We start from the raw sequence: 144,179 nt of genomic DNA, 5'->3' as shown, positions 1-144,179 counted from the left end.
GTTATTTAGGCCTTACTTGGTTCTATTTTGTTGAAAATGCTTCCTTAAACTTAGTAAGTTGCTCCTTTTCATATGTATATCTTATAGGAGGCCTACCATAAGAAGGTTGAAGAAGCAAGCACTCAAGGGATTCGGAAGATTCCGAATGAGTTGTACAGGGAGACGGTGGGTGGTCGTAACAAGAAGGGTCGTGTGAAGGGGCTTGGCCAAAGTGCAGAGCTGTACTATGGCAACCGGATGGGTCGAATTTTCACGTCTTCATAGCAGTACACGCCTTCCATTGTTTCTCAGATGCAGGATCAGATGGAGCATAGGGTGCAGGCTCTTCGCAGTGAAATCCGGAGTGAATTGGAAGTCGAGATGGAAGCTTGATTTGAAGCCCAAATGGCGGCAATAGAGAGAAGAAACCAGGAGAAGTGGGATGAGTTTATGCGTTGTTTCCCCAGCGACACATGTTCCACCATTCAACCTCAGAGTCGAGACCCCAGGGACGACCCAGGTAGTGGCGGTGCAGGGCAGGGTACCCCAGCTATAGCTTAGCATTTGTTTATGTAGTATGTACATGTACTTAATTTGGATTATGTTTTATGGTTGCACACAATGTGTGTGTGTGTGTATATATATATATATATATATATATATATATATATATATATATATATATATATATTTATATTCGTAATTAAATCATGAATTTAATTTTATCTTGAATTAGGTGCAAGAGGTATAGGTTTCGAATGGTGGTAATTCTAAAAAAAATCAATTAATTTGTTAAATTAGCAGGTCAAATTTCGACGGAATTTTTTATGGTATTATCCGTTGGAAGCAGGTTTGTTGCGACGGAAAAATAATCCGCCAGAATATGGCGACGGATTTTCAGATGGAAAATTCCGTCGGAAATAATATATTTCCGAGGGAAAATAAATCCGTCGGAAGATTGCGACGGAAAAGTGCATCGTAAGTTTCCGAAAGAATTTTAATCCCACGAAAAATACATTCCTTATGACGGAATTTTTCCGTCGTAAATGTGTTTAATTGCGACGGATTATTCCGTCGGAAGAGGTACATACCGACGGAATTCATTTCGTTGAAATATTACGACGAATTCTCAATTTAAGTCAATCCATGGGCCGACAGATCCTATTCCGTTAGAATAAGATTTTCCGACGGAAAATGTCGAATTTCCTACAAAATGTTTCGCGACAAACTATTTCGACGGAACTCCGTCGGAAGATGATTGACGACGGAATTTCAATTGATTCCGACGGATTTTTCCGTCGAAAAACGGCTGTTTTCTAGTAGTGTATCTATATTGAGATACTGTGATCATCCGTCACAGTTAAACTGAAGATTGAAAAAACACTCACTACCTTTCATGCAAGCAACATAAAGTTTAATGAATTAATTAGTGTATTGCTTGTTGCAGAACAAAATAGTGATCCTTTGTTGAAAAATCATAATCTTAGACCAACTAGGTCTTTGGCCATTCATCATGAGACAAATGCAACAAGTTCTTATCCACCCGAGGCAAATGCTACACGATGAGGTGGATGTGGAAATTACAATGACCGTGGAAATTATTGCGGACGAGGCCGAGGACGTGGTAGAAATAATTTTCAAAGAAACAGTAATTTCAAAAATTCTGAAAAACTGAAATGACAGTTATGTGTAAGCCACAAACAAACTCCTTCAAAAGGAAAAGACACATGTTACAGATGTGGCATGACAGGGCATTGGGGACGTACTTGTCATACGGCCAAACATTTGGTACACCTTTACCAGGCTTCTATAAAAGGCAAATAGAATAATGCAGAAGCAAATTATGTTAATGAAAAAAATGCTCCATGTCCTACCCTTGATGTGTCCGATTATTTCATGGACAATGCTGAAATTGGAAATGATTTTATCTTTGGAGAAAATAACAATGCTTAGATAACCCATCTACTAATGTAATATATATACTATGTTTTAATGTATTTTATGTTATGTACTGTATTTTAAATGTCTAGTCATGTATTTTTAATTTCTATCATCAATAGAAGTATGTATCATATTATTCTAAACTAATCTCATATTTATTTATGAAGATATGGATATGCCTGAAGTTGGTTCCGAATATCAATGCCTTTTGAACAGTGAAACAACACACACTATCTTGATGGATAGAAAATATTTTTCACAACTAAAGTTGTTTCAGGCAAATGTAAACACTATTTTCGGGTCAGCAAAATTAATTGAAGGATCTGGAAAGGCTTGTATAATGCTTTCAACTGGTAAAAAATTGATAATCAATAATGCTTTATACTCGAGTATATCTCGAAGAAATCTCATAAGTTTTAAATATGTACACCAAAATGGATATCATTTAGAAACAATGACAACAGATAAAGAGGAGTATATATGCCTCACGGTAGAAAAACATGGCAAGAAACGTATTTATGAGAAATTGTCAGCATATTCTTCGGGTTATCATATAAAAATACGACCCATGGAAACCAATATGATATCTAACCAGAATTTAAATGACAAACATTTGATTATTTTATGGCATGATCGTTTGGGACATCTGGGATGATGCAAAGAATAATAGCAAATTCAGTTGGACATTCAATAAGAAATGTCAAAATTCCTCGATCAGATGAATTAACATGCTCTGCATGTTCACTCGGAAAATTAATAATAAGGCCATCTATGAACAAAATTGCTAATGAATCCCCAAAATTCTTGGACAGAATTCAGGGAGATATTTGTGGGCCACTTAATCCAGCATGTGGACCATTTTGATATTTCATGGTTTTAATTGATGCTTCTACACGATGGTCACATGCCAGTCTGCTTTCAAGTAGAAATGTTGCCTTTGCAAAATTACTTGCCTAAATTATCAAACTAAGAGCACAATTCCCAGATCATACAATAAAGAAAATAAGACTCGACAATGCTGGGGAATTTACATCCCAAACATTTAATGATTATTGTATGTCAATTGGAATTGATGTTGAACACCCAGTAGCTCATGTTCATACACAAAATGATCTAGCTGAATTACTAATTAAGAGATTACAATTGATTGCAAGACCATTTTTAATGAGGTCAAAATTGCCATCATCTGTTTGGGGACATGCTATAATACATGTAGCAGCACTAATTAGATTGAGACCTACAACTTATCATAAATTCTCACCACTACAACTTGTTTGTGGTCGAGAACCAAGTATCTCACATCTAAAAATCTTTGGTTGTGTTGTATATGTTCCCATTGCTCCACCCCAACGAACAAAAATGGGTCCACAAAGAAGGCTGGGAGTTTATGTCGGGTTTGAATCCCCCTCTATAATTAAATATCTTAAAACCATTGACTGGTGACTTATTTACGGCTAGATTTGCCGACTGTCACTTTAATGAAGCAGTATTCCTAACCTTAGGGGGAGAGAAAGTGGACCCACGCAAGAAAGAAATAAAACTTATTTAGACTGCAACACAATTGTTGATGTTAGACCCACGAACGAATATGTGTGAACAAGAAGTCAAGAAAATTGTTCATTTACAAAGTGTTGCAAATCAATTGTTTGATGCATTGTAGACACAAAGAAGGTGACAAAATCACATATACCAGTAGAAAGTGCCCCTACACGTATTGAAATCTCAACTGATAATAAGGCCATTGAAAATGAATCTCAAGCACGCAGAAAGCGTAGGAGACCACTTGTTTCAAAAGATTCTAAACCAAGGAAATTGAATAGATTGGATGGAATAGAAAATGAGACTAATGATGTTCCCCCGTCAGAAGGTCAAGAAAGACCAAATGTGGATGAAAGTAAAGAAAATGATGATAATCCAAAATGGGACGAACAAGAAGGCAACCCTACGGGGAATGAACAAGATGTTCAAAACATCGATAACAATGAAATTTCAATGAATTATGTCTCTACCAAGAATTAGTGGAATAGGAAAGATGTTATCGTGGATTTAATATTTGCAAATTCCATCGCAACGACATTGTGTCTGATAAAAATGATGTGGAACCAAGAATAGTGGAAGAATGTCGACACAGGAGTGATTGGCCAAAGTGGAAGGAGGCAATGTTGGCTGAGTTGAAGTCACTTGAAAAACGAGAAGTTTTCAGAAAAATAACTCTTACACCAGCAGGTGTAAACTCGTTGGATACAAATGGATATTTGTGAGAAAACGTAATGAGAAAAATGAGATAGTTAGATTCAAGGCAGGGCTTGTAGCCCAAGGATTTTCTCAAATTCCAGGGATTGATTATGAAGAAACATATTCTCCAGTAGGTAATGCAACTACATTAAGATTTCTGGTAAGTTTGACAGTCACAAAAGGAATGCAAATGCGATTAATGGATGTAGTGACTGCATATTTGTATGGGTCACTCGATACAGACGATTACATAAAAGTTCCTGAAGGACTAAAACTACCAGAAAACCACAAGCCTAGACAATTACTTTCCGTAAAACTAAAAAGGTCACTTTATGAATTGAAACAATCTAGAAGGATGTAGTATAACCGTCTCAGTGAATACCTTATGAGAGAAGGGTTTAAGAACAACCAAATTAGTCCCTGTGTTTTCATTAAGCGATCATAATTAGGATTTGCTATTATTGTAGTTTATGTTGATGATTTGAATATCATCGGAACCCCAAATGAACTTGAGAAAACTGCAAAATACTTGATGAAAGAATTTGAGATGAAATACCTTGGAAAAACTAAATTTTGTCTTGGATTGCAAATTGAGCACTTGAGTCATGGTATTTTTGTCCACCAATCAAACTATACAAAAAGATTTTTTAAAAGATTCTTCATGGACAAAGCAACTCCAACCAACTTCCCAATGGTTGTTCATTCTTTGAATATGAAAAACAATCCATTCAGAACCCCGAGAAGAAAATGAAAAAGTTCTGGGTCCAGAAGTACCATACTTAAGTGCAATTGGAGCCTTAATGTACTTAGCTAACAACACTACACCCGACATAGCTTTCTCTATGAACTTGTTAGCCAGACACAGCAATGCACCGACATATAGGTATTGAAAAGGAGTCCGACACTTACTCCGGTACCTATGAGGGACACAAAACCTTGGTTTATATTATCAACCGAAACAAGATGTTGCCCTCATTGGGTATGTCGACGCTGGATATTTATCGGATCCCCAAAATGCTAAGTCACAAAATGGATATCTGTTCACTTATGGCGACACTGCAATATCATGGAAATCAACAAAGCAGACATTGAGCGCAACATCCTCAAATCATGCAGAGTTGATAGCTCTGATGAAGTAGGACGAGAATATGTATGGCTGAGGTCGATGATTAGTAATATCCAAGAAGAGTCTGGAATGAAAGCAATAACAGAGAATCCAACCATCATCTTTGAAGACAATACAACATGCATCGCTCAAGTAACTGAAGGATATATTAAGGGAGATCGAACAAAACATATATCTCCAAAACTATTCTTCACACATGATCTGCAAAAAGATAAGGAAATATATATCCATCAAGTTCAGTTGATAACCTTGCCGACCTGTTTACCAAATCACTTCCTTCGAAGAAATTTGAGCAATTAGTTCACAAAATCGGAATGCAACATCTTCATGAACTATGCTGAAATCAGGGGGAATATTATATGCACTGCACTCTTTTTCCCTTCGATCAAGTTTTTATCCCATTGGGTTTTTCCTGACAAGGTTTTTAACGAGGCAATATACCAAAGCATATAATACAATATCGTGGCACTCCTTTTTCCTAGATATGGTTTTTGTTCCGCAGGATTTTACCTAGCAAGGTTTTATTAAGGCAACTCATACCCCATTCCATGTGAATGTTCAAAGGGGGAGTGTTGAGAAAAATACAAATATGATTGAAGTTCACATGTATATAAGTTTGTAACCGGTTAATGCAATTTACCAAGTACAATGATATATATGTAGTACAATAATGTGTATTATTATATTTCATAAATTTTGCTATATAAGAAGTTCCCGTATTATGAACAATGGAAGTAAGAATCAATAAAAGTTTCTATCATATTGCTTGCTTTATATCCCTTCACTAATAGTTCCTTTACTATCGGTAAAACTTTAACACACATAAATTATTTAGTATAGACAACTTACACAACAATAATATGAGTTGCAACCATGCATACAAGTGGTACACTACAATTCTACAAGCCATCTTGAACCCTTGAAATTTGGGCGATATATATATATATATATATATATATATATATATATATATATATATATATATATATATATATATATATATATATATATATATATATATATATATATATATATATATATATATATATACGGAGAGATTCCGCTGAAAACAGAGCTTATGGTGAAAACTAAAAACAAGCAATCTTAGCCATTGAATGTTCACTAGATAATCTGATGGTGTGAAACAACCTAGAGGTCACTATATACATAAATAAGGTAATTATATTAAGTTATATTAATTTTGATGACATTTACACCGAGGTCACTATATATAGAAATAAGGTAACTATATCAATTTTTACAATATGTACTTAGAGGTCACTATATACAAAAAATAGGGTAATTATATCAATTTTGACCACATTTACATAAAGGCCACTATATACAAAAATAAGGTAATCATATCAATTTTGACCACATTTATACAGAGGCCACTGTATATAAAAATTACGAAGGTCACTATATATAAAAATAAGATAATTATATCAATTTTGACAACATTGAACACATTTATATAGAAGTCACTATTTACAAAAATAAGGTAACTATCAATTTTGATCACATTTACACAAAGGCCACTCCCCAATCTCCTACACTCCGCTTCCATATACCGACTCTTTATCTCCAAATCCTTGACATACATCTTCTTCCTTTCTCTTGATCTCATCGCGGCATCTCTATTTCACAATTGTCTTGTACAACAACCATCTCACATTGTTACACAATCTTCACAACAGAGCCAATTCAATAATATATGCTCAATTCCAGTAGCAAACTTATGCAACCTATAAAAATTAACTACGTCTGGAATTTAAAGTGTCACATTGCTATTTCAAATTACGCTATCAATTTAACTTTAAAATTTAATTACAGATAAGACGAAAAAGTTGTACACTTAACACCAAGCAACCGCAAATTAACATACAACAAGATAAAATTCTACAAACTCTAATTTTCACAATATCATTTCAAAAATTAAATACAATTCAAAGAAAAAATTCAAATAACAACTTTTTTTTAAATTAAATAAAAAATAGAGGTTACCTTTTACGTTTCTTGGAAAGGGGATCATTTTGATCAGTGCCATCGTCTTCGAGGTCCAAAACATCGTCCCCAGACTTATAATTCTCATATTTCTCACCATTCGATTCGAAATTGGGAACATCTTCACCACTGCCATTAATCATTACTAGTAATTTTAACAACATTATCTTCAGAATTAGAGCAAGTAGATGAATTCGAATTCTGAAGAGGAGGAGAGGCGTCCGATAAACCCCGTTGTTCATCGGGCGGCTGAGGTGTATCAAGCAGCAGATCAGACCATCTGAAATCATTGCCTGATTCTGCTTGACCTTGATTAATATCGTGTTCGTCATCATCCTTCATAAGCAACTCCTCAATCCACGTCTCGATTGTATTCTCTTTCGCGATTCCAGTTGTTGCTTCATCTTCCAATGATGGAGGAACATCTGAGAAGAAATGAAATTCGTTTTCTGGAAACAAATTATCCCAGTCGATAATGAAACTGAAGTCGAAACTCAAAAATACAAATCAAATCGATAATTTCCAAAAAAAAAAAAAAAACTAGCAAAATTAATAAATAAACAAAAATCAGAAACGAAGAACTCAAAAATCAAAAACGAAATACTTACCTTTCCATTTCGTAACCAAGTTCAGTAAGATTCGATTGTTCGTCGCTTTGTTTCATTCGGATTTCACTTCGATTTGTTTCGAAAATCTAGGGTTTCATTGATGAAATGTCAGCTTCAATTGCCCGATTTGACTTGATTTTTGCAAGTTTATGAACAATGTTAGCAAAATTTAGGCGAAAATCGCAAGAAATTTGTTGAAATTGTGTTCGACTTGGAGCAATTATGGTGGTGTTTGGAGAGAAAATCCGGTGATTCTAGGAGAGAGAGATTAGAGGGAATTTTGGGTTATTTTTGAGGAGAGAGAAAGTAGATGATGAGGGGTTAATAGAGGATATAATCTCATCCGTTGATTAAAATTCAATGGTCTAGATTATCTGTTTTTAATTTCCAGCTTTAGACTTGTTTTCACATGATCCATTCCATATATATATATCACAAAACTTATACGCCTATACTATTAAAGTATTAGAGATGTGTTGTGCCTGCTCGTGTGCCACAAACTCTTAGCTTTCTCTACTACAAGTAGTGAATGCAAAGCTTATTATAGAGTTTATAAATCAATTTTGAATTTCAATATCATTTAAAGCTTTTGATTAGATCGGTCCTTTAATTTGGTTTCAAGAGCCAATTAACGTGATACAAATCCACAAAGATCACAAGTTCAAATCACATCCACTCATCTTTTTAAGTGGAATATTCCGCGTTGGTTAAGTTAGTCCTTTAACGATCATATTATATACAATTAAAATTGTAGCTTGGTGGTAATAGGGTGGCAATGTTCTTTATATAAATGTACTAATAACAACTCTAAATCTTCATTGCATTAGTAACCATCTCATGCAGCTTATTATAACTTTACAGTAACTTTACTTCCCACTCGTTATGTGCCTACAACATTTTTTGTACAACATGAATTCTACAATTTGAACCGAGTTTTGGATATCACCCTTCCACAACCTACCAACTAAACAAGTTAGCTAATACCAACAACCTAAATTAATACTACCTCTTTTTTTTATTAATTAGTTGCAACAAAGGAGTTTTAGTTATTTGTGACAACATTACTTTGTTGCAACTTGTTAGGGTTGGTGAGTAAACAGCGGAAGCAAATTAAAGAGGTAGAGATTGATAGATAATTAGGAGAAAGATAAAGACAAGACAGGTAGTATAAAGATATGGACACAACAATAATTAATGTGGGAAAAATCCTCAATAGAGACAAAAAAAACCCACGACGTCGAGCACCCAAAATAATCCACTATATGAAAATAGAAGAGTACAAGAAGCCTTGAAAAGATGAATATTATAAGAGAACTCTCACTATAGGAACTCACAAAGGAGTAGTACAAAATAAGGATAGTGGATTAGGGAGATTGTGTGTATGTAAAAACTCCAATCGTGATATATATGTATGGAGGGACACTCATAGAGTGTATAGTATCGGAGAATTGGAGGATGTGTAAGTGGATACATACTCCAAATAAAGCCCAACACCACTATTTATAGGTGATGTATGGAGGTGGAAGAAGTGTGTGAAAAATTCTACACACATGCTCTTTAAATAGCCACATAAATCTAAAATTTTTATGAACATTCACCAATTCTAAATTCTTCCACACTTTTCCATCAAATTCTCAGTGTAGTAGAGTTTTCTAGAAATCTTGAAAGACATTGAGATGTAATAAATTGGGTTATGGAATTTGGGACGGACTAACCCTACACAACTAATAAGATATAGAGGTAGTTAATGAAAAGCCATAACCATAAGCTCAATGTTCAAAGGCAACTATCGAATAAAAGCTTTTGTTGTTAGGTTTTTTTTTTTTTTTTTTTTTTTTTTTTTTTTTTTTGAAAATTGAAAGGCCTCAATTTGTCCAGAAGACGTTAAGACATTGGGCCGAGTTCGTTGTTGGCCCACTCCTAATTTTCTGTTTGGGTTTATAACAAAGAAATTGGGTTTGGCCCATGACCCAAACACCTAACTAGGTAAGAATTTGTCCATGGCCCAAATACCAGATCCATTGTCTCTGTAAGGTTATGGACTCTAATTTGCTTAACGTGTGTAACTTCTCTTTCACTCAATTTACTCAAACCTCTGCACTATCATAATTGAGATTGATGATAAAATTTATCAACTTTAGTTTGATCACTAATTTATGACATCATTTTATCGCAATTAAAACTGTATAATGACATTATTAGTGTAGAATAAGTCTTGAGTACAAAATTCTTACAGGATTAAAATTTAAAATCGAATTTAATGAATTTTGACCACTAAATTAAATGCTCGTAGACTGCTTAAGGACAAAATCCGAAATGACAAGAAACATACTAGAATTGATGTAGTTCGGACCATGCTTGTCAACAGGGGCGGACCCACGTGTAGTCATAGTGTGTCACAGGACAACCTATTATTTTATAAAAAAATTAAACACTAAATGTCAAGAAGTTCAGCTTGCAGCCTAGTGGTTTTTTTACCACCCATCACACGCGAGATGTGGGTTGAAACCCCATTACTGACATTTTTTTTCTTTTTTTTTGCTTTATAACCTCACACCCAATTTTCAACATTTAGAAATTAAAACTTGGGATTCAGAACATTTCCCCCAAATTGTAAAACCCTAAGTCTCTAACTCCCCTAAATCGAAATCCCCAAACCCCACCCGCAGACCCGTAGCCCCGCCACCGTTCACCGGCCAGTTTAAGCTCCGTACTCCGTCACTCCATTTTCTCACCGTCGCCAATATATGGTTCGTCCGTCAATGTCAATCTGTGGCTCATACTTTGTGGAATATCAATACTTTGATGTATGTTGCTCAATTACAATCCATTGTCGCTTCTGCTGCTCACAAATTTCCCGATCTTCTTCTCTGTTTTGATCTTCTCTCCGATCTCACTTCCGCCATTAATGACGAACCTAAGGTTCCATTTCTTAATTTTTTTCTCCTTTTTATCTTTTTTCTACTTGATTAGATCTATGTTGCTGCTAATTGTTCAAAATCATGAAATTTCAGCATGTTTAAGTTTGTATTGCAATCAATTTAATTATTTTTAGGTTGTTTAAGTTGAATTTTGAGAATTCTAGTTGCAAATTATACTGGCATTTGGATTGTTTTAGAGAATTATTAAGTTTTGATTGGGAATTCTTGCTTAAACTATGAATGGGCTTGATATGGATTGAATTAGGAACCTATTATGTATTTATGTTATGGCAAAGAAAATGTGAAGATGCATTGTTTTCGCTGCTGGTTTTGTGTGGGCGGAGGCCGGTGCGGCACTTGACATAGTTAGCTATGGTTAAAATTATCTGGAAAGGAGATCCTAGTTCGATATACTCAAGGGCTAGTGCTCTTCAAGGGTTTCTTGCTGACCATTCACATGCAGGTGGGTGGTTTTGGTGGTGGTGTAGGAGGAGGGGGTGGTTGTTGGGGCTGGGCTGGGAAGTGGCTGTTGGGCTGGGTGGGGAATTGTTTAATTAATTTTTTTAGAAAAAAATAGACCATTCACATGCAGACACGTGTCAAGTAACCTGCTTTTTTTTATGTATTTTTTTTGCTAATCATACAAGCTTTGACTATTTTTTAATATTATATACGGTCAATAGACGATGATGGGACAACCTATTACTCAAATCCTGGATCCGCCACTGCTTGTCAATGTTTTATTAGTACAAGTACTAGTTATTATGTTAATTAAACATGAGAAAAATTTGTGGGCCGAAAATCAGTATGTCAAAAATTTACTTTGATAATTTGATTTTGATTAGATAAAATTACCTAACCACTTTTTTTGAATATATTTATTACGGAGTACATTAACATTCATACTACAATCAATTTGAAATCGCGTACCAATTACTACGAGTATAGGGCTAATACTAACTTTTGTGACATATATAGGATCATAGCATAATTAGATGACCAAGAACATGAATATATAGTAGTTAGCGTAATAATATTGTGAACCATGATTTGTTTTGCGATTACGTGAGTTTTAAGAAATAAATCAATGATTATATTTCCAGAAATGATAATAGATGATGAAGCAAGGGTGGAACTTGCCCTCGAAGTCACCCCTAAATTTCATTTATGAACTTAGGCTTGAAATTTAGAAGTTGCTTCCACAAGAAAATTTGGACCCTTAAGTACGTAGTTGTTGAAAAATTGAACCAAAATATTTTGATGAAAATTGTTCTTTTATTGTTAGAAATTACGGAGATTGCTTGATTTAATTAGTTCACACATGCACACATTCATTAACGATCGATGTAATCCGTTAGCTAAGCTAGGTAACCTATAAGTTTTTAATATTCATTGAACCTTATTTTAGAATATATGAAGAGTTTTCTCATAATTAAACTAGTACTTTGTAAAGATTTAATTACTTAAAATTATACGAAGTACCAATGGTCAATTTTGGATAAAGAATACGAGACATTGAGAACAATTGCCAAACTTAAATAGACAAACTACTGTATCTAGTAGTAAATTTGAATAATACTAAGCTATCAGATCAGGTAAAATAGTATTTTCTTCGTCTCAAATTAAGTAATTTTTTTAACTTTTTGTATTATTCATAAATTTAAATAGATAATATAAATATTTAGAAATTTTACCAATATAAATTTTATCTATTAATAGAGATTAGTCAAGTTTGTATGTCAGTATGATAAACGAGAGTAACCTCTTAGCCTTTATAAAGTGAAGCCGACTTTCTTACTTCTTCAATATGGGATACATTTCCCAACACTTTTACACTCTTTTAATGTGGGACCACACTTTCACTCACATGCGGGTTTGCTCATGGGGCTCAACACTCCCCCTCAAATGTGAGTTGTCCATAATACTGATCCAGATCACAACCCAACCTTACCTGGGCTCTGATACCATGATAAACGGGTTTCGGCTGCACCCGCTATGAGTGTTCACTTTATACGACCAGGGAAGTTCCACTTCAAAACCATATGTCAATGACAGGATTAGCCCCTTAACCTTATAAATTGGACACGACTTTCTTACTTCTTCAATGTGGGACAACACTTTCACTTACATGTAGGTTTGTTCATGGGCTCAACACAGTAAGTGCGTTCGATTAAAAACAGTAATTTATGCCGGACACGAGAGTGTATACTTAGGATGTTAATTAGGATAAGTCGATAAGAAAAGAGTAATGAATCCTTAGTTGTGTACACTATCCTAGTGACACCTTGACCTTCTTTTTAATGAAAATGACATCTAATAAACATAAGAAAAGGAGGCTAGCTAGCTAAAGCTAAGCTAAGAGATCATATTCGAATTTGCAAAATATGGTCAAAATGAAACGCTGCTAGCCAACAAAGAGAGATAATTACACTTTGATGACCCATTTTTATTTAATTATTATTATTATTTGGTGGTGCTTTTTTTAGCCAAGTAAGATATTCCAGCTCACATAAATTAAAATGTGAGTAATAAGCCAACAAAAATAATGTATGCATGAAAAAAAGATGGGAATTTTGGAAGTAAATGTAGCAATTTAGTGCGTAACGAACAACGACATTAATAACCTTTTTGGTTACATTTCAAAATTGGGCGGTCGAAAGAGAAACTTTGTTCATTTTCAAGATAGGGACACACACATACACTACATATTTGAGGCATACAATTAAAACTAGTACCACTAGCTAGCTGAGTATCTTGAATAATTTTAAAGTCAAATTTATTCATATCATTACTGCGGTGCATTTTTATTTTCAGCCGTAAGGCGCGTAGTGAGATGTTAAATTATTTATCTGTATATATATTATATGACTGTTTTAGTATTCATTGATAAAATAATCATAAAAGATGTCATTTGTTTTCTGTAAAAACCAAGAAAATCAATCCACATGCATATATTTTAATTAGGAAGTTTAACACTGTATAGAAAGAAAACGACTGTCACAATACCTATGAAACGAAATTTGACTCCAATATAGATATGTGCTTGAAAGGTTAATCTTCCATTAAACTCGCATATTACATCTAAAACGATGTCATATACATGATGTATCATCACATTATAAATTTAATCTTGTCATCATAAGTTTTTTAATATATTAGTCAATTTTTTTTTCTTTATGGATGGAGTTAATATTGATTTCTACTTTCTAGAAAAAATATATTCAAAAAGGCAAATTGATAACATTTAGGGTTGTAACTTATGAATGTGCTCATAACATAAAACCAAACCTTATCAAAATTGGCAACATTATTTTCTAGAAAGTATACTAGAAACATAAAAAAGGTAAGCATGATTAGAAACTTGAAAAATAGAAACATAATAACACCAAATACTAGCCTTTTTATTTAATTATTATTTATGCTTTTTTGGCGGGACCAATATAAATGAATGATACTACTATAGCACTTTAGATGTCAAGAGTGATGGAACTCAAAGGGCAAAGAGTGTTTGTGTTATTCTTCAATGGTCGGTTGATAGTCAAAAGACTTGCGGAAGCATTTGATTGAAGTTCGTGATATATTTATTAATAAAATCACATGGATTTTCAATTTTATCCACTTTTTACTAAACCTTAGCTTCTTTGCTGTCCTTTCTTGACGTGCGTATGTCGTATGCCTTACGTACATTAATATCAAGCATCCATTATCATTATCCCAAAATCAGTCGTAGGAGCCCTAGGAGGACATTACTTCCATTTCTTTTTTTTTTTTTTTTTTTTGAAACCAACATTACTTCCATATTAGTACTATACTATGCAATAGTTATTCAATTTAAATTGAATTTTACCAATTTTAAATTTAGTTGAACTTATTTGACATTTGTAGGCTTTATTTGATTTTCCCCTCTCTAAAAGAAATGAAGATAAAGTGAATGGAATAGAGTTTATATTAAATCCTAAAATATACTTCTTATACAACATTCTTGAAGAACATGAAGCTTATATGAATCGAAATTAAAGACACATCTAGATTTAATTTGCCCAATCCCAAACACAAATTGAATACATTTTTACCAATTAGAATGAAACCAATTTGATTCAAACTGCATTCAATTATAATGCTTCATTTTTAACTAGTTAATCCATCTTTACATACTGATGAGTTGTAAATATTTGAATTAAATTATTATTAGTTTATATAATTGTTATATTTTCCTTAAAACTCATCAACATTAGAAAAAAAAAAAAAAATCAAGGAAAATGTTAAAGGACCAACTCAACCAAAAGCCTAAGTTGATGGTTAAAGCCGAGGAATATATATGTTTTATACTCTATCACCTCACATAAGAGCCCGTTGGGTTTGAAGTGTGGATGCAACATAAGCCCACCTCATACCATGCGCTTAATATTCCACTTTGAAAGGAGGGGTAAATGAGATTCGAACCCGTGACCTTGTGTCACGCTGACTCTAATACCATGTAGAAATATGTTTTATACTCTATCAGAAAATGATCCCACAATTATAGCATTTCTCATTTAACGCTTGTCATTGCATTATTTCAATAGCTAAATAATATTTTTAATCATTAATAAGTAAAAAAATTAATAAATTTTTTTGATTTTATGAAAGTATAAATTGAGGCGAACCTAACATTATCTCGTCTCACAGTAGTACATTACTATATTTTCCTTGGCTAGATTTAAATTAGATTGAGATATCATGAGAGTCTTGTATTATCATTTCATACATTGATTAAAGATAGCTCAAAGTTGATGATTTTTACTCCTCTTAAACAAAGAAGAGGTTTTCCATATATATTTATTTCTTCTAGCATTCTTTATTATTTATCTTTGGATTTTAAATCTGTTATTTTAAATTATTATATTGTTAATTGCACAATTTCTGAGCCTCTGATTATAATAAATTTTATATAAAAAAATGATTTTCAATAAAGACTTTTCTTTTTTTTGGGAAAGCAGTGTTTTTTCAATAAAGACTTAGCTAGGTTTGAATCATTTAGGATATACAACAAATTAATTATCATGGATAAACAAAACGTATTTAAACTACTCATTTTTTGTTTGTTTGATACTTGATATATTTATAAATTAATATATTTATTTGTCAACTCTACTTGCATTAATGAGTTGTAATTTTCCTCCATTATTTCACCATTTTCAACCCATCATCAACTTCCCACTTCCGCATTAATGATTCAAGAAAAAACAAAAGAGTGGAAATGGAATAATGTTCTTTTTGTATCAAACTTATTGTTAGTCCATGCATGATTAATTGATTATTTATTGCTTATATTATATTCAATAAAATATCGTATAAAAAATTTAATGGATGTAGAAATTGCTATAGGGCCAAAATTCGGGTCAATGAGATCCAATATGCAATCAAAACACGTAAATGAGGTCGACAGCTTTACATAGCGGGCCAATTGGGCCCCTTTATACCATTGAACAAATTAAATGGTTGATCAAATTTTAATTAGAACTTTGTAACAAAAATTTCAGGTCAAACTAGGATAAATGGGCCCACATGCTTTTATGAGCCATGATTGCAAAGATGATTGATTAATCCACAATCAAGAAGGTCAATTTGGTAATTTTATGTATGGTTTTTGGTGCATGGCAGCATGGGTAAAATAGTTGGCATATTATTCTTATAATCTTATTACATTTAAACGTTACACCTGAGTGGGTCAAATACAGCTTTCAATTATAAACAGTGCAACGCAAATTACAAATTATACTGTATGAAATTAAATTATGAGTTGGAATCCAATGATATACACCATAAGATTTGTTCTTACATGTCGAAATATTATTTGATATTAGATAAAAGATCAGTTATAATTAATAGGTGGCAATTAGTTTTGTTGGTAAAGTATTATAAAATATGTAATACTTTGATATGAAGTATGTAATAAAATTCGATTTGCATATATCTATCACTATCTTTATAACTCTAAAATTTATATGTAATATCACTATACATTGTAGTATTAAGTATTGCATGTATATATTATTGTGATCATGTCATAATATCTATTGATCTAAAGCTCTACTAGAAGTTATTTGACACTTTGAGCCAATAGAGAAAATGTTTATGGTACTTATAAATACAGTAGTTAATTAAGAACAAATGACACGTTTAATAGTAATAGATTAAGATAAAGACAATTTATGATGATATGTGATAGTATTGTCACCTCATTTTTCTCCCATAAATCATTTCATGACGTAGGAGTTAATTATGAAAGTTACCCTATGTTTAATTTTATTTGTTGCATCAATTATCAAATTAGGCTAGGCCATAACCTATCATTAGGTAGCACCTTAGTGATGACTTCTCACAAAGAAAAATAAACATCAAGTTCAAACAGACTATTAATTCTTAGAAAGTGATTCATACTATTAAGCATAACATACATGTAGATAATGACAACAACACCCTTCTTTATAAAATGATCTCATAATTACAAGGGATTATTGATTATTCGATCGTGATAATTTTTTGTGTCATGCATGCAAATGATCATATTGTCTGTATTATTATACACATTTATAAATGCAATTTAATAATCACAAATATGTAAGCAAGTAACACCAAAAAATTAAATTATGTAAGTAAGAAATTCGGTCTCCTTATTTTTTTTGAGTTGAAATATACTAAAAGATATTGAGTAAATTTTATCATTCGTTCAATTTTTTTTTCTACATTATATAACTTTATATTGATCCAATAAAAAATACGAATTAAGCAAAATTATAATTTAAATTATTCTAAGAACTAAATTTAAGTTAAGACCGGGATTCGAATCTCACCGTCATCAAAGTTAACTTTTAGTACTCATAAACTTATGGTAAAAATTAGAAAGTGTGTCCTTGCAGCCAATAAGCCAAGTAGCCAAGAAAGTTGGGTTCACGCAGCCATGTATCCGTACAATTACAAAGTCAAAATTCAGTAACAATCTTCCGCTTATCATTTCAACTCAACGACAAATGAAGATAGTCCAATCTTTTATGGACTTTAACCAATAAAACAGATAGTAGCTTGTACCTCAACAAAGTATATTACTTAGACATGAATCATAAGTAAATCTTACAAAGACTTTTTTTTTTTTTTTTTTTTTTTTTTGAAGGAATTGCAAAGACTAATTATTATTTGGTATTTTTGTTAGAAAGTTTGTGTACCATATGACTCTTGTATTATTCGGATTTAGTATGATCTTCTTGTGAAGCTAAGAGTTTAAGTAATATTACTTAAACTCTCTTAATGGAATGAGCTGAGATTACATTAAAAGAGTAAGCTGGACGCAAGTTTGATATATATATATTTTTTAAAAGTTTAAATGGTATTTCAAATTTCACTATTACTTAATTATTTGTATGAATTAAATGCAAGTAATAAATCTATGTTGTGTATCTAAGAAAGCTTATTCTTGGATGCATTACAAAAATAAATTTTTTTATGAATACAAAGAACTTTAAATTGTAAAAGTGATCTATAGTTGATTAAGTGACAAATTAAAATACACTTAATAATGCTATCAAACAATAATAGAAGAAGTGTAATGATGAATTATATACGCAGTAATTTTGACAACTTTATGTAATGTAACTTGTAAGTAGGAGTATGTAACTAGCAAACAATGAAGCTAGCGAGTTGTTCTTTGAGACAGATGTAATTACAATATACGTTGTAGTTTTGACAACTTTATGATACAAGTATATTATTTTGTACTCCGTATAAGATACATATAGTAGCTATTAAAATACAGTAATATTTGCCCATTTGGGCAGTTTAATTAAGCTTCATTAGTTTCTAATTAAGAAAAAAAAAATACGGTAACATTTTATGAAATTATATTTTAAATCCAAATTAATACACAGGGTATTACAATGAGTTATCGTATTACTCGTATACTTCAATAGTATATCTTTTGCTATTGTAAATTTGTAATTAACTCCTACAGTTTTAAAAGTACTCGGTAGTAATTAATCTTTTCCACCCGTGAATATTATTAAATGGCTAGTTTTCCACAAAAAATAATAAATAAATTAATTAAAACAGCAAAAAAAAGGGCCTTAAAACTCCAGCACAAGACACACGCCACATCTTTAAATCTCAATAAAGTCAAAAAACCTTTTTTTTTTTTTTTTGCCCTTTACCAATTAAGAAAAATGTGGTCCCAATTGTAATAATTTGTCACCTCTTAACATAATACACGTGCCATTGCATTAGTCAAATAACTCACCTCCAATTGAGATAATCTTTTTTCAAAGGGACAACAGACAAATTATTGTAGTACAAAAATTGTATTATTTTAAACCATATATTATAAATTAATTAGGAGTATTATATTTTAATTAATGCATAAGCGCGATTAGGCAGTAATTTCATAGATGGTCGGACACGTGTCCTAATCACGTGCTGTCTCCGGCGAGGTCTCCGGGGACTCACTGTCGGTATCCATGAAACCTGTCGTACATTAAATATTGTTATTACTATTCACTTGTTGCAAGGTGTACAAAGGAATTATTATTAACTTGTGATCAACAACCTTTTTATTTAATACATACGGAGTAATGACTTCTCAGTAGATCTCACTAGTATAGTAGTATACCAATAACTGTATTCTTTAATTAGTAAAGTTATACTACCTTCATAATTTTAGTCCGGCCATATATGAAAAAGTGTACTACGTTCTCTATTATATATATATATATATATATATATATATATATATATATATATATATATATATATATATATAATCTTATTGTATGTACATATTCATATAATCTTGTTTTGCAGAAATTCCAAATATTCAAAATCTTAGCTTTTTTTATATATATATATTTTTTTTTATAGGAATATAATCTTAGCTTGTATAAAAACATATATATTTTACGGAATATGTAATTCCAAATATTTGTTCTATTTTCTTTTTATATCTTAGCTTTTACTCCCCCCATTTTTAAATACTTGCTCTATTTCTTCATGCGCAGAGTTTTAGGAGAAATTGAAAAAAGTAATAAAATATGGGGGTAGTGGGGTAGGTGGAAGAATAATAAATTGTAAAAAGCAAAAGTAGTAGAGATAATTGAATGAGAGAGAATATGAAATTTAATAAAATATGACTTATGTTTGGTCCACTAATTGAGAGAAATGAATTAAATATTGTAAAAACTTTCTAAATAAGAAAATGGAACAAGTATTTAAAACGGCTGAAAATGAAAACTGAAGCAAAAACGGAGGGAGTATGATAATACTCGTATTATTCAAATACATGCATTGAGAGTTGTGCGAAAAGATAATGAGAACAACAAAAACAAATGAATTAATTAAGGGGGCAAAATGTTAACTAATACGATCACTATTATTCATTTCAACAGCGCCAAGAAATTAAATAGATAAAATAGTTAATGGTCATTATTAATGATTCGTTTCTTCAATATTACACCCTCCATCTCATAATACAATGTCTCTTTGGGTTTTTAGTGTTTTTACGTGAAAATTAAAAAAAGTTATAAATTCCTTAAAACTAATGATTAGAAGTACACATGTGACATGTGCATATGGGGTTAGAGAGATATAAAGAGAAAGAAAAAGTAGTTGAGAGTAATTGAAGAAATAGAGAGAGAAAGTATTGAAAATTAATGTTAAAGAGAAAGTATTGAAAATTAATATAGAGAGAGAAAGAGTAAAAGAAAAAAAGATGACAACTCATTAAAAAGAGGGTAATAATGTCAAAAAGTACAATTTTTAAATAGAAAGAGGCATTGTATTTTAATTTACCCAAAAAAGAAAAGAGACATTGTATTATGAGACGGAGGGAGTACTCCCTAGCTATTGTTTATTTCACTCTTTCAAAAAAAAAAAAAAAAAAAGATCGTTTATTTCACTACTTTCTTAAAAATTAACAACGAACCAAGAAAACTATTATTTATTTAGCGTATGTTTGACAAAACTAGTAATTGTGAATTTGTGATAGTCGCTAGCTATAGCAAAATAACCATAAGCTTGTTTTACTAGCTAATTTAATTAAGGAAGAAATGTGAGTTGTGGAACTTTTTATTTTGAGGGAATGTGAGTTGTGGAACTTAATTCCTTGTAGTTGTGGACTTGTGGTATTGGGTTGGCTACATATTTGGACTAAAGAGTAAATCAATTTGAAATCAAATACTTAGCATTTGAATTATTTTTTTACTATAATATTGTTAGTCTTTATAATGTATAAATGGAGTGTATTTTTTTTTTTTTTTTTCAAAAATTTGGTACATTTGAAGTATATCTTTTTTTTTTTTTCTTTTTTTCTTTCTTCTTCATTATGATGTTTGAACTCGATCGTTCCAAAAAAAATTGAAGGAAAAAAGTCCTATACAATTTAAATTAAAGGCCTCAATTATTATATAGACTATAGATATAAGAAGAAAGATGACCAAAAATGATATGGACTTAACACTTGATTACAACAGCAATTATTCGCTATGATTAATTAATTATTACACGGATAATATTCATTATTCTACACTGAATTAAGGCAGATTTAAATAGTAAAAAAAGAGAAAACTTTCAACAAATTAAATGAAAAAAAAGACCCTTTTTCATTCTGGCAGCGGTGTTTCCAATAATTATAAAGACATCATATACACTATTATGGAAGTGTATGATTATTTAAAATATGAATCTTAGATATGTTCTTGCTTTTTATAGGTTGTTTGCCGTTAAAGAATACCATATTAGGTTTGCCAGCTGGGAATAAGACGACATTGATTTACGAAATCCATTAACTTTGTTTAATATTATAATTACTTAATTTTTTTTTAATATTATAATTCCTTAATTAATCGCATGGATCATTGCGTATTAATAATGCATGTCCGGAATAACATATACAATTACTCCGTATATTTTATGATGCCAGCAGGGTTTGTAATTTCTTAAGTATGAGTAGTATCTAAGACATGAGATCGTATTAAATCCCGACTACTATACATCATTATTAGTTGAAAACTTGAGATTGTAGTAATTCCGACTACATCACAAAATTATTTGTAATTATTAGATATAGTTTACTATTTCATACGGAGTTTTAATTAATTAAGAATGATTGACACATCTCACATACTGTGACTAATTACTCAACATCAAATGCGTTAATTCAATATCTAATTTCAAGAAAATGGTACTTTAGGTGTAGAAAAATATAGCCACAAAGTAAATTAAGAGAAGAAACCATCGATATCAATTGCTATAAATCCAATCATGGGAACCTTCCAATGAAGGCAAAAACAAAGTGAGATATGATGGATATACTGAATTTTTATGCATTCATTAGCTGAAAATTACATAAAGTATAAAATTATACAGTATGTCCACAATTAAAATAAACTTGTTAAAGCAAATGAAAGAAAATCTATCTTTAAAAAACTCCTAATTAAAAGAAAAATATATAACATGATCAGTTGGTTTGAGCTAACAAAAACTGATTTACATCAAGAAAATCAGGGATTTCGAACTTAATCATGTCACTGGAATAGCTTTCTGGTTCATCTTCAGTCCCGCTGCTGTTGACATATGTCGTTGAATTCGAATTCGAATTCAAATGTGTAGGACTTGAAGATGGAGTTGACATAACTGATGGTGCATAACTCAAGAAGTTTGAATGTGAACTTATATTTGATTGAAAAGTCGAATTATCAGACAGTGAAGGGTCCATGAAAGTTTGATCAGAACCATAATAGCCGAAATTTGTAGGTTGAATATTAACCAAGCCATCCGACATAGGCAAACCATTACTTTGCCATTGATCAAAGTTTTGTGCATCAAAGTTCGATATACTTGTAGGATATTGTTCAAAATTAGGCTCCATCAATTGAGCTTCGTCGAAGTATGGTACGCAAGGACGAGTAGCATCTATTGTTGTAATCGCGATATTAGCAGTAGTAGCAGCAGTAGTCGTCATAGTAGTACAAGTTGGGAGGGGATTTTGAATTGGGGTTTGGATTTGTGTAGTTTGTACCATTGGATTAAAGTTATTTTGCATTTGGGCATTGCTAGTTAAATCATTATTTCCTTGGTAATCTTGTAGGTTTTGGCGTTGATTTGAGAGAAGTGAGGTAGCTAGTTTTAAGAGGTCAGGGTTCACCAAAGGTTGCATTCCAAGTAACCTTGACATGTTCATTTGGGATGATTGTGAAGTGTTGTTGTAAAAGGATGAGTTATTCAACAAAGAAGAGAGGTCTAAGAGGTCGAGGCGAGGGCTGTGGGTCACGGGGTCGATTCCCATCCTAAGCAGCCTCTTCCTGATGTGGGTGTTCCAATAATTCTTGATTTCATTATCAGTTCGTCCCGGTAAGCGAGCTGCGATGGCCGACCATCTGTTGACAGTCAAAGAAAGAAGCAAGATTAGATTCAAGCTAAGAAAATCAAAAGTTTCATTGTGATGATTGTGACCTTAATATAGATTCCGTGCATGAACCTTACATCTACATCTCTACAGTGGTCCAAAGAAGAAATATTGGACATTTTTTTGTAAAATCTTTTAGTACACTCATCTATGTTTTTTAGTAAGATAAGAAAAAAAGACTTACTTGTTCCCCAAAATGCTATGGAGCTGAATTATGGTCTCCTCTTCTTCAAAGGAAAATCTTCCTCTCTTGATGTCTGGTCGGAGATAGTTTGTCCACCGTAGACGACAGCTCTTTCCACATCTTTGAAGTCCTACACAAGAAGAACAAAAAGTCCATTTTAGTTCATGTGCATCAACACACATACCTAAAACTTGTTGACACTTCTAGATGGGTGAATTAATAATGTTTGACGATACAAAAAAACGTCTCCCAATACATGGACACATATATTAGTTTTCAAAATCATCAATACATTGTCTGCATCCCAAGAAGGAAGCTAACAACCCGAAGTACCGGGATAGCGATGATTCGTCTATTAATTCTGTGGAATTTAAATGGATGCATACTAAAAACGAAGAACAGAACAAATGAAACTTACCAGCATTCTTAGGAAGAGTGCGCCAATTGCCATAACCATGTTTTTGAATGTAATCAATAAGTTTTTGGTCTTCTTCAGGAGTCCAAGGACCTTTCTTCAAACCATTTTTATCACAACAAGGTGCTCTACCCATGATGAGAAACTAAGACTTGGGAGTATGTCCTTAAAAATTTAAGACTAGAGTTTTGAAGTGTCCTAATGATTAAGAACTTTTTTGTAGAGAGAGAAAATAAGAGGATTTTCAGTTTTAGAAGGAAAAAAAAAATGTATGTTAAAGATGAAGCAAAAATGTTGTAGGGTCCGTATGAGGAGTACAAGGGGGTTATATAAAGGAAATGAGGCTGACATAAAGCGGAAGTCAACAGGATTCGGTGCCGTCCTCAGTTTATAACATAGGCGACGTGTCCCTTCTCTTTGGAGAAATTTAAGCCCCAAAGATCTCATAATCTCTCTTTGTCATAATTATACTATAATTGTCCTAATGACATACAAAGTTCTATAATTAATCACAATTATAATACTAATCCGTACCATAAAAATGGGATCAATAGGATATTAATAAATTGAAGACTAATGAGTCACATTTGCTTGAATACCTTATCCTTCTAAAATCTAATGAGTAACAATTTTTTATTTGTACTGTTGATACTATAACATAATAATTCAATCTTATAGTTATTTGCACACTTTGACTCTATTCACCAATTACTCGTTCGTGTGTCTCAAATTATTTGCATATTTGTTTATCTCAATACATTTTCTATACTAGCCTATTATCTATGTTATTCGGACTCGAGTACTCATGTCCAGTACGAATGTGAATATAACTCAACCTAATTTTAGAAAATAGGAAGTGACAATGTTTACACTCTTGATGTCAAATGAAAAGTTCAAGCAACATAACTTAAAAAACTATGTAAACACAAAAGTTAAAAGCATAACATAACATAGGCCTGAGGGAGTAATAATTAAAACTAAAAATTTGTAAAAAAAAAAAAAAAAAAAAAAAAAATCATAATCTCACTTAGTAGATAATACGTTTATATTTAGATTAAATTTTGTAATTTTTCAAAAAAATTATAATAATAATTAATAAAATAAGCTGAGTTGTATGAAATTGATACGCATCATATGCATACACACACAAAGAAAGGAGTACTATCATTTTCCGGCAGAGACTCTGTGCTTGCTTTGAGGATTCATATTAGCTGTCATCGACGCTCAAATAGCCACGTACCCCCTATCCCACTCAGCGTCAAATGACGCTTTTCTAAAGACCTTTTGGGTTACATTATTATTAGGAGATTACATGGCTTTCAAGACGGGTAAGATCTTCCTCCTATAGCTTTACTACAACTGTAGACCCTACTCTCTCTCCCCTCCCTATTTATTATTCTTATGTGATTTATGCTTATCTTATTTACAAGGACTTAGGTTTTGTTTAATTCAACTTATTTTAGAAAAAATAAGTTTATATCACATCAGATCAGAAAAAATAAGTATAAATTAGATTATCATTTTATATGCGGTTTTTTAACGTTAAATATCTTTAATTACGTAATGAAAAAAATTATAAAAATTAGTTATTAATAAAATACACATTAATGTAAATCTAACAAGACCCCACTTGATATATTTCTTCTTTATAGATAGTTGTACATATAAGGTCAAAGTTTGGTAAAATCAGACGATCAGATCAGACTATATCATATTAAATCAGATAAGCAAAAATAAGGTAAACTAAACAAGCCCTTAATCTAGGTTATCCGTTAGTCCGAGATATTTTGAGCATAATACTACCTCTATTTCATATTATTTATAACGAATGGATATTATTTGTAAGATATGGAAATAATCTTTAATAGCAAATAATATGGAACGGAGGTAGTATTTAGGGTCTGTTTCGTTCACTTTATTTTTACTTATTTCAAGTGTAATAAGTTTAGTTAAGTTCAGTCCAGGAAAAATAAGTTATGATAAAGGTTGTTCAAATACAAATAACAATTAAAATAAGTTTTTATAAGATTTAATAAGTTAAGGTAAATTTAGAATGAAAATCAGATAAATAAAACACATCCTTAATGTTTGTCAAAAAAAAAATTAGATAATGAGGGGGTATTGATGTTAAGTAGGTTAATTGATTAAAGTAATGGTGGTGAAAGGGTAATACTAAAAATTGAATTATGCCTACCTTAATGTTGTTGCATGCAGCTCTCTACACCAAAAATAAATACAATAAACACTGAGAAGTAATATTATTCTATCACAAAATACAGTATTGGTTTGAAAAAATTCAACTTAATACTTCATATAGATTTCTATATACTAGAGTACGAGTGGTAATTTTGTTTTTGAAAATTACATATCATTGTTAAGTAAAGTAGCAAAATCGTATGTTTGGTAATGGTAACAAAAGGTAAGGGGGAAGAGGACATTTAAATTTATGATAATTTTACTATTTCTTACTTTACCATATGATAATTTTAACAGCGCCCCGAGGCGTTAGGTAAAGGATTAATATATTACTTAAAATAGTATTAAGTTCGAAATGCATCACAAATTCACACGTCGATCGGTGTAATTAATGTTAATTTTACTATGATATTTCCACATTTAGTTGTCTTATCTAACGCCCCGGGGGCGTTCGTTAGCTTTTGCCTTTTAATTATGGTGAGCATGCCTAAATAAAAGATAATTTTGTAAAAAATAAAAAAAATACTTCATCCGTTCCAATAATATTACAACAATGGGACTTTTGCACTATTCATAACTCTTGTTTGACCATAAAATATGATTTATACGTTAAGCAAAATATAGTCGTATGGGATATTGTTAGATTGGTCTCATAAAATACTTTGATAATATCAACTTTTTATACCCCTTCCGTCCCAAAATACTTGACACGTTACCAAATATGAAATGGGACCACTAATAATATTTTTTTTCCTACTCTCTCTGGGACCAACAAATTCCAAAACCTAATTAAATCCTACATTTTCTCTCTCCTCACTACCCCAACCTCCCTCACTTTTTGTTTTCTTACAATATAGAAATACGAGAGAGAATCCTTTATATGTTAAACAAACAATTTAAATGGACCAACTTGTAGTTTTCTTAAACTATGTGTCCATCCCAACATCCCAAGTATTATGGGACGAATGGAGTAATTTTTACTCTTATACAATTATAAATATTTAGCATATAAAATGTATTTTGAAATGCGTAATTTATTAATTTCACCTTTGTTGCAATATTATTAGAACGGAGGAATTACGCAGTAAAAAATTTGGAATAATAATTATCATGTTCATCATTAAAAAGGCATTGACAAGGACATCAAAATGGTAGGGGGAAGAGGACATTGAAAATTGTATTCAACATTTGACTGAGTTACGGAGTGGGCTATAAGAAAAAATCGATTTGAATGCAAATTAACTTTTGGGAGTGATTTATATAATTAACTTTAAAAAAAAAAAAAGTTTTTCTATACCGTAACCCTCTTAATTTCACTTTATATCCCAACATATATCACTTTCCACACTGTAACCTCAAATACATTTTGTTTCTATGTACGATAATCTTATCGTTATCCCGCCGTTAATAAATTCCATTAATGGGGTCCACTCTTCATTTATTAATATTTTTTTATCGATTTGCGCGTTGGAAAATATTTCGTTAAAGGTTTTGGGGGCTATTTTGGCCTTTTAGGCATCCAAATTGAGCTTAGATTTGGCAAAAAAAAATAATGAAAATATCTCGTTTTGCTTATTAAGAATGTCTCGATTTGCATGTTCATATTTTAATACGCAAAACGAGGCACTTAGGTTATTTTTTTGCCAAATCTGAGCTCAATTTGGACCCTCTAGAACCAAAATAGCCCCCATAACCTTTAACGGAACATTTTTCAATGCGCAAATCCATAAAAAAATATTAATCAATGGAGAGTGGGCCTCACTCATGGAATTTATTAACGGCAGGATAACGTCAAGGTTACCCTATGAAAACAAAATGTATTTGAGGTTACAGTGTGAAAAGTGATATATGTTAAGAGGGTTAATGTATAGAAAAAACCAAAAAAAAATTAGGAGCTTTTGACTTAAAAGTTTTTTTTTCCTGCTAATATCCTATACATCACCACTGCATATTTAACAGAATATTTGCAAATTCTAATTGAAAGCAAAAGGGAATTCTTAGGTGAATGAATAATGTTAATTATAGGTAACTAGTAGTAGCAGTTAGTAAATACTCATCCAAACAAGATTATGTACCAATTGTTGTATTTTGATTACATATCAATCGTTGTATTTTTTAAAATCAAGACCACCAATTACAACAGAGTTATAAATTATACTATTACCTTCGTATAATCCACCAATTTTCTTATTTGTCTCAAACTACATTGTTTTTTTTAACAACTTTTCCATAATCCCGTTTCGTTTTTATTGCTTTGTACAAGTACAATTCTACCATGTTTCATCATCACAATGGTTTTTACAGTTTACCCTAATCAACCTACTTCAGTCACTTGTCATTATTTGGTCTGATTTCAAGTTTTTGTTTGATCTCCACTGTTACATTCCCTCTTCTAGTCTTATTTTTCATATGGTATTTCTTATAATTAAGAAATGAAAATATAACAAAGTGTAGACTTCCACATTCGTTAATGCACAACTTTGACTTTTATATCTATATATTTATAAGTAAAAAAATAAATGTTGATATTTTGACAATATAAATAGTGATACAAGTCCAAGAATATTTTACATATAACATTTGCTTTTATACATTAGTAGAAATTAGTTTAATTTAAGACATGAACTATGTAAAAGTCAATATAGAACAATAAAAACAGAGTAAGTTTAACTATAATTGCCTCAAATATCCTGTGCATTAGTTGACTGGATTAAAATAGCAAAGGTAATTTTACTTTTTACGCTATCACAATCTTCCTTGATGTGATTGGTTTCACAGTAAAAATAATAGTGAAAAAAAAAAAAACAGTTATAATAATTTTTTTAAAAAAACTTCAAACTTTATGAGAGATTAGATCCATCCAAAGTATACAGACCAATGAATTGAAATTCCTCCTTTCAAGAAAGGTTCCCAAGTTTTATGAATTATGATGAAGAATTAGAAGTTCATGTACCTGTATAGAAAATTGAAATCTTAAAAAAATTTATCCTTGACCTCAAATCTCAATGCTTAGCCCCTAATGAATAGCCAATGTTGGGCCAAGCCAACGTATGCTACCAATCACTAACCGTAGAACAAACTTATAATAATTGTCATTAGTTTATAAGATTGGCTTAAAGTGAATTTGTTGTGTGCTTTTCATTGGGTTTCTTTATTATAATAAAAAAATATTAATTTGGAGTACATATGATAGCAGTAATTTATTTAAGCAATCAATAATAGAGGTCTATCATGCAAAGAATTGAAAGCATTTAATTGGTTTGAGGGGAGTCGTGAAATAACTCTCCATAAAACTATTTTTTTAACGGTTATAACTTCGTTTTTAACCACTTTTGTAAGATAGGTAAGAAACCACAAATTATATATTCTACCTAGTAATCCAACCTTAATGATTAATTTTGTACATTAGAAGGTATTCCTATAGAGCTAGATATAGGACGAAGGATCCAACTAGACTTGACCGGTGAATCATGATATTGGGAATCAATTTAGTTTTGATGTACCAAACCATTGGGAGTGAGGAGGAAAAGACGAGGGAGAACCCTACCCCTAAGAACATCGGCTTTTAGGAATCGAACTCAAGTTGTGACCTTGGGTTAAGAAATTGTATAGGACAAAATACGAGATCAAATAAATGTGATACAATGTACTTCATATCTCATTTTTACAACTATTTTAATGGTTTCTGACACCTGAGTTGTATTCACTAATTTTCTATTTTAGTAATGATTGAAACATAGGTAACTTGGTGGCACACATTGAATATATGGATGAAGTAAAAGTTGATATTAAACAAAACTGACGCCTTACCTTAAGCAAGGATCTCAATCATCTCATGATTGAGATTGCAATGGTGACAAAAACTCGGAGATCCAAAAAACTTGGGTGAAATATAAAGCAATCTCCTAGCCGCAAGTTTAGATTTCCAATTGACAAGGTTGTTTTTACCTATATAGCACAAGAAACTCAAGTACTTAAATATTAACCTTACAGAAAAATGAACCAAGTCATAAGGAAAAGAGGTTAAAACTAGCAGGAACAAGACAATACTTTCCAGTTACTTTAACATTGTTAATTCACTAATATATGGACTGGCACTGGTTTGCAATTAGCTACCTTGGGCCAAAGATTACCAATTTGACATTATAATTCGTATTTTTATCATTTCCCGTGGGGTGGGGGATGTTAAGTTACAATGGTTCGACATGATAACACCACAGATCCACAACCGTGCTAGGCCTATCCCTCATCATAGTAACTGCTAAGTACTAACACAAAATTCAGTTTAAGATTGTACATAACTACATGATTGTTCATGCATAGTAACAGCATTAACAACATTGTACTCCTGTATCTAGCTGTTTTCAGGGTCCAAGAATGTTAAGTCGAAAAGTTCTGACCAACATTTCTGCAGTGGTGCCCTTCTACTGCAAGATGTTTATTTATGCATGTAACCATTGTAGCATTTGAAATGATAAAAAGGCAAGCGAATCATAATTATAAGCCCAATTTAACAATAGATTGCGAATGCAAATCTTAAACTAGCAAATTAGGTAACATTGAACCATATAAATTTCTTCTGGATGATCTTGCCCTAGAATTATGTCCCAAAGGCCAAAGAAGATCAGATAAAAGCCAATGCAACGATTAGTCATTAAGCAACCAATGATAGAAGGCATGTATTAATCTCTATTGGTATCAACCCTCAAAGCCTTCAGCCTTTACCAAAAAAAGTCAATATAAACTAAGTATTAAAAATGCAAGTAATTTAATAGGGACACCTAAAGAGCAAATAAGAAATCATGTTGTAAAGGTGGCACATCAATTTTGGGAATTGAAAGATCTAGTGAAAATTGTTGCAAATAACCAAATAAATTAAAGAATTCACATACCAAAAAGGAAATCAAAAGTCTAAACATCTTTTAATTTGAAATGCACCCCCATACCCCCAGAATTTCCTACTTTAGTAGGAAGTTGGTTTTGCAAAGAAATCAATTAATTAACTGCATGATGACAAACAAGTAAAAAGATTAGGACCACTTAAGCATTTTGGTTATACAATTAATCACATAGTCACCATAAAGAAGAGTTGATAAATATATTAATTTCTTCAATTGTTAGCTAAAAAGAAAAAAAACTTTTCAATTGTATGTAATTTAAACTTTATACTCCCTTTTGCCTTAAATATTCTCCGGACTCTTCTTTTGGTGTTGTTCCAAATTTTTTTTGACACTTCTATTGTATTTATGACATCAATTTTCGTTTTGGATAATTTAAGAATACAAAAATTAAATAATTGGTCACTTTTCACAAGGGGTAATACCAATTTAATAAAAGTAAAATTCTATCACTAATATAAACAAAACAGTCTAAAATTATCTGTTTAACCTGATAGAAAAAAACAGTGTAAAAAGTCATCCACCCACTCCAGCGCATAAGAAGTAGGAAGAAACAACAAAAAGAGAAACTTTAGTTGACATGATTGCTGGAAACCAAGCCAATTAGAATGTGAACTAGTTTAAATTATATATTTTTAACTTCTCTAAACACTTTATTTAAGGAGCAAAGATAACACTTTGTCCAATTATATGTTTCCACGTTACAAGCATCCTTTAAAACTCTCCCAGAATATTCTTACTGGAACTTATAGTTAACAACAAATGACATCTAGTAAGATTAGTATTACTCCTTAAGCAAAGTAATGCAACAGTGTGCATGAGAATCTTTCATGTACACCCAACAAAACTAGCATGGATTATTGTACCTTCATTTATTAGTTTGTACAAATGAGTTTGCATGAGAGTATACTTTTTACTAAATTATGTTATGTAGGGTGCACATGACACTTTTTACTCTGCCACTTTTCATGTATGTTTGGAAATCTGAGGATAGTTCATATAAGACCAAGGCTGGAAAGTTCTGCAGTAGTTTGTAACTTTGTATTGAATATGTTACTCTGAAAGATTACTATTAGGTCCAATAACTTTTGCATCAAAATATTGGCATGACCCTATGTTTGAAATATGGCCTTTCAAATAACAGGGGAGGTAAGAGTACTTACCTCTAAAACAAACCATGATCTTTAAGAATTAAATATATTGAACTGACATAATTCAAAAGTGTTTTGTATAACCTATAAGGCCTAAATAAAGTCTAATATTCTTTTGAAAAATAAAAGGGTAAAGTTTCGTATAAGAGTGTCATTGTGTATAGTTTTAGGTGTGAATTCTTAGTTTATAGTAAAGGGTAATTTTTGGATGTTTTACAACAAGTTATTACTCTTGTGCTCTTGTTTATGTTATTGATTACTGTAACAGAAACCAAAGAAATGAGAGAGTTCTTTTTTACTTTTGGGTAAAAAGTAAAAAGAAAATAAAATTTAAATTTAAAGAACAGCTTCAACACTGTTCACATGTCTTCACTCAAAACATCTATTACAAAATAAATTTCAAGTGCCTAAACAAGCTCTTATCTTGCAAAAATTTCACATGGGAGTCTAGTTAGCACAATAACTTAAGATAGCACAAGATATGGATGGATGAAGACATGAACTCTGATCCATTCAAGTGATTCAACTATAATGTTCAAGTAGTCTTTACATGTAAATATAAATACCATAATTATTTCAAAAGACGTTTAGGATAATTGGTTTTAGGAACTAGAGACAAGAAAAGAGCTAATAGGAGTACATGTATTTTTAAGAGTCAGTACTCTGTAGTAATAATCTGTAGATTAAGAAAACTATTTTAAGTTCATTCTTACCGATATAAATATAAAAAATCCTCAAAGATGCTTAAGTTCTCTGATTATAATTCTACTAATAAAGGTAACACAAGAGAAAAGACGATAAGTGATTTTACAATCAGACTGTAGGAAGAGGTGCTCAACTATCCTGGACCTGCAGACTATGTATGATAAAAATAAAATTGAATTATTTAGCCTCTGTTCATAATCCAGAAATTAAATTTAGACCCTCTATAGGATTTAAAGGGGGTGTATGAAGTGAGGAAGGGTTTCAACATATGTAAACAACTGATGTCTTAGAACATTCTCAATACCATACAACTGTCACTTGAACTCTTAACTTCACATCCAATACTCATTTAGGACCGAAAACATGGAAAAAAATTCATTCAATAGCCAAATTTGATAGGACTAACATGCATGCATTTACCACTGTTAATACCATTTCATTCACCTCCCAATTCCCATCAAAGGGAATCAACTACAACGCAATGTATCTTTCAACTCCTTTGAATTTCCCAAAAGTCCACAGGGAGGAATTTGGGTGATCAAACAGCAACTTAGTAAATGACAAGCAATGATTTGTCACCTAGAACTGACATTATTGAATCAGCTTGAATAGGTGTCAAGGACACAGTAGCAGATAATATTTTTTTTTTTTATAAATAAGCACCATAAATTCACAAGCAATAAACAGGCTCAATGGACTCTAATTTTGTTATTATCTACAAAAAATATAATATTTTGTAAATAATGTTTTTGAGTGAAGACATGTGAACAGTGTTCATGGCATCAAATATCATGTGCAAAAGTGTCTCAATCCAACTTTCTATCCCAAGATAAGACACCGCCATGGTCAAATAATTTTTTAATTATCTACTGAGATTTGTGTACATGGCTTTTATTGTTATTAATATTATATGATGGTTAACCCCACAATTTCATTTTACTTGGCTTCTTGAGCTTTGCATATTACAATTACATCTCAGTAAGCTCTCATTTTCTCTTAGTGTGTGTAAAAAGTTACCTTTAAAGTTTTGGAATGAAAATAATAATTATAAATTTTTAGCGCCAATAATATATCAGCTTACACTAAATAATGTATATAATCAAGAGTAGCGAGATGCTTCTATGCTTGCAATTAGGGAGACACCAGAGAGTTTAATATTATACCCAAGATAACGGCAGGATTAAGGGGAATAATAATACCAGGCTTACATCTCTCTCATACCTGATTCGGCAATAGTTTTGTCTTTATATTAGAGATTGCTTATGTACATTTCACCTCAATAGGTTAATTATATTGACTGGCTGATTATAAAGATTAGGTGTACTATTAAAAATGATGTTAAAAGTTTTGTTCTGTTATGAGCTGGATCAGCAGCTTCAACAAATGTTGAATATTTTTTTGGGATTGGTAATTGTTTGCTTAAGATGAATTATTAAAATGCTTTAAAATTATGATTTGAGAGCTATTTTAGGGTATGAGATCCAAAGGATTTGTGGATGTTGTGCAAGCTCATACTATGTAAAGCAATAAATGCAAATTGTTTATTAGTACGTAGTCAGAAATCTAGTCCAATGAACTGATGATTATTATTATACAAGTAATAGAGGCTTGCTAATAAATTAAACTTGCAAGGGGACAAGAGAATCTACTGACCGTTGAGAAGAACTTTCCCGAAATTGAATACTTGAAGGCCACTCATTCGCCCACTTAAGCACATTAAGACACATGGAATTGATTGATAGGAGGGTCATTGTGGTCAGAGTGATGATGACAGAAGATCGATCTCTGAACGTCGAACAGTTGAACCTGCAAGCTTCTAATATTAATTTTTTGTACACAAAAGCCAAATGGCAGATTCACAAACAAGAATTCTGTAAATTAAAATCACTGGCTGAAAAATGGAGTATCTCAGTTGATGAAAGCTTATAATAGAGAGTCGTGAAACAGATCTCACTTGAAGAACAGGTACAATTAGATAACATATACCTTTTTTTTTAAAAAAAATAATCTGGTTAAAGTCTTTTCATCACTGTCATAATACAGTTATTCAACCATCTCAATCTTAGAGTAGGAATAGGTTAAAATCTCGTGCAATGCACGGTTGTTAAATATTTTTGACAAAAATAATATTACAAATATAAAATATATAAAAGATATTCAGAAACATTTCATTTGGATATATATGGAATATGATTGTCAAACTAGAAAGAAAATATCATAAGTTATACAAGTAAATAGTTTACTTAAAGATTTTGGAAAAAAAAAAAAGAAAAAAAAAAAAAACGAAAAAGGCGGGAAATTTTTTTACAAGGTAATGACAAATGTCATGAAAGGATTTGCTACGTTGTGGCCTCATTTGTAAACTTTTTAAAAAGATACCAATGTAGCATAATTTATTCACATATCAACAACAGGCTCTACTGCAATCATCGGTGTTTTATGCAGGAAACTTATAAATTTACTAATTATTCGCCAATTTATGAGCGACTTTGTATCACAGATTCACAGGACAATCAGCAAATGAGGCTTCAGTCTTAGATGCAGATATATTTTCCCAAAGTTCACAAGGTACAAATTTCAAGCTAACTTATACCATTATTTACTCCCGGACCGAGGTGACAACAAAAGCTCAAGAATACACAGAGAGATGATTATACATATTTTTTTTTTTAACGTCTATTATCACCACATGCCATAAAATCAGACTTGGTTGTCTACTCCACATAAACTATGTTGTTGACGGTCTTGACACCTTATATAGTGCACACTATCACCTTTCAGATTCTAATACAGTAATATCTTTCATCCTGTATTTTAAGAGTATGAAAGGGTACTACTAATCTTATTAATTAAAGATATGCATACAGCATTCAAGTGAGGTATTGCTAGTAGGAACCTTGAATCCTCTGTGTGTGTGTGTGTTGGGGGGGGGCATAATAGGCAAAGGCTCTCTGATCCTAGAAAAACACATGTTACACATCTCAATGACAGGGTTTTTATAAGATGATCCTTTCTGCATTTAACACAGATTAATACAGTCACTGTTAAAATCCTAGCCTCCCCTGCTTCACTAGAGCCATGCATAATTGCCTAGTGTTTTTCGGTAAATTTTAGACAACTTTTGATAGTCATCGTGCTTATCATTTTATGAAGATGCAAAAAAATAATAAAAAAATAAATAAAAATAATAATAAAAAAAAAAATTAGAACTTTGAATAACATACATCATGTAGTTTGTAAATCTATAGTTATAGAAATCTGTCTGAATCATTTTAGAAGTACATGGCTTGACAAGGTTAAGGAGATAACTTCGATTCTTAGTGGATCTATTGAGGAATATATTGAAACTAAGGAAATATCTTATTGAGAATAAGTGTGAGTTTAGTACAGTGACTTTAAGAAGCATGGACTTCTCAAGATAAATGCAAATAGGCAAGTACACTGTGAGAAAGAGGTGGAATGTTTATAGTAATAATACTGTCAAATAAACACAATTTTGTGAAGACAAAATTTGGTGACAATGCACTTGCACAAAGGGTAATATAATTCAGGAATTGGGATAAGATGTCAATGTTGCAAGACTTGCAACTATATGGATTACTCATATTTAGCGATTTGATGAGCAAAAACATAAACTAAGGCAAATTATTAAAACAATATAAGAAGATGAACATAGCAGTGCCAATTCTAATTGAATAAAAGAATATATAATGACTGACATACACCTGAACTAGAAGTTTCAATTTGGATTTATCCTTATGAAAGTTTGTACTCGTAAATCTCCTCTAATCCTATACGTTTTCCACCCCCACCAACCTCTTATTTCCTAATTTCATAGCTTAATTTAAATTGTAATCATGGTCACTAGTGACGTAGCCTACATAATCAGTAGAAATTCCTAGCATCAAGCATATATTTCGAAACAAACCAAATTCAAGAACCTGTAAAAAAAACCAGATGATTCAAATAAATTAGTATATTACACTTGAAGGTGGCTTTTATTAAACGCAAGAAAATAGTGTCCGAACAACTCAACATCCTAACATTAATGGCTACAAACTATTAGTACAATATTAAAATTTTAATAGATTTTTTCAATTAACCTATCCATCTAAAAAAATCGAGACTGAATCTAGTTATATTCACCATTGTTGGTAGATTGATTCAAACATGCACGTAGCCCCAAATAGCTAGACCTAAACAAGTCGCAAAATTAGAAGGATTTTCATCCTCTGGAAATAAAATTTAAATATTAAGATCAACAAAAGCAGGTAGAAAAGCACAAAAAAATTTGGTAATCTTACATAGCCAACAATCGCATCAGATAACACTCAACAATAAAAATACGCAAAATTGAAGAAAATGACAAAGTTTAAATCATGCTGAGTAAAACAAAACTTTCAATCACTTGCAATACCAAAATGTCCACAAATTCCAAATTAAAAATATTCGAAAAACCCTTACCGACAGCATCGATAACAGCATGATCGCATAATCATCCCCAAAATTGAATAATAGACCTAGAATTTCAATAAGTTAAAAATTAATTAGGATGAATTAGAATAATATGCGTTGTATCATGGAATATGAATGACGAATTTATGAAAACTACTTCAGAAAACCCTAGAAATTCATATTAACGGCGAATATAATACTGGAGAAATCGTAAATTAAATTGCGAGCGTAAAATGTTACCATTTCGGAGGTTTTGACGATAAAATTAGGGTTTGTGAAGTGTGCGATAGCTGCTGGAAAATTCTGGGAGTGTGAATTGCTGAGAAACTTGGGGGTTTGGGAAAGATGAAGATGAATGGCGGGAAAAAAGTATACGAATTTATTTTATTTTATAATTTCTTTTTTGTAAATGATTTTGAACTTCAAGTCCAAAGGCCCAAAAATTTTCCTCCTTTGTAGTCTATGGAGTTATTTTTTATGTCCTTTTAGGACCATCTCCTTGGAAAATATTTGCCTCTTAGATATCAAATTCGGCATGTAAATTGAACTTGAATTAGGCTATCGGATTTGGTTGATGGTTTTTTTTTTTTCCTTAATAGTAAAATCAATTCATTAATATAAAATCATTTAACATTGATAAAAAAATTCGGGTTTTTAACAAATATTTGTACATAACATATTCAAGATGAATTCGAATTGTGTTAAGCAAGATTTGGCAAAATTAAGTAGCTCACCAATATTATTATTCTTTAGGAATTGAGTCAAGTTTACCAAAAAGTATAAGAGTAATGTTAATTACAAATCCAAACATTACTGAATTTAGCTTTTATATGAAGTAAATTAATAACAACTCCAAACATTGCTAATATTTGGTAAAGTACATAGTGAAATACTAGTAGTAATAAGTTATGCTTTAAAGTGCCATATTTTAAATCCATTTTACTATTTCATCCATTGATTTGTACTTTGCATCTTCCTCAAATAACTAATTAGACAAGTATATTATCTCGCAAAAAGCCACTTATCTACAATGACATGCAACTACTAGCTTGTAAACCAATTAAATTTGTCAACCATGCACAAGTAATTGAGTGCTTTTGTTTTTCACAAGAGCTAAGGATAGAGGTTCAAACCTTGACCATGAAGCATGAACTTATTATTAATCTCTATAAAATTAGACATGTGAAGAAACACCTTTTTTCATCTACTTACTAACAAATACCTCAAATATTATACTTAGTAAATGTTCATAGAATACACATACAGAATACGATAAGATGAATTAAACAAAATTCTAATAAATTATAAATATTTTAGTAGAAATTTATTTGTATAAAATACAATTAAAGTTTAATCATCACACCAAGACATCATATCGGATAATACCTTCATAAATTCAAATCATATCATTTTAATTTGTCTCCATTAGCTTAAACTATTTTGTAATTGTACGTTCCAATGAAAACTAAGATCACGTATAATACTCTAATTGGACAAAAAGTAGGGATACAACATTCAAGAAGTACAAGTAGCAAGTTTCTAGAAGAAATTGAAGTTACGTGGAATCCACAAAGATAAAAGTGGTAGCTTACAAACAAAAGTTATCCTATTTTTGTGGATGCTCTAAGTCCTGCATGTTCACATCATAGGTAACTGCACCACAATACGAGTACGTATTTAGATAGTAGTTAACACTGTTGCATAAGACCTTTAATGATGCATATCAGGAAGATACGTAGAATAATCATTTAAAGTATATCTTTTGGGTGGTTATTATAAATAATATTTAATTGTTATTTATCATCTATTTTAATAGATTTAGTTTACAGATTAGTTTATCTTTTGTTTTTACAATATTCTAGAGTTAATTTTGCCTTTATAAAGGGCTTTAGGTTGTAACGTTTTCGGGAGAGAAGTTTTGAGTTATAATTAATCAATTCGTATGAATTGTTTTAGCAAGAGAATTGCATATGATATTTTGCTGAGAAAGCTACCAATTTAGTTATTTAGTTTTGGTTAGATTAAATAGCTTCATATCCCCGAATTTTCTGAAGAGCCCATAAAAATACGCATCATCTAGCTTGGAGCCATTACTTTTGTGCTTTTGCGTATAAGACTTGTGTCCCTAATTCCCAACTCATACGCAGTACGTACCTCTTTTTGGTGCTAAACCGTTAGTGTATTACTACGTAGTAGTTAGCCCACTTTTTGTTTACGTATATGCTTGTATGACGCTTATTATACATAAACAAATATACTCCGCATTATATTGCTATACGCGTTTTATTTTCACATACTATTTACTCCCTCAGTCTCTTTTTGTTTGATCCATAACTCACTTGTTTGTAAAAAAGACAAAGAGAGAGTACTTATCTAAGCATAGCATGTTCTTTTTTTTTTCTTTTTTTTTTTTTTGAAATTAAAAGTACTTAATATACTTCATATATTCCAAAATTATTGCAACATTTTGACTAGCATGATTATTATTGAAGCATAATCTTTCCAAATAACACTTTATATTACTAAGGGGCTACTCCTTTAATTTTTATTGTCATATGGTTTTAGGATAAAACGTATATGAACTTGCATTGTGGAAGTGAAATCTCTCTTAGTGATGGGCGCAACTTAGGCTCATATTTTTAACAATTACCAATGCACAACTTTAACAATTACCAATGCATAACTTTAACTATTTTAAATTGTCCATTATTAATTAATATCTTTATCATGTATTAGTCTATTACTACTAGACTAATAGTTAATATTGTACAAGGGTTTGATACAATTGTGATGAATGCGGTGAACCTTAAATTACGTAAAATTACAAGTATATTTTTTCCCAATAACTATGCGTTATATTGTTTTGGTTGCACGTATATTATTTTCTTTAAGCTCATTAAGATATTCTCCATTTGTTGTTTTTCAGTTTAATTAATTTGAAAGTTCTTTTGATTGTGGTAGCTAGTAACACCTAATACAAAAAGACCATAATGATATGTATGACTAATTATCATCATGAGTTTAATAATAACTAGAGTACAAGAGACTTTATATTAAATCTATAGTTGGCGTTTAAATTTCACATGTAATTTGTGGAATATCAGTCTTTAAGCTAGAATATTTGACATTCCGAAAGTTTTCATGAAAATAAGTAAAATGCCTCATCATACAATATGTTTTCAAATAAATAAAAGGGTTATACGGAGTATAACTTTATAATAAAAGTACACTTCGTATGTTACTCCGCATGTTCTTTAATTTGATACTCTTATATGTTTTATTTTTTCTTGAACTAACTTATATGTTTTATTTTTATTTTCATTTACTATTATATTATAAAAATAGAAATAAGAATAAAGCTGTGGTCTTTTAATTTCATATCATTAAATTTCTTTTAATATATTAATATTCTTTTGTGTAGTATGTGTACAATGAGTATATTCTACATGTATATATGTATGTAGCAATATCGGCAAATCAAAATTAGTGGAAGATAGAAATAAAAATTGATGATAGATCGATTTTTTACATATGTGAAAGTGATTTAACATGCACTACATTACAAGTTAAAAACATGCATGACCCATCTACCTCTTTGCGAGTATATGAATTAAATGTGCATTGGATTTCTTTTTCTTTTTCTTTTGTTCTATTAAAAATAAAAAATAAAATAAAAAAAATCTCAACACTAACTAAAACTCATTCAATATAATGAAACAATGAAGAAAGAAAATTTATCTGTTTACAAAATGTACCGAAAAACAATAAATAAATAAATAAATAAACATCAAGCAAAACTGACATGATCTCCTAAACTAGCTACTACAAACACAAAACATTATTATCAAAGATATCAAAAGAAACATCAAAATTCATCAAATTCTCACAATAACTATCAATCTCATCTTCACTGCTAGTAGTAGTAGTACTGCTGCTGTTGGGCTGATACGCCGAGTTAGAAGTACTCAAAGGCGGTGTTGTCTGTTGGCTCGAGCTAGGCGTGGATAACAACGAAGGCATCTTCAAACCCTCATGATTGTTGCTCGTGTTATTATTAGCCGAGTTTAAGCCCAAGGTGTCTAGCAATGAGTCCATTAATGCTTGATAATTACCACTGTCTTGAATATTTACTGCAGCTTCTGAACTGAAGCCTGCAGAATTACTGTTTTGTTGCCACTGATCATTTAGCAATGGACTAGTTTGCGCAGCGGCGGCAAAGAGTTGCTCATTCGAGCTCGAGTAATTTGTTGGGTATTGCTGCTGATGGTTTAAGCTTGTCTTCATCGTGTTGGTTTCGTCGAAAACTGTAGTGTTTGATGGTGTGATCATAGGGGAGCAAGTAGGTATAGTGTTCTGAACTTGACTGTTGTTTATAAATTGGTTTTGAGATAATAATTGATCAGAAGGGTTGGAAAATTGATGTGGTTGAAGATTTTGTAGAAGAATGTTTAGGTTTACGTTTTGTGGTTGGTTTTGGTTGTTTGAGAGAAGAGAAGCAAGGGTCAGGAGATTGTTGGGGTTGACTAGGCTTTGCAAACCAAGTAGCTTCAACAAGTTCAGTTGATCAGAGGAGTTCTGAAGGATAGAGGGGTGGTTGCCCAAGAGGGAAGGAAGGTCTAAGTAGTCTAATCGACGTGTGTGGGTCACGGGATCGATGCCCATCCTAAGCATCCTCTTCCTGATGTGGGTGTTCCAATAATTCTTTATCTCATTATCTGTCCTTCCTGGCAATTTAGCGGCAATTGCTGACCACCTATACAAAAGGAGCGAGACAAAGTAAGAAACAGTACAATACCACGTTTTAAATCTGTCAATTTGTTTCTTGGACGTTCTTAATAAACACCACCTCACTTTTTATTTATTTATTTTTTTTTTAATTCAAGAAAAAATGTAATAAAAAAGAGGAAATAGATTACTTGTTGCCTAACACACTGTGGAGCTGAATAATGGCTTCCTCTTCTTCAAATGAAAATCTTCCTCTCTTGATATCTGGTCGAAGGTAGTTGGTCCATCGAAGTCGACAACTCTTTCCACATCTCTCAAGACCTGTATTTACAAATATAATTCGAATTAGTAAAAAGAAAACTCAATTCATTCAAACAAATAACTAATTTAACTACTATCTACACCTATTTGACAAATGTCCGTTTTCCTTTTTATTCTAGTTTTTCTTAGAAAAAAACTCGATATAAAAATGGACACGTATCAAACAGGCAATTATAGAGTGCAAATAGCATTCCTCGATGTTAAAATGTAAAACACGAAAACATACCAGCTTTCTTAGGAAGGGTTCTCCAATTTCCCGGACCATTTTTCTGTATATAATCAATGAGCTTCTGATCTTCCTCCAGTAACCATGGACCTTTCTTAAGTCCATCTCTATTACAACACGGTGCTCTTCCCATATCTTTCGATTTTCGACCTTCTTCTTACTATTTACGTACTCCCGTAGAAACAGATAAACCCTAGATAATAATTTCAATTTTCTCAAGTGTAATAATATTGTTTAGTTCTTGTCTTTTGAATATTTATCTTAAAGCTTAAAGTTATGACTGCAGGTTATACATGCATAAGGTGGTATATATATACGTGTAAAATTAGTGGTGGGATTGCTTAAAAATAAAAAAGTCAACAAGATTTGTTGCCGTCCTTGGTTAGTCATACAAGCGACGTGTCCCATCTATTTGGGGAAATTGGGGCCTTAAAATTATTTTTTCATAGCAAAAATATTATTTTAATTAATATTATGATGTCACATAGTTTCCAAAATGAGTATATACGTACATCATATATTTACCTTTTTTTTTTTAATTCTTTTATCCTATAATAATTTGGGGGCCATGTAACCCCATGATGTACCTAAATCTATGAAATTATACGGTTTATGTTAAGTTCAAAGAGTAGAATTAGGCTCCGTTCACTCCACCTTATTTTTGCTGAAGTGAAATTAATTTTACTGAATTGAAATTATTTTTGTTGAACTGAAATTATTTTTACTGATTCTCTATTATATTTCTTCTTTAAAGTTACTAATTTTTACTGAACTTAAATTGTTTTTGCTGAACTGAATTTATTTTTACTGAACTGAAATTATTTATACAGAATATTATTATTTTAAGGTGAAAGTGAACAGGGTCTAACTGAAAGCGAGTAAATATCTACTGTATGTAGCTATCTAATAATTAGGTCAAAGTTGACTATGGAAAAATACGTATATGAAATAGTTAGTCTTCCTCTCTAATACATAGTTCAAAATATGAAGAAAATTATAATTTCCTATAGGGTGGAATGAATGTTTATCTATATTGATTGAGATGCAAAACCCTTATTTGTTGATTATTTTGCATAAAAAAGGTCAATATGTTTTTTTAGAGAAGTCTAGTCCGGATATAGCTTCGTATTATAATTAATATTTCATACAAGTTCTTCATAAAAAAAAAAGTGATATAAAATTAAACGAATACAAAATCAATTCAAAACTGTGGGTTCATGGACAAATTTTCGAGTCTTACAAGATCTCAAATGCAATGACTACATGTTTTTTTAATATCCGATAAGTTTGGTTAATTAGCTATAAACCTATAAAAGGTTATATAATATCATAATGATTTAGACCATAATAGAAAGAAATGCAAAGTAAATAAATAAATATCACCATATTTCAAATGAAAAGACATATATACATAATTTTATTATTCTCTCAATACCAACATAAGCAATTGGGAAGGGTCACGGTGGGGCGTTAGACAACTTTTTAATTAACTTCCTCGTCGTCACATTTACATTGTACGAAGTACATCTTAATGGTAAATTTACCTAATCATATTGTAGTATAAAGAAATTTGTGTACAAAGCCCCATTAAAGTCCACATCTAACCCATTATCCTACTATTTTTTTTTTTTTTTTTTTGAGGGAACCCATTATCCTACTATGATATTTCTACGTTAGCTTGTAATTAATGCTAATTCAATTAGGAACTAGAGCATAGTAATGTTTCTAATATAAATTGTACCAAAACATCCTAAGTACAAAATGAATTACGTATTCACTTCATCATATAATTAATTATATCTCACTTATTTAATTAATTTTGACACGGTTTTACCTATTAAAGTCCATGGTCTAACCCATTATCCAACTAATAATTAAGATTTCCCTACGCTAGCTCATAATAAATGCTAATTTAATTTAATTTATTAGCAGTAAAATTTTTAATGTAAATATTGTACCAAAATGTCTCAAGTACAAAATGAATTACGTAATCATATCATCATGTAATTAATCATGTGTACGGTCACTTTTCTTATGACGACATAATTTTAGGTGATATTGTTATTTTGATAAAATTATAAGGTAGATATAATGAAAGATAGTAAGGTGTTAATATTAATAAAAGATGAATCAACACACTTAATTACTTTTTATAGAAGGACAAAAATAATAACTAAAATAATAACATAGAGAAGCAAACAAACTAATCTAAGACAAGATAGAAGTATAAAACAGGTACATAATATTTTGAGACGAGGGAGCTATGAATAATGTAAATCGACATATATACACCCAAGAGAAATGCCATTATTAGTAAACAAAAAAGGCAAATTCTCATTTATCTTATCAATTATTAACCAATTATGATCATAAAAGTAGTTTTTTGTCCAAGTCATATAGAACAGCCAATTGAAAGGCTAATTGGCTAAAAAGTCTTAATGCTAACAACTATACAAAACTACAAAATACCATCTCAACCGACTTTTATCAATAATTTGGCATAAATTTTGCTTAAAACAGTACCAAAAATCAAAAGGCGCCTCATTGAATTTTGACTTTTCAAGTAATTCTCAAAGCAGACAAAAAGGTTATGACTTTTTTCTTTTGTTAATCCTGAAAGTAACATCTTTTCTCTTATTTTCATCCCCACAAAATTCAAAGTGTACCAAAAAGCTCCAAAGTCTAAAAAGCTCATGTTTACACACGCATGTCAGCTCACAGCAAGGCATGAGCAATTGAGCCTTATATTCTTATTTTCACTTCAAATTATTAGTATAATTCGTATTATTATATTAGTATAGTTTAAATTATACAAGTGTGTATTATATTCTTATTATGAACCTCATAACAAAAATACATTTTCTCCATTTTATTTTATTCACGATATATTCCTTTTTAGGATATTGTAAGATAACTGCAACATTATTCTAGTTGGTTAGTCTTTTCATCTAACTGTTTTCTCATGATCACATAATAAATTCTCTTTTATCTTTTTCTATCTCTCGTCACTTGTAAATTATACGTAACACACCCCTATGACTAACTTGGTAAGGATTTTTTATATCCTCTCTTCTACTTTCAAATATTTGGCCTACAAATATTGGACTGAAAAAATCCATAAGAAATGAGATATGATCAAGGTCCTTAAAATTTTTTTTTAAAAATAAGTTTAAGAGAAAAGAAAGCAATTTTTTTTATTTAACATGAATCAGTTTTATTGGTATAATAATTTTATACTTCAAAAAGACAAGGATATGTAGTATTTATTAGCAATTTTTTTACTTATATATAGAACTAAGTTTCTACTACTATTCACATAAAAAAAATACGAAGTAATTATTTAATTTCTATGCATGTAATTTAACAATTAACCTTTACAGATTATTTTCTCCGTCACCTTTTAATGTTTACCTTTGAAATCTTTTTGTGGGAGAAAAATGATCTGGTCATGCAAGCGTAAAAATTAAAAAAGTGATAAAGGGAGTAAAATCTAAAATAAGTTTAATTTTATCTATTGAATTTGATTGGTTCTGAATTTTACAAGCTAATTGAAACTAATTTAACTTTGTTAGCTATTTAATTATGAACAAGTTCTTTACAAACATACTTCATGCAAAAGTATCACCTCTCTCTTCCTTTCAAGCATAAGCTATAAGGTCAATAGGTCATCCATAATAACATAATCCTATGAGTCGACCAAATATTTTCCGAATTAATATTGTGTAATTCCTAAACATGCATCGATAACATAAACTCGCACCTACTCTCAAAGTAAGATAAAAAATATATCATGGCTGCGGATAACTCTTCTACACCTTGTTAAAATTGACACACGTTTTTCTGGAAACCTATTTGGTGATCTAACAAAAGCTTTTGAATCATATATAAACATTATTTCTCTTGAAATAATGATGATTTGTCAATCCATTAAAAACATGATTACATCATTATAAGACAGGTGTCAAGAAAAACAGCAAAGAAAGTTGCCAATTAGCAGCCATTAATTAGTAGTTTTCTGACATATAAAAAAATGTAATTAATTAATTAGGCCAAAACTAATTAACCTTAATAAGATAGAAAAGTGATTCCAAGTGGCAAGTTTAGATAGTGAAGAAGAAGTGGATGTCTCTCCTAAATCTTTTCACGATCTTCTTAAGAAGAATAAATTCTTTGGTCAAATATTATAATATAAGGTATATAGTTTAAGTGAAATTAATTTGTGTTTGGTTTTTCTACTTTTGTAACAACCTCAACCTTCCCCCTATACGTTAGCTTGTCCTTGTTGATCTTCTCCAGCCACTATTTGCTTTAAACTCAAGTTAATCCCTTGATTTTTGCACCACTTCATATATTTCTATCCTTAAAGTCAATATTCCTTTTTTTTACTGTTCTTGGATTTCCTATGTTTGACTTTGCTTTGTTTATAACAAAATTAACAAGTTGCTAGTATTCCATAAATTCAAATTTCCTAGGGTAGTTATTAAAAAAAAAAAAAAAAAAAAAAAATTGTTGGTCAAACCTACCGGTAAAAAATTATTCAATTTAATACTAGATCGACTTGAACTTGGCCGAAGAATATCTTATTGAAACTAATTTGACATTGATCATCAAACAAAAGCCCTATCTGACGTGTTAATAGTTGTATCAGATAGAATATATAAATCGATCCTTTTAACATAGTATCAAGAGTCAGTGTGATACAAAGGTCACGGATTCAAATCTCATCCACCCCTTACTTTCAAGTGGAATAGTTCACATTGGGTATAAAGAGGTCCATGTCAAGCCCTAAAAACTCTCATATGAGGGGGCATGATAGAGTTTATAATTCGATCCTAGACTTCAAACATCAGCTGACTAAGTTTGAGTGAAAACTACAGAATCCAATAAATATGTTACCATTTGACAGTACCTATTGAGAGCCACATACACATATTCCTCCCTTTTCTCAAATTGTTTATATCTATTTTTTTTTCCATTTGTAACTCCTATGCAGGCATGGTTTTGATCATTAATTTATTTTGTTGTATATTAATATAAATTAAAATTTAAAAACGTCAATATATATCCAACACAAATTTTTTCCTTCTCTATTACTTAAATAGCAAAATATTGTAATTTTTTAAATTTGACCATTTGAATCATATGTGGGTAGGAAAAATAAGAGGGGATATATTTAAGTGGAATTATATTGGAGTATGTACAGTACGTATATAGTTTTTTGGGGACAAAAGTATTGCTGGCTGGAAGTCGGCCAATAAGAGACAATAACCATGATCATATGATATTTATCCCATATAACATATACAAATTAAATTAAAGTACTTGATAATTAATCAAGTTTATTTGTCCATTATCTCTCCTATAATACTATATGTTCACAGGGGGGTAGCCAGGTGGTACAATTTCAGCCACCCTCTAGTTATAAAATGAGGTTTAAATCTAATTATAAGAAGAAATGTGTTTATTAAGCTACTATACCTTAGTTACAATCTTAATTTTAGAATTGTCTACAATAATTACCAAAGATATTTGCTTTTCGAGCCGATAATCATACTTGATTAAGAAGTAATCCAAAATAATGCATGTCCTCACGATCTATCTAGGGTATGTATCTCTTAATTAAAAAATTCACCAAAAAAAATATGTGTTCCTAATCATAATTAAACATGTATTGTGTACAAAAAACAACTTAATTAGAAAATGAGCTATATGATTTTCAAACAAACATATATGCTAAAATCCAGGGGATTCTTGAGCGAAATAATAATAAAGTAAGAAAAAGTGTTCATGATTTCATATAGTTAGTTACTAATAAGATAACTAATTCACTTGTTTAATTAATTAAATAATTAGTTCTACTATACATGTTATGATTTTATGCTTGATTTGGTACTTAACCTGTCCAAAATCTAAGGCTTACTTGCGTGTGGTATCTCAAATAAGTTATTATAGCATCACGGCCTGCGTATGTGTAAAAATTAGGTGTGAGCCAAGACGAAAATGTTGTTGGTTCTTGTTATGAGCTGTTTAGTGGCTACAACAAACTCTGAATGTGAGAAGCATTGTATACACTGGGAAGTAACTAAGTAAGACCACACCAAGCAATAGTGTTTCTATTACGAGTACAAGTCACAAGTAGAGCTAGCAAAATAAATAGCAAGAATTACTTTAACATTAATGGGATAGATTAATTAAACATGCATGAAATCTTAACGGTAAATGCCAATTAAAATTAAGCTTTAATTTAATTTACCTTGTGAATGAATCAATTAGGTTATTAGTCATAGAAGTGACTCATTTATTACTAAGATAAGTCGTGATTGATTATATCATTAAAAATAATACGTACACTTTCTTAGTTTCTTGTATGTCTGACTCATTTAGGTCACATTTATGTCATCAGATCATATCAATCCAAGTTTGTCCAAAAATCCCTAACTCTTTAGGCTTTGTTGTCCTCACCTTATTCCATTATGCATTTCAAGGAAAGTAATTTCAATTTGGGAATAAGGCCTAATTCATTCGTTCCCTTTATATATCTTTTAAAAAAATATTTCTTTTCGATAGGAATTATATTAAATAAGTAAAAAACAATTAAATTTCAATAAGTAAAATTACTTTAAATCGGTAAAAATATAAATTAATGTTAATTAGTAAAAAAAATTAATTATGTAAATAGTGAGTCAATCAATAAAAATAATTCAAGTTAAAATAAAATAAATAGAGCACAACATAATTTATAAGCTAAACAATTTTTTGATATATAATTGAAAATCGGACGAAAATAGACCTTTAATGTATTCAAAATATTAGATATGTGGTTAAGAATTCGCTTACTCGTACCTTTTTCAAATTAAACACAAATTTGAGGAATAAAATTTAATATATACTAAATGATGTTCCCTTGGTACGGTGACTAAACTTGAAGAATAGTTTTAAGATACGAAAACAGAAACATAGTAAATATACATGCATGCATGTATGTGTATAGATATTAGGGCAGCTGTTTTAATTAATTAATTAAAACCATGATCCATGCACATTATTAATTCCTACGTAGTCAGTTATCTACTCCAGTGATATGATTGAAAAAACTGTCATCATCAACGAATTATAACAAGCTTCACATAATTATTAAATAATTAAAACTATATAATATAAGAATATAAGATAGTGAATGAAATAAAACAAGTTTAAACCTACCAAAAATTTCATTAAAGTTGGACCATACAAATTAGCATTTGCATGACTATTATGTACGTAAGCATGTATGGACACTTGTTGCATTAATTGAAGGTGATAATTTTTTTTGAGAGATAATCGGACGGTCCAAATTTAGTCAAGATGTCAACAAAATTATTTTAAAAAGGTTTAATTCAATGTATAGTGTACTGTTTATCAAACAACACAGAAAAATAATCAAAGTGTTGAAATACTACGTATATTGTTTGTGATTTGTGGCTAAGATTATAATGCGCATGTTAGAAATAGAAGTATATGTGTAAACAGTTGACTCAAGAAGTACAATTATTTTGCTAATTTTCAACAATGTAGTTTCCAAAAGGTTCTTTTTATAATTTTTAATTATCTATAATTAGATTTCAAGCAACAAATTAAACTTAATCCAGGCTCTAATTAATGTTATACTGTATATATTATGCTATATATAGTAAGTCAACTGTAAGTAGAAGGCTAGAAGAGTAGAAGTTTATCAAAATTTAAAGTGCTAAATTGCTAATAAATAAAGGATTTTGCTAAGGATTAATACTGTTTTTTAATCCCAATTTTTACCAATTTAGTTTCATTAATCCCAACTTTGGATTATTCCTCAATAATCCCAACTTTAAGGTGGTCTATCATTCTTCAATCCCAAAAACCGGTTACCGATTGAATGGGTTTTTTTTTTGGTTAAAGTGACACGTGTCACAAATTAATTGGTTAAAAAAATATTTAAAAAAAACCAAAATTTGTTTTAACATTTTTTTAAATAATAATGATGATTTTAATTCAAACAAAAATCTTAAAATTAAAATAAAAAATCCCTTTACCTAGCCCCCTTTCTCCGGAAACCACCTGCCCCCTCCACCAGACCACCCCCATCGGAAAACCCCTCCCTAGCCCCTATCCTTGTTTCCGACCCTATTCCCCTTCCCGTCCATGTTTTTGGTGCCCCTCCCCCTTCCGGTCCGTGTTTCTTACCCCACCCCCCTCTTCCCTTCCCCTTTCTCAAGCCACCCTCCTTAAATTGAACTACGGTGGTTACGACGACACTCACCGTATTTCTTCCACCATTCAGCACGCCCCTTTCCTCCATCAGTATTTCCCTCAACCACGTCCCTGGTAGTATTTGATTTTATCTTGTTCCAACTTTTATTAATTTGATTATGAAATATTTTGGGTATTAGTGTATTAATTTTTAGTTGTAGATATTGATTAATGAAATTATGTTGTTTGTGAGCACCCATGATTCCAACTTTCATACAACTATCTATTGTTAAGGTTTCTTTTTGCCTGAGCATTAAATCATTCCTGGTACTAAGTTGTGATTACTCAGCCTGTGTGTTAAAACATTACCGGTGGTTCAGGAGGTAGGGGGAGAGGCGTCACCGGTGCCGGCGCGGGGGAGGGGTGTCCAGTCGGCGGCGGGGATGGGGTTCTGAAAGGGGGTCGTGGCTGGTGGTGGGGAGGGTGGTTGTGGGTGGGGCTTGGTTTTTTTTGTTTACTTTTTTTTTGTTTTTGTTTTTTAATTTTTAGACCAATCAGGACTTGACATGTGTCAAGTGACCTGATATAACAGGTTTAGTTATCGGTTGGGTATGAAGAATGATAGACCACCTTAAAGTTAGGATTATTGAGGAATAATTCAAAGTTGGGATTAACGAAACTAAATTTGTAAAAATTGGGATTAAAAAACGGTATTAATTCTTTTGCTAATCATAGTTATATTCATAAAATGAAGTTGAAAATAAACAGCAAAATCAAATGTACTTAGTGTTTTGTACTTTACTTTAAATTTCACATCCATAATCAATCTTTACGTACTCTCTCTCTCTCTCTCTCTCTCTCTCTCTCTCTCTCTCTCTCTCTCTCTCTCTCTCTCTCTCTCTCTCTTCCATTATATTTTTTACTTTTTTGCACTATTTAGAAACACCGGTTTGCCATCTCTCTCTCTCTCATTATATTTTTTACTTTTTTGCACTATTTAGAAACACCGCTTTGCCAATATTTGTGTTTTATTATACATAAAATCAAATATAGTTATATAAATATTTGTTAATATTGTTTCAATATATAGCTTTCGAATATCAACCTTTTAGAATTTATACATATATATTGATAATTAAAATCATTATTGATCAAAGTTTTGCATTGATAGACATAACAGTCAAAACGAAACACTTAAAAAAATAGAGGGAGTAACCTACTTAGTATTTCGGCGATAAGTAAATTATAATGCATGCTTAGTGACATTGTAATTTTACATATATTAGAACAATCAAAGTTTCATGATAAAATGATAATATTCATGGTCGTCAATTCGTCTTGAAATCAACTTCCTCCTAAACATGTATTTTTCTCCCATTGATACCATTTTTACTCAATCTTACTAACTCTAATATGTTTTGAGTGGACAACGACATTGCAATGAAATGTGACTTCCTTACAATTGTACGGAGTACATACTCTGTGCATTTATTATTATTTTTTTGTTTTTTTTTTTTTTTTTTTTTTTTTTTTTTTTGTTTTCATATCTCTAATCCAATTTTTCTTTACAATCAAACTTTAAAAAAGGGGGGCCACTATTTTTTTTACTAACTTTCCCATTTACTTGATTTTGGTCAATAATTAGGGAGATTTAAATAGTACGGAGTAGAATGAAGGAACTATACAATGAATACCATTAGTCAATTACTATTATTCAACACTAGCTGGAATACTTTCAGATGAGAATGTACATTAACATGCTTCCGATCCTTTGTTTCCAAAAATCTCTTTAGCATATAATAAGAAAATTTATCCGATCTAATCTATCATAGTTAAGGTCTATTTGTTTCCAAAAAGGGTCTATTTGTTGATGACTATCTGTCTTATGATCCATTAAGGCTAATTCGCAACTTAATAGCTTCTTCTACACTTAATAAGAGAGTAAGATTAGTAGATAATACAAATATACAATAATACCTATAGTCTTTGGGCTTTGACGTTTACTATTAATCAATTAGTAACACAGCAAAATCAAACTGTTGAAATATTGCATGGTAATGTGAGGCTTAGGTTACAGTCCACTTTCATGAGAAGTCAGAAGTACACAACAAATTGACTTGTAACTAAACATCGTGCAATTTTCAAGCAACAAGTAGATATAAGGCTCAGCTAAACACCCAAACTTGATATAATATATTATTGTTATTTTTATTGAATCTATAAAACTGTATACAACAATAATGATATAATAATTTTAATATGAACTGGGTTTCCCTTTTCTTGTTTTTCCTTTATACAATTATACGAAGTATATTGTGTGGTAATTGGTGGCTGCTAATATATACAAGTATAATGACTATTACGAAGTACAATTTTGTAGGTACTCTGTAATTTACTTTGACTATTTAAGGATAAGGTTGCGTAAATCTGAATTTTTTATGTTCTTATATCTCAAAAAATTGGATTTATAATAATACATTGCATATATATTTATTAATTTGATTATTATGTTATAGGTATGGACTGATGTCTAACATATTCTTATGAACATATATGTTAGGGATGATTAATTAGCGACCTGATGATCACCGTTCTTGAGATGATATAATTAGCCCCTAATTTAACTGTTATGGGTTTACGGCTAAGCTAATATGACTATCTCCCTATTATGATATCAAGTTCAATAAGCGAAAATTAGAGGTGGTAATCACATTTTATTATATGGATAACAAACTGCCAAAATGCCCGATATCAAACAAAAAGGCTTTATATATATATAAAAATTTATTGAATCCATTAATTGCGTTAATATTTAAAACACAAATAATTTTTTCATTATGTGATCTATGGCACTCCCTCGATCCATCTCTTAAAGATTACGCCATTTGACTTTTCGTGGTCTTCAAATCACATCTTTAATTGTATGTAGGATTATAAATCGTACAATAATTGATGATCTAAATGTAGACATTGAAACTAATATAACAAGTTGTTTTATTTCTTACTTTGTACATGAGTGGATTAAAAAAATTTAAATTTGATCAAAAAATTGTAATGTAAGCCTGGTTCACTTCACCAATACTCCTTTGATAGAACTTATCTACGAGTAAATTCTAAAGCATTAAGAACCGGCAGTTAATAAATATAAAAAAATGTCTGCCTTCCTCTTGAGAGGTAAATAGGTAATTGAGTGAAACTATGTTTTTGTTATAATTAGTTGTTACTCGTTGAACAGTTGATCCACTACAGTATGCCAACTTCAAATCAAACAAACTGAAATTAACAAAGCATGAATTATACTAATCTAATTTCATATGCAAATGTAACGCTTGTAAACTTGTTTAGCTGTCAACATTGAACTTTGCTGCTATACACTGGTAGTCTGGTACACAGTAAAAAATAAAATGACTTAAAAAACCTATCGTTGTCTAGTTTGATCAGACTTGATCTGACCCAATATGTCGAGTTTAGGCAGATTTTTTCGGTCCAAAATATAACCCAGTCTGATATTCCTTTTTTTTTTTTTTTTTTTTTTTTTTTTTTTTTTTTTTTTTTTTTTTTACCGCGGCCAGGCAGTAAAAAAGAAAAAAAAAAAAAGTTACTACTTGTACAACATAACATTAATTAAAGAACCGGACTTTCAAACAACTTCTCTACATTACTGATGTAGCTGTCTATCTCATCTTCAGTACTCTTGTTGCCGTTAAGATAAGTGGGACTTGAATCAATAGGATGAAGAAGACTTGAACTCAACGGCGACAACGCCGTGGAGAAGCTGCTACCGTTGCTAAAACTCTGGTAACTGTTGTTCGATACAAAACCCGAGTTATCCGTTGAGGATGAGCCTAACAATTCATCAAAAGATGGAATAATATTTTGCATTGGGGGATCAACTTGATTAACAGTTTGTGCACTAGGAACTTGATTATCTGGGCTGTTATTTAGCATATTACTAAGAATTGTGTTTTGGGAATTGTTGAAGTTTGGGAAACCATTTTGTAAAGTGGCTAATCTCAGAAGTTCAGGGTTTAGGAGGTTCTGCAGATTAAGTAAGACAGCAGGCAAGTTCATCAGGGGTGAGTTCTGTTGACTGCAGAGCATAGAAGGAAGGTCAAAGTAATCGAGGCGAGGGCCGTGAGTCACAGGGTCAATTCCCATACGAAGCAGCTTCTTTCGAATGTGAGTGTTCCAATAGTTTTTAATCTCGTTGTCTGTTCGTCCTGGTAGTCTAGCAGCAATTGCAGACCATCTGTAAGAAAATTTTACATCAGTCAATTATATGTGTATAATGATTATGACTTTGTATAAAAGTAAATAAAAGCTTAATGTAGTAACAGATGAAATAAGAAGAAGATTAATTACTTGTTTCCCAGAATACTATGGAGTTGAATTATAGTCTCTTCTTCTTCAAATGAAAATCTTCCTCTTTTGATGTCTGGCCTGAGATAGTTAGCCCACCGTAGCCGGCAGCTCTTACCACACCTTTCAAGACCTGTATAAAAAAAGTTCAATGAGTACTGCATCCTATACTAGGAGATCAAATCACATACATGCATTCAACAAATAAATCATCTAAAAAATCAGTATTAGCACTGATGATCTATGTTACTCGGACTTGAGTCTGACATAGATCACCAGTCTGAAACGTGTCAAGCATCCAATACAGGTACTTGAGGTGAAATGAAGAGTTTGACTAACATAGCCGATGACAAATAAGCCAGATTAAAAACCAACCTGCTTTCATTGGAAGAGATCTCCAGTTACCAGGGCCATACTTCTGAATATAATCAATAAGCTTTTGATCTTCTTCAGATGTCCATGGACCTTTCTTCAATCCCTCTTTATCACAGCAAGGTTTTCTTCCCATTTTTTATTTTCTGGGTTTTAACTTTTTGGAAGGAACTAATAAATCAGTTTTTTTGAATTAGATGAAAAGGGTATATTTTCTTAAGGGTGGAGTTTCTGCATGGGAAACATTGACTAAAGGGTGGTTATCTATAAATAGGCCACCAATAGAAAGGATATAAGGCAGTCAAATATTTCAGAATAAATATATAATTGCTTATCATCTACTATTACCAATAAGTAAGCAACGTGTCCCATCCATTTGGGGAAATTAGAATTATTAATTATTTTATAGAGCAAATGATTATTTAATCAACAAATTAGATGACAATTATAGTATCAACATTTCTAGAACTACAAATGAGGTTGGAGTCAAACTAAGCATTGTAGTATTCGTAAATAATACAATTATTTATGAGGCAATCATATCGTACATCCAAGTGCACATAGGGGTGTTTATGGGCGGTTTGTACCCCTAACGATTCGAAGCCCCGAGTGTATCATGCATCTATGCAACAATGTGGTCATATTACTCATATGCAGTTATACACCGTCCTGAATGTATGTATGCTTAGATATATGGTGTAAAAAAAATATTGATACTCACCGTACTAATATTAGAGAAGTCTAACCGTAAGTGTTCCTTGATGCATAGAAATTCAAGTTTCTTTATGAGTATATTTTAGTGCAGAGACAATTTAAAAATATATGCATGGAAGATAATAATGTGAAGAATTCCATGTTCATTTGATCACTAATGAACAAATTTTTACCGATCAAATAGAACCTTTTGATGAGCTGCTCACAATCATTATGATTCCTTATGTAGCTGCCAAGGCCAGTAACTTTTAATCAATAGTTGAGATCCTATAATTCATACGAAGTGGAGTATATACCAGCCTGTCTTAAACACTATCAATTTAAAGATAAAAATTTACAATAATAACCGACTATGTAAACAAAATTAATGAAGTATGGAGTAATGTGGGAAAAAAACAGACCAAGTCGAAACGAATTCAGATTAAACCAGACTATAGTAGATCAAATAATAATAATAATAATAATAATAATAATAATAATAATAATAATAATAATAATAATAATAATAATACAGTAATAATAATAATACCCGATTATATTATTATTATTATTAGTGGGAAAGTAAATGTAAATTTGAGAGTCAGTGCCCTGGTTTACAATACCCCCAGTGAAGTTTACACCCATGTAAAGTGGTATTGTCAGAAGCTAACCTGTCGTCTCATGGTGCAAGACTGCTTATAATAACCAAAGTAGCTGAAAAAAATGGCCATAACAAGTTCCTGAAGCAAATCTTGGGAAGTAGCAAGGTCATTCCAAACATAAAATCAGGAACAAATTTCATACACCATTTGCATGTCCAGTTTATAATTGTATATTACAATCAGATATAAATATAGTATCCTTCAGAAGAACAAGATTGCTAAATAATTGTTAGCAACATCTGTAACAACATCTTTGAATATCTTTAAAATTTAAATCTGTAATTCTTCAACAGCTTTGCATTTGAATTGCTAAAATTTTGACATTGGAGATGATTGTCTATACCGTATGCATCAAATTCAGGAAGAAGATTTCAATGGACAATGAGTAATACAAGACGATGTCTTGGCTGGCTGATGATCTTGACACGGAAATCTGCAGAAAAAATTCACGATTATGTACAGAATGCCAAAAAAAAACATTCGGGCCTTTGGAGGATGGGTGTTGCAGTTATTTCTGCCCTTTATTGAACACTCGATTAATAACTATGTAATTTCTCGATAACATACTTCCAGGTCCATCGTCCATGAATGGGTTTTGGAAACCTGTTTAATAAAGTAGTTACCCAGTGTTCGAAATTTAACATGCAGTTATATAAACAGTTACCCAGTTTCGTGTTGTCCCAAGACCATAATATGTTACAAATTTTAAGCAGGGTAAAGAACAGCAGTGTTTAATAGATCATCCTTTGAACAGAACTGATTCGCCTTATTTTGATTCTTGCAGTGCTAGACAAGTATTCGAAATATATAACAGAACTCAAAGTCTCGAACTAAGTTGCTTTTTCACTCAGGAACCACTTCTCGGCTGCTGAAGTAAACTATTTAACTATTAAAATAATCTAACATTTTATTACAGTTATATGCATGAAACTTCCACGTTTAACCAAAAAGATTTCATGATGAAATAGTTAGATTATCAGCATAGTGCATGATGCCTATAAAGTAGTCAACCCATGTAAGCCTATCTAAAGAAGGCACACAATATAAAATGACGTTTACTATCTACTTCCCTTCAACCAACATTGTAGTCATTTGTCAAACTAACATGTATTTAACCATATTTTTGAGGTCATGAGCAACTCCAAGGCCACACAAGAAATTCAAAGCCGTATTTGTACACATTTTGAACTAATTTAATATTTTAGATGCTAACACATATTCGTCAACAATTGCTGAAATTTTTGACAGCACAAAAGCACTTGCACTTTTGTTTTTACTACACGACTATATGAAAACAGTAGCAAGCTACAAACTGGGAGTCTTGTAGGTCAAAAGGAGGGACGATAAAAAATAAAAAATAAAAAGAGCTATGTTAATCTCAATTTTTTTTTTGGTTTTTAGAGAGCCACAAAAGCATGTAATGAGAATCGATCCCAAGATTTCCTGGAATCGGGAGGTACTCTAACCACTTGAGTTGTCCCTCACTCTCATGTTAATCTCAAATATAGTTCATCACGTTTCATCAACAAAAACATCTCCCAATAAAAAAGAACAAAGCAATGTGAACACTATCATCATTAATGAATTTATATAATCAGAAAAACACAGAATAAGTAAGCTAGCACATTATTTACCTTCATTTCTTTTGCTTGCAGTTTGTTTAGTACAAGGTTATTAGTTACGGGAATGATAATGAGTTCAAAATCTTCCACGAATTGTTCCATTAGAATGTCCAGGGTTATATATCACACTATGAAGATGTATATTCTTCATTTATTTTATTTACCACTTTTTACCAACTGTTAACATGGGTGTGAGTGGAATTAAACAATGAAAACCAATGACAAATAAAATAATAGCAGAGATGCATGACCATAGATATTCAAACGGGACATTCGATTTAGCATCACAAACTCATTACCATTCCCTTATAACCTTGTACCAAACAAAGTAGAAATGCCAATTGAATCCCAAGTCCCATTCAAGGCCTTAACTTCCTTTTATCCAGAATGAATTTTCCTCAACTGATCATATAACCAATACAAAATCTTCCATCAGTCAGAGAAATCATTAGCAACTGCTTTGAGTAGCAACAGAAACAAAAATTTAAAGATCTCAGATGGCCATATGTACCAAAAGTCCAAAATACCCTATCCCCTCTAATGGTAAAACCCTTGTCAAAAACAATTGGGGCGATCAAATGGTATGACAATGCAACAAATAATTAAGCAAAATTTTAAAAAACAAGAATGAAATCAAATATTTCAAATTGCACACTGCCATGATTAGATTACCACAGTGCTCAAATTGATAATCATAAAAATATAAAAAAATAAATAAATACTCTCTCCGTTTCGTAATAATCGCAATAATAGGCTTTGCACATAGTTTTAGGAAATTTATAAGGTAGGTATCATGGGGTGAATTTTATAATACTTCGTATAAGATATAATAAGTGAGGATATTTAATATTTAGGAGGAGAGAGAAATAATAATAAAAAAAAAGTAGTGTAAGTGGGGTTAGTAGGAGAGAGAAATAATAAAATATTCATGTAAAGGGGGTTAGTTGGAGAGAAATATTAAAATACTAGTGGGTCCTTACCAAAATAAGAAGTGTTGCAATTATTATAAAACGGATGTAAAAGGAAAGTGTTGCGATTTTACGAAATGGAGGGAGTAAAAGACATCCATCATAAGATTGCCTTGATGCCATGAGTAATAAGTCTTTCCTCTATAACTTGTCAAGGTCTCATGAGAAATTATTAGCTTACTAATCTTAAGACACTCTGAGTCCCCTCAGCCCAAAATTTCACTCCAGATTAAGCCACCTATCAAGCAACTTCAACCAAAGTATATACTGAAGAGTGAACCACCTAGGAATGTGGCTGTGGTGAGAATTCAACTAGCATATTGCCTGTAGGATCCTGCATTCCCAGCAGTTGACAGGTCTGACCCAATAACAAAACATTACTAAGTTAAGAAAGTTTAAATTTTTTAAGCCTAAAACAATATGAGATCTATCTGATTCTGTAGGGTCATAGTCCGTCATTCTTAGACTATTAAAATGATTCTTCATTCCATTTCCTATTTGCCAAACATTAATCTGGAAGCTTGTAGGTGTCCGCAGGGAACATATATTATTTTCTACATAATTCTTCATCGCATGGCTCTAATTTAAACTTAAAAAATTCAAAACTGTGTGACAGGGAAGGGTGGGATGATTATCCAAAGAACCAATAACTTATAAGCAAAAAGAGATAGCATGAATAAAAATTTATCTACTTAGTGATTTGTCTTTGGTCTAATCAAAGGCTCAAAAGTTAAAAGCTACTTTTGTTTCTCTTGATTAAATATGAACAAACTTAACAACTCTTCCCAATCTTAACCAGTTTGTCTTGTCTCATTTCATTCTAATTATAACATTAATTTATTTTTGGAAGAAGCACAAAGTTTCACGGAAGTATTCTCAGCCCTCTCCCCTAAGAGCAAAAAAGGTAACCATAAATAAGACAAAAGGCAAAAGGATGAACACGTGAGATCTGCATAATATTTTATGGACGGAAGCTATGCTCACCATCCCCCTTCTGACTCCCCCCCAGAGCAAAAACTGTATTAAAAAATAAGACAAAAACAAAACGATAAACACATGAGATGAGATTCATATTATATGGGGTCTACTAAGTACTAACTAATGTAAGCATATCCCTTCGTATCTAAGATATACAAACATAAACTTAAACACGTGTCTCAGTGTTTGTGATCATGGAATCATGGATCACCAGTAAATTTCATTAACTTAAGTAAATACATCCACGTGGCTGAAAATTATCTTATTTACATGCATTGTTTAATGAAAGCTTACACCTGATACCTGATTTGGTAATAGTGTCTGAATCTTAGGGTTTCTAGTCCATGGTTACTCCAATAGGCTTCAGATTTTGTAAGTTGAAAAGGTGATCTGTACAAATTACACAATTCATCAAAAAAAATAGCCCAAAACATTAGCAGTTTCTGTTCAGACCAGTTCAATTCCTGTAACAAACTTGGACAATCAAGTGGAGAAAAGAATAAAATTTGGGCGCGAGATTATACCTTAAGATTTCTAACCACAAAAGGAGGAAAAGAAAAGGATGAGTGTATTCTTATAAATAAACAGTAGACACAGCTACACATAATAGAGCTACTTTGGGCACGAGATTATAGCTGTGTGATTGGTGTGCAAGCTCTTAAGCACCTTTGGCAATTCATGTACATTGATTAGTACATAATCAAAGTTATCAGAATTCTTAGCATAACAAGTACTTCATAAATAATAATATAATATAATAACCCAATAATCAGCACTATCTGAATTTTGTACCATATTATCTTCAACCTAATCAAGCTCCACAAATATAAATTTATCAATTTAGAACAGTGAAATTCAAATATGATTATTAGAAACCAGTTCTGAATAGAAAAATTCAGTTCACTACATAAGAGAAACAGTATAGTCAATAAACTATCATCAGCATTAATCAAGTTCAAACAGTAATTTCTTCAATGGAAATTTTTAATATATACACATGTGTAGTACAACGGGCAATGAACATGTAAACAAAACATGGCCATTAAGGGAGACCTTGACTGCTAAGACAACATAAGCATGCTCAAGTGATGTGGGCAAGCAGCAACAGGAAAATTATACAATAAGTGATTTCCAGAGGTTCAATGTGGCATAAAATTTTGGCAACTGAAAATTCATGCTCACTTTTTACTTCCTCTTTTGGCAATGTATATTATCCTCAAAAGCCAAAACTTATAGTGGAAATTCAATCAAACAGTATGGATAGAAAGAGATTACTATCATTTATCTTTAGACTCATAACCAAAGCTTTATACAATAACAATATTACATACCCTTGCATAGCCAGGCTTTTGTCATCTTTATACCATGTATATAAAACTATTAGATGCCAAGTTACAAAGTAATTGTTTTAACTTATTAATTGCAAAAAATTAATACTTAAAGTTGTTGTAAATCCACATGCACACACATAACAACATAGTATAATAAAGGTTAATTTGTGTCAATAAATTACTTTGAGAATAAATTTTGAGTAGTTCAAAAGTGACAAATAAGATCTATATCCCTTCTCGTCTTCATTTTAAAATCCTTCTCCAAATCTTGATCCCACCTTAGCAAGTAAATGTTAATAGCCAAATGCTCAAAAACTTGAACCTTTAGCAAGCAGATGATGATAGGAACCCTAAGGTTTTCAATCTTACTCAAGCTAGATGCAGCTAGGGCCCCACATTTATTGGATAGGAGACTTGCTCCAGTAGCCATGTCAGAGTTGCTACCAGGTCTGATAACTCTCTGTGAAATTACTACCCTCGTAGTAATAAATTAGAACTGCAGACAGAGTTGTGCTGCCAGCAGTTTTCTAAATTACTGTCCTTCATTTCTACAAATTCTCCCAGTAACAACTTAGCCAAAAGCAAACAATTGATTACTATTATAAGAAGTTCAGGTGGCCTAGTATTCTAGTAAGTCATTTTGATTTAGTCTAATCTAAAGAATAGTAAATAATTAAGCTAATTACAAACGGAAATAACTGAACATAGATAATTTAATTAGCTCATGTACAAGTAGGATTTTGAACAAAGACCATGATAGTATGAAATGGTAGTAAAAAAAGAAAGCAACTTGGCACTTGTGATTACCTGTATGTAGACTTGCAATAGATCTCTAAGATACAACTGATGACTTCAGAGATATTAAATCCAAAAGTTGACCATGCAAGGTTCCATTTGTCACCAGCACACCACCTGAAGGAGATATAATTCTACGTGCCATTACATCAGCAGCTAGATCAATTTTGCTCCCCTTCCAATCAGTGACCTGGTGAAAATGAAATTATATTTCATAAAGTTAATCTGATTACAATCCAAAAATGTTGCAGGATGCAGGTAAAAATTTTACACTAAGATATGTTGCATCCTCTCGAAAAGAAAATAAAAGTACTAGATAAGTTGCATCTGTTTGAAGTACATAGAGTGTCACACAACCTTTCCACCAGCTTCATGCACACAAATCATGCCAACAGCATGGTCCCAAGCCTACATTTTCATAGAATTAAAATGTCAATCACTAGAAAGAAGTTGGATTATGGAATTAAAATGTGAATCACTAGAAAGAAGTTGGATTTCCAATAGATCTCAAGATCTTCTCTGGAATAGTAGCCTAAGTGAAGAAAAAAAACTGGTCATACCTTCATAATTCTTTGAGCCCTTGCTTGAACAATGAATACAGATGCTCTACCTGAGGCAACCATCAAGTACTTGCATAAACTGCCCAAGAGGAAAAAAAAAATCGTTTATATTATGGACCAACTGAGAAAATTCCATTCAATATACGTAGTATACGGCAGTGAACTGCCAGAACTCCAAATGAAGAAATGCATCTTAGAAGAATAGCATGAGAAAAGTGTGCCCTAAAGACTTGAAAAGAAAACAAGGATGAAAAACAAATCCCTAACAAGTTTTGTAATGTTAAAACTAAAAAAACACTGATGTAGAAAAGGCCATGCAGCTGACATGTACATTACACCCCTAACAATCCACAAAACAGCAAGCTTCTGAGAAGCATACACACATGGTATTTGTATGATGACTTTACATCATTACATATCCTACTGGTTTAAATATTAAGGGACATATGCAGAGTGAGTATCAGTCCATGACTCATAACAAGCACTTCAAGGTTCAAGCTAGAATGTGAATAGCTTAATTGGTTTCCTAGTCAAAAGACCAGAGATTAGAAGTTCAAAATCATACACCTTGTAGCGGGAAAATGTTAGCTTAATGTGGAACAATCTCAACCCCCCCCCCCCTTCGCCACATGACAAACATAATCCTCCATCGCCGGTATTTGGATGGGATAAAGGACCATCCAACTAAAAAATCCCAACCAACAACACAAAGGAAAAAGCATTAAGACAAAATATTATGATGGCCAAATATCCAACTGTTGCATTACAATTCAAGTACAGAAAAATATTGGTATACCTTCCACAACATGTTGGAAGAAGCAGGATTTGTTTATTTCCTTTATTAGTACGATTAGTTGTTGCACTAAGAGAATCTGAAAAGGGAATTGAATCCCACGTTTGACTCTCAGGAATACAGAAACGTCCCTCATGAACTAAAGAAGATCCATCAACAAAACATCTTTCCCAAAAGCCATCCATATTCATTTGACCACCCAGCAAGTCAGTCAATCTAACCGTCCATGTTCCACAGCCCACATGAGCTGCCATAATGATCCCTAATGCAGATTCATTCTTTTGGCATTCTTGGATATCCGTAGGAGATTTATTTACCGAGTTCTCTTTCCAATCTGGGCAACCCATAACACCCAATACCATCTCCCCTTCAACTACAAGTGCCAGTCCAACCTGAAAATGACATAACAGCAATAAAATATAAATAAATAATAAATCAGAAACAACAAACAAATCACAGGAGGTTAAATGTTACTAATTATGCTAATCAATGATATTGCTACTTAGGGCAAAGGGTGAGCACTATAATTTTTGGACCTCCCAGGGCCAAGCCAAAGGTGGAATCTGCGTCATCACAGTTGATGCTGTAGTGACTGATATTGTTAAATCCAGATGTTCCTTGGGTCTTTTACAATATCCTTGCACAAAGCAATATGAATACAACAGGGTCTAAATCGCTTGTAATCATTGTAGCTGTCCTTCATTATAGAACTGGGTTTCACTGTGGTGTCACATAAAGGGTTACAGTTGATGTTGCATGATTTTTATGTCAGTTGTACTGTCTGTATTTTCACATAATCACTGTAGCTTCATATGTTGCACTTTGACTAGTGGATGGTATGACCGTACGGCTGCGTACATATTGACCTTTCAAACCCTATTTTAACGAGACTAAGACTAGAAGGTTCAGTTCAGATCAGATCAGATAAGCAAAAATAAAGTGAACTAAACAGGGCCTAGAAGACATAACTCTAGATGTTTCTATACTTGATTTCTTTAAACATTCTTTGTTAATTGAAAATCTGCATTGATTGGATTTAGATTAATTCTGTTTTAGTCTATACTTGTAATTTATTCCTGTTTAGCCAGTAAGATCAGGGGATAAATTGATAGTTTTACTATTCCGTGTGTCTTCATCCCTTACTTGCCTGTAGTATACTACAATATCACTTTGCACTAATTACCAGTTCATCCACAAGAGCCAGCCTCCATTTCTGCAACCCACTCACTTTCTTGGCAGGCAAGATATTAACAATAAATCATCCTAATATGTTTCCTAAACAGAACTGCAACAGTAATGTTCACTAATCAGAATAAGAAAACTAGCAGGAATAAAGAAGGGGGCATACCACATACAATGCACCACCACCTTTGAGAAACCCTCGTGTCCCATCTATTGGATCCAGCACCTGCAGCGTAAATCCATATTCAAAGTAAGAAGTGATTTTCAATTAAATCAGATAAACTTCGCACGTGTTTTTAATGGAGGACATGATATGAAAGAGTCTGAAGACACATGGAGAGTGCATCAAAAGGACCTTATAAAAGACTATGCTGATATTATGACTTGAAACACGAATCAGAGGCAATACCAAAGAACCTTGGATTCAGGCCAAATTACCAGGAGGCAGGAATGAAGGAACTCTAAGAAACTAAAATACTAATAAAAAAAAATAAAAAAATAAAATAAAAAACAGATTATATATGGATGTTGAAGTAATTTAGCTTCGACGATGAGGGTAATACATAGGCATGACAATTTGGTCACAAAGAAATAGTTATCTCAGAGATTACCCAGTATGTAGCCGACTTGGGCTCAAAAGCAACAGCATCACTCCCTCCTCTGTCAATTGCTCCCAACACTTCCTCATCTGTTAATTGTTCATATGCGATGCTTGTGCTATCTTTGACAACATTAACCACAGCACCAGCAAGATTATTAGAACGCAAAAAAGCAGAATCCTCTTCAGCCACCAAGGGAATCGACGGAAACTGATTTTTCAGCTCTGTCCAAAACAAAGACAAACGGTTGATGATGAAACAATATATTATATGGAACAAATTTTGTTTAGGCTCCAAGATTATAGCTTTGGCCAGTTAGATTTACATGATTAAAACTTTTTAGGCTCAACTCTGGATTCTTTAACTTGTTAGTTTTTATTTTTAACATAAGAGAGCTACCAGATACTCATTTCTACAATGTCAACAAGCATAATATCAGCCAACAGCACAACATGATTTCTAATACACCTCCGTCACATATTGATGTTCTGGGTTTCCGTATTTCAAAAGGGCATTCCTATGGTGAATTCCCAACACTGTTGGCAATATAATTCTCCAATTTAACTACGTAAATCAATTTTGTTCCCATTTATATTTGTTGGGTAATTCTCCCCAAATCAAAATTAAATAAGTAATATTATTATTGTAGTAATAATATTAATGTTGTAAGAAAGAAATGAAAAAGAAAAAAGAAAAAAAAAAAAAAAAAAAAAAAAAAAGAATGAATGCATGTAGTTTGGTGGAGTGGACGGTTGGAGTCCTTTGGTGATGCATGGACTAAAAGTCCAAGTTGGTTGAGCCAATAAATGGTCAGGATGACTTTAGACATAATATGTCTAGTTTAGGGGAACAAGCTCTTTCAAGTGTTGACTTGGTTGCTTGTTGTACGTGAGAAGCTTGGTGAGTTGTGTTGAAGAAGCCAAGGAGGATGAACATTATAAATAGAAGTGTGCTAGTAAGAAGAAGAGTGTGTGTGAGACGGCACACACCGTGGGGAAGTGGAGCTAGCAAGATGTAGTAGCTAGCAATTGAGAGTAGAAGCAGTGAGTGCATCTCAATGTGAAGGAGAGCACAATAGCTGTAGTAGTGAGGGAGGAACAGACGATAGGCAAACACAATATTAGTGTGAGAGGGTTTTTTAGGATTATTATAAGTAACAATGTTAAGGGAACTTAGTGTAGACTATCCTAAAATACATTGTATCCGATATTGTAATTGTAGAAGTGTTCATTGTACTCCCTTAATTATTGCTAGTGAAGTTGTTTTCATCCCTAGAGATCGGGACCGTGGTTTTTCCCCTTATTGTCGAGGGGTTTCCACGTAAAAATCTTGTGTGTTGTTTTTTGTTGTTTCGTATTTTATTATTCTTTCCGATATTGTGTTTGTGTTTATCTGTTGCTCCGTCCCCAACAACTGGTATCAAAGCCGAGGTTGGAGGATCCGTCGTAAGGGGAAGAGCAACACGTAGGGGAAGAATTTGAGAAAATACGATGATGGTGATTCTCGCGGGTGATAGCTATATCAGCGGTACATGATGGTAGATCTATGCTACGGAGTTGTAGCCTTGTGTCGAAAGTTCACTTGATATTGTGATGTTCAAGTGACGTATTCCGTGGTGGAAGCGGCGATACAAGAGGTGAGATCTAAGCTACGGAGTTGTAGCCTTGTATCGAAAGTCTACCTAATATTGTGTTGGTTAGGTAGCGTGTACCGGATGATAGCTAGCGGTGATGCGAGTTGAGAGATCCATGCTATGTTGTTGTTGTCTTACGTCGAAAGTTCTCCTAATAATGTGGATGGTTAAGAGGCGAGTCCCGTGAGTGATAGCGGCGGCATAAGGCGATTTGCAGAAGTAGGTGGAAGGCCGATAACAATATTTGTTCAAGGCCACAAAATCAAGACCGAGTGGAAAGGGTCTAATTTTGTGATGTTGTAGATGTATATGGTGATTTGGGTCGAGGGAGGAATTTGTGGGGTAATTCTCCCCAAATCACAATTAAGTAAGCAATATTATTATTGTAGTAATAATATTAATGTTGTAAGAAAGAAATAAAAAAGAAAAAATAAAATAAAATAAAGAATGAATGCATGTAGTTAGGTGAAGTGGACGGTTGGAGTCCTTTGGTTGAGCCAATAAATGGTGAGGACGACTTTAGACATAATATGTCTAGTTTGGGGGAACAAGCTCTTCCAAGTGTTGACTTGGTTGCTTGTTGTACGTGAGAAGCTTGGTGAGTTGTGTTGAAGAAGCCAAGGAGGATGAGCATTATAAATAGAAGTGCGCTAGTAAGAAGAAGAGTGTGTGTGAGACGGCACACACCATGAGGAAGTGGAGCTAGCAAGATATAGTAGCTAGCAATTGAGAGTAGAAGCAGTGAGTGCATCTCAATGTGAAGGAGAGCACAATAGCTTGTAGTAGTAAGGGAGGAACAGACGAGAGGCAAACACAATATTAGTGACTTAGTGTGAGAGGGTTTAAAAGGATTATTATAAGTACCAATATTAAGGGAACTTAGTGTAGACTATCCTAAAATACATTGTATCTGATATTGTAATTGTAGAAGTGTTCATTGTACTCCCTTAATTATTGTTAGTGAAGTTGTTTTCGTCCCTGGAGATCGGGACCGTGGTTTTTCCCCTTATTGTTGAGGGGTTTCCACGTAAAAATCTTGTGTGTTGTTTTTAGTTGTTTCGTATTTTATTATTCTTCCCAATATTGTGTTTATCTGTTGCTTCGTCCCCAACAATATCCATAAATCTAACCTATAAAACTACTACTTCCGTTTTTTGGAGAGAAAATAACTGTTTACATTGCTTTAACCTATTCAAATTGTTCCTTCCTACCAAATAAAACTTGTTTTTCCCCAAATTAAATACGAGTCATAAAATTCAGAAAGATTATCAAGTTAATAAATAGTAATAATCAGAAAGATTATTAAAATTTAGTAGTACCTAAACTAATTAATGCTTGAACGCTGAAATCTGCAATGGTGACTGGAGTACTGTCATTCTTCTCCAAAACCCCCTTATCATCAGAGAATAAGGATTTTTGCACCTGCAATTCAATTAATCATACAATTTCAGTCAACAGATACGTAGTACGGAGTTGTACGAATCATATTAATGGTCAAAGACGTGCATTGGTGATTGCGAAAAAGCAAATGGAACAGCTAATTAAAAACGGAGGTAGTATCAATCAAGCAATTTAATGGCTAAATTCTCAGGAAAAAAAAAAAAGAGGAGAGAGAAAAAGGAAGTACGTCAACACAAATGCGACAAGCTTTATGAACCACATTAACAGCAGCTTCAAGCTCTTTGTAATACTTAGCTTTCTGAGGCGAAAATGGCAAGCTTGACCTAGTTTTCCAGCAAAATAATCATCAAAAATCAAAACAAATGCTAGAAATATAAACTGCATTAGAAGAAATTAAGATCATAAACATAAAATTGATTTGAAGAAATTGAAATTACTGGAAGTTTTGTAAAGAAGAAGTAACGAATACCTGATAGTGACGAGCTTAGAGGAATGATAATGGCGGAAATTGGAAGACGAAGTAGGGTTAATGGAGTTGACTCTTGAATATCGAAGTGAAGAGAGTTGGAGATTCATGGTGAGAGTTAAGGGAAGGTAGGATGAGTGAAGGAGAATTGATGAATGCAATGATGACAGATGAGTGATTACCAGTGTCAAAACAAACAAACTGTTGTTGCCAACGGTTAAGCAAAAGTTTCAAGTTATATTTCCTTTGCGGGTTTGAGAGAGATTGATATATATAACCGGGTGCCTGGTATACTATGAGCATTTTGTTCTTTATTTTGATGATTGATTATCATTTAATTTTCAAATGAAGAACAAAAATTAATTTTGGGTTAATTGGGTGCATTGTACACCCGAGTGCGCATAAAATATTTCACGCCTTTGGTTCACGGCATGACACGGGTATAAATTCTTTATACGAAGCATTGATTATTAATATCATTTAAATCTAGACAAATTTAATAATATCTCACATGATTATATTTTCTTCTTAATTATATCATCAAAGTAAAAGTAGTCAAAATAAAGTATATAAAATAATGTAAAAGTTAAACTGTTGCATTTAAAAGAAAAAGAGAAGTATTCAAGAACACAAAAATATATTAACAGAAAAAAAAAAATTACTACATTTTATTTAGTACGAGTAATGAAATGTTCTTTTCTCTTTGACAAAATATTCCCTCTGTTTTTATTTAGGTGTCCCAATTTAATCGACACACTTTCAAATGCAAAACTTTGAATAATGATATCCTCAAATCCTCAATTATCATTAAGTATAAATCATAAAAAGTTGATAGTTAGAAACTATGCATTAAGACAATTCTAACAAGTACTTGTATGATTATATGGTTAATCCTCCCACAAAATAGCCTCATCACCACCGTTTAAAGAAAGTTAAACCCATAGCTAGGCAATCGACTACACGGTTATAATTTTTTAGTGGCTTAGTCTAATTCCAAACCTAACATAAGAAGCTTAGTCTCCAAGTCTTGAATTTTCGAATTTTTGGCCCTTGGTACAGTCCAATACAATTTCAAGCCAACTCAAATAACTGCAAATGAAATAGTTGGCTAGTTTTCCAACTTTTAAGTGTGAGGTCATGGGTCGAATTTCAACAAACTCATTCAGGGGGATTTTAGGTATTCCCTCATAGGATAGGCCTTTCCTTACCATAGAAAATAAAAATTCCAACTACAAATAGGCACACATAACAAAACAATGAATGAAAGGGAATAATTTGAGATGCCAAACCAATTTCACTAGAACTCGCTGAAATTTTGCTTAACTGCCTTAACCCGTTTCCATCACAATATTCACAAAATAACTCATGAATTGGCCCACCACAGTAAAAATAATCATAGACACAATGCACTTAGGAAACCACCTTGCTGAAATGGAGACCTAAAAATTACTAGGAAATGCACCGTCGAAGTATCCTGTAACAAAGAGCATAACTAACTTCTCTAACAATCTAGTTTTGATTGCCGCATATTTCAATCATAGACACCAAAAATCCTGATCCCAAATCAGCTTCAGAATGAATTAGACTTCTTCAGAATCAAAAACTCGGCTCCAAGTAAAAAAGATGCCTGTGACGCTGCTGCGCTCATATAAAAGCACTTCGTCCTCCCCTTCTACCATGCCTGTCATATGCAGTATTGATTTTGTCGACAAGCTCATTCATCGAACTGCAATGAAGAAACAAAAGTCAGCCTAGAGCCTAAAAAGCATAATAAATTGAGAACGGTAAGCACAAATGTAGACATGAAACAGAACAAGAATCTACAACCAGTTCAATCCTACTTACTGTCATTAAAATAAACATCATCAATTTGCATTCAGAATTACAGACCCTTATCAGTATCCCTCAAAAAGAATAACCATGAATACAATAGGCCTTCCAACTTTTGTTAAAAAAGAACATGACATAGTTTCAGTTTGATGTCTAGAAGTTTCAAACAGTAGCACAGTATAATTTTACACATCTCAGTACAAATGGCAACAGGGCTTTCTATGGTGCAAAAAACAATGTAATGAATATGTCCACAAAAAAGACATAAATATGAAGGGACCTCACTGCATGGCGAGAGAGAGAGAGAGTTATAACCTAATTTCGTGTATCAGATCTAGGGATGTCAAGGAGTACACATCACTATGGTTAGCAATGGTCTTATCAAGTATGAATTCCTTAGTAGTAAACTAGCAATGTAAAAACATTAATTGCCAAAGATAAATGTAAAAGCATTGCTAGACTAAACAGTGATAATTAATTGGCAACCATAGAGGGAAAGTAAGCACATAAAAAAGCAATATCAGGACTGACCCAAAAAGAAAGAAATAGGGAGGGGGTGACAATCAAGAAAGGGTTTAATATTTGAATGTCTATTACCTTGAGCAGTTGGTCAACATGGCAAGATAAGTAACCAGCACAGTGTCATTGTATTCCTGTAAAAGTAAGATCTCTAACTCAACACATTCTTTTAGCATAAATGTAAATAACCAAAAGATGTATACAAAAATCATATCTATGCGCTAAAAAGTATATTCAAAATCCTATAAGCTGACAGCAATGAAAAGTATTCACCATCAGAAAATCATCTTGAAATTTCACAGATTCAATAGCAGGTAATCTCCGCAGAAGGCTTGAAACTTGTCTCAACAGTGAATTCTCACAAGGAATTTCACCTGCAATGAAGAATGAAAGCAAGTAAAGGCCAAGCTAATATTTCAGCCCACATTAGTCAAACCAATACTATGCCTCTCATCTCACTTTTTTCATGCTAACATAACAACACAATAAGCCTGTACCCAGAAGTGATGTGAGAAAATTGTTATCATAAGACTAGCAGCTTAGCAGGAATGTATTGAACAACATATGAACTATATAAACACCCACTTCATGGTGCAAAGAGCTAATATACGGTTCTGCTGTTAAATTATCAGACAGTATCAAATTCTAAAAACAAAACATAGACATGCTTCATCCTAGATCACTAAAATAACCAGCTGTAACCGCGTCCAGCAGCCCAAACTTAATGAATGAAAAAATAACTTGCCTTTCTGCATAGAAGAAAGATACTGTAGCAACACTTTAACTCGGCTATTCAGCATCTTTATGGCACTGTGAATACCAGTCAAATGAGCAGCCACTGCATACAGAAAGCAATTTGAGAGGAGCAGAAATTAGAACTATACAATTTTGTTTTATCTTATATCATCAGAAGTGAAACTAGGTAGATGAGCTCACATTGGGTAGCGGCAGATCCACCATCAGCTGGTTTTAAATGTGCAACATGGTCAACTGAGATCCTTTCCGCTTCTACTGTCTTCAAGGAAATCAAAGAGCAACTCATCAAGCAGCAAAAACTATGCAGTCTTTGCAGAGATGCCAGAAGGAGAAGTAAGCACTAAGCAAGGATGATTATGGGATATAGCATACCTCGATAGTGTAGCTTGAACGAACAAAGATCAACTGTGGAAGACCATCAATAACATGCAGCTCTGAAATTCAACAATCACAACAATTAGAATGACATGGAGGAAAAGAAACAAGGCATCACTTTGTCATAAGCTGCAACCTGGAAGAGAAAAAATTCACGATTTCTTAATCCTACAATCTAATTCAAGGGACAGGTAATAAACAAAGTCAGGTTAAAACCAATTTGGAAGCCAGATAATTATTAACACCAATCACCTCCACTTAGCTCTTGCAGATAGACCAACCTAACTGGTTAAAATTAATAAGAGATCATTTACTAAGAAGTAGAACATCACTAGAGAACTTATAAGAGAGTACAAAATATACATCTCTTTAGTTGAGGACAAAATATACATCTCTACACAGACACATTCCATGTCTTGCAGAATGGGACAGAGAACCGTCACAATAATCTCACACATTGAGCCAACAAATACTAACCTTAACTTCACAATCTAAGTGCAAACGTCAATCATTTCATCAGCAACAAAAAAAGCCTCCAGAGTTTCTCACACAAATGAAGAATTCTACTTTGCAACAGATATCAAGCAAATAAGCAGAGCATTGACAAACCATTTGGAACCAAGCTAAGAGGTTCAAGAAATAATGATGATACATTCATAAGCCAACTTTGCAGATACAGAGTTGGAACAAAAAGAAAAGGGGTACTAGAAAGTCAAGTTCACATCAACATGCCACAAGTGAAGAAGGAAATGGCTGGGAGAAATCAAACATACCGCTTTCAAAGATGGTCACTGGAAGATCCTTTTGTGCATGGTTGATGGAAGGGTGGAGTAGGACATAAACAGGACTTTCGTTGATATCCATCAGCTGTACCAGGACGGCAGAAGCACAATCAGAATTTGTCACCAGTGAAGAAAGAAGTATCAAATATGCCTCACAGATGCATGCTTCTTGAACGAAACATATTATAAACCCAAACAACAAAAATAACCCCACAATGGTGTACTATGGAGGTAAGGAATATGGCGCAAAGAGAGAGAAAGAAAATATGAAGTATGTCACAATCTGCCCTTAACGTCTTCGTAGCTCTAAAATTGATGGCCATTTAATTGACTTCTGAATCAAAGTCTCTATTCAACTGAGACACTAGTGCATACATTTGACCCCTCTAGTGCACTCTAGATAGAGGTCATGTAAAAGGTATAGGACATTGGAGAAATGACATAGAACACATTGATTCTTTTTTTTTTTTTATGTTCATACATTTAAGGACAGAGAGAGTGACTAATTGAACACCATCAGACCACATTAGTTTACAGAAAGGCAGCTTCAATGATGGCTATATGAAAACTACTCAAAACTATAATTGCTAGGAGTTAATAAGCAGGTCAAGCACACCAACAAACTCAAACTATGGCATGATGAGTGCTACTATTCAAGCTCAAAATGACCTCCTTTTCCCTCTTCGAAACTCCAACATCATCAGTAAATTCTCGGCTATAAAAAATTAGGCCAAATACTAGAACATGAAGTTTGAAAGCTGATTTCTTTTGAAATATGATTTCCATAGACAATAATTATAATTCAATTGTCTTCCTTCAAACCGAACACAGCCTAGATTACACTCTTATCTAACAACCAAAAACTATGATATGTAAAGTAAATAAATAAAGCAAGAGAAACCCAATTGACTTCATCAATTTACTCAATAACCATCTTTATGCACATTATTATTCAATCAAAGAGCTCAAAATTAAATGGGGACAAGCAAAAAAACTCACAGCTTTATGTATATGCATATCAGATTCTTGAGCATCAATCCCAGTTGAATACCACCCCAATATATAAAAATTTGGGAAAACCTTCTTATCTGTCCAAAAAACACAAGACAAACCCCCAAAAATCAATTGGATCATTCAAAATACCAACACAATAAATAATCCAGCATAAAAGGTCTTACAAAGTTCCTGCTTCTTTTCGAGGAAACCGCGGTCAAGCGAATGAGTGGCGGAATCATATAAAAGCTCAAAACTATTGAAGATCTCAACAGTTCTTCCCTTCTGAACACCAATCACACAACCATAAACCCTTGGCGGAGGCGACGGTTCGCCGCCATTGGAGTGAGTTGGGAGCTGCAATTGAGACTTGACTCGGGTGAAATGATCGGAGATGTTGAGAATTACAAGAGGATGAAGCTTGAAGGTTAGTCCACTACTTGATGATGCCGCCATATCTACAAAACTTCAGAGGAGAGTGAAAATCGCAAATTAGGGTTTTTGCGTACGAATGCTGACTAAAATCACAAAAAAGAGGAATAAAAAAGGAGAGAGAAGTGAATTACGAAGATTTTAGGTTTTGAATTCCAAGTTTTTCAATTGATTATGCACAGAAATTTGAAAAATTAAGATAAACAATCGTATTTTTTTGAAACAAACAATAAAATCAGAAATTGAAGCAGAAAATCGATGAAAGAGAAGAGATTGAAGATCATCACCTGAAAGCAGGAATTCTCCAGAAGGCTGTCTGGCAAGGAAGGGAGGGAAGGGGTGCAAACTGGTAAGTCTATACTGTGATTCGAACCCCAGGTGCTTGAGAATTTGAAGTACTTATTTTTTGAGGGGAAATTGTATTAGCTTTGAACAACCAACACCAAATAGGGATGTCAATGAGCCGATACCTATACTTGGCTTTGTCGAGACTTAACTAAGGTGGCAAAACTTGAACCTAATTAAATAAGAGTTGGCTTAAGTGATAAGTAGCTTGATGTCTTTATATCGAGACCTCCCCGGATCGAATTCAGATGTAGTCGGATCTAAGTTTCGGTGAACCGGATAGGGCAAACTCAAAAAATAAATAAATAAATATATATATATATATTATTATTTATTTTTTGTGTGTGTGTGTAATAAAGCTATTAATTATTTAAGGTTGAAAACTTGGAATAATATGGACTCGTGCAAAATTGTTATCAAAACAACACTTAAAAATCATACTTCCTTTTTTTTATGACATCCATACTTCCTTAATTATTTATGTTTATTTATCGTATATCCCTAATTGTTACTATTTTTTATATAGAGGCAAGTCCCAAATAGGAAGAAAATACAACGAACAAAAATCGTTATATTGGATACAATGCAATCCAAATGCTTCTATAGACCAAATGAGCTTCTATGTTTGCAAAAGTTGGGGTGATTAAGCGAGCAATGGTGTGTGAAAAACAACGGGTCAATAGTATGAAAGTGCAGTGAGAAGAAGCTTATACCAGGCGGCGTTTTCAAGAGATTGTGGGGTTTATTTAAAATAGTGCGGCTAAGGGAAACTAAGAAGAGAAGGGGTTATCGTGGCGAATTCAAATCATTATCTTTGAATTGTGGGAGTTGTACCTGTATTAAGAGTGTTGGGTGAATTGCTAGTTGCTTGGGATGATGGTCTTAAGAGAGTCCAACTCAAAGTGGACTCTGAAGTTGTTCATATGTGGGTTGAGACGTCTCCAACCAGCTATTCGTATATTCATATCACCTGAAAAATGTAATGCTCTTATTACTCATCAATAATAGAATATTACAATTAACCATTGTTATAGGAAAGCTAATTGAGTTGCATATTGGTTAGCTAAGCATGGGATTAAGTTAGGTTATAAGTTTGTGTTATTCAAGGTAATCCTTAAGGATTTTCATATTTCATATTATTTTATTGGAAGACTTTAATGGGATGGTGTGACCGCTGGAGAAGGTCAATGTCTACTACGAGTAGTTTATTTTAGGACACACCAATTTATCTTTATGATTAACATGAGTTGTTTAGTGCCTTCCAGTCGTCCCTTTTCTTCAATTTATCCAACTAATAGACATTAACCCGGTTCAAGCTTCATCCTCCATAGATGACCTCTCCTTCTTCCTCTATTGAAGCTGATTTTTCCTTCTTCCTCCATTTTCTTCTTCCTTTCGCGATCTCCACCCCCTTCCACCAACACTGTCATATCCGACGGATTCGCCGCCAAATTAAACGAAAATCCTATGAAAAGGGTGAAATTAAGGGCATGATCTATCCCAAAAGGTAAGGATAACCTATCCTCCATTGAAGCAACCATTAAAATTGATTTGTGCTTGTCATTACTCCATCCTCCATTAACGATCGATATTGGCACATTGAGGCTACATAAGTTTCTGGCTTTAAAACATAAATCCTTGAAATTACCATACTGCCCATACTTGTTTAATGTAAACAGGCCTGGGTCGCACCCGTCACAAGTGTCCACTTTATACGACCAAGGAGTTTCCACCTCAAAACCATATGGCAATGAGGGGAGTAGCCCCTTAGCTTTATAAAGTGGACACGACTTTATCTTTTCTTCAATATGAGATACACATCCCAATATTCCTCTTCACTTTTATACTCTTTTAATGTGGGACAACACTTTCACTCGCATGTGAGTTTTATCATGGGCTCAACATTCTCCCTCACATGTGAGTTGTCCATAATACTGGCCCAGATCACAACACAACCTAACATGGGCTTTGATACCATGATAAATGGGCCTGGGCCGCACCCATCACAATTGTCCACTTTATACGACCAAGTGGGGTTCCACCTCAAAACCATATGGCAATGAGAGGAGTATCCCCTTAGCCTTATAAAGTGGACACGACTTTATCTTTTCTTCAATGTGGGTTACACATCCCAATATTCCTCTTTACTTTTATACTCTTTTAATGTGGGACAACACTTTCACTCATATGTGGGTTTTCTCATGGGCTCAACATATTAAGATATATTTAGGAAATCTTTTGGGAATATCATATATTTTGGAGAATATTGTTTTGATAGGATATCTTTCATTGTTTCCTATTTTCTAGCTTTCCTAGTTTATCTATAATTAGGATTCTTGAGAAGCGTGTATTATATATTGATTGTATGTGTTAATAAAAAGGCAAGCCAAAGTTCACCTCTTTACATGGTATTAGGTCAAAGGTTTTCACAAATAATAATCAATGGCAGGTGATGATACTCCACCACCGCCACCCCCACCACCGACCGAAATCAAACCGAATTCCCCTTATTATCTCAAATCCCAAGACCAATCGAGGGACTTCATCACACCGACGCAGTTAAATCTGATAACTACGATAGCTGGGCGGCAGACATTCAAACTGCTCTCGAAGCCTGGCGCAAATTTGATTTCTTGGATGGAACCATTCTTGCTCCATCACCACCATGCACCAAGTCCAATTGGACAGCCATTAATGCTATGCTAATATCATGGATATCAAATACAATTGATCCCGAAATACGGTCCTCTTTGTCGAAGTTTAGGGAAGCAAAACCGTTTTAGGAACACTTGAAACAGAGATTCGCACAAACTAATGGCCCTCGAATTCAACAATTAAGGTCTTCGATAGCCAAGTGTGAACAAACAAAGGCAATGTCGATTTCCGTTTACTGTGGTCAATTACACTCCCTATGGCAAGAGTTGGATCATCATGAGCCATTAATTTTCTGCTTTATTTCTTATTGTCCTTGTGGTCGTTTACACGAAGAGCGGAGAGCACAAGCAAAGTTGCATGATTATTTAATGGGATTATATCCCGACTTTTATTCTTCCCTACGCACTCAGATTTTATCACAAGATCCTCTTTCGAGCCTTGACAGAGTCTACCAGTTGGTAACCCAAGAGGAACGTGTTCGATTGTCAAAGAAGGAAGTTGAAACCACACCAACCGAGGTTGTTGGGTTTGTTGTGCGAGCAGGGACTGATCCGGCAGATATGTCGCGTGGCAGAGGTCGGGGTTATGACAAACCTCTATGCACTAAGTGTCGCAAGTCGGGTCACGAAGCCTCTAGTTGTTGGCAGATACGGTGTGCGGCTACTGCAAAAAGAAAGGCCACCCCAAGACCCACTGTTATGAGCTTGTGGGCAGACCAGAGAGCAGACGACAGGAGCAGGGTCGCGACCAGCCTCATGCCAATGCAGCCGCTAGTGGCAGTCCGTCTTCCGCATCTAATTCTTCTATTGTTTCGGCTTTGGGGCAATTATTTACTCCTGAACAGTGGAAGGCTATTGCGGGGATTGCTGGTAATGCTCAAATTCCGGAAAATAGATTGACCGGTAAGTTTGATGTTTCATCTTGGATTATTGATATCGGCGCGACTCATCATGTCACTGGAGATAGTTCTTGGCTAGTTGATACGAAAAATATTGAATGCCCTGTTGGGTTACCGAATGGTGCAAAAGTAATAGCTACTTTGGTAGGATCCGTTTGTTTATCGGATAAAATTACTCTCATTGGAGTTCTTTATATTCCGAATTTGAGTTGCAACTTATTTCGGTTTCTCAACTTAATGATGATTTACACACTATTGTCCAATTTGATTCTTATGTTTGTGCTATACAGGACCAAGCGAAGGAACCGATTGGAATGGGAACTAGAAGAGATGGACTGTACTATTTTAGCAAACCGAAAGTGTCAAACGTTGAAGCTACATCAAAGTTGGAGTTGTGGCATCGTCGACTTGGGCATCCTTTGGAAAAAGTAGTCTAGCTAATTTCTAATGTTATTGGTAGCAAAGATTATTTAGATACAGGTTGTGAAGTATGTATGCATGCTAAGCATCCTAGAGACAAATTTCCTATAAGTGATAATAAAACATCTCGAATATTTGAGAAAATTCATTGTGATTTGTGGGGTCCACATCGACATGTTTCGTTGTGTGGAGCTCTTTATTTTTTGACAATTGTGGATGATTATTCAAGAGCAGTTTGGGTTTATTTGTTGGTTGATAAATTAGAGGTCTTTCAAATATTTATGGCTTTTGTTGCTATGGTTGATCGACAATTTTCTCAAATAATTAAAGTAGTACAAAGTGATAATGGGACAGAGTTTAATTGTTTACTTGACTACTTTAGAGCCACTGGAATTTTGTTTCAGACATCATGTGTAGGAACTCCACAACAAAATGGGTGTGTAGAGAGGAAACATAAACATATATTGAATGTTAGTCATGCTTTGAGATTTCAAGCAAAACTACCTATTTATTTTGGGGAGAGTGTATTCTCATTGTCGCTCATTTAATTAACCATACCCCAACTCCTCTTTTGGGGAACAAAACACCTTTTGAAATCCTTTTTGACAAACCCCCATTATTTGACTTTATTCGAATCTTTGGGTGCCTATGCTTTGCTCATAATTAGAAAACCAAGGGAGATAAGTTTGCTAGTCGGAGTCGCAAGTGTATTTTCATGAGATATCCGTTTGGTAAAAAGGGATAGAGAGTGTTTGACTTAACTACAAAAGAATTTTTTGTTTCACGAGATGTGAAATTTATTGAAGAAGTATTTCCGTTTGGGAGTTCGGAGGTCGTAAATTTTTCAAATAATGAGTATGATGATCATAATATTCATGAAGATTTTTCAGCATTAATTTATGAGGAAGCAGTTGATGTTAACGATCCAAATGGTGCACATTCAGCCTAACCCAAGACCCAGCGGCAGACCAGGCCTCACCAGTGCCCGATGGGCCTTCGGCAGACCAGCCCACATTGTCTTCTGGTGAGCCCGTTGGTTATCCAGCGCCAGATGGGCCACCCAATGCTTCCCCCATCTCCCCGCAATTTGATCACGCTGCTGATGGGGCTTCCTCACGTGGGCCCATGACTGGTACACATGTCCAAGACAATGAAGCTAATTCAAATGATCAAGCATTGGGATGCAGATTTCGACTAAAATTTCCAAATGTCTTGCATCGAGATTTTGTGAAACATACGGTTATTGCTAATAGTCCACTCTCTTCTCCTTCTGATCACTCCTCAGGTACTCCCTATCCTTTAACACATTACATTAATTGTGACAATTTTTCAGTCAAGTATCGAAAATTCCTTGTAGCTATTATCAAGGGTAATGACCCAAAATCTTTCAAAGAGGCAATGAAATGTGATGGATGGCGCAAATCTATGAAAGAGGAAATCCGTGCTCTAGAGAACAATGGTACATGGACCTTGGAGCATCTTCCTCCTAGGAAACGTGCTCTTGGCAGTCAATGGGTCTATAAAACCAAATATTTGTCCAATGGTGATATTAAGCGCCTAAAATCTCGATTAGTGGTGTTCGGCAATAATCAGCAAGCAGGAATTGACTATGATGAAACTTTTGCTCCGGTGGCCAAGATGACTATTGTACGTGTCGTTCTTGCGATAGCAGCTTACAAGAATTGGGAGTTACATCAAATGGATGTTCAGAATGCTTTTTTGCATGGTGATCTAAATGAAGAGGTGTACATGAAATTGCCCCCCGGATTTGAAAATTCAGATCCTTCTTTGGTATGTAGGTTGCGCAAATCACTGTATGACTTGAAACAAGCTCCTAGGTGTTGGTTTTCAAAGTTGGCGTCAGCCTTGAAACGGTATGGTTTTCTCCAAGCCTATTCGGATTATTCTTTGTTCACATACACTAATGGTAAAACTCAGATTAATGTCTTAGTTTATGTGGATGATCTGATTATTTTTGGGAATAATTCCGCTGCACTAAAGGCTTTCAAGGCCTATCTCAGTGATTGTTTTAAAATGAAAGATCTTGGCCCTCTAAAATATTTTTTGGGAATTGAGGTGGCTCGTAGTTCGTCTGGATTATTTTTGTGTCAATGAAAGTATACTTTGGATATAATTTCTGAAACAGGTCTATTGGGAGCAAAGCCTAGTGGGTTTCCCATGGAACAAAATCATAAGCTTGCACATGCTAGTGGTGAATTGTTACAAAATCCCGAAGCATATCGCCGTCTTGTGGGACGGCTTATATACCTTACGGTTACCCGACCAAACCTCGCTTACTCGGTTCACATTCTATCACAGTTCATGCAAGAGCCTCGCATTGAACATTGGGAAGCTGCTTTGAGGGTAGTTTGTTATCTAAAAGGATCTCCCAGACAAGGGATTTTGTTGCGTTCATATAGTGAGCTCACACTAGAGGGATGGTGTGACTCAGATTGGGCAGCGTGCCCCCTGACTTGCCGCTCGTTGACAGGATGACTAGTGTTCCTAAGCAAATCTCCGATTTCTTTGGAAAACTAAAAAGCAACCTACAATCTCTAAATCTTCTTCAGAGGCGGAGTACAGGTCCATGTCAGCACTCACTTGTGAATTAAAGTGGCTAAAGGGTTTGTTGTTAAGTTTGGGTGTTCAACATCCTAAAGCAATTAAATTGTTTTGTGATAATGAATCAGCATTGCATATTGCAACATATTGCAAGGAACCCTGTGTTTCATGAGCGTACGAAACACATAGAAGTTGATTGTCACTTTGTTCGTGATGTAATCAATGAAGGCTTGATTTCCCCATCACATGTGTCTACTTCGGATCAATTGGCGGATATATTCACAAAAGCTCTCTGGAAGTCTCAGTTTGACTTTCTTTCCAAGTTGGGCATTTTCGAATCTCATGCTCCAAGTTGAGGGGAGTATTAAGATATATTTAGGAAATCTTTTGGGAATATCATATATTTAGGAGAATATTGTTTTGATGGGATATTCATTGTTCCCTATTTTCTAACTTTCCTAGTTTATCTAGAATTAAGATTCTTGAGAGCCGTGTATTATATATAGACAATATAGTAAGGCAAGCCAAAGTTCACCTCTTTACAAATTTACTATTTTTACTAGATAATTCATGTTTATCATGAAGAAAACTTATATTTTCTCGTTATTTTTCTTTATTTGGCCTTTGGTGTTTTTTTTTTTTTTTTTTTTTTTTGTAAGTTTCTCTGTTTTGGTTTGGGGCATAGCCAAACAAAAAAATGGTTCTTTTCACTTGAAACAATCCCTACCACCACAAAACTCCCCACCACCACCTTCACAAATCACGACATCACCTGCTCCGCAGCTCGCCACCCCACTTCCCGTGAACATTCAATTAATTCCCGCAATTGGGTAAAGCATAAACAAACAACTTAATGGAAGAAAGTTCTAATCAAACTGGGAATTTCCATCATTTTGAGGTATCTAATCTTTCATTTTGATTCTAGTTTTCTATACAATACTCAATACTTTTATGTAGTGTATCAATATTTGTTAATCAATACTTGTTTTTATGTAGTAAATCGATATTTGGTAGTCAATACTTTTTTATGAAGTGAATTTCTAAATTAAGTTATTAAAATGGAAAATTTTGTAATGGGATGAATTCTATTTCTATGTAGAATTTGTTTTATGAGGAAGGTGAGAATGAGGAGGATGCCGTAGCGGTGGCGGAATCCGAGGAGGAGGCGGAAGCGGAGGCGGAGGCGGAGGCCGAGGCGTGTGAGGGTCAGACTACTGTCGTAGATGATGAAACTGATTGTAGGAATAATGGGTTTAGTAGTGTAGTTCCTCCGCCATCAGTTGGCATGGTATTTCCCACTTGGAAAGATGTTGATGTGTACTATAAACGATACGGGAGGCAGGAAGGGTTTCGTGTTGTTGGTTCCTCCGGTGCTTACAAGCAACAAGGAGGACAGACGACTAGAGAGAGGAGGAATTATAGTTGGAAGTGTGAGTGTAATGGTAAGGTTGATCGTAGGCGGAGGGTTAATGGTAAAAGAATCCTCGTAGGGGAGGATGCTATTCACTTCGCCTCTAGGAAGTCGAAGAAATGTGACTGCCCGGCTATGATGTATGCTACTGTGAGTAAGGAGGGGGAGTGGGAAATTAAGAAGGCTGTGGTTGAGCATAACCACAGTCTATAACCCTGCCAAGATGATGAATTGCCAAAACATGTGGAAAATAAGCCTTTGATTGACCATGCTTTGGGGGTGAACATACCCCAAATTCATAGTAGCTTGGGTATAAATGGGCTTGAGAACATGGCAAGTACGCATATGGATTTTTGTAATGTCATCGATCAAGAGAGGAGATTGAAGTTAAGGGATGGTGATGCAAATGCCATGTTGAAATTTTTCAGTATAATGGCTGCGGATAACCAGAATTTTTTTTCATATGTATAGGCTTGATCAATTTGGTGTGTTGAAGGATGTTATGTGGGTTGATGCACGAAGTAGGGTAGCTTATGAGGAGTTTGGCGATGTTGTCTGGTTTGATTCAACATATCTCACCAATGAGTACGAGTTGCCATTTGTGACTTTCATCGGTGTTAATCATCATGGACAATCTATATTGCTTGGTTGTGCATTGATATCTAATGGAAATGTGGAGACGCTTCAGTGGTTATTCAGTACATGGTTATTATGTATGGGTGGGAAAGCCCCTAATGGTATCTTGACTGACCAAGATGTTGCAATGAGGAAGGCCCTCTCAGTGGTAATGCCACAATCTCAACATCGTTGGTGTTTGTGGCACATACTCAAGAGGTTCACTGAGAATCTAGGAACTTATATAAGGTATAAAGATTTTAAGGAGGTTTTACATAATGCTATATATGATAGTTTGACGCCTGAAGAATTTGAGGGTAGTTGGAGTTCTGCAGTGAAGGATTTTGGACTCGAAAGCAATGATTGGCTTGCTGGTATGTAATAACACATTATCATGTTTTCAGCAACTTGTATGCATATTCCCATTTTGGCATTTTGTTTCCTGAATTTTCATAGTATAAAATAAATCTGAAACTCAACAGTAGGTCGGATAAAAAACAAAGTTTTTGTGTCATCTTCCAAAATCAATATGTGAGCTGATCTGGTTATGGAGATGCAGCTGTTTCTGTGCTGGATGATTTATTTATGATGCAGATTTAGAAGTGGTCTGTGAACTCACTTGGCTCATATACTAATGAGTAATGAAAATTTTAGAAGGATGCCTGTATTCCTGCAATTAGCTTAAGTTATTAAAATTTTAAGCAGGAGAAACATAACTAGAATTCCAATCATGTGAATGCTGCTATGCCTTGATAATAAATGTTAAAAGTTTCAAAGTTACTACTTACGTTTCATCATCAACCAAAACTATAAATGCTGCTATGTCAGTACTAAATGATTTATGTTCATTTACTAGCTGGGCTAAGATGCCTGAAATAATGACTCCAGCAGACGAGCTCTTAAGTAACTCTCTTGCTTTCAGCTTTCCAAATGATATTTTATCAGGACTAGCATTCATCTTTCCAAAAGATGATGATTCAAGTTGCTTCGTAAACACTGTTAAACACCAATTGTCGATTGAAGCTGACAAAAAAAATGTAGCCAATAATTACACGCCACTAGAATGTGAAACTATATATTACGGTATTACCACCAAGACAAAAAGATTAGGAGATCCAAGAAATAAGTATTGTAATGCAATCCATTGAAATGTAGTAAGTTTTGTATTGATCCAGAGAAATATTCCAATTAGTAACTCTTCTTTTGCTGCAACTTTATACGGAGTATTTCTTTTTGACTTAGCTGGCCTTCAACATCCATTACAAGTTTTCAACAATGGCTATAATTAGGCCTACCCCCAATTCTTTGGGATAGTTATGAATCAATACTTGGGACAGCATTTGAGTGCACTGAAGATACTCTTTTTTCTATCTCTTCCAATCTGACTATCTGAGGCTTTGACAGGTGACCTGTTTTCATGTCCATATCTTAGAGGAACTGGGGTAGGAAGAAGACTTTATAGATCCCTGGTTTACTTTGGGAAAAGGATCTGTATGCATAGGAATGACTGTGAGGGTGCTTTTGAATTTTTGAATGAATTTTCAAGTTGTTATGGGTTGATTTGGTTTAATATACATATATTTATAGTTGTACCAGGTTACTTGATACGTTGCTTTCTTTAAATTGATTGAATTTCAGAGGAAGAAAAGGGTGAATTTTATCTCTAATTCTATTTAATGTCCTCATCTTGCAGCTCTCCCTAAACCTACTTAAAAGCCCAAAATTAGTGCTGTGCAAGCTATACACTTAGAAACAATACCGTGTCTACATATTTGTATAATTTCTCCAGCAGCTTTTTATCCTTGGTACATAACAGTCTTGTAATCCACCAACATTATCACCACCATTATGATCTTGTCAATAAGCTCCATCACTCTTTGCACCTCCTCCGATTACCACTTGATGTATTTGTTTGTTCTTCGCATTGCACTTCTTAATTCAATACTTTTTTCTAAGTTGCAGATTAAATTAATCTTCTTCCTGAACTTCATATGAAACTATCTACACGTTCATGTCTTGTATGCAGGATTGTTTAAAGAGAGGGAAATGTGGGTACCAGCCTATATGAAACAATTTTTTTGGGCTGGCATGAAAATAACTCAACGCATTGGAAGTGTTAACAGTTTCTTTGATGGGGTACTTGCAAAAGCACACCCGATTGTTTGAGTTTGCACCACAATATTGTGAAGTTATGGAATCAAGGGTGAATGATGAAAGTGAAGATGATGCAAACACCAGTCGCTATGTAAGGCAAATTATTACTAAGTTTCCTGTTGAAGGTGTGTTCCAAAAATTGTACACAGATGCAAAGTTCAAGGAAGTCCAATTAGAGTGTACAAGGGTGTTATATATTAATGGTGTAGAAAAGAAGGTTGTATCAGACCATGTTGTGGAGTACACACTAGAAGATAGAGTTTGGGTGCTATGCCTGTCCACGAGGAAGGAAATTCCTACCAAGAAGCGGTGTACTTACAAGGTTGTGTTCAATCTCGAATGTAATAAAGCTTGGTGTGACTGCAAACTCTTTGAATGCCATGGAATAATGTGTAGGCATCTCATTAAGGTTTTTGACATCTATGATATAACTGAGGTCCCTGAGATGTACATTTTGAGGTGATGGAGAAAGGACTACAAAGGAGGCATACTCAAGTAAAAGTTGCTTATCACAATCCTTGTAAAACCAAAGAGGTGCAAAGGTATGATAGAATGATGGCCGCCTTTGAATCCATTTGTCTAAAAGCATCTGCATCTGAGAACAACCTAAATATTGCTATGGAGTTGATCCAATTGATGGACATCCGTTTAGATGAGATCAATGTCATGGCAGGAAGGACCCAAAATGGTGATTCACTGACCCGAACTCCATCATGTGTGGGAAATAATAGGTTTTCAAACATTAAAAATGCAGCTTCTGGAAGTAAAGGTTTTGAAAGTTGCACCAAACGGAAGGAGGTGTCACCCCCTACTGAACAAGAGAGCTATACCCAGGATCTTTCATCAAGTAGTACACAACATGTCAAGAATCCAGTAGCTTGGAAGAAAGCAAATAACACTTGTGAGGTTTGTTTCATTTCTTGCTTTGAGAAGCCAAAAAGAGCATATACTAAAACAGCAGTGCAGCCAAATTAGGCTGAAAAGAGTTTATATCTGCTTACAAGTTGACTCCATTTTTTGTCTAATGCAGGTTTCCGCAAACTTGCAGCCATCAACTGATATGGCTATGGTAGACCAGCCACTCATTGGCAAGCTTATCCCCAATCTGTTCATGGATAGTAGACAGGTAATCCTTCTCAATGCCTTCTTTAGTATCTGTGTCAGTGTATGTCCATATGGCAGCTGTTTAGTATGGATAATATTTTTTTATTGTGAATTTGAATCACAACCTTTAGGCTTTCACTAAACCTTCTTTCCTGACCTATAGCAACTGCCAAATTCCATAGCACAATCTTAGTTCAGATGCAGAAGAGTTGTCATTGAATTTGAACTTGTCATTGCATATTTTAGTACACTTAATTAATGACTCCATTGTCACAGGTGGGTTCAACCTATCACAATACGGTTGGAGGTGAAGCCAACCTAATCTTCAGGAATGCTATGTAGATTAAAGGAACTGAGTTACTTCACAAGGAGTAAAGAACTTTTTGGGATTAGTCAGGGTTCGATTTCCCATTGTAACCATTACTGTGGTTGTGTATAATGTGTCTGATGGTTTTGATAAGGCTAATGAGGCTTTGGTAATGTATATTTAGGGCTGTTTGTATGCTTATGTCTGTAGTTGCTGTAGTGTGCCTTGGGCGTATGGTAGTGTTGGTAACACTTTTTGTCCAGAGTACTAGTGAGTTAAGTGGAGCACAGTAATATAGTACACCTTAGTGTCAAAAGAATGGGCCAAATACCAGCATAAATTAAGTGGATCAAATGGCAAAATTAGACATCATGTAATATCAAGGTGGCCCTTGGAATGTACGGGAATTTGGGTGTAACCGCTGTTGCTTTACTACCAACTGGTGTTTATGTCAACACTCAACAGAAACCAAAGTGGGACGCATATTATCAATCTGTACAGAACATTGCAGCCCGAGAGACATTTAATTGAATAATACTGAGTAGATACTTTCAACTTGACACTATAATTGAAGCTTGATATCCTGGATATAATTGTAGTCAGACAATCGTTCGTGTTTGTTGAACTTCTCACAGGCATACTCTACATTCTCCTGCAGATTAAAAGTTAAATCAGAGAAAAATTGCAAGTAGCAGCTGAAAGAACAAGTGGATAAAAAAAAAAATACCATACAGAGGGCTTTTTTTTATAACTATTGCTATAATAAATTTGAACTATGTTCAGCACGTTACTTAACACATACATTACAGCATCATTACTATGAAATACTTCCTGAATGATTGAAAAAGGGAATAAGATAGGCATAAGTGTGAAACAACCCAATAGTGTACTCCATAGTTTGACAATGGCCATGCTACTCTTTCTCCGCAATGTCATGATTTAGGTTCCCAGTTTTGAGTTTTACCTTCATACCGTCATTATTTTTATGTATGACAACCATTGCACCAGTCTAAAATGAGGGAGTATCAAATCCATAAGTCTTAGAGAACCACTGAATAAACATGACACTAGAAAAGATCGACCAAGATTCCTAGCCAAATAGCTGTCTATGGCAAAGATAAGTTTAGAGAGGTACCGCCAAAGTCAGATTTAACATAATACATTAATTTCTATCTTCTTACAACTTTGTGTGCGTAACCGATGCCATCTGAAAGTATAGACTGTCAGTACAAGCAGCATAAGGTATAATGCGTTCATTTCTATCCGTTCCCAGCTTTGTGTGCATAACCGATGCCATCTGAAAGTATTGACTGTCAGTACAAGCAGCATGAGGCATAATGCGTTCATTTCTATCCGTTCCCAACTTTGTGTGCATAACCGATGCCATCTGAAAGTATTGACTGTCAACAAGCAGCAGGAAAGAGGTCACGTACTGTAGGCTGTAGCAATTGCTTCAACAGTCCATGTCGCTCCAACAGAGTAAGGTCCTCAATTCCTCACTACAAAACAGGTACAGATGTAGAATAGGACAGTAATGTAAACAAAAGGAGGGAATTTAACCCTGGACCTGACATGAAACCAACTAAAATTTCACTAGTTAGGCTTCTCCTTTTGTCACCCCATATCAAACAAAATACACTAGTTGAATGCCTGTGCCTCGTAGTGTGATCATTTCACCAGATGTGAACCTTGCTTCCCATCCTTAACAATCTTTTCCTTTTGCCATAATATAACCCTTGCTGTCATTGTTCTATTGATCTGGGACAGGATTACTTCTGTATCCAAAGGCATCAAACAGTTTGCGATCTTTGCAGTGGGCCGGCTAGTAGTAAGGTGAGTTCATTGCTCACATTTGAATGAAGGGATTGATAACTGATACCAAACCCTTTTTTTTTTTTTTTTTTTTCCCAGTACTGCCATCCATGTTCCATCAGGAGTACAAGATATCTTCCATGCAATGACCTATTATATCATCAGATTCGGCAACTAAAAGTCTAAAACCTGCCAGAAAATTTCACCATATAATGAAGAACTCAGCTATGTAGATACCTTGTTTTTGTCAGATATCAGGCTTCTAACCAGAGCATTGACTAACCATTTATAGAGCAGAAATAACATGAAAGCTAAAAAATTTCTGATTCAAGGAAAAATGATAAACCAGTAACACTCTGAAAAGCCAATTTCATAGATACAGAGGTCAAAAGGCTACACAAGATAAACAGAGCAGATAAACTTCCAGCTATTGTAGGAGCACCAAAAATGAGAAATTCATAACCAAGATCATCAGAGAACCTTAATATTTTTTAAATTTTTTTATGCATCAACATCGAGGTCCCTTCTATTACATGTAGAGAGAGGACTGCAGCACAAGAAAAACAGCAAACCAATTTCCCATGAAGAAATGGAGAAATATAGAAAGAAAAAAGCAGCATACCATAATCATTTATAATTACAACTAAATGATCTTTTTTTGAGGACAAGGGTGGTGAAGAACATAAACAGGGCTCAGGACTCGTATTCATTAGCTGGACTAGAATATTCAATAGAAGCTGAGAAATTAAGTTATGATTGCTCTTGTTAAAGGATACAACTCACACATGCTTTTGAAGCAGGTTCTCAAGCTGTAACGAGAATAGTTGATGCCACAAATGAGTATTTCATGCAATAAAAATCCACACTTGATATGATTTAGAGCACATTCATTGTCAATGTCCTAGTAGGCAATTTTAAAAACATGAAATGACCCTACTGTCCCACTGTAGGACCTGAAAGATTTATTATCAGATAAGTTATGAAATTGAAAGAGAGAGGGCAATGGAGTAGATTTAATCTCTCTTTAACTGTCTTAGAGGAGAATATTAGCACTGAAAGGAAAAGCTAACAAGAAAAATGGATCCTAGTGAATGACAACGACAATATCAGGGGAATAATGGCTCATTCACCCAATTTCCTAACACCTAACCTAGAGCTTCCAAGGATCTAAACTTTCTTCTGAGCTCATCTTGGCACATTACCAATGAATGTCAATGAGCTGACAGACAGCATCTTCTTTCAATTATGATATGATAAAGCCCCCAACTAACAACCAGAAGAAGTTATACATCCACATACAACACACTTTGACAGTTGGACCTTTTGCAAGTCCCAGTGCACCACATCATTGAATTTGCACCAGCAAAGTTAATATTTATGGGATCAAGTAATATAAATCAAAGATTTCAGACTATACAAGATAGCAGATGTCAGCAAAAAATAGCAAAACACTGATAACACATACCACAAACCATGAGAGCTAGATAATGGTGATTTTGATTATAGAGTCCAAAGTTTACAAAGAACAAAATAGAAGGCTAAGTATTTCAATATATGTGACAGATATAGCATAGCTAGAAAGGCACGTGTACCATGCTTGGCCTAAAAGCAAATGCAATTCCCTTGGTGGGTTAATTGCTTGCAATAATACTTGAACATCTATCGGTCTATCCTATACCAGTGAAACTTGAATACCATTACTCATTAGCCACATTTGCACTGCATCAGCTACAGCTATTGGAATAAAAGAATATTGAGCCTTCTTCAGTCATGAAAGAAAAAGGAGGGAAGTCATGTTCTCACCTTTGTTTCCAAAACAGATAACAAAATGGTTAGAAAAGAATCATGTGCACGACTTCTATTCCATCCATGCTTGCTCAAGCTCCAAGACGGTTTGTCCCCATTGATCTACCAGCTAGCTTCACTAGGGACTAGCCAACAAGATTTTGAATGCATTGGAAGGCCAATGGCTATGTTCAAAACTTATGAACGATGAATTGGCTCATAGAAAAGCAAAGAATTATCCTGTTCTGTTGATTATTTTTTCCCATTCCTTCCCATGACAATTACTTCATAATAAATTAACTCCTAAACAAATATGTAATGGATAATGGGCACATGTACAGACTACAATAATATCATGAATGTAAATTTTAGCAGAATAGCAATATGACTAACAGCTACCTCATTAATTATCACACACTTCATAATATTTTACAGGAAACCAGTAGAGAGTTTGGCATGAGAATTGTATGGCCTATTATAATTCATCCAATCATTACAGGGGAAAATGTTGCCTCTAATCAGTTCAAGTTCCATCCAGGCATCCATCAAGCAAATTGTTACAAATTCACTTGTTTACTCAAAATTAAGAAAGCAAACTATCACGGTTAAGCAAATACTCCATACTAACTTCGAGTACATGAAAGAAAGATAAGTTTTTTTTTTTTTTTTTTAAATTTTTTTTTTGTCTAGATGCAGCATTGATTCAGTTTATGGGGGGCATGACTAAGGAAATTTAATCTTATTCAGATGCAAAGCAAAAATTTCTGTTTCATACTAATAGAATACATTGTTTAATTGACACATTCGTGCAAATCTGTTTAAAAAAATAAAGAAATAAAAAAAAATGAAGAAGAAGAAGTGAAAGCTTCCAGCACAGAAAGGCTCGTCACCAAATTTCTTGAAAGATTATTGTATGTGTTTGATGGATAATGTATATTAAAGACTTAAAAAATATTTGTAACTACACATATTGTCAACTCATAAATTTCATCTTTGTATAGATTTAAACAACAGACCTTTCTCAAAGGAGCAATTACAACTCTACAATCTCAACAGTTACATATCATTACAAATAATTTAACAAGAGTGACAACAGAAACAAACAAGCTATGCAAACAGAACCTGGGAGCTTGAGGGAGTCAAATCAGAGAATGCCATAGGAGCATCCTCAACATGCCACTGAACAGCAAAGCTCAATTTCTTTTCAGAATGGCCTTCTTCTAGGTTCACTTTCAAAATCTGACCCACCGCTACATGAAGATCCCGACCAACAACATAGATTTTGGAATCATAGGAATTCACAGAGAAAGGCTTGCATATTTGTTCTGGTAAAGGCGGGCCTTCCACAGTATCCCACGAATCAGAATTCCCATCATAGACCTTAAGCTTCATCCTCTCATGTTCTGAGACAATAAACAGACACCCAAAAACAACAACACTTGAGCCAGTCCATCCTTCCCTAAGTCCAACTGCCATATTCTCCCAGTTATTATTTATTGGGTCATAAACCTGACCCCGAGGTGAAACAAAGAAAGGCCAAAGCCAGCCTTCAGTCACAAGAAGCTTCCCATCAAGAACAGCTGCATCATATGAGGCCATATTTGTTCCCATGCTTGCAACGGGGTGCCAACACCCTCTGACAGGATCCAAAACCTCAGCTGCATCAAGCTCATAGAGATCTGCACTATTCCCTCCTGCCACATAAACCATCCCATCAATCACCCCACTCGCAAAAAATGATCGAGCTGTTATCATCTGATTCATCACAGTCCATCGATTCTTATGGATTTCATATTTCAAGACAACATCGAGGGGGCAATCCATGTCAGACACCATACCACCACAGACAAAGAGTGTTCCTTCACTCGGTACAGAGACACACCTAAACCCATGGGGACAAACTTTATCCCTACAAGGCATCTCAGGAATGGTATGCCATGTGAAATGAGTAAGGTCAAGAACAAGCCATTGTATCTTCCCAGTACATTTGTGAAAGGTTAACACAAACAACCAAGGATCACATAACCCTAACTCCTTCCTCCGACTGAAAAAACCGTTCCTTACTACCGAGCAACAAATGCCATCGTTTACAAACCGCTCTACATGAACCATGACTTTGAACAGGAAGCCTTAACAGACAATTGAGAGCAACATCATCTGGAAGTCCTGGTATTAAGGGCTGTCCTTTTATAGCTAACTCCAAATCTGAGGAGGGATCCACTAAATGTGATTTAATTGCTGCTACTCTAAATTTTGGGGATAATGACAACTGAGAATCACCAAGCTTAAAAACTGGTGAATGCTTTGAAGATACCCTCACTCTTTGCATTTTTCAAAACCCCAACTCCAATTTATTTATTAGCTATGCACTAATATAAACCCCTTTTTTTGCCCCTTAATTCTTCAATAAAGCACACAAACCACACTTTATCAATTTTTCTTAACCATAAATGGAAACTAAACTACCAAAAAACAAAATATTCAAATGCTAAAAATGCACACAGACATGAATATTTAAATACAATTAGAATTCAGAACAAAGCTTAATAAGTCAAGTCACTTATTCTCAATTTCTATAATTGCAAATAAAATCACAAAAAACACACGGTAGATTACCAAATGAACAGTAACCCAAGAACAGTAACAAAAACCCCAAATAAAGATACCTCAATACCTTATTCTTCAGCAAAAATTGAAGCAGCCCCAGAAAAATTTGAACCAAACCCAGATCAAAAACCAAATAAAGATCGAATTTTTTCGCAGAGTTGATCAAATTTCTGGGTATTTCCAACCCCCCACCAAAAAAAAAAAAAAAAAAAAAAAAAAAAAAAAAAAAAACCAATAAATTAAGCACAAAACATTACCATGGAAGAAGAAGCAAAGTACATGCACTTTACAGAAGAGAGAGAGCTGGAAAATTTGTGTAAAACTCTGTGTTTTTAAGGCAACTTGACGAGATTATTGCAGAGAAGGAGACCAGGAAGGAAGGACCCTCTCATTCTTTTTTTTTTTTTTGTAGGTGAGATTATATTTGATGATGATAATAATAAATTAAATTAAAAATATGTGGGCAAAAATTCTTTTTGGAATTATAGGATGTACAGGATATCACGCGCCTAAAAACGCGAGTAGATTCGACAGAAGAATTGCTGGAGTAGGTCTGGTTTTGTCTCTAGGAATAAATAATACGAGTAGGAGTAGTAGCTTGCGTGTGGGTCTATGATGTATAAAAGGTGCGGCCGTGCAGCTTATTGTAACTTGCAGCAGGTTTTTTACGTTTTACGCCAGGAATTTTAAACTCGTTCTTCGATTAGGACGGCTGAATTGGAGTTATGGTGCGAGATCTGGTTGAGCTGACTCGATTAATTTTTTTTGGTAGGTAAGGCCAAGGCCTAGCCGCAGCATCTAATTATCTATTAGACGATTGGTAAATAAAGAGCAATGGTGATCATGGGTCGGACTGAGCTTTTGTAAGAAATTGAATTGACTTATTTGGGGCTTTGGGCCAAGGCTTCGGGTCAAGCCTATTTTGGGTCATAAAATTGTGTCCAAACTTGTTATTTTGAAGTGGACTTTCGAGCCAAAATTTTGATTAAAAATGAAATTTTAGGCTGCTTAAAACCCAATTAAAAAAAAAACCTTGAAAATCAAACTGGTCAGGATTAGCGGGTCGAGCATGTTTTGATCGGGTCTAATAAAGAGCAATTGACTCAAATTGAGTCATTCATTTGTTACCCCGAATATGTGGGGCAAGCATGAGGCAAGAAACCAATGACATATTTGATCATTAATAGTGCTGAACTCAGGACTTCAAGCATAAGCTATATATCAACTTATTTATCATTTAAATGTTATTTACGGCTCGTATTAAATCATAATAATTATAACTTATAGATATTATAATTCCTAAATGATGAAGGAATTCATGATCAATCTTTGATTTCAATTTGCAAGTTCCTCAAGGCATTATTGTCATCTATAGAACAATGTGAATCATTGCTTGAGCTCAACAGAATATGCCATCTACTGAACAAAAAAATTACAAAGAATCTATTTTTTTTTTTGGAAAGCTAAGCCAACTCTTACAGAGAACAAATTTGCTGTTTCAATTTAAGTTTTTTTATTTTTGGCAGGACAATTACTTTTATGTCGATTAAAAAGACAATTTAGAAGTTTTAAACAAACAATATACTCATTATCTCAACATAAGAGATTATTGATGTTATTACAGAAGACAAGCAAGATATTCCGTGCAGTGTACATCTTACTAATTTAGTGACACATCATGCTCGTGTAAGATACAATACTCTATTTTGTAAATGAAATTTAGTTTAGTTGATATGAATTTTGCACATAATAAGCTATTACTTTTTCATTTCATGCATTCTCAACCATTGATTTGAAATAAACAAAATCTTCGAAATCTCGTATATGGCACTCCACAACCTTCATGATTTGGTTCCATGAACGAGGAAAATGTGAAGTTTATAGGTTATAATACGTACTTATAAAACCTTTGGCTTCGTATATGCTTACGTACATACTCATCATAGCAAATGAAATGGTGAACTAACGTAGAAGATTTGGTCTTGGCTTACTCCATGCTAGCAAGCACGTGATCTAAGAACAGTCAAAGCTTAATTAGAAGATATCAGCAACAAAGTATCTTCGAAAATCGAGACCAATATACGAATCCAACTATCTTAACAAACTTTAATTTGGATATCATCTTAATAAAATTTGTTCAAAGCATCTAGAATAAGTATCTGATTTCCTCAATCTTTACCCTTAATCGTTACTCTAATTGGACAATTTCCTCTTATCTTTCTCTCTTTTGCGCCCTTATTATTCCACAACTTATGAGATCTTTGACTTGGTCTACAAATTAACAAATACTCAATATATTAAATTGTGTATCTTATTCAACTAAGTTATTTTAATTTAATTTATTACAGAGTATGCTTTTTCATCCCAATTTAATCATCACAAAAAGTTTTACACATATTTTTAGGTGATAAATTATCGCTGACTTATCTACTCATACTACTTCATATACTTAGATAATGAATTTTTAAATGATGATCCTAACTTTTTGTAGTTTGAAAAAAAATGTGATAATATTTTACAGAGTAAGTGGAGTAACTGGTGCATAGAACAATTTAGTGTGAAGATTAACCTGAAATTTGAGTTGATAGAGTTCTAAATCTAAGTTATTTAACCTCTTTGATGTAGTAACAATAGATTTTTAGTACTCTTACATATATAGTCCGATTTCTTACTTGTTTTTTGATATTCTCAAACTTTAGTCATGAATTAAACCGAGTTTTTGGACTGTCCTAAAATTCAAGCCATTTTATTATAGCCATCAATTTGTTCCATAAAATAGCATGCCTTGATTAATTAGATGCATGGCTTCAACTAATTATTAATAATCTTCAATGTTGAATGTATCCTTAAACTAACATAGCAAATTAAAAATACTAGACAAGTGACTTAAACATTAAAGAACGAGCTCCATAATTCCACTGTAGATATTATATTGGCCAAATCCACAACCATGAAATAATTATGTGAATACACTTTCAAATCATTTCCTATATCTATCACTTAGCTCATATCTAAATTTTCAAATACTTATTTTTATAGTATAAATATTATAATTGGACTCTAGCTAATTCAAATACAAGTCACATTCTCCAATAAAAAGAAGACTTTTCCAATAGTTCAAAATTGAGACAATTGATTTTATTAAAATTAGGTTCTTTACTACTTAATCTAAACACTCATAAATCGTTGTGAGCGTTAATTTTTCACTTAACTGTAGTTAAATAAATTAAACTAATATTAATTTTTACTTAATCGTAGTCAAATGAACTAAACTCATGATCAAATCTCATGTCGTTAGTAAACACCATCACTCGTTTACCTTGTGCATTCACGTGTGCTAGGATAAGTCAAAAGCAGACGTAGCATATTCCAAATAATGTGGAATCATCAACTCATCAAGAACTACAATACAAACACCAAAGAAACTCCTTTATTTTTTTTTGACAAGGAATGTAAAAATCTTCTCATCCTTACCCATAAAATAACTGCAACTTCAATATTATTGGACCCCTTCCTAACATTTTGTCACACATTTTTCCTCCATTTCCAAAACTTTTAGATTTTTTGAGATATGAGTAACATGTAATTCATCACCAATATATTAATTATACTATCACTCTTTTCATATACTATCACTCTTATTATTCACTTAATCTTTCAAAATTTCTTTGATCTTCCTACAATCCTCCTACATATGACGACCCTAAAGTACGTTGATAGAATTTTGCATGACCAATTTTGTACAACGTCGTGCCGGCATCAGTCTTGGCAGGAAGCTACCATATCATCACCGTCGGGTGTTGCCACGGATGCCAACTCCTCTGCCACCTTGAGTATCATCGACACCGCCAACAACAACGAGGTGGCGAAGGCTAGGGGCGGTGCCACTACTATGAGAGATCAAGACTCTTTTAGAACTGCTATGTTCTTTAGCTGTTGGACCTGTTCCTAGTTGATCTCTTTAGTGCTGAAATTGATGAATTATGATCATATACATATATATCATATATTTCATATGTAGTATATTGATATGGTCAATTCTATGCTTTCAGTATCTTATTTTTTTGCGTGTTGAAATTTTTTTGCGTGTTGAAATTAAAGTCACAGACAGTTTTATAGACAAGATTTGATCAAAAGTTTTGAATATGTAACGTCACCAAAACTTTTGAGTCTTCAATCAACTTAGCAAGTTAGCATTCACCTCAATATTCTGTGCATTTGCAGCTGTATGTTCAAAGTCCCATGTATATATATATATATATATATATATATATATATATATATATATATATATATATATATATATATATATATATATATATATATATATATATATATATATATATATATATATAACGAGTGTACGTTTTTATATTGATTTAATTTATCTAAACTTCTTGGCTATAGAATTTTATTTTATTTTATTTTATTTTATTTATTTATTTATTTTGTTGTGTTTCCACCCGCTTCATCTTTTGGGCTAATCTGGATTCGGGGCTCAGATTTAGGTGGTTCAGTTCCACCCCCCTTTGATCCCAATCGTTGTTGCGGGGATCAAACACGCAGTCCTCCCTACCAAGTATAGTCTCAATCACCACTACATTGACAACCAATTGGTATTATTGGTTAATTAGTAATAGTATAATTATCATTAGTCAAGCCTTTTTTTTTTACCTCTATTGTTATCTATGTACACCCTCTGTCCCATAATACATGACACATTCAAACATTGCACACATGCCAATGCATTAATTTGACTTTATTTTTGAATAATTAAATATTAATAAAAATTATTTTAAAAATTATATTATGAAACTTTATATTAAAACCTATCTAACAACATATTTTATGATAAAATATATTTTTATTATGTTTGTAAAAAATTATGGTCAAACCTAATGCATGACTAGTGAAAAAAGTCAAATGTCTCGTGATTATGGGACTAAGAAAATATAATTTATAGGAAAAATTGGTTTTAATAATTCCAACTTATCCTAACTTTGGTTATTCTAGAATAACCCCAACTTTAGGGGTGTTTACTTTCTTCAATCCCAAACCGATCAACAAAAGTCAATGACTTGTTACAACAGGTTATGTGTCACGTGTCAAGTTGTATTTGGTCCAAAAAAAAAAATTTGAAAAAAACAAAAAACCCCTTATCCGATCCCTACCGGACTATAACCCCCACCTCCTGACGATGGTCGGGCGCCCCTACCTCTCCCTTCCCCTGCCTCGATGTGCGCTAGTTTCCCCCATCCCCTCCCGCCAGGGGTTGCGACCCACCCCACCCCCAATACCCACCTTTTTCGACTCTCCGCCTCCATCGAAACACCCAACCGAACTCCCTTTAACCCCTCCCTCCATTCGAAACACCAAGAAACTCTTCCCCCACTGCCGAAAACCCTCAACTGCCCCCTTCCTCACCATTAAAAACCCTAGCCACTAGGGTTTCAGGGTGGTGGGAGGGGCGGTTGGAGGTTTTCAAAGTGGGGGAAGGGTTTTCATAGCTTGGTGGTTGCGTGGGGGTTTCGGGGATGGGGATGGTGGTTTAGAGGGAAGCGGGAGAGACGACGCCAGAGGTGGAGGAAGGCTGGTTGGCCGGTGAAGGAGGGGGCTGGGCTGGGCGGTGGCCGGATCGTTTGGGGTGGTTGGGGTTTGGCTGGGTCGTGGGTTTTTTTAAAACCAATTAACTTGCAACACGTGTTATTTAAAAAAAAAAAACCATTCAACGGGTCACTGATAATTGGGATTGAAGAAAGAAAACAACCCTCAAAGTTGAAATTAATCCAGAATAATCCAAAGTTGGGATTATTAAAAGAAAATGGAGCAAAGTTGGGATTATTCCAAAATAATCCAAAATTGGAATTATTAAAAGAAAATGAAGCAAAGTTGGGATTATTAATACCAATTTTTCCTTAAATATATTGAAAGGTATTCCTATAGAATACTTTCTTTAATTTGTTTCTTAATACTATTAACAATTGGACTTATTACAATAGTCACTGTACTGTACATATTCTCTGATATTTCCTTTTTTGCTTGTTTTTTTTGAATGGGCTCAACATCAAATCTCCCAGTGTATAGTTTCAAAGTATTCAATTTTTATAAATTTGCTTTTGGCTAAAACTGTGCATAAATAATCTAAAAACAAAATACATGCATGTATTGAGAAACTGATAAAGTAATAAACTAATAATTGTGCAAGAAAGGATTAGATCGAACTTAAATTCTTCGTACATATAGTAATTAATAAACTTCATACCAATGACCACTCTCCTTTAGAAAGAGCATCATATTGATAAAATATTATGGGATAAAATGCTTGAAATGTATTGGTATTCTTGGCTAATATTTATAGCCTACAAAATAATACTTCGTACAAAACTCTATCATATGTAAACTTTACATTTGTAAACTTTCCTAATCCTAGATAATATCAAATTACCATAAATCTATCTATGAATATCACTAAGATATTATAACAATGATGCCTTGAATCGGGAGCTAGGAAATTTGGGAGGTAAGAAGCTTGTGTCGCAAAACTGGGAAGATGCAGCAAGCGCGAGACACGCCCATGCCTTAGGAAGACATGGGTGTGCCTCAATAGAGAAGACGCAACACTCACATTGACATGCCCGTGTCAAATCTGATTTGCCCGTATCAGGTGTCGCGCAAGGTACATCACAGGGGCGGCACGCCCGTGCCCAGTGCGACACGCCCGTGTCAATTCAAGTTAGAGTTCCTATTTTGCTACTGATCAAGGGGGAAGCCCATGCCCACCGATTTTAGTCAATTTGCTTGTGGGCTTTTATTTTCTTGTTTAAAGTCTATCTTACCTAGTTTAGGGGTTATCATAAATACCCCTAGGTTATTTCCTAGCCGTGATGACATTAGTTGGGTGATTATTCAAAAATCTAAAAGTCATTTGTGTATTTTCATTAGTGAGTCGTGAGAGATAGCATTAGAAATCCGAGAGACAATCAATCTGTTTTCGGTGATTAGTCTCAAATTTGTTCTGAATTTGCATTGTGTTTTCCCCAATATCAATAAAATTATTACACTCGCTTGTCTGTGGATGTAGCCAACACGTTGTTGGTGAACTGCGTAATATGTGTGTGTTTTTCTTGTTAATTTTATATCTTTTTTTTTTTTTTTTTGCATCTGTTATAATAGATATATTATTATATCCTAAATAATATCATAAAATCTATATCACAATAATATATATTTTCCTATTATATTCCTAACATAGTTGCTTGTATAAATTATATATAATCGTTGTATTATAAAATTGCAGTTTGAGTACTAGGACGACACATATTGATTGGATCATCCTATAGGCAAGAGATCAGAGAATTTGGTAGGAAATTAACCGAAATTGCTACTACAAGATAATAATAAGCTAAGATAAACACGAGATACGATGTGGATTATTGTGGAAACAAGTTCCAACTTCCAAGTAACGGCTGCCTTGAATAAACCATGCGGCCCCTTGCAGTTGTAATATTGTGTTAACATGACTTGCTTGAATAAACCATGGGGTGATGGGGTGACCGTGGGCTTGTGGTTGTACCCGCAGGTTCGCCCCACACCCTTTCTCAAACATAACCACCACCATTTAAATACGGAGTACAGATAATTTTTTAGTTGTATATTACTGTCTCTGTTTATTTATACGGAGTATTAAATTTTGCCCAGTATTAATACTATTCACATATATTAGTTTAACTATCATTAATACTTTCTCTATTCTTTTTTACTTGATTTGTTTCTTTTATTACTACGTTTGTCAATGCAAAATTTTAATGATCAACAACTTTAATTCCCCGTAAGTAAAAATTATAAAAGTTATATATTATGAAAGTACTTATTGTGACGAATTCAAAAAGATCCCACGTGAATATGTTTTTCCTTACATATTATTCACAAAAGACGGTCAAAGGAAGGGTGATGAATAGTGTAAAAGTCAAAACGGGTCAAGTAAAAAAGAACGGAGGAAGTATGTGTATAAGTAATTATTATTATATTAGAAAAATATATAGTTATGTTATTTGTTATGTTCGTCACAACATATAGTATTAAACTAGTGTTTAGCCTGGACGATACCCCGAGTCGATACTTTAAATATTAATGTATTATAGTTTTCATGTATTATAGTTTATTTAGATGAATTTTATTTTAATTTTTTATGTACAAAATAATGTTAAATACTTTTATTTTAGATTAAGTTAACACTCTCATAGTCTACATTAACTATATTTAAGAAGAATAAGTTAACTAAATTATTAGATAGCAAAGTTGGTATGACTTTTTATTCATTTTCCAATAGACCCAATTTTGATTCTTGATAAAAACATTTTTTTAATCGCATGTAGCATTCATATTTCTAATTGGGTGATGTGACATTCTCTTGGTGGAAGAGAGGGATGACACGTGGCGTGTATCATTGATTAGTAACGTCTTTTAATATATAATAAATAAAAATAAAATGTAGATACGAAGTATGTATATATTTATACTTTTTATTCGTTGTCAATTAATGATATTAAAAGTCAAAACTTTACATTGACTAATGTACATACTCCGAAATAAAAATAAAAAATAAAAAAATACATACAAAGTATTCCGTAATAAAATAAATAATTAATTTTTGGATGAGCACTGCTCATTATGATTTATTATTTATTTTTTATTTTTTGGTGAAAAGCTCATTTTCTAAATGAACATTGACCTTTTTTGGTAAAGAGTTTTTTGGAGTGCTTTTAGCTTTTTGAGTCATATTAGCTTATTTGACCAATTTAAAAAGCTAAATTGGGTGTTTGATAAATAACTTATTAAAAGAGCTTTTTAAGCTTAAAAAGCTCTTTTTAGAAAAAGCTCATTATAAGAGTTTTTTGATATTAGCTTATTAAACAATTAGCTTTTTTGGTTATCAAATAAACAGCTAATACTTAACAACTATTTACCAAACACTTTTACACAATCAACTATTTACAACTAGCTAATCAAATCAGCTAATATAACCAGTTAATCAAACTAGTTAATACAAACAACTTTATCAATCAGCTACCAGCTAATTAACAAACAAGGCCTTGATTTTTGAGCTAAGCAGTTAAGACTTTTCCAGAATTGAACAGAGTTCTTCATAACAAGCATATTAGAGTACAAGTCAACAACGCGTTTATTATTAAGTGATGTGGCGGGGTTAAAGTTAATCTCCACGTCATTGCCTACCTTTTGTTCTCTTCTAATTTCCGCCCATAGAATGAACATTGTTTATCTTACTCCATAAAGTCCATATAAATTCACAAAATCTACAATATTTTTATACAAAAAACCAAATATTAACCAAACACAAAAGCAATATTTTGCTATTTCAAATACTTTCTTGTAAAAAATAAACTTGAATTTGTTAGCAAAAATATTTATTTTTTCAAATATGAGCTTGAGGTACGTAGGGAGGGTGTTGTACCAAGCAGCAGGAAATACGAGGGTGATGTTGCAAGGCACCAAGATAGACCAAGCTTCTTCTAAATGTGACTCTAATTTCATCATGTCTTTCAAGAATTCCTCCGGCTTAAACCGCCATACGAGGCGGTTAGCCACCGATGGTAAGGTTGCTACCACCACCTCCACGGATAATAAGCTTCGGCTTGCCGAGGAATCTCTCCGGAATGTCTTGTATTTGAGTTGTTGGGGTCCATTTTAACCATTCAATAATTATTCTTGTAAATGAATTTGTAAGGGAATTTATTTTTAATTTGTACTTATATATTACTGCGGAATTGTGTATAGATATTACTTCAATTCGAGTCATAATATAATTATACTTGGTATATTTTTCTTGACGTTGGAAATATTGATGATGTCAAGTTTGCAATAAAAGTGAGCATATTATATAAATTAACTTTTTAGCATGGTTGGTTGATCTTCGAGGAAGAATTAGATAGAAGTAGTTATAAACTCAGATTTGTAAAAATTGCAAATTAATCTACCACTAAATATAAATTGATAAAGGCTAAAAAGCTTCCTTATTCGATCTTCATACCTCTCCAAAATCTTAGAGTTAACCTACATACTCCGATCCGTATTATTTTTGAGGATCTCCATGAATGAGCTACCGCGTCTAACGGATTTAATTAGTAGCCTTAGAGCATAAGGCCTAAATTTCTTGTTCATCCCTTCAGCTAGACTATGAGGATGGGTGCGTATGAGGTCCATCCTTTCTGGTCAAAAATGGTTAAAGGGCGAGTCAATTATGTAATTATTCTTGTTCTTATAGAAGTACATACTATTATGTTGGAATATGATGCAAACAATCAACATTATAATTGATGCTTAGCTTAAATTAATGTAAAATATAGACCTATTTCAACTAACTATTGTTAATGTACTCCGTAATTTCAAACTTGCTACTCCATATTAGGTATTCTTGTAAAATATATAGAGTATTAAATAAGAATTGTATTACAAAAGTTAGCATATTATATTTTTGAATAGAAGGAGTACACCACAATTAGTGAACAAATTACTCAATTAATCAATTATTTTATTTCCGAGCCATGCAATATTGTTACTATGTTAGGTTGTTTGCATATGCATGCGGACAAATGCCGAATTCCCAAGTAACATTATCTACATATATAGTCTATCTTTATTTATTCTTCATTCCTACCACACAAAACTTTGCATCTTACTTTCTCTATTTCACCAATTAACACATACCCAAAATACTCTCCTACAATCAGCACAAACGTGATGAACATACTCAAACCTTGCAAATACTCCTATCACAATAATCATCATTCATCATTTCACTCCATCAGTTCTAATTTTGCATTTAAAACGATAAAGAAGGTTAAATTTTATAGTAGGCCAAATGTTAATAAACTTTGTACTGTTAGAGCTAGCTATGCCGGCGGCGAAGCTCGAAACAATGAAGATGTAACGGAAAGGAAAAGCTTTCTTTCTCTAGAAGAGGCCGGTTTGGTGGAGATTTCTGGTTTAAGTGTTCATGAACGTTTCCTTTGCAGATTAACAGTATGTTTTTTGTTTCCCTTCTCTTTCTTTTGTTTTCGACGTTTTTAATAAGGGTATGCTTAATTTGCTACGGTATATTATATGGGGACCGTAACTAGTACACATTATACGTACTCTTGGATTAATTGGTATAAAAATTAAAGGTTGTTCCGATATGGTATGAATATTCTCGAGTTTTTAGAGCCTAATACCTGTCTCAAATTCACATTAATCCGACCTCAACTAAAGAATATGACAAATTTGGTAATTAATTTCTACTCGTAGTGATAGAGTATATAAACCAATCTTGGGCTTCAACCATCAGCTTATGGTTGAATGGTTGAAGCCCAAGATCGGTTTACATACTCTATCACGTAGATGAATTTAGTTTCTTACAGTAAAAAGTAAATAGGTACTAAATTATCAAGTAAGTTTTTAATAGTATGGGTACGATTCGTTATATATAAATTTAATGTGGATTACATAGTATAATACATATTTAAAAAATTGACGTTTTATTCCCAAAAGGATGGGGTTCGGCTATACATGTGGACTATAATGCACATTAAAAATCACTTTCAATTCTAAAATAGGGTAATGATAATGTTTAAATTGAAATGATGTGGCAGATATCATCTTTGAATCTATTGAGAGTGATAGCAGAGCAAGAAGGATGTTCAATAGAAGAACTAAATGCAGGAAGAATTTGTGATTGGTTCTTGAAAGATAAACTCAAAAGGGAGCAGAATATTGGGTCCGCTGTACTCCAATGGGATGATGATGACCCTTTTGCTGGCCAATTTTAATTACTTTGGTGTATTATTATGGCATTCAATTTCATCAAATTATTTATTAATTAATATGGTCTTCTTCCATACTAATTTGACATGTTAGAACTTTGGCAAAGTCATCACTCATCAGTGAAAAAGTTACATTACATCCTAAAATAGTTACTCCTTTGGGAAAAAGAACTTTTTGTATGATAAATACTTCATGTAATAGTTATATTTGACTAAGGTTATGCATGCATGACTTGATAATCATGGCTAAAGTCTATAAAGATGGCATTGGTTGACTGAGTTACCACATGTCAGGATCCAACACGTATCATGACGAGTTTAGTTCAATAAAATCAAACTTTAAGGAACAAATATTATAGTAAGTCAATATAAATAAGTTTTAATCAATTTAATGATTTTTTTTTTAACTAATCAGTTTAATGAATTTAATTTCAATAATAAATATCTAAATTCAACAAATGTAATTTAAAAATAGTACGGAGTAATTATTAGGTGAAAAAAACATGGTTGTCTTAATCTATCTATCTATCTATATATATACTAAAACAAAGGGCGCCTACATGTAAAAATGACACATGTCACTCTGCCAATTAATATTTTCCCGCCCATTTACAAACTCCTAAATAAAGAAATTTTTGTAATATCTTTTAATAATTATTGCAATATTTCATTTTATTAATGATTATTATCTTTGAATAAAATCTTTTTACATCTTTTGACTCATTTCAATAAGTACAATTATGTCTAGTTAAAAAAAAATTTACGCCTTTGATTCTTTCCTTTTTTGATTTAATTAATCTAATTTTTTTTGTCAAATACTCAAATGTTATAATATACGAACTATTTTTAAAAATATTATCTTTCCATTTTGGCAATTACATTTAATCCATATACAATCAAATAGAGTTTCTGTTCATATACAATCAAATAGAGTTTCTGTTCAGCCCACACTCAAAACGCATTGATACTATATTATCAAAGATAAGTTTAATATTATCCCTTATTTCCTCCAACTTAATTATTTTAATTTGGCAATAAAATTTATTTTAATTAAAAAAGGATATAATTTAAGTTGAATACATAGAAAGTACATAGTATGTCTTCATTATTTTACTTTTAAATTTATAAATAATAATATCACATGTTAAAATCTTGTGCAAATTTTCCTATCAATTTTGTTTTTATCTAACAATAACAATAATAATAATACAAATACATAACCTTAATTATTGAAGCAGAAGATTGTAATTTGTCAAGAATACAATTTTTATTCCCTAATTTTTATAGTGTTTGTGTTAACGTATAGTATAAACAATAGAGCAATTGTTATTACATCAATCATATTTCATATATACAAATCATAAATTTTTTTTTAAAAAAAACCCTGGTACTCATAACCAAATCAAAATAATTTGCAAAATATGGTGTACCTAATATAAGGACGGATAATGTATGAGTGTAGCTAGCGTATGGTCAATGGATACTAAATTAAAACTTTATGCGGTGTTAGGTTCGTCTCAATGTATAGTTTAATGATATCAAATTTTTATAATTTTTGTTAATATATATACTACCTCCATTTCATATTTTTTGTAACTTTGGATATTATTTGTAAGATATAAAATATTCCAAAGCTGCAAAAAAATATAAAACGGGGGTAGTATTTAAAGATGTTGATGGTTAAAGGTACATTTTAAAGACCGTGCAAAGTCAAAATGGGACTATTAAATTGGAATTGAGGGAGGTTTTTTTTTTTTATTTTTTTTTTAACAAATGTATTTTTTGTTATATTTGGTTCAAATGATTCATTATTTGCATAAGGTAATATTGAACTTTCCCCGTCAAAATAAAAAATATTGAAGTTTTTCTTTATATTTTTATTAAGAGTCTTAATTTAAAGGTATATGCTAAATGAAATTGAACGTGTATATTCAAATACAAGAGAAAGTAGCTTGATCTACTTTACTCTTGGAAGAAAATCCTATTATATTATCAATGATACTATATATATTTAGGCCCTGTTCACATCACCTTATTTTTGCTGAACTAAAATTATTTTTACTGACCTTAAATTATTTTTACTGAACTCAAATTATTTTTGTTGAACTAAAATAATTTTTACTGATTTTGTGTTATATTTCTTCTTTAAAGTTACTGATTTTTACTGAACTGAAATTATTTTTACTGAACTGAACTTAATTTTACTAAACTGAACTTATTTTTGTTGAACTGAAATTTTTTTACTGAACTGAAATTATTTTTACTGAATATTATTTTTTTGATGTGAAGTGAACAAGGCCTTTATTACGGGTCTTGATTTAAAATTATATGCTAAATGAAATTGAATGTATATATTCAAATACAGGTGATAAGTAGCTTAGCTTTACCCTTGAAAGAAAATCTATAGATTTATTAAATAATATTTAGTTGGAGATGATAAGTTATGGGAGCCAAATTATGGTGAAGGAATTATAGTTATCAATGATCGATGAAAGAGCAATGTTGAAAGCATCTAATTTGGTTGAAGCTATCATCGAAAGTTCTTATCCTTCTTATTTGGTTTATTTATGGAATACAAAATACTTACAAGAAAGAGAAATTTTAGCCCCAACTCAGGATATTGTAGGTATTATCAATAATTACTTACTATCAAGTGATGCGAAAATATATTTGAGTTCTAATAGTATATATATGTACGTCGAATGCAAGCATGGAGACTAAAGACCTCTATCGAGTTCTTAAAATACCTTCTTAATATCAAGTGTATGTTTGTTTCAATTTTAGAATGAATTTTTCCTTCTTTCATTTGTTATAGTACTTGAAGTATTGGTATGGGTCAAATTGTCAAATCCATATATCTTTTTGGGTTTTCAAACCCCATAACTTAGGGATTGAGGTATGGGTTTAAAATTTATACTTATATAATTTATTTAATCATCAACCAAACATATGGCATGAGTTTAAATAGATATTTGTATATTCAATCATCAACCAAACCTATACCTCATTCATATATTTCATGAACCAAACGGCCCCTAAATAGATATTCATAACTTTTATTTATATTGGTGTAATTTTTGATCATTTATAGATAAAGATATACAATAGGGATGATTGTAAACTTGATTTTTATGTTCTATGACAACATTAGTTATGGGATTGAGAGAGTATGTTTTATTAGCTTGATTAAAACAAAAATACACAAGAAGGATATTGCATGAGATATGTGAATTGGCATAAATCATTTTGATCTAAAAGGTAAAATTTATCAATTATAAAGAGTATAAACCTTATTCATATCTTTGTTTCTATGTATTTTTGTAAACATTGAATTGCAAATATGATAATGAGGATTGTGATAAATGGGTACACATTATGTTAGTTATGTCTTTCATTATTGTGCATTAAGCAAATTATAACAAAATTTTCGTGAGGTTTAATTTTAATTTTTAAAATTAAACTCATTGTTGGAGAGATAAATTCTTATTATTTAATCCTCCAATTCCCTTCCTTTTTCATTTGTTATCCAAATGAAAGATACTCCTTTCCTCTATTTCCCTTCATTCCTTTCCTTTCCCTCCATTTCCTTCAATCTAAACAAAGAGTAAAAAGGACTAGGGATTATCGATCCCCTTATATCCCGTGTCCAAAGCAACGACAATAGTTTCATATTCATGTTACATTAAACATTAGCTCCCACAAAAGATTCTTAAGCATGCATTTATATTTGTTAAGTAGTGAATGATAAAGAATGATTTATCAGATTACAATCACCACTCACCAGTAAACCTGGGCACGGGCCGGGTTGGCCCGCGTGCCGCCCGGCACGGCCCGCCGTTCGGCGCAGCCCGGCACGACCCGAATTCAAGCACGGCACGGCACGAAGTTCAACTCCCGTGCCACGGATAGGGTTGAGAATTCCCAGGCACGAGCACGGGCATGGCCTGCAGGCACGGCCCGCGGGCCAACGGTAATGTTACCGTTTATTCTAGCTCTAATAAGCCAAAAAAACGGCTAGTTTTTTGCCAATTTGCTCCCCAAAAATTCTATAAATACTCACCTCCATTTCATTCCCAAATCACAAAATCACAATCTCTTCTTCTTATCTCTTATATTCTCTAAATCTCTAATAATCCTTATTTTCTTAAATTCTCTAATTATTCTCTTAAATTCTCTAATTATTTTCCTAATATCGGAAAAAATTAAAAAGTTCGTAATCGTAATTAGTGGAGCGTTGAAGCACGGTTGTAAGATCTAAACTAATCTTAAATTTATTATTGTTTTATTGTTATTATTAGAATAATCTTGTTTAATTATTATTGTTGTTAATTGTTATTGTTGTTGTTATAATTGTTGTTATTAATTATTATTATTGTTACAATTGTTGTTATTATTTATTTTTGTTGTTATTGTTATTGTTATAGTTGTTGTTATTAATTATTATTATTGATATTTTTATTGTTAAAATTGTTGTTATTAATTATTATTATTATAGTTAACCACTTTTTATTAAAAAATTAATTGTTAATTATGGCATCGAACAACCCATCATCTAGGTCTAGGGGGAAAGGCCGACTTATCCGTAGTAGTAGTTCTAGGGAACCACCAAATACAACGAGCCCCCAAATTACGAGTCAAACCAATGACCCCATTTACTTCCCCCCGGGCTATGAGCCATATAATACGTCGGGATTTCCAGCACCACCACTAAACCAATTTCCACTACCACCATACCAATTTCCACCTAATTATATCGGTGATCAACAAAACTATTGTTCTAGCCAAGGTAGCCAAGAAAGTACCCGAATTCCCTCCGGTTCTACCCCTTCTACTGCCACTCCCACTAGTCTCACTACTAACCATCACACACATCATGAATGGTTAACCGAAACTGAGATGCTACTTTTGAAAAACCGAAGGAGTGAGGTATGACGTTATTTTGTCCTAAGTAAAGATGGTGAACAATGGGCAAAATGTAAAACATGTAATAGTGTATTCACGGCAGTTACCAAAAACGGGACGGGACACTTATCTAGACACATGAAAGCTTGTGCAAAACCAGCTAGTGATCCAACCCAGCCCAAAATTTCCCAATTCCATCCATACGGCTTTACATACAACTATGAGAGGGATAGGGATGAACTAGGAAAAATGATAGTACACGCCGAACAACCTTTTCTTTTCTCGGAAAGTGACGCATTCAACACCTACATTAACAAAGCACTACAACCCCAACATAAAAGAATCTCTAGGAAAACCGTTCGTTCCGCCGCAATGAAAAATTTCCTAGAGTACAAAGTCCGGTTACAAGCCGAATTGAGTAACCTTAACTGTAGAGTATCTTTAACAGCCGATTCTTGGGATAGTGGTTATAAATATCACTATTTATGTGTGACTTTCCATTGGGTAGATGATCAATGGATGTTTCAAAAAAGAATAATACATTTCAAAATGCTGGAATACCCACACACCGACATTAACATTGCTCACCATTTAATGCAAGCAATAGACGAATACAACCTTCGAGATAAAATGATGTCTATGACTTTTGATAATGCAACCTCTATGACATACACAGCTAATCTTATCAAACAAAACTTAACCGATGTACTATTAGACGGTGAAGCTCTTCATACTAGATGTGTTTGCCATGTACTTAACTTATGTGTACAGGATGGAGTTCGGGCAATTGGCCCATACTACAGCAAAATCAGAGATGCTATTATGTCTATTAATAGCTCTAACATGAGATACCAAGAATGGAAGAGTTTTCTAAAACAACAAAAGATAAGGGTAATAAAAATTAGAACCGATTGCCCAACTAGGTGGAATTCCACCTATGACATGTTAACAAAGGCAATTGAGTACAAGGGCCCGTTAACATTATTTTACAACCAAAAATTTCCACAAAATGCTTTGTATGATGATGATTGGAAAAACTGTGAAAGATATATGCAATTTTTACAGTTATTATATAACATGACGTATTGTTTTTCTACTGTTTACAATCCTTGTGCTCAAAACTTTCTTTCTAATGCATGCTTACTCGCCCAACTTTTCGCTGATCATCGCCATCAAAGTGATTATGATCAGTATCTTCCAGCAATGGAAAAAAAGTGGCGTAAATATTATAGTGAGATTCCTTTGATTTATATTTTTGCTTCCATATTAGATCCTAGGCAAAAGTATGAAAACACATTTATGTTAGTTGACATTTACTTTCAATGCATGTTTCTTGACGATGATGTAGAAAACTATAAGACTAATGTGAAGGATCAGTTTTTTGCTTTATATAGAGTCTATGAAGCCAAATATGGCACCGTTCCTCGCTCAGGGCCTTCCCAACCATCCAAAAACGTAAGTAAGAAGGCCAAACATTTATTTTCACAAGCTACTAACTTGATTTCAAGGTTTTCAGGTGATTCATCAATCAGGAGAACGCAAAGCGACGTCTCGGAGTTGCAGATGTACCTGAGTTACGACTTCACCAAAGGCATGGACGACGATGAGATAAACAGCCTCGACCTCCTTGCATGGTGGAAACAACAAAGCTCGAAGCATCCAACTTTGGCGGCAATGGCACGAGACATTCTTGCTATCCAAGTTTCCTCCGTCGCCTCCGAACGAGCTTTCAGCGCATCCGGAAGGGTTTTAGACGATAGAAGAACAAGTCTAAAACCCGAAACACTAGAAATGTGCGTGTGTTTCAAAGATTGGTTGGATGCGGAAAATCGCTCACAAGACCGTTCTTACGACCACAACGACAACGAAGAAGGAACCTCCGCTTCCGGTTCGGGTTCGGCTAGTTCCCAATCTATGCAACTAGCCGATGACCTTGAAGGCGAAGGCGAAGACGAAGACGAGCAAGAAGAAGGAGAAGAAGAATAGACAATTATTGTATATTGTACGATTTTAAAAATATCAATTTTATCATTTTCCAATTTTTGTTTAATACCATCATTGTATGATTTTTATCATTGTTATCATTGTACAATTTTCTCAACTCAAGTAATAATAATATAAAGTACGCATTATTCACATCCAAAGTCCAATTTGCCTTTTTTCCCCGTTTTGTTACAATTTGTAAATTCATATTAAAATAAAATAAAATTATACCAATTACTAATAAATCATAAACATTAAATTTTAAAGTAATAGTATAAAGTAAATATATAAATATAAATATTGAATATACAAATTATAAAACATAAATATTCAACTTATAATTATAAAATTCATAACTTAATAACTTATAACTTATAAGTTATAAACTTATAAGTTACCTTATAAAACTTACAATTATAATTTTATAACTTATATACATTATAAACTTATTAATTTATAATGTTGTCATATAAAAAAAAAAAATTATTTAAAAACTGCACCAGCCCGCTGCCAGCCCGCAGGCCGGCACGAGCCCGCCAGGCACGAGGGTCGTGCCGTGCCGTGGGCTGGCCTGTGAAAATGGCCGGCACGGCACGATACGAAATCCTGGGCCCGCCGGCACGATCGGCACGGCACGAACCAGCCCGTGGCCCGCCAGGCATGGCCCGCGGCGGCACGGCCCGGCACGGTGCCCAGGATTACTCACCAGTAGGATACTTGGTTTTATTTATCAAAATTAATATATCATGTATTTCACATGTGTAACTTTGATACACTTCCTTCAATTCTGACCATATTTGTTCTTGTGCCCCTGAAATGCTCCCAATTTTTTTCTTTTCTTCATTGAAGGGAGACATTTTTTGTGGAAGACAATTTATTTAGAACTTAAATACTTCTGAACTAAAGCAAAAAGATGCATCTACTACAGGTACTAAATTATTTCCCCTTATTTTTTTCCCCATGTTTTTAGCATTATAGCTCTGAAACTTCTACTTCCATTTAAACTTTGCAGAGGCTCTATCAAAGCTACCAATTCATGTTAGGGAACTATGATCAAAGAATGTTCAAATTTTAAAGGCATGGTACAGTTAATAAAATTGCTGAAATAGGCATGTGTCAGGTAATAACATGATTTTCACACTTCAATTACGATTATGGATAATCATACTATTTAAATGTAATCTACAACTTAGAAAGAAAAAGTAGATGGTATAAATGGACACAATTTTATTTTAGTCTTGTTGTTTGTTGATATGGAATTTAGGTTACTGGTCTTGTGTCATCAATCTCAAACATTTTAATTGGAGGAAAATTTCGACCTTATATTTATTGGATTACTTTATTGCATATTAACTTGCATATAATTTTTACATTGTCTTGTAGTACTTTGACAAAGTTCCTCAGCTCCTACATATTCTCAATTAATGATTGACGAGTTTAGGGGGAGGTGGATCTCATATATATATGACCGGATGCCAGCACCAAATGATGAAGACGATGGCCATCTGTGTGAACTGTAGCTCAATGATATCAATACCTAATTTTGTATTTCTTTTAATCAACATTAGAGAGGTGTTTTGATTTTATTTCTCGTATATGTATAGAACGTATTTTGAACGGATGAATAGATTGTTTGAATTGTACATATATATGACAGTAGAAAGGTTTTTTATGCAGGAAATGGATGCAGATTTTTTTTACAGGAAATATATATATATATATTATCATTAATTAGTGTAATGGTTATTTTAATATAGCCTAACCGTTGTATATTACACCTACAAAGAGAGCGGTCACCTAAGGCAACCGTTCTCTAATCTCTTTTTTTTTTTAAAAAATAAATTAAAAAGCTAAATTAACCTGTATATAAGTGTCCTGTATTTCTTCATCATTTTCTAATTTCAAGAAGGGAAAAGAGAACAGTTATGACTGATGACCGTTCTCTATTTCCTAGTATACAGAACGCTTCATTGAGCCGATCTATATACTTTATACATCACTTAGCAGAAGAACGGTCCTAAGGCGTTCTATAAAGCCTATTTCAACCGTTCTCTAAGGCTTTTTTTGTAGTAGTGTCTCTCCATCTAAGCACAATTCTTCTTAGAGGAATGAGCTTAATTGCGTTGGACCTTATACATTCTCTTCCATCTAAGGTTAAAGTTTGGTATTTAACCACTTAATTGTTACCATATAAAATTTTCCATACATGACATAAAGTGATGATCAGAGAGATTATTAAGGTACACCATGATTACCTAAAAACGAATGAGCTTAGCTAATTGTTGGCAAACCAAAATTTTAATGTACTCCGTAGTAGTTACTCATGACATGATGAATGTACCCTTTTAATTTTCATATTTTGTTGGCTTTGCCTTTTGCAATTTCCACACTATATTTCATGTTTTGGAGTTTCGAGTCTTTATTTACTAGTTCAAAACATGAACTAGGTTTTTTTATTTTCTTTTTCAAAGTTTTCCTTTATTTAAATGTTATATAGTACTATACATATATGTCCATTTACCTCAAGACAAATACCAAAAGTTGATTTTACTAGAAATTTATCAAAATATTGAACCATTTTCCAGCAATGTGATGCAATTTATATTACATGGCAATATTGGCTATGCAACTAGTTGTTGATTATAAAGCTTATAGCTTGATTGGTTAGTTTATGCTACTAATTGCTATATACTATTAAAGCAATAGCATCAATGAGTTTTTTGGGCTTGTAATGTTGCTTTGCAGGCTTGGCAAATTTAAGTGTTCCAAACAATATCCAATAATCACGTGTACTATTTGGACCGATAATCTGAACTATAAAAGTTGCGGCTTATCATTGAAAGAGTAATTATTAATTTATAATGATCATATCTTGAAAATTGGATGTGGCACAAAAACCTACACAAGTTGTGACCATTATTATATTTATGCCGTTAAAATTATTCTTTTTCACTTTGTAACAGTTATACCTACTAAAATTAAGATAACATACCAATTTAAGTATAAAATTGCTAATTATATTACAAGAGAAAAGTAACAAACGTTTAGGCCACCTAATTATTCCTTTAAAGTTAGTAATCAAGCACTTCAATCAATATATGAAAACAACCTTCGAGTTAAATTAGAAGACTTTGCAAGCTTACTTTCAACTTCAGTTTTATTAAATTTTGGTGGTTTAAACTAATTTATAACTTGTCAATTTTAGCTTGTAAATGTACCTCTCAATCTCTACCAACTTTCATTTTTCAACTACCTTTCCATTTGTCTTTTTCAATTTCAACGCTATTTATTCGACATTCAACTCCATAAATACTACCTTTTCATATTTGTTAAAATAAGATTCGTTCAAGTATCACCTATATGTATTTAACCATTTACTTTGCACCTTGTTTATCAATTATGATAACTTGTTATCCGTTGTCATAAATTGAATTATCATGACAAGACACAAATTAAATCCAAACATAAATTGAATTATCATGACAAGACACAAATTAAATCCAAACATCGAATTATATATCTTTACTTCCCATAACTAACCTAATTAGCCTCTCAACTTCCACCGAATTAAATATATAATATATTTTTTTTGAACACAACAAATTAGTTAAAATCTCAAGTTTCTACAAACAATTTTTCAACAACCAATACCACTCACCTCATCATTTTTAACTAGTTTTATTGCACAAAATACCACCTAAAATGGTGTATTTTAATACAATTCTAATTTCAAACAATGTTGAATAATTAAAAAAATCAAAAGTTTTGATTTTTGAAACCAAATATTGGAATTGGATTAGTAGAAAGTTAAAGTCTAAAACCGCAATCCCCTCCCTCACACAGTCATCATCATCATCTTCCCCACTCCCCGGCCCACCATTTCCCCTTTCTCTCTCCAAAGTTGAAGAAAAAGCAGAAACAACTCAAACCAAAAAGTCTTCTTCAACTCCATTTTCTCTCTCCTCTTCCAAAATTGAAAAAACCCATTTCAATTTAAAACCAACAAAAGAAAACCCAAAAAAATTGAAGGAAAAATAATCAAAATTGAAGCTTTTTAAATGGTGTAAAAATGGCGATAACTGAGGAAGGATCTGAAGGAGGAGGAAAAGTTTGGGGTCTTTTTAAGATCCCATTTCGTCAAAATAATCCCTCAATTTCATCTTCTTCTGTAACTTCTGCTAATTCTGTAATGATGCAAAGTGGTCATAATCACAGCAATAACAATGGTGAAGGCTCAAATTCTCAACCTGCTGCTCCTTCTGTTACTTCTGTTGCTAGATCTTTGCTTCCTACTCGACGCCGTCTTCGCCTTGATCCCTCCAACAAGCTCTATTTCCCTTGTATACTCTCTTTCTCTCTCATTTGACTCAGTTTTCACTAATTGAATTATTATTTTTTTTTTAATTTTTTTAATTTTAAATTTTGTGATTTTTTTTAGTTTTTTGAGCACTTTTGTGAATTGGGGTTTTGTTTTATTGCATGATCATGAATTTTTATTTTTATTTTTAATTTTAACAAATTTAGGTGAATATATTCTTGTGAAATTTGAGAAAATACAGTTGTTTTTCATGTAAATAGGGTTGCACATTGTATGAATTTTGATCTCAAATATTCACATTGCTAGGACTTTGATTGAGTGTTGGTATTTGGTAGACGTTGGATGAGTATTTGGTCTGAGTTTTATAAATTCACCACAAGATGTCATTCGAAAGCTTCAGTTTATTCACCTAAAATTGTGCTTATCTGGAATATGTCCACTGTATGAGTTAATAAAAGCATGAAATAATGTTAGAGTATTGAGTGCGCGTTGCATGTTCCAAATTCTGTCGTATCGGATTAAGGAAGGTTCCATACTTTGATTGAGGGTGCGTGCTGCGTGCTGCATGGAGTAATGATAGGCTGTGTTGATGTTTCTGCCAAAGATAAACCGGCTAAGGGTCTCTTGTCGTTTACCTCTCCCGTTTGATTAGACATAGTCCAGACATTTGACTCTAACTTGACTTGTTTGATAAGAGTATTAAGTGTATTTACTGGTCTAACTTCTTGAATGAAAATATTTTAAATCTTGTTTAACTTTATATAGGTTAGATTTCACTATATGCCATGAGTCATTTTAAGCCTTTACTTAGCAGCTACCACGAGTCTTTGAATGCAATATAAGTTCTAGTGCACATGTCGCACAACAATTGATAATGGAATTTTCAAATTATGGCGGGAATTGTTTTGCAGAAAGAATTGGGCTTTGCCTGTCTGAAGCAATACAAGCTTGTTAGGAAGCTATTTCATGTGAGAACTTTGGTTTGTAGCAAGCTTCATGCATTTGCATCTCATTGTGTAACATACATACATTGACGGTCCGCTTGATAAGCAATCATAATTTGTGGGAACAGTAATTATTTTTGTGTTTAATTTGTAAGACAAGGCTAGTTTATTACCTTGGTAATGAAAGTCTAACCTTAAACTTATATTTTTCTTCATATTTATTACTGAATACCACCTATTAATTGGTAATCGATGGTTTTGAAAAGTTATGAAGAAAATGATTTGGGGATGGATAATCATGACCTTGATGGCATGAGAATTTCCTGATAACGATAATTACATTTCACCATTTATTACCACATACCAAACAAGTTGTGAAATTATGGCTAAATAACCATAAGTACGAAGATTTGACAGAGTAATGATAGACACATATGCTAGTTTCAGATTTGTGCATATAATTGTTACATTGAATGAAAATGTAGTCGATTGTCTTTTGAATTCTCAGACCACACTAATTCGATCTAGCGGTGAATGATGGGGGAAAATCACTATATAAAAGGTTATTTTGGTGAAAATTAATGTTAAAATCGTTACTAGTTTGTGTTCATGTTGAAAATTATTCTTGATGGAAAATGTGGCCATCTTCCAGATTCATCTCATCTAGTAAGGTTCTGACTGAGGATCTATATGGTATCGTTGTTATTTTCAGATTTGAGGTCTTTAATTTGATAGGTTGTACATAAAAAGCATGATGATGAGCTTCACATTAGTTTACGCGCACTAGTCCTATACTCCTATCTCATCCATTATAAAGTGGCAACTAGAAAATCAGCGTGACTTTTGCTGAATTCCAAAAACTTGATTGTAGTTTTCAGAAAGCTAAAATTTAAATTAGCCAATGGTTGTAGTTAGCAATTATTCATAGATAAGTGTGAGGATTGTGGGAGCAAGTGTTTAAAAAAAAGATAAAGAGGAGTGTGAAGATTGTGGAGAATTAATTTGGCTTTATGCTAGGGAGATCAATTGTGGACGTGGAGGCATTTCAACTCATAAGATAACTATTGGAGAACTATTGGGATAAGAAATACACAACGTTTTCATTGATTTGGTGAAGGCCTACGAGAAAGCTAAAATTTAAATTAGGCAATGGTTGTAGTTAGCAATTATTCATAGATGAGTGTGAGTTGGAAACAAGTGTTTAAACAAAGGATAAAGAGGAAGGTCGTGGAGAACCAATTTGGCTTTATGCTAGGAAGATCAATTGTGGAGTAGTGGAGGCATTTCAACTCATAAGATAACTAGTGGAGAGCTATTAGGATAAGAAAAAAGGAATTACACAAGGTTTTCATTGATTTGGTGAAGGCGTACAATAAGGTACGAAGAGAAGTGCTTTGGTGGGCGTTAATAAGGAAAGATATTTTACGGAAATATGTTAGCACCATTAAGGATATGTGTAAGGGTTTTAGCCAAGTGTGCAAATAATTGTTCGGAAGATAAAAGAGTTCCCTATAATGTTTGGAGTACATAAAGGGTCTACACTTAGCCCCTTTCTTTTTGGGATAGTTATGGACGAATTGAAGCGCTCAATCCTAGAAAATTTACTATGGTGCATGATGTTTTTGGATGATACGAAGTATTTTTTTTTATTGATGAGAGGAAGCAAGGTGTGGAAAACAAGTTGGAATTGTGGAGATAGAATTTGCAAGGCTTTACGTAAAACAAAATATCTGTAGTGTAAATTTAGTGCAATAAGAAGTTGGAAGGCAAGGGAGATCTCCTAGGGGTGGTGTATTTAGATGTGAGTATTTTGTAAAGGTTCCGAATTCTTAACTATCTATGATGAATTATTCAAACATATAGGGAATTGGATGGAGATGTTGATCACAAAATCAAAGCAGTGGGTGATAGGTTCCCATGTGGTTAACCCTATGGCCTATGTGATTTTGGCTTGCCCCATTGTAGGGAAATTTCTACTGTGCGACAATTAAACCTTCCTATATATGGTATAGAGCGTTAAGTCATGAAACATTATTTACGAAGTACATTCATAAGATGAATGTGGTAGAGATGCGTATGCTACGATGGATGTATGGTCATATTAGAAAGGATCGGTTTTGGAATGAGGTAATTAGTAATCAAGTAGAATTTACATCTATTGATTAATTAAGAGAAGGATATCTTGAGGTAGCTTGTTCATGTAAACGGTAACATGTTGACCTAGTGATGCACCGGCTATGAGGCTCAAAGAGTGGCATAATGATGGGATCGTGAGGGTTAGTGGTAGACCAAAGAAAACTTGGAGTGATATGAATTTATTGGGAATTGAGGAAAATATGACGTTGGATGGGGTTGAGTGGAAGGAGAGAATATACAGAGGTGTCGATTAGGTGTTCGGTTTGGATTTGGGTCCGATTTGTGTTAAAATTTGGCTTTCAAAAGTTGAGTCCAATTCGATCTGAATTTTCACTAAATCCAATCTGAATTTTCACTAAGTCCAATCTGAATTTTCACTAAGTCCAATCTGAATTTTCACTAAATCCAATCTGAATTAGACTTCGGTAATTTGGATCCTATTTAAAATCTAAACTAAAATAAAAATTCTCAACTTTTTTTTTCAATTGATTATGTTGCTATGCTCTTTATCCTTTTCGGACGGTTCCTTATAAACGATTCATGTTAGCCTACCCTAAGTTATTTTAGGACTAAAGCTTTGTTGCTGCTGTTGTTATTATACCATTTTATTCAGGCAAATTATCCGTTTTGTGTTAACACATTAAAAAAAAAAAAAAAAAACAAAATATTACTAATAGGTTTACATTGGTTCAAAATCCCGAAATGTCTTAGGAAAGATTAAAGTAGCGAAGTTGTGATTTTGTATTGTATGTTATTAAATTCAAGTAGTTTAAAAAATAATATTAGACTTCTGGAATAATTTTGTTTGTTTGGTATATTTGGATCTATATCCCTTCAATTCGATAAAATTCGATTTTTCAATATATTTCAATCTGATCTGATTTGATTAAAATAAATAAATAAATAAATAAATAAATAATTAGATTTGTATTATTAATTTGGTTTGGATTGGATTGGATTTGGTTTTTATTCGAATAATGGATACTATTAAGAATATATGCTTTGATCACGACAAAACGTTTCATACACTTTCATTTACTTTAATCCTTGTGTTTTACTAACTTATTGATGTCACTTATGTTTTATTTTTTCCCTTTTTCCAGATCTTTTCATTTAATTTTCATATCTCTACCATGTTTTCGTATATGTTATTTTTTTTTTCCACTCATAATAATTAACCTATTATATATAACACTACTTGTTTGAGTTTTGTTTGTCACCCTCATTATCTAAACCCTTATGTTTTCTCTACTCTAGCTTACTCTGCTTTTATTTTCAGATGCTACTTTGTCTACTTGAACATTTCGCTGATGGTTTCGAATGATGCTTCATGTTAGCTGACCCCAAATCCGTTTGGGATTAATGCTTGTTTTTGCTGTTTAATGCACACAATATAGTATTACTAGTTTTGCTACTTCACTAGATTACATAAAGTCACAAACTCTGCTTTCTTACTTCACAAGTGTAAATAAGCTCTGACACACTACACTGCTCATGGTGAAATATCAATTTTTCTTGATAGAAGAATTGCAGGAAAGATCTCTGAGATGGTGAGTGAATGTGAATCCACGGGTTTTTCTGCGTATGAAAGGATCTCAAATGGTGATTTTTATTCTCATTTTAATTATCGAATATGGATTAGAAAACTAGGGGGGTCCCAACATCCATCATCGGCTGGAGCCAGGCCACTGCCATTATCAGCACATCAGTGACCTGATTCACGCCATCCTTCTGAAAAGGGTAGATGCAATCTTTCTTTGCCGCTCACCCTGTCTTGCTCTCTTGTTTATCAATCTCTTTGCTCTTCCTGATCTGCTTCACCTACTAATTGTCCTAACCACACCACAGTAAAATTGTAGCAGGGGACAGGGCCTGCTCTGATGGCTTGCGAGAGGCAGATACGAAGAAGGGGCAACGTTATTTTTTTTTTTTTTTTTTTTGGTATATTGGGAAAGGCCTTATATTCTATGCAGATACCCTGCCTACTAAATTAGCATTTGGTTTAGTTTTGTCAAATCTTATTCCTTTCTGTAGTTAATATGGTAATATCTATTTGGCTAAGATGATTATGCCCTTGGTCTGTTGTGTGTCATTTTCTTGGAAGTTGTAGTCTCAGTTTGTGAACTTTGTTCACTTGAGTTGTAGTTACAATAGACTCAGTAAGTGCCTTTTTTTTTTTCCTAAACATCTTAAATTGAGAGTTGTAGTGTAAGTTCATTCACTTGGGTATCTCTGTGATTTTACTTGTCAGTTTGTCCTTTTGTTTCTTTACGATGATATTGCTTGCAGCCACAAGAAGACTTTTTCCGTTCTGGTTAGGATCTACACTGATGAGTTATGACAACATATCGCTTGATGCAAAGATCTGTTTCTATAGCTGGGAATGCCTTCTCATTTATCGCTATGCTGTCTGAAAAGTTATCTTCTTCGTTCATCTTGAGTTGTGCTCATAGATCAGTATTCAGATTTATGTCCAGATTTTTTTTTTTATTTTGGTGTTTCTATGCTCTCTTTCACTTTGTGTAACTGCGTGCATGTGTGATGTGTTTACTAGGGTTATTGCTGAAGGCCATGCATATGTGCAATTTTACATGCATGGCGGTGTATGTCCAAGGCTTGCATTTGATTCTCAAAATTCTTTACAAGTTCTGTTGATTAGGAAAGAAGTGTATATGTTCACATATGAGAATACCGATGATATAATGTCATTGAAAGGCATTACTAGTTACTTTTTTAAACCAAACCTCTCTCTCTACTTCCTACACTGAATCATCTCAAACCCAACATTACTGCAACCAAATTTCTCTGGAGTTTCTGTGACTAGATGTGCAAACTGTCAATCACTCATTAAAGGAGGCTGTTTAACCTGTTTATATCTTCCTTGAGAGCTCCTTGCATATTTGTCTGATTACTAAATAGCGCACTTTTTATCTTCAGTGGTCACAACTAGTTGGATGTCAACCCACATAAGTGTCTCCACCACTCAATTATTACTGCTACATAAAAGTTACCGGGTCTGGTTGAAAGAGAAAGGACAGGGTCTTAGGATTGTGGGGGGAGAGTGCAGGGATGAAAGAGGTGGGTTGATCATGTAGATTTGACAAGGCTTGAGTGAGCCTTGCTGTATATAGGCATGAACCATGTGCTACTGTAGCTCACTGATGCTCTTCATAGGAGATCCAGGGTTGCATGCAAATGCTGATTGCCAGCTCAAGAGTGACTCAGGGAGCTGGGGTTTTGTGGAAGGGAGAGCTAGATAGGGAAAGTGGAAATGAGGGAAAGACTAGGAGGATCAGTTAAATGGGGAAGGGATGAGAGGTTACTTTCTTTTTCTATATGGACCAATTTTATGCGCTTGTAAGTATAATATTTAAGTTTGTATAAAGATGTGTAGCTCTAATGCCCACTTTGTCCGTCTTACAGATGAACCTGGCAAGCAGGTTAGGAGTGCCATAAAGATTAAAAATACAAGCAAATCTCACGTAGCTTTCAAGGTATGGGTGCTGACTTTGAATATATTATCCTCTGACAATTTCACAGGCAGCAGATTTGTACCCCTTGTGGTGTAATAATTTTGGATCTGCTAATTTATGCTACTGTTTAGTGGTTTATGTGTGGATGAGTCGTTAAGTTCTTCAAAGCCAAAATATGAATCTCATGATTGAATTCTTTGTTTCAGTTTCAAACAACAGCTCCAAAAAGTTGTTTTATGCGTCCACCAGGAGCTATTCTTGCTCCTGGTGAAAGCCTCATTGCAACTGGTATATATCCCTTATGCCTGAATATTTTATTTCATATCCTTGTAGCTATTCTTTTGGGAACCTAATCAGTATTCTTTTGTTGTACATAAATTCGGCTAGTTTTTAAGTTTGTTGAGCATCCAGAGAACAATGAAAAACCCTTGTTAGAGCAGAAGAGCAGGGTGAAGTTCAAAATCATGAGCTTAAAGGTGAAAGGACCAATGGAATATGTTCCTGAAATGGTGCGTCTATACTGTCTTACATTTGAAGATGTCTTATCATTTCTCTCTTACAATATTTAGCAAATTTAAATTAAGGGCTGCAGAATTGCTGTTTGGTGCTCTTATCTTGATGGGATCTGTTATGTTGAATAGTTTGTGTGATTTTTCTGTCAGATCGACAGGTTTAGGAGGGACAAAATGTCTGACCATTGACCTCTATCCTCGAAATTGTGCAGAAACCAGTGGCATAGACAGATTTTGTGAACTATTTTTTTTTTGGTTGGGTAAAACTTAAAAAATCTTTTCTTTTAATAAACACGCTGAATCTAATTTCCACTAAAAAAGTGAACTGCAACTTTCAGTCGGTTGATTACTGACCCCTTTTTTTGTTGAACATAATTGACACTCTTGTTCTGTCCTGTCTATTTTTCTTATTCTCTTCTTCCCTTATGTCTGTATTCCTTTCTTTTTACTCCCGTAATCTCTCTTCCCTTACCTCTGTTTTCCTTCTATTTTACTCCTGTTAGTGAGTAGTAAATTGTAAGCTCGGGTTCCTATTTGTACTAGCCATGTACTTCACTCTCACTGCTGCTTCTTCTGCTTGAAGGATTCCTCTCTTTTATTTTCTTCGTCTACCAACAAGTTTAAATTTTAGGGGTTTTTGATTCTCTAAAACTGTTTTTGCTTCTCTCACTGTCTCACACAATGATCAAATTCAAGCTCCACACTTTATATTTTCTAGTTCTTTTATATAGAGAAGGTGAAGTTTGAATATCAAGCTATTTTGGCTTGTTTCCATTGAGAGAAAGGTGCCGGCTATAGTATTTTTTTGAGCCTTGAAGGTTGCTTCTAATAGATAGATTCTGTTCAACTAAATTAAAATGTGTAGCCCATTAGATTTTTGTACTTGCTTTATCCAATCAAACATGGCTCTTCCAATCTAGGAAAGATTGAATAGCATTGCTAGTATAATGGAGAAAATGTTAAAGAAAAAAATTTTATGCTCAGCAAACCATACAATATTACAAATTAAAAATAATATTGAACCATAAACATCCTAACACTTTCTTGTTGAGTACAAAACAAAATAGCAAAATTCAAGTATCATTTTCCAATATTTTCAAATGAAGAAAGCTTGATTTAAGGTTGTCTCTAATTATACTTCGTAGTGAATTGGGTTCAGTATCTTAAGCTTAGTATGCCAGGGCAATGCTTCTCACGTACTTTGTTCATATGTTATATGGGATTGTTTGCTATGTTACGTGGTTCAGGTTTTAAAATCAAGGAAGCCTTATGACTAGATCTTCTTGAACGTTTTTTTCATTGTGCTTCCATTTCGTGTAATATTAAAGTTGAACTGCGTAATCTTATCAAATTATTTATAACTTTTTGTCTTTTCTATGCAGTTTGATGAGCAGAAGGATCAAGTAGCCATAGAACAGATACTGCGTGTTATATTTCTAGACACAGAGCGTCCCAGTGCTGTAAGTGCTCTGTTTTCTTTATTTAAACTACAGAAGTGCTCTGTTAGAGCTGATCATGTTTAATCAGGACAATGTTTGGGCCAAAAATGATGCCCAAGCCTGTAAATTCAAGCCAAATCCAAAAGCAGTCTAAAGAGCAATTCTTGGGCCGTACCGCACCCCAAAAAAATCCTGACAATTTAGGCCATCCTAAGCTGCAAGTCAGGTTCTTCAAAAAAAAAAAAAAAAACTGCAAGTCGGGCTGAAAAAACAGCAGCCTCAACCCAGCTTGAGCTGTGACTGGCTAGTTATGATTAGCTCTACCTCACACAGAAAACACATAATGTGCACATGTTGACTTATGCACAATTAACGCCACAGACAAGTCTGTCTCTAAGGCAGTTTTTGCATTCTTTTGTTCTGTTTATCAAGGCTTTTGAAAAATTGAAGCGTCAATTAGCGGAGGCAGAGGCGGAGCTTGAAGAACGCAAGAAGCCACCAGAGGACAATGGGCCGAAGATCATTGGTGAAGGACTTGTTATAGATGAATGGGTGAGTTATAATAGAACATGATTTTAGTATTGTGAAATTTTGTAATAGTTGGTATTGCACCCATATACTCAACTTCTGTGTTATCATGCATTTTATCAGAAAGAGAGAAGAGAGAGATACCTTGCTAAACAGCAGGGTGAAGGAGTGGACTCTACATAAAGATGACAGCCCGATTTTTCAGTAATTGCGGCCCTGAGCATGAAGTCGTAGCGTTTGATCTCACAAGGCATTTGCGTATTTGTGTCATCACCTAGGATTGTACTATAAAATGAGATGGTTATTTAGGAAAACATTGTCATTGAGTGCTTGAAAGGGTTTGAGGAAGTTGTCCTTGTCTAGTCAACTTGTTATTTACCTGTAGATAACATTGTAGTTTTGTACTAAGGAGAATTGATAATTGGGTGTAAGAATGTAATCGTACTATATTTCTCGTGTTGTGAAAATAATAAGCCAACTTCATTAATTTTGTTATTTCACCTTACAACCTCTAATCCAAATAAAGGAGCAAAACCCAGTTAATATCCTATATTGACAAAATATTGTTTTCACTTATTTTTGTCTCTCCTCCCCTCTCATGGCCTTGTCGACCATTCGACCACCATCAAGAGTCTAAACCGGCCGGCCGATTGGCCAAACAAAAGACACCCTATTAGGACATGTAAAGTGGGCCCATACTAAACCCTTAGGGAAAGGGTGGTGCTCGCAGAGGTGTGACGGTCGTCTAGTGGTACTAATGGTCGTGCAATGGTCGATTGGTGGTGGTAGACTGGTAGTGGTCGTACGGTAGTCAGATGGTCGTGCTAGTGGTCATGCGATGGTCGGATGATGGTGTTAGTGGTCGTGCGGTAGTCAGAAGGTGGTGCTGGTGGTGGTTTAGTGGTGATAGAGGAGAGAGAAAGGGAGTTTTTGCTTAAGAATTTACAAAAAAACCCTTGATATAAACAAATTTTGTTTATATAGGATATTAACTTGTAATTTACTTGTATGATAAAGTAGCAGAAATAATATAAAGGGTGGGTGGGTATAACGTGTAAGAAAAAAGTACAAAATAAAAGTGAAAATGTAATTATTGTGAGGTAAAAGGGGTAAATTATATACTTCATAGGAAGTTAGAATATAATAGAGCAAACAAAAATGAAAAGTGGATACTCCGTAGAACAATAAAGAATGGGGGGAATACTTGGTATCATATTATCGCACTTGTAATCCTATTAGTTCTTATATGCTCTATTATTAGTTGCCACAGGTTACATTCAATATTCTGATCAATCCTAGAGTCAACCCTTTGATTCAAAGTACCCCTGTAATAAATTATCAACTCATATCACATTCACTGTACTGTGCACCATGTTTTAATTTTTAATTTTTTAATTTATTATTTTTTTTTTAAGGTGAAGGACCCTACTTAATCGACAACTCTCACAGATTAACCTAGTTCAGCTCCGCATGTCATCGTTTGAGAGTTGAGGGGGCAGATAAGGAAATTCCCATACTCTCAAGTAAAAGTAGTTGGTGGGGCTCGAACTTGTGACCTCCAAGTCACAAAGTAAGTTCCCCACCAACTCCACCAAGCATGCTAAAATAAAAAAAATTGCGATAACCTGCGGAGCTGGGCTAGCCTCCGCATAGCTAGCTTAACCTGTGAAAGGTGTCGATTCAATAGTGTTCATCTTACTTAAAAAACAGTGCACCATGTTTTAATTTTTAGTTTTTAATTGGTAAGAAAGACCCTGACCACACCTCAACCCTCACGAATTTTTTGTCCAGTATTTACGGGCCAGTCACTTGGGAGTAGAGGGGAGGGTAAGGGAATCTCTACCTCAAATATCCTCACTTGCTAGGATTATCCAAACCTTAAACCTCTAAGATCTGAGGTAAGAACCTTACCAAGTGAGCCAACTCTTTGTTGATAAAACTAAATATTCACAAATTTTTATATGTGGCTGGCCACACCGGGTGGTCAGGGTTACTTGAGTTACTTGGTAAGGGGTTACTTGAAGGGTTCGGTCAAAGATTACTCGGTTAGGGGTTACTTGAGTAATTCGGTCAGGGGTTATTCAGTCAGGAGTAACTCGAGTAACCCCTGATCGAATAACTCGAGTAATCCCGACTATACGGTGTAGCTAGCCACACACATAGAAAAATCCCCCATAAATATATATTTGCTGCAAAAGTGCACCATGTTATAATTGATCATGAATTTTCGAACACAATGTTAGAATTATCTTTTATACGAAGTATACAATTTTCAAAAGCATAAATCAAATAAGAAATAACAAAAAATGCTGACTGGATAACTTATTCAACACCTTCAAAGTGTGTATTCTTTCTCAACCTTTTAAGCACGATTTATATTAATAATCTATAAAATCAAATACATCTAAAAAAAATCTGTATAATAAATTAATAGAGTTGAATAGATAATAGTGATTGTGTATAAATGTTACAAACCAATATTAAAATAATGCTGTCAAATAATTTTATTTTGATTTATAGTTTATAAAAACACTTTGGTGGAAGCGAACGAAACTAGTATAAATAGGGACACCCAAATGATGAAATAACAAGTACTTCAAAACCCACTATCTATACATTATTTGATCATATCATATAAACCAGAATAAGTATTAATGCATAGCACATATGTGCTTAAAAAGTATATAGGATGACACTGGTTTTAAAATATAAAACGTACGTATCACTTTGATTAAATATACCAACGTGATTTCAGTGGTACATTTTCGGAGTATTAAATGTACCACTAGCACAATAAAGTGGATTATTCAAGTTTTCTAATGCCTGGTAAATTACACTTCTGTCCTCCTATACACTTCGTTTGTCAATAGGTGCTATACGCTGATATGCACTCAACCCATTACAATACTCCGTATTAATACTTCAGAATGGATTCCAACAAAAAAAATATGTTTGCATTTCTGCTGTTCGTCCTTGTAGTTAGCAACTATGAAGGTAATTTTAATTTAGCATATCATCTTGCATTTTGCCATTGTATAAATGGTCCTCGTTAATTATTTGATAGGTGACAATAATGTCTATGGAGTATGGACGATTATATATATGTTGATACATTCAGATCATTATCAACCTCAATTATATCTTCTACTTTGTGTTTGTTTTGAATTGATAAATTTTGGTAATCACCTTTCATTACCTCTATATCTTCTCTTCCTAGGTTTAGTATTGGAAGTATTAGATTAATATTTTATAGGTCATGCAGCAGTCTCCGGTTGTACTGCTAGAACTCATGATGCTTGTGGCATATTTAAGCGTTGTTGTGGAGGAATGTCATGTGTTTCCGGTCGATGTGAACATGGGAAGTGCTGCGATTCCACATCTTAATGAAAAAAAATAAAATTGTACAAATAAATACTTACCCAATCTCACTTGAATAGATTTGGTGAATTGCTAAACATCGCCTACAAATTACCAACTAAAGCCCACACATTTCCATTGAATTGACAATATTGCCCTTGACCTAAAAAAAAAAACACTCTCTCATCACCCTAACAAAAAAAATCTGTGACACTTTCATTCTACGTTTTTTAAAAAAAAAAAAAATCAAAGTCCGGCAATGTCGAGGCGGCAAGACAAGGAATTGGCGGCGGCGGCGGAGGGAAGGAGGTCTCAAGGTGGCAAGGTTGGTTTTTTTTCCGTTTAAAAAAAAAAAAATGCCGTGGAAAGGTGGGACGCATGGGGAGGACGCCACGGCGGTGGTGGTGGCGCCAGAATCAAACGCCGAACCACGGCCATGGCGTTTGGATCTGGCGCCGCCACCACCGGTGTGGCGTCCTAGCCAGGCGTCGCCACCACAGGAATGGCGTCCTGGCCAGGCGCCGCCACCCATGGCGTGGCGTCCCAGCCATGCGCCCCCCCTTTTTTTTGTTTTTTTGTAGAAATCAGTTTTTTTTTTTTTTTAAATCAGAATTTTTTTTTTGAAAATCGTTTTTTTTTTTTGTTTTTTTAAGTAATTTTGTTTGAGTTTTTGTTTTTTTATGGTTTTTGTTTTTTGAAAATCAGTTTTTTTTTTTATTTTGTTTTTTTTTTTGGAAAATCATAATTTTTTTTATGTTTTTGTTGTTTTTTGTTTTTTTAAGTAATTTTCTTTGGGTTTTTTTTTATGGTTTTATTTTTGAAAATTAGTTTTTTTTTTTGGAAAATCATAATTTTTTTATGTTTTTGTTGTTTTTTGTTTTTTTAAGTAATTTCTTTGGGTTTTTGTTTTTGAAAATCAGTTTTTTTTTTTATGTTGTTTATTTTTTTGAAAATCATAATTTTTTTATGTTTTGTATGTTTTTTGTTTTTTTTGAGTATTTTTCTTTGGGTTTTTGTTTTTTTTATGGTTTTTTTTTTAAAATCAGTTTTTTTTATTTTGTTTATTTTTTTGAAAATCATAATTTTTTTATGTTTTTGTTTTTTGTTTTTTCCCCTAATTTTTTTTTTGAAAATAAAATTTTGTTTGTGTTTTATGTTTTATGTTTTTTTTAAGTTTTTTTCAATTTTGTTGTATTTTTTTTTACGTTTATACTTCCTTTACATTTCTTTGTATGTTTGTTTTGTACAATTTTTTTTTTATATTTGTTATTGCAATTTGTTAGTATGTTTCTCTGTTTAGTTGATATATTTTCGTTTAGGTTATTTTTTTTTCTTTTATGTTTATATAAATTTTGTATGTGTTGGTTTTTTTTTCTTTGTTTGTGTATATTTTATTCTGTAATTTATTTTAAGTGTTTTGTTAATTTCTTTTTCAGGGTAGTTTGCTAGTATTTTTTTTAGTTCATTTGATTTGGTTTTTGGTAGTTATTTTTCTTATAATTTTTTAAATGTGTATACATTTTTTAATTTTTTGAAGGTGTCGCATTTTCGTCATGGTGCGGGGAAGAATTTAGACCTTATTAGGTCTGGAAACTACTCGATGGAGAGCTCGAGGCCCAGACATCTTAGATCCCGTGGTATTTCGGCCTCGGCTCGTAGAGAATGGGTTCACCATCGGGATGAGGATGAAGATGATGATGATGATGATGAGGAGGAGGAGGAGGAGGAGGACGCATATGAGGATGTGGACGATGGGAGTGGACCATATGATGATTACGGTCCATTCAGTCAGAGGCTAGATGACATGTACGAGACACATAAGGTAGATGTGCGTAAGGGTAGGGATGGTAGGTTTGTGAGTAGATCTGGCGCATCATCTGCATCCACCGTGTCTGGGGCAAGCAGAAAACTGGTCGAGGGCCATTAATGATTCTTGAGTGGTTAAGGGTGTGGTGCCTGGGGGGCCTGTAGACGGGAGTGTGATTCCTAGCTTTCTAGGACATATAGCTACCCGTATCTGGGAGGACCAGGAGAGGGGTTTGGTGACGGGCATTTTGAAAGTTTTATATATCGTTATTCAATTTCATCATTTATTTTTTTTTTGTGTGTAGTGGATGGGAAAGGTAATGCAAGGCGTACAAAAACTTTCCCTGGAGAAGGACAACATGAGTACAGCAGCGAGAGCTGCTGTTGAAGAGTTGGAACAGACCCTTGCGCATTGGGAGTCGGCGACAAAGAGGGATTACTGATGTTATTGGCATTTTGTTTGTTGAACATTTTTTACATTATCAAATTAGTTTGTGAAATAGGATATTATCTTTGTAGTTTGCAGAATTTAGTACAATCGTTTTAGTTTTTAACATTTAAAATTATTATCGTTTTAGTTTCTAACATTTGAAATTTTCGTTTTAGTTTCTAACATTTGAAATTATCGTTTTAGTTTCTAGCATTTGAATTATCGTTTTAAATTCTAACATTTGAAATTATCGTTTTAGTTTCTAACATTTGAAATTAACGTTTTAGTTTCTAACATTTGAAATTATCGTTTTAGTTTCTAACATTTGAAATTATCGTTTTAGGTTCTAACATTTGAAATTATCGTTTTAGGTTCTAACATTTGAAATTATCGTTTTAGGTTCTAACAAATGTAATCAACAGTACAATACGAGGATAATAAGAAACGCAAAAATAAGGTTACACAGGAATAGTGTACAAAAGAAAAACTAAAAAGCTGCTAGGGTGTTCCATTGATGGATCCGGTCATTATACAGCGCATCCCAACCCTCTACGCTTGCTGTGCGAATGTCGTACCACCGAGGTATGATCGGTGGGACAGGAAAATCGGATGACAGGTCCAGTCGGATGAAATGTTTGTATGACGACCCAAGAAATGCAATAGCTAACTCTCTGACCGGTGTAGTGACGGTCTCACGCGATGACCAAGGGAGAACCGTTGTACAAGGATAATAAGCTCGACTATGCAATCCCAGCCCGAAATGCATTACTGCGCACTTGTAAATGTTTGCAACGGCAAACAGATCTAGTGGCGCGTCGAAATAGTGATTTAGACCGCAAGGTCCTCCTCCCCACCGGATACGCCGCAGAGCACTATCCAAGCCGTCCTGGTACACATAACGATAAACATCTCGGTTAGAGGCAATTTCGTTGTACATCAACTAACGCACTAAATCGTAGCTGTCTTCGCCCATCTGAAACACATCAGCCACGACTCGGAATCCGCAGTTACCATCTCCAACTACATCATTCCAGCCGTCCAAGTATGACATGATGATGTTAGGTATCCTATCCTTGTATGGAAACTGGTCAATATCAAATCTTCCTGTTGAACATATCATTAAACATAGTGAACAAGTCAGCAGTATACTCAAAGCCATTATAAAATGTAAATTAAAGTAAGCTATTATACCAGTGTCGGGCATATTCACAGACGAAGAAGACTGGCTACGACTGGATGACGACGTACGACCACGACCACGAATGTACTTAAACGCACTCCTGTTCCGCCGTTGACGGCCTCTAGGTCGCTCGACCCCTTCTGGTTCCTCGTGATCTAAGCAGGATGTGTTGAACATGTCATGCAGTATATGAGTAGCATCACGAATAATGGAAGGATGACTTGAGGATACTCGGTCGTACATCGAACGAAACTGCTCCAACTCCTCCTGTTCGCGGTCGACCGTCTGCGTATCTGCATGCTCACCAATAACGAGCGTCCGCCAGAATGGATGAACCTGATCAACGTGTAACGACGTCCTATCTTGGGTAATTACGCGGTGAATGGTGCATGCGCAAGGTAATCCATGAGTTACTGATATAGCACATCCACACCGAACATCAACTTCATCCGCCAACTCCCTCATCCTGTTGTGCTCGGTCAGAATCAACCCCAAGCAGTAGTGTGACACACGCCCATGTAGAATCGTAAATATGAAATGGCTATACATCGTACCATGTCGCCGCTTAGAGTCCTCCAAAGAGTTCCTGATGTCGTTCTTCTGAGTTTCAATTGCCTTGTTTATCCTCTCGAACAGTGTATACAGAGCAGCGGTGGAAGAATCAATCCAGTCCTTCGTAGCTCTATGAGCACTCTCAACTCTACATGTTGTAGTGTTTCCAAAATGAAGTACTTGGTTTGTCCAATATTTGACAAACTTTTCCCTATGAGGTGTCCACTGGTGCATCACATAGTTAACCACTGCCGGACACCATTGGTACGAATCTGTGAAGTTAGCCAAGGCTCGATCGTACTCTGCCTCTGTGGTAGCTTGTAGGATCTTCCGCCACTTACCATTCACCAATCTCTCTGCCATTTCCAAATTCTTGTTGAAAAGGTTGTAGGCTTTCACCTTCACACAGTTGTTGATGTGCCATGTGCACAACAAGTGCTTCGACTATGGAAACAGATCTGCTATGGGGGCAAAGAGACCTCCCTCACAATCACTGACGATGACTGATGGCTGAACATTAGGGCCGATGTAGTTTCTCGGCTTCTCCAAGACCCAATAATAACTTAGAGCTGTCTCATCCTTGATGATTGCATGATCAATCAGAAAGTTCTGGTTCGTTGGAGTCATCCCAATCATCTCAACCAGTGGGAACTTGTACTTGTTTGTCTTGTACGTTGAATCGATCAAAATCACAGTTGGCCAAGACTTGATCATATCAGCACAATCAGGATGCACAAGGAATAGATGAGTCACCTCCGCTGTATCTTCATCAGAATCATACCAGAACAGGTAACCACGTGCTTGTGCCTGATGTAGAAGCTGCTGTATAGGGTTCCTTCCCTCTGACCGTTCAAACCTCAGTTGTTGTCTGACGTTGTAGATGTGTCTTCGGTTTGGCTGGTCTTCAGGAAATTTCTCTAGCACAGATGCTAATATTTTAGCAGGTTTCACTTGAGCATCACTCATTTCTTTGACAACCAGTTTTGTAGCAGGACTTAAGCCGCTCAACTGTCGATGACCCACTTCATATACTATCATCTCATGGTTGTGATACCCCCATTTGGAGTAACCCTTCACTTCCCAACCTTCACGACTCTTTAGTTGCCGAACCTTTACTCTGAACTCACACCCACAACCTTTCCGCTTTGTATCAAATCGAGTGGCTGTACTGAAATCTCTTTCTTCTCTTTTGCGATAACGGTTGCATCTCAAAATGCGATCCATTCTACCATCCAGTTGAAATTTATGACTTGTTACTACCAAACAAAAACCAGAAGTAATTGCAACCTGTTTATCCCAATCAATCGCTTGTTGAGCATCTTCGAAGGGACCATCATGTACAAATATCCCACTGTAATCATTTCCGTCTCCATCGTAATCCTGCAGAAATTAGATACTATATTTAAATACATATAATTATGTAAAGCGTAAATTAACACAAAATTAAAAACATAATTATGTATAACAGTATTCATACACATACAAAATTCAAACATAATCATTTATAAAAGTATTCATACACATATAAAATTAAAACGTAATTATGTGTAAAAGTATTCATACACAAAAAAATTAAAACATAATTAATTTTTTGTAAATTATTAACACAAATCTAATTTCCACATACAAAATTATAAATTATTAGCAAATATGTAAAACATTATTTCAAGTTATACATTTTTTTTTTACAATTTAAATTTCTCAAATTTATTAACTAAAAAAAAACAAAAAAATTAAAAATCTAATTTCCACATACAAAATTATAAAATAAATTTATTAACAAATATTTAAAACATAATTACAAATAAAACATTTTCTTTTTTTTTTAGAATTTTAATTTTTCAAATTTATAAACAAAAAAAAAAAAAATTAAAAAAAAAAAGGCAGTGGCGCCTGGCTGGACCAGCACCACCATGGCAGTGGCGCCCGGCCCGGACGCCGCCACGGTGGCAGTGGCGCCTGGCCAGGACGCCAGGACCGTGGGCGTGGCGCCTAGCCTAGAAGCCACCACCACGGTTTCGGCGTCCTAGCCAGGCGCCACGTCCACGGTGCCGGCGTCCTAGCCAAGCGCCACCGCCATGGCACCAGCGTCCTGGCCATGCGCCCCGACCATGACGGTGGTGGTCCATGGTCACGCCTCTGACGATGTTTTACCTCGTTTTGCTGCGACGACGACGACTCTTCGGTGTCCCTCGGCTCTCCGGTCTCCCGCGCGGACCCAGTTTAGCTCCACATTTTTCGATGTCAGAATTTTTCGTTTTATGGTAAGATTTTACAAATGGCCAAAAGTGTCAAACCAAGTATCTTCTTCAATTCGATTTTTCGATGTCAGAGTTTTCCGTTTTTGGTAAGATTCCACAAATGGCCAAAACTGTCAAACCAAGTGTCTTTTTTAATTTGATTTTCCGACGTCATAATTTTTCGTTTAGAATTCACAAATGGGCAAAAGTGTCAAACCAAGTATATTTTGCGGGCTTTATGTAGTAATTTGTGGACGATGTTTAACAAATCCCTAGATTTGAATGGAATAACAAATTTCAACGTGTTATGTAGGAGATATTCCAAATTTATCTTCGTTATTCAATTTATCTTTCTCATTTTTTTGAACAATTTTTTTTTTTGGTGTTCCACCCGATTTACCCTTTGAGTTAATCCGAATTCAGGGATCAGTTGGTTAGGTTCCAGTCCCTTCCCATGAAATTGACATATACTACATATGTTCCTAGAAGTTGTCTTTATGTATTAATACTCTCTCTTCTCAGAATATCTGACACAGTTAACATTGCACACATGTCAATGTACTAGTTTGACTTTATTTTTATATAATTAAATATTATTGAAAATTATTTTTAAAATTATAGAATAAAACTTTATATTAATACCTATTTGACAACATATTTTATGATAACATATATTTTTGTTATGTTAGTAAAAAATTATGATCAAAGATAATATATAAATAGTGAAAAAAGTCTAACGTGTCAGATGTAGTATGAAATTATGATCAAAGATAATATATAAATAGTGAAAAAAGTCTAACGTGTCAGATGTACTCATGGCAGCCCTTCTTCTCCTACTACAATGAGTGATACCACTCAAGATCTTGGTCGTGGCCTTCGAGAAAGGCATCCTCCAGGTTGGCATCATGACTACGTCGCACATACTATCTTTCTTTCGGGTCCATCTAGTAGTTCATCATCCGCTCCAAGCTCCTCAGGTACTCCTTATCCTTTAGCACATTTTGTGAATTGTGACAAATTTTCCTTGCGACACCGTATTTTTATTGCAGCAATTGATGCGGAAGCTGAGCCTCGTAGTTTCAAAGAAGCTATGAAAAGTGAGGGGTGGAGAGAGGCAATGCAAAAGGAAATCTCTGCATTGGAGGATAATGAAACTTGGGTCATGGAAGAATTACCTCCGGGAAAGAAGGCTCTAAGATGCAAATGGGTCTATAAAATCAAACTTAACTCCGATGACACAGTTGAAAGATTGAAGGCTCGACTTGTTATTTTCGAGAATCATCAGGTTGAAGGTATTGACTATACTGAGACATTTGCTCCTGTTGCAAAAATGGTCACCGTTCGTGCTTTTCTAGATGATGCGGCTGCGAAAAATTGGAAATTTCACCAAATGGATGTCCATAATGCATTTCTTCATGGCGACCTTGATGAGGAGGTATATATGAAGCCACCTCCTAGATTCCATGGTACTCAATCTGGCGTGGTCTGTCGTCTTAAGAAGTCTTTGTATGGTCTACGACAAGCACCTCGTTGTTGGTTTGCTAAATTGGCCGGCTCTCTAAAAAGGTACGGCTTTCTGCAATCGTACTTTTATTACTCTTTATTCACTTTGAATCATGGGAATTCATCTAAGCGTTCTCGTGTATGTTGATGATTTAATTATTTCCGGGAATGATTCTTCGGCAATTTCTGCATTTAAGTCATATCTGAGTGACTGTTTTCATATGAAAGATTTAGGTGTTTTGAAGTATTTTTCTTGGTATTGAGGTTGCACAGGAGTCCGGAAGGCATATTTTTGTGTCAACGGAAGTATACTCGTGATATTATTGGAGAATCTGGTTTGTAAGCTAGGGGCACGACCGGCCGAATCTGGTTCGTTAGCTAGGGGCACGACCGGCCGGTTCTCCTATTGAGCAGAACCATACTCTGGCAAAATCAGAGGCACCTCTTATTGATGACCCAGAGATGTATCGACGACTTGTGGGTCGTTTGATTTATCTATCTTTCACTAGACCTGATTTGGCTTATACTTTTCATATATTGTCGCAATTCATGAAACAGCCTCGACAGGATCATTGGGATGCCGCTCTTGTACCGTTCGCTATCTGAAAGGTTCTCCGGGTTAGGGAATACTTTTGAGTTCAGATTGTGATCTCCATTTGACAGGTTGGTGTGACTCGGATTGAGCTAGTTGTCCCTTGTCGAGACGATTGATTTTTGGTTGGTTAGTGTTTCTTGGTGGTTCTCCGATTTCTTGGAAAACCAAGAAACAACATACAGCCTCTAAGTCTTCTGTAGAGGTATCGTTTAATGTCTGCAATTACTTCAGAGTTGAAATGGTTGAAGGAGCTACTTCACAGTCTAGGAGTCTCGCATCCGCGTGCGATGAGCTTGTTTTGTGATAGTCAATTAATGTTGTATATTACGCAGAATCCGGTCTTTCATGAACGCACTAAACATATTGAGGTTGATTGTTGATAGGCGTGTCGCGTACCTAGCAAAAATAACCGAACTATTCCTCCTACTATGTAGACGGGCAACTAAGGGTCGGATCCCAAGAGACTAAGGACTAATCAATTAAATTGACTCAAGCTAATACTAAGCAAGTAACCAATCAATAATAACATTCAACTAATCTAATTCTAAATAATGTAAACAAGAAGAATCAAGATGAAATAAATCAATTAATAAAAACATCCAGAGTTAAGTATCACCACTAGCATGAATAACGCAAAGATAAATCCCTACCCCAATTAATCAAATTAATAATACTTAAAGGAAGGACGTGCCCTTGAAAATACTAATAAACCTCTTCCGAGTATTTATGGATTCTCTAAAATCCAATCAAACCTGTTTCCATGGTATTGTGCAATTTAGAGACATTAAACTCAACATCTACATAATCCTAACAATCCATCTTACCTATTTCCATGGAGAATTTCATGCCCTTATTGAATTTAATCAAAACCATCTAATCTCAACTTCCATTGATAGATAAGATACTTGGTTCAATCAATATCAAATTACGTCTAACCTAACATTGATAAATTAGCACAATTGAATAAGCAAAGCAATTAATCTAATTAAATAGGGAATTGGGGGAGAATCATGCATTACTCATAAATAGGGTTCAACCTAACTCTAGAATATAAATCTACTCACTCATAATTAAATTATCAAAATAATCAAAAGACATAATATAGAAATGAAAAAATACTTGAATTAATGGAATTGAAGATGAAATCTTGAACAAAGTAAATCTAGAATTAAAGGGAATTGTAGGATTCTTCAACTCAAATCAACGAGTCCAAAAAAAGTATCTAATATGCCTCACAAAAGCCTATTTATATCCCTAGGAATAAGTAAAGAAGTTTCCTAAAATAGGGCTTCTAAATCGCCTCGAACTTGGCTTCAATGCTCCGTCAGGTGATAGCCACGGGTTACCCAAAGCTGCTGGGGTTTTGCCACGGCCAACCCGTGGTGTCTACTGATCTTGGTAGGCTTCTCTTGAGCATAAACGAAGGAGCCACGACCAACCCAAGGCTTAATGCAACAAGCCATGACCAGGCCAAGGCTAAGCAATTTCCACACAATACTCATTCAAATGCAACTTCAAGCTTGGAATGTGATCATATGATGTTAAACTCATAATCTTCTACACGCTCCTAGCTCAACTTAGCTTGCAAATGTGCTCTTCTAGGTATAAATCCTACAAAACAAAGAAAGAGAGCACGAGGAGAGCAACATCGAAATATAAAGAAATATAGTTCTAAAAGATTAAATATATAGAGAATATATGATAGAAACACCCAAATATAACATATAAAAATGAGTATATAAATGTGTTATCAATTGTCATTATGTTAGGGACGCAATTCAGGAAGCGGTTATTAGTCCGTTTAATGTGAAGACAACTGATCAACTCGCGGATATATTTACTAAGGTCTTAAGTATACAACAATTCTCGTATTTGCTTGGCAAGTTGGGCACTTGTGATCCGCATGCTCCAACTTGAGGGGGGGTGTTAGGCCGTATAATGTATTTAGTAAGCTAATTGTGTAATTTATAGTTAGTTCTTTGGGCTATGTGTTGATAAGCCCGATTTAGTTTGTATATATATATTCTTCTCTACAGTATTACAAACGACGGAAAATCAATTCCTGATAGAAGAGGAAGGGGAAGAATGATGAGTTTCCTTTCAAATCTCTCCATTGTTAGAAGGATCAATTTCTTACAATTTAATTCCTCCATTTCTCTCTCCTCTAACTACATACTACTCGCCTCCCTTCGTTCTTTTTTATTCTTCACACTTTGAATTTTATGGTCTCATATATATAACTTTGACCATAAATATTTAGTAAGATATGAGTAAAGATTCTAAAATCTTTATAATTTAAAAATAATTTTCATGCCGAATCTAGCAACATCTTACCTGATATAACTTTGATGTCTATACACTCTATAATCACAAATACTAAACGCATCTATATATCTCGTCTGAATTACAGTATCAAACATCTCGGTGGTGGCTTTTAAGAAGCAATGTTTGGGGCAGATTATTAATACTCACTCCGTTTTATTTATTCTTTACGTTTAGATTTTTATATTCGACTTACAAAAACTTTATCATGGCTTATATATTGATGCTTGCATCAACACGTAGATCAGATGACTCCTTGCATAAAAAATAAAAAATGAAATACGACATCCAAAATGAAATTCAAATCTAACAGAAACTAACACATTGATTCATATAAAGATTTCCTTTCATAATAATTACAATTATCGAGTAAATCTTGTATTGTGCAACATCATCCGCTTATATTGCATCGTTGAAAATACAATTTTGTTGTAGAGACAATAATCTACCGATTCTTTTTAGCCATATCATATATGTTTTTTATTTGATTAATCTAATTCTATTCGAAAGATTGATAATTAATTCTTGCGACCTCGCATAATTTTTCACCAACGAAACAATTTCACCACAATCCACTAGATTTATGATCCCAAAATAAGATAAGATAAGTCTCCCTGAAAAAGAGGAGACAAACTGACAAACATTGTCTTTCGTATGAGATAAAACAAACCTTGATTTATTTGAAAAACATTGTCTTTCGATAGAGAAAAAATTTAGTTAAAAAAATTTCTTAGAAGCAAAAATTGGGACTTTCCATCGATAAAAATTGATGAAAGCCTCTTCAAAACTCAGTAATGGATTGGAGGCTAGAGTTTAGGAAAGAGCTAAGGAGAGGCTACGTATTACTCCTAAGGTGAGGCTATGTATTACTCCTCTAGTCTGTTTTTTTTTTTTTTTTTTTTTTTTTTTTTTTCTTAACTTGACCATTTTTCTCTCACAAAAAGATTTAACAGGTAAAGATTAATAAGAGATATATGGAGGGGTTATTTTGTAATACTTATCTCTTAAAATTACCTTTAAATGTACAATAAAAATCAAAATATGTTAAAAATACCCAAAAATTTCTTTGTTTTTTTATTCTTTCATACACCTCAGATCACTTATAGCACTTTATACATATCAATCTCTTCTTATCTTAAGTGATTTATGTTGATAAATTATTGCAACCTACACAATGCTCATTTGATTGATACCAACAATTATTGAAAATCAAACGTTCGTTTGATCCATTGGTTCATTGACAAATGACAATCAATAATATATGTTCCTCCGTTTCTCAAAAATTGGAACACTTGCCTATTTTAAATGTTTCAAAGTAATTGCAACACTTTTGTTTCTTGTAACGATAATACAATACGGAGTATTTTAGAAAAGAGATATCACAATATTTATGTTCAGCTGATTGTTGGAACTTGGAGTCAAGCTAAGCATTAATGGTGTCACGGTTATGAATCATATCTTGATCTGAGTTATGAATCATCATGGTTGCAGCTTGCAGGTTTTAATATATGCCATGTTTGGCGTTGATACTGCTGCCTAACATTACTCAATTAATTGGAGGATTAGTAGTATATAAATAGACATTTGGAGTATCAATTCTTCGAATTTATCAATCACTATCATAATATATACTAAAAGTAAGTGCATTGAAAAATATGACAAAGCTATCAATTTATGGTGACTAGCAGGTATATATTGATAGATTATTATGTAAATAGAAGTATAATATTACCCATTCTTAATAGCTTTAAATTAAATTCATTATTTCATTTTTTTTTTGAACAAATATTACACTCGATCTGTTACTCTGTAGTTAATATCAAAGTAATTTATGTTGCATGTTACAGTAACATTTTAAACAAGATATCTTAATTATGTTGTTACAAGCTAATTTAAGCAATCATGTATCATGGAATAATCAATCATTACTTGTGGTTCTTTTCATCTGATGTGCATCATATCATTAGGCCAGGTCCAAATTTAGTTGTCACGTTAGTAGTTGACGACATTATTATGCATGACCAAGATTACCTAATTAATTAAGTTCCTTTTATGATAATCTTATAAATGCATGCATGCAGCTCCAACGGTAGTGGGAAAGATCCAAGCAGAGGGAAATGCAATTAGTGACGAGGAAAAGCCTGAAGTCGAAAAGGTTATGATGATACAAGAATTTATAGAAGAGGGAGCTAAGAACGAGCTTCTTCGTCCTCTTCATCAACAAACTATTAATAGTAACACAAATGATTATATGAAACACCTCATGAGGAACAGATTCATTGATAGGCTGAAGGAGGCCACGATCGGTTACTCGATCGCGAAACCGATGAGGACTAGAAACTGTTTCCCTACAGGTACAAAAGGGCTGTATGTATTTGACAATAAGGAATGTTGTAGCAGTGGCGTATTCAGGATTTCCGAACAGTGGGTTCGGAATCGGAAAAAAAAAAAGAACGCAAATTCATTAATTTGGAGACTCAATATCTTCTTCTTCTACAAGAGGATCCCTTGAACTAGGTGAAGAACAAGCAGAGGATTTTTGTGACTTCTCCGCACGTTTCCAAAAAGATTCTAAACTCATTTGCCAACTGAAATCAAACAACAATTATACGATAAATCAACTACACACAAATAAAATGGCAATTTAAGACATTAAATTAATGTAACAACAATCATCAATTATAAACCCCAACAAACAAGAATCTAAGTATCTAACTCTACAAATTTACAATCAATAAATCAATTATTCAATCACTTGTATAATATATCTAATTAGCAAACAACAATTATCAATTGAATGTAAAATAGATAAATCTGATTAAATGAATTAAGTATTGAAATAGAGTAGCAACTAGCAAGGAGGAGCAAAATAAAGTACCGTGGGAGTGAGGTCGTACAGCAGCAACGACTAGGGCTGGCAATCCCTGACCCGGCCCGATAACCCGATCCGAAGTTACTGAGAGAAACCCGAACCCGAATAACCCAAATTCGACCCGATTTGACCCAGAGTTCATATTTCGTAATAATATTAAGTTTTACACTATTTTTGATAGTTTCTAAGCACAACCCGAAATTGACCCAAACCCGACATGCTAACCCGAATTGCCATCCCTACGTTGGCGGCAAGGCGGTGGCTAATGGGGTGGAGCGGTGCCGCGGCAAGAATTGAGTGATTGAGTAAGAGAGATAGGTGAATTTAGGGTTTGAGAATTTGGGGGAAATTCAGAAAAAGAGTACTGAAGTGGAAGTGCGAAGTCTCGATTTTTTTTTTAAAAAAGGGGTTGACAGGGTTCGAACATGACTTCCTTGTTGCTATACTCTACGAAAATGTTCTATTTAACCCTTTTTTTATTTTTATTTTTATTTAATTAAAAAAGAAACTTTTTTTTTTTTTTTTCAAAAAATAAGTGAGTTCAATAAGCCCATTTGAACCCAACCTGTATCCGCCACTGTATTGTAGTCGTCGCTGCGAGCATTTCTTCTTAAAACCATCAACTTGCATTTAATCATCCCGGCGTTAACTTGGGATTGAAGTAAGTGGTGAAGGTGACAAAGGAGATCAGAAAAGGTTCTAGCTTGCTATTGTATGCACAAGTTAATGTACGACCATACAAGTATTAGATACGAGCACTTGTTTTTTCGAGTAAGTTCCTTGTTCTCGTGTTTCTGTTTCCTTTCATGTTACTTTTGAATTATGCATTTGAATAATGAAAATTCTATGATACTCATCCTTAAAATAATTAAGAATATATTAATCTTTTATTAGCTTATTTTTTATTTATTTTTTATGTTAAGGGTAATTGTAAATGTTTTATCTTATTTTTTAAATTTTTTATTTTTTTTTTATATTTTCGTAATTACTTTATGAATTATTTTTTAATTACAGTAATAATAAAAAATAAATTTTGTAAATAATTAGGAGAATTATAAAAAAAATCAAAATTATTTCAAAATTAATAAAAGAGTTTTAAAAATTAAATAAATGATTTATAATTAATATGAAATTAAAATATAAATCAAAATCAGCCAATGTAAAATTAGTATAATGGTAGTCATTTTAAGGACTGGCATGGAATCATCCTTTGAATATAGGTCTTTGTTGTATAACTAAGCTAAGGAGATGGATATATATATATATATATATGTTGCTTCCTTTCTCATTCTTTTAAGCCTTATAATGTACTCTAGTTAATGGGCCAATGTGTTAAGGCCATATATGTTTATATAGGTTGTATATATACTTGAGAATAAAGAAATACAACACAAGAAAAATTCATTCCTGACATGGTATTAGAGCCTACATTCCAAAAAACCCTAAACCCTAATTTTTTTTTTCTCTACACTTCTCTATTGTTAGACATGGGTGATGATGGAAAGATCGATCCTTCTTCTCCATTCTACCTAGGTGCTGAAGATCAACCTAAAAATCTGATTACTCACGTAATCTTGAAGGGAGACAATTATCTAGCATGGTCTAGGGCAATAACTTTGTCCTTCAAATCTCGACGGAAATTCGGATTCGTTGATGGTACTATTTCTAAACCAACTGAAAAGAAAAATATGCTTGTTTGGGAGACGGTGAATTCCATGTTAGTATCTTGGATATTGCGATCCGTAGAGGCTAAACTTGCAGCATCCATCC

The 144,179-nt window shown here is 33.5% G+C and overlaps 9 protein-coding genes, 1 long non-coding RNA gene and 2 pseudogenes across 16 annotated transcripts; 5 read left to right on the top strand and 7 right to left on the bottom strand.

Moving 5' to 3' along the window:
* Nucleotides 1–6,587: 6,587 nt before the first annotated feature.
* Nucleotides 6,588–7,901, bottom strand: LOC110687112 (annotated as a pseudogene).
* Nucleotides 7,902–22,131: 14,230 nt separating this feature from the next.
* On the bottom strand, nt 22,132–24,267 carry LOC110687209 (transcription factor MYB102-like). Its single transcript, XM_021863823.1, has 3 exons — nt 23,844–24,267; nt 23,426–23,555; nt 22,132–23,212 (listed from the first exon to the last, which is right to left on the bottom strand). Exons 1-3 carry the CDS (start codon nt 23,974–23,976, stop codon nt 22,294–22,296), a joined length of 1,182 nt encoding a protein of 393 aa, XP_021719515.1. The 5' UTR covers nt 23,977–24,267; the 3' UTR covers nt 22,132–22,293.
* A 16,472-nt stretch (nt 24,268–40,739) lies between these two features.
* LOC110687069 (transcription factor MYB41-like) lies at nt 40,740–42,836 on the bottom strand. Its single transcript, XM_021863696.1, has 3 exons — nt 42,518–42,836; nt 42,162–42,291; nt 40,740–41,998 (listed from the first exon to the last, which is right to left on the bottom strand). The coding sequence occupies exons 1-3, from the start codon at nt 42,648–42,650 to the stop codon at nt 41,068–41,070; spliced, it is 1,194 nt and encodes a 397-aa protein (XP_021719388.1). The 5' UTR covers nt 42,651–42,836; the 3' UTR covers nt 40,740–41,067.
* An 11,156-nt stretch (nt 42,837–53,992) lies between these two features.
* Nucleotides 53,993–55,928, bottom strand: LOC110687068 (transcription factor MYB41-like). Its single transcript, XM_021863695.1, has 3 exons — nt 55,457–55,928; nt 55,085–55,214; nt 53,993–54,971 (listed from the first exon to the last, which is right to left on the bottom strand). Exons 1-3 carry the CDS (start codon nt 55,587–55,589, stop codon nt 54,347–54,349), a joined length of 888 nt encoding a protein of 295 aa, XP_021719387.1. The 5' UTR covers nt 55,590–55,928; the 3' UTR covers nt 53,993–54,346.
* A 970-nt stretch (nt 55,929–56,898) lies between these two features.
* Nucleotides 56,899–69,392, bottom strand: LOC110687208 (putative PAP-specific phosphatase, mitochondrial). Of its 5 annotated transcripts, none has more exons than XR_002504391.1 (12): nt 69,140–69,392; nt 68,897–68,993; nt 68,589–68,691; nt 65,649–65,860; nt 65,204–65,263; nt 63,859–64,247; nt 63,063–63,141; nt 62,860–62,910; nt 62,515–62,692; nt 60,680–60,766; nt 58,443–58,832; nt 56,899–57,241 (listed from the first exon to the last, which is right to left on the bottom strand). XR_002504391.1 is itself a non-coding variant. In XM_021863822.1 (10 exons), exons 1-9 carry the CDS (start codon nt 69,244–69,246, stop codon nt 62,540–62,542), a joined length of 1,251 nt encoding a protein of 416 aa, XP_021719514.1. In that variant the 5' UTR covers nt 69,247–69,392; the 3' UTR covers nt 56,899–57,241; nt 62,515–62,539. The 5 variants fall into 5 exon arrangements, 2 of the variants coding, with proteins under 2 accessions (XP_021719514.1, XP_021719513.1); XR_002504392.1 differs by having other exon boundaries at nt 58,730–58,832; XR_002504393.1 differs by lacking the exon at nt 58,443–58,832.
* A 1,005-nt stretch (nt 69,393–70,397) lies between these two features.
* On the bottom strand, nt 70,398–75,273 carry LOC110687207 (COP9 signalosome complex subunit 6a-like). Of its 3 annotated transcripts, none has more exons than XM_021863818.1 (10): nt 75,111–75,273; nt 74,577–74,857; nt 74,398–74,486; nt 73,390–73,483; nt 72,614–72,675; nt 72,422–72,500; nt 72,231–72,323; nt 71,759–71,859; nt 71,564–71,619; nt 70,398–70,862 (listed from the first exon to the last, which is right to left on the bottom strand). In XM_021863818.1, exons 2-10 carry the CDS (start codon nt 74,845–74,847, stop codon nt 70,781–70,783), a joined length of 927 nt encoding a protein of 308 aa, XP_021719510.1. In that variant the 5' UTR covers nt 74,848–74,857; nt 75,111–75,273; the 3' UTR covers nt 70,398–70,780. The 3 variants fall into 3 exon arrangements, with proteins under 3 accessions (XP_021719510.1, XP_021719511.1, XP_021719512.1); XM_021863819.1 differs by having other exon boundaries at nt 74,577–74,849; XM_021863820.1 differs by lacking the exon at nt 75,111–75,273 and adding an exon at nt 74,958–75,071.
* Nucleotides 75,274–82,061: 6,788 nt separating this feature from the next.
* On the top strand, nt 82,062–87,751 carry LOC110687206. Its single transcript, XM_021863816.1, has 5 exons — nt 82,062–82,601; nt 82,803–84,103; nt 85,756–86,789; nt 86,914–87,009; nt 87,264–87,751. The coding sequence occupies exons 3-5, from the start codon at nt 86,346–86,348 to the stop codon at nt 87,327–87,329; spliced, it is 606 nt and encodes a 201-aa protein (XP_021719508.1). The 5' UTR covers nt 82,062–82,601; nt 82,803–84,103; nt 85,756–86,345; the 3' UTR covers nt 87,330–87,751.
* Nucleotides 85,861–86,346, top strand: LOC110687111 (protein FAR1-RELATED SEQUENCE 7-like). The gene has a single exon (XM_021863732.1). It carries the CDS (start codon nt 85,861–85,863, stop codon nt 86,344–86,346), a length of 486 nt encoding a protein of 161 aa, XP_021719424.1.
* A 4,026-nt stretch (nt 87,752–91,777) lies between the features above and the next one.
* On the bottom strand, nt 91,778–94,073 carry LOC110687205 (annotated as a pseudogene).
* A 10,084-nt stretch (nt 94,074–104,157) lies between these two features.
* Nucleotides 104,158–105,560, top strand: LOC110687067. Its single transcript, XM_021863694.1, has 2 exons — nt 104,158–104,538; nt 105,147–105,560. Exons 1-2 carry the CDS (start codon nt 104,257–104,259, stop codon nt 105,321–105,323), a joined length of 459 nt encoding a protein of 152 aa, XP_021719386.1. The 5' UTR covers nt 104,158–104,256; the 3' UTR covers nt 105,324–105,560.
* Nucleotides 105,561–112,973: 7,413 nt separating this feature from the next.
* LOC110687066 lies at nt 112,974–113,902 on the top strand. The gene is made up of 3 exons (XR_002504386.1): nt 112,974–113,130; nt 113,215–113,322; nt 113,586–113,902. It is a non-coding gene; the product is annotated as an uncharacterized LOC110687066 (long non-coding RNA).
* Nucleotides 113,903–116,014: 2,112 nt separating this feature from the next.
* On the top strand, nt 116,015–126,052 carry LOC110687204 (vesicle-associated protein 4-2-like). Its single transcript, XM_021863815.1, has 7 exons — nt 116,015–116,542; nt 123,024–123,094; nt 123,280–123,361; nt 123,461–123,582; nt 124,968–125,045; nt 125,457–125,576; nt 125,676–126,052. The coding sequence occupies exons 1-7, from the start codon at nt 116,272–116,274 to the stop codon at nt 125,733–125,735; spliced, it is 804 nt and encodes a 267-aa protein (XP_021719507.1). The 5' UTR covers nt 116,015–116,271; the 3' UTR covers nt 125,736–126,052.
* Nucleotides 126,053–144,179: the final 18,127 nt, after the last annotated feature.

This window comes from Chenopodium quinoa, unplaced genomic scaffold, assembly GCF_001683475.1.
Source record: "Chenopodium quinoa cultivar QQ74 unplaced genomic scaffold, ASM168347v1, whole genome shotgun sequence".
NCBI lineage: Eukaryota > Viridiplantae > Streptophyta > Magnoliopsida > Caryophyllales > Amaranthaceae > Chenopodium > Chenopodium quinoa.
Note: the sequence above shows the minus strand (reverse complement) of the source record. Positions and strands in the feature narration are given on the sequence as shown.

What these genes read in the sequence shown, in the direction of transcription:
- LOC110687209 (XM_021863823.1), bottom strand. Translation starts at nt 23,976, where the DNA reads ATGGGTAGAGCACCTTGTTGTGATAAAAATGGTTTGAAGAAAGGTCCT. An exon ending in CACTCTTCCTAAGAATGCTG is followed by an intron (nt 23,556 to 23,843) that starts GTAAGTTTCATT and finishes CTTCTTGTGTAG; the next exon opens with GACTTCAAAGATGTGGAAAG. An exon ending in CATAGCATTTTGGGGAACAA is followed by an intron (nt 23,213 to 23,425) that starts GTAAGTCTTTTT and finishes GACTGTCAACAG; the next exon opens with ATGGTCGGCCATCGCAGCTC.
- LOC110687069 (XM_021863696.1), bottom strand. Translation starts at nt 42,650, where the DNA reads ATGGGAAGAGCACCGTGTTGTAATAGAGATGGACTTAAGAAAGGTCCA. An exon ending in AACCCTTCCTAAGAAAGCTG is followed by an intron (nt 42,292 to 42,517) that starts GTATGTTTTCGT and finishes TTGTAAATACAG; the next exon opens with GTCTTGAGAGATGTGGAAAG. An exon ending in CACAGTGTGTTAGGCAACAA is followed by an intron (nt 41,999 to 42,161) that starts GTAATCTATTTC and finishes CCTTTTGTATAG; the next exon opens with GTGGTCAGCAATTGCCGCTA.
- LOC110687068 (XM_021863695.1), bottom strand. Translation starts at nt 55,589, where the DNA reads ATGGGAAGAAAACCTTGCTGTGATAAAGAGGGATTGAAGAAAGGTCCA. An exon ending in ATCTCTTCCAATGAAAGCAG is followed by an intron (nt 55,215 to 55,456) that starts GTTGGTTTTTAA and finishes TTTTTTATACAG; the next exon opens with GTCTTGAAAGGTGTGGTAAG. An exon ending in CATAGTATTCTGGGAAACAA is followed by an intron (nt 54,972 to 55,084) that starts GTAATTAATCTT and finishes ATTTTCTTACAG; the next exon opens with ATGGTCTGCAATTGCTGCTA.
- LOC110687208 (XM_021863822.1), bottom strand. Translation starts at nt 69,246, where the DNA reads ATGAATCTCCAACTCTCTTCACTTCGATATTCAAGAGTCAACTCCATT. An exon ending in TCAAGCATTAATTAGTTTAG is followed by an intron (nt 65,861 to 68,588) that starts GTACTACTAAAT and finishes TGTTTTGGACAG; the next exon opens with AGCTGAAAAATCAGTTTCCG. An exon ending in GTGGTGGTGCATTGTATGTG is followed by an intron (nt 64,248 to 65,203) that starts GTATGCCCCCTT and finishes TGTCATTTTCAG; the next exon opens with GTTGGACTGGCACTTGTAGT.
- LOC110687207 (XM_021863818.1), bottom strand. Translation starts at nt 74,847, where the DNA reads ATGGCGGCATCATCAAGTAGTGGACTAACCTTCAAGCTTCATCCTCTT. An exon ending in CGAAAAGAAGCAGGAACTTT is followed by an intron (nt 74,487 to 74,576) that starts GTAAGACCTTTT and finishes TTTTTTGGACAG; the next exon opens with ATAAGAAGGTTTTCCCAAAT. An exon ending in TCTTTCTTCTATGCAGAAAG is followed by an intron (nt 71,860 to 72,230) that starts GCAAGTTATTTT and finishes TCTTCATTGCAG; the next exon opens with GTGAAATTCCTTGTGAGAAT.
- LOC110687111 (XM_021863732.1), top strand. Translation starts at nt 85,861, where the DNA reads ATGGGGTACTTGCAAAAGCACACCCGATTGTTTGAGTTTGCACCACAA.
- LOC110687206 (XM_021863816.1), top strand. Translation starts at nt 86,346, where the DNA reads ATGGAGAAAGGACTACAAAGGAGGCATACTCAAGTAAAAGTTGCTTAT. An exon ending in AAGCAAATAACACTTGTGAG is followed by an intron (nt 86,790 to 86,913) that starts GTTTGTTTCATT and finishes TGTCTAATGCAG; the next exon opens with GTTTCCGCAAACTTGCAGCC. An exon ending in TGTTCATGGATAGTAGACAG is followed by an intron (nt 87,010 to 87,263) that starts GTAATCCTTCTC and finishes CCATTGTCACAG; the next exon opens with GTGGGTTCAACCTATCACAA.
- LOC110687067 (XM_021863694.1), top strand. Translation starts at nt 104,257, where the DNA reads ATGAACATACTCAAACCTTGCAAATACTCCTATCACAATAATCATCAT. An exon ending in GTTTCCTTTGCAGATTAACA is followed by an intron (nt 104,539 to 105,146) that starts GTATGTTTTTTG and finishes ATGATGTGGCAG; the next exon opens with ATATCATCTTTGAATCTATT.
- LOC110687204 (XM_021863815.1), top strand. Translation starts at nt 116,272, where the DNA reads ATGGCGATAACTGAGGAAGGATCTGAAGGAGGAGGAAAAGTTTGGGGT. An exon ending in TGAAAGCCTCATTGCAACTG is followed by an intron (nt 123,362 to 123,460) that starts GTATATATCCCT and finishes AAATTCGGCTAG; the next exon opens with TTTTTAAGTTTGTTGAGCAT. An exon ending in GACTTGTTATAGATGAATGG is followed by an intron (nt 125,577 to 125,675) that starts GTGAGTTATAAT and finishes GCATTTTATCAG; the next exon opens with AAAGAGAGAAGAGAGAGATA.